This window comes from Liolophura sinensis, chromosome 6 (assembly GCF_032854445.1).
Source record: "Liolophura sinensis isolate JHLJ2023 chromosome 6, CUHK_Ljap_v2, whole genome shotgun sequence".
In the NCBI taxonomy this organism is placed as follows: Eukaryota; Metazoa; Mollusca; class Polyplacophora; order Chitonida; family Chitonidae; genus Liolophura; species Liolophura sinensis.
Genome location: NC_088300.1, coordinates 8,545,685 through 8,687,041, shown reverse-complemented (window position 1 = coordinate 8,687,041; position 141,357 = coordinate 8,545,685). Strand labels below are relative to the sequence as shown.

The 141,357-nt window shown below is 39.6% G+C and overlaps 6 protein-coding genes across 9 annotated transcripts; 1 reads left to right on the top strand and 5 right to left on the bottom strand.

Moving 5' to 3' along the window:
* Positions 1–20,364: 20,364 nt before the first annotated feature.
* Positions 20,365–32,165, bottom strand: LOC135466591 (aftiphilin-like). The gene is made up of 8 exons (XM_064744153.1): positions 32,124–32,165; positions 29,468–31,463; positions 29,140–29,318; positions 28,222–28,357; positions 27,429–27,593; positions 24,841–24,898; positions 23,161–23,235; positions 20,365–21,147 (listed from the first exon to the last, which is right to left on the bottom strand). Exons 2-8 carry the CDS (start codon positions 31,349–31,351, stop codon positions 20,897–20,899), a joined length of 2,748 nt encoding a protein of 915 aa, XP_064600223.1. The 5' UTR covers positions 31,352–31,463; positions 32,124–32,165; the 3' UTR covers positions 20,365–20,896.
* Positions 31,767–51,572, bottom strand: LOC135466592 (uncharacterized). 3 transcript variants are annotated; one of them, XM_064744155.1, is made up of 13 exons: positions 51,318–51,572; positions 50,410–50,552; positions 48,344–48,436; positions 48,022–48,181; positions 47,619–47,664; positions 45,904–46,071; positions 41,665–41,720; positions 40,274–40,411; positions 39,165–39,336; positions 38,031–38,135; positions 36,887–37,105; positions 35,462–35,581; positions 31,767–32,078 (listed from the first exon to the last, which is right to left on the bottom strand). In XM_064744155.1, the coding sequence occupies exons 1-12, from the start codon at positions 51,503–51,505 to the stop codon at positions 35,465–35,467; spliced, it is 1,605 nt and encodes a 534-aa protein (XP_064600225.1). In that variant the 5' UTR covers positions 51,506–51,572; the 3' UTR covers positions 31,767–32,078; positions 35,462–35,464. The 3 variants fall into 3 exon arrangements, with proteins under 3 accessions (XP_064600225.1, XP_064600224.1, XP_064600226.1); XM_064744154.1 differs by lacking the exon at positions 31,767–32,078 and having other exon boundaries at positions 35,349–35,581; XM_064744156.1 differs by lacking the exon at positions 31,767–32,078 and having other exon boundaries at positions 35,349–35,581; positions 50,410–50,556; positions 51,318–51,477.
* Positions 51,573–53,111: 1,539 nt separating this feature from the next.
* Positions 53,112–66,486, bottom strand: LOC135469098 (anti-sigma-I factor RsgI6-like). The gene is made up of 12 exons (XM_064747626.1): positions 66,299–66,486; positions 64,594–64,736; positions 63,681–63,773; positions 62,569–62,728; positions 61,751–61,796; positions 61,028–61,195; positions 60,111–60,166; positions 58,088–58,225; positions 56,461–56,632; positions 54,601–54,705; positions 53,639–53,857; positions 53,112–53,345 (listed from the first exon to the last, which is right to left on the bottom strand). The coding sequence occupies exons 1-12, from the start codon at positions 66,469–66,471 to the stop codon at positions 53,130–53,132; spliced, it is 1,689 nt and encodes a 562-aa protein (XP_064603696.1). The 5' UTR covers positions 66,472–66,486; the 3' UTR covers positions 53,112–53,129.
* A 3,844-nt stretch (positions 66,487–70,330) lies between these two features.
* On the bottom strand, positions 70,331–120,665 carry LOC135466466 (HEAT repeat-containing protein 5B-like). Of its 2 annotated transcripts, XM_064743956.1 has the most exons (39): positions 120,562–120,665; positions 103,249–103,432; positions 98,486–98,697; positions 97,598–97,706; positions 96,648–96,797; positions 94,273–94,444; positions 93,597–93,751; positions 92,789–93,038; positions 92,112–92,264; positions 91,403–91,653; positions 90,744–90,855; positions 90,253–90,405; positions 89,818–89,917; positions 88,438–88,547; positions 87,688–87,851; positions 87,077–87,112; positions 84,755–84,829; positions 84,053–84,259; positions 83,555–83,623; positions 82,976–83,097; positions 82,422–82,581; positions 82,019–82,208; positions 81,659–81,828; positions 80,935–81,244; positions 80,472–80,601; positions 79,688–79,806; positions 79,144–79,247; positions 78,625–78,702; positions 78,309–78,377; positions 77,894–78,070; positions 77,144–77,333; positions 76,099–76,383; positions 75,396–75,558; positions 74,826–74,938; positions 73,748–74,053; positions 73,009–73,233; positions 72,200–72,351; positions 71,853–72,066; positions 70,331–71,108 (listed from the first exon to the last, which is right to left on the bottom strand). In XM_064743956.1, exons 2-39 carry the CDS (start codon positions 103,375–103,377, stop codon positions 70,783–70,785), a joined length of 6,210 nt encoding a protein of 2,069 aa, XP_064600026.1. In that variant the 5' UTR covers positions 103,378–103,432; positions 120,562–120,665; the 3' UTR covers positions 70,331–70,782. The 2 variants fall into 2 exon arrangements, with proteins under 2 accessions (XP_064600026.1, XP_064600027.1); XM_064743957.1 differs by lacking the exon at positions 87,077–87,112.
* A 53-nt stretch (positions 120,666–120,718) lies between these two features.
* On the top strand, positions 120,719–125,628 carry LOC135468004 (G patch domain-containing protein 11-like). The gene is made up of 6 exons (XM_064745998.1): positions 120,719–120,895; positions 121,665–121,888; positions 122,572–122,825; positions 123,301–123,513; positions 124,235–124,316; positions 124,809–125,628. Exons 1-6 carry the CDS (start codon positions 120,840–120,842, stop codon positions 124,862–124,864), a joined length of 885 nt encoding a protein of 294 aa, XP_064602068.1. The 5' UTR covers positions 120,719–120,839; the 3' UTR covers positions 124,865–125,628.
* Positions 125,629–127,116: 1,488 nt separating this feature from the next.
* LOC135467855 (cytochrome c oxidase assembly protein COX20, mitochondrial-like) lies at positions 127,117–137,001 on the bottom strand. The gene is made up of 4 exons (XM_064745753.1): positions 136,928–137,001; positions 135,897–136,011; positions 133,303–133,366; positions 127,117–129,728 (listed from the first exon to the last, which is right to left on the bottom strand). Exons 1-4 carry the CDS (start codon positions 136,991–136,993, stop codon positions 129,596–129,598), a joined length of 378 nt encoding a protein of 125 aa, XP_064601823.1. The 5' UTR covers positions 136,994–137,001; the 3' UTR covers positions 127,117–129,595.
* Positions 137,002–141,357: the final 4,356 nt, after the last annotated feature.

The following is a 141,357-nucleotide window of genomic DNA, read 5'->3' as shown; positions in this document are numbered from 1 at the left end:
GTTTAGTCCCAATTTATTCTGTTGGATATGATACACAGTCCGGCTTAGTCAGCCCTCTGAGAACCGATCCCAAACTGTGTGGACGAATGATGAAGCTGAAATGACAAAAACACGGTTCACCTTTCTTTGTCCTGCGGTTTCTGTTGACTTTATCTCACACTAATTACTCACTAATCGATCCTCGTCGTTACATGCTTGTGTGAAATCGTCGGGTTACAGCAGAAGTCGTTTTGAGCTAACATTACAGTCACCTAGATCGATAAGGGGACGTGACTGTGTCCATCATAAACGCGGCCCGCGTATCACATGCGTGATCGACGCCTGTGTACGAGCTCAGGTCAGACCCATGTATGAATAGACGCCATTTGGCCGTAGACTGGGTTATGCATGGTGCGGGTTCATTCTTTATAGGAGTCTCTTCTTAGCAGTTGATTATGGCATTTAATGACATCACCGATCAAATGTTCATAATGGAAGCAAACAATAGCGTGGGACGCCTCAGCTATCCAGCGATGATATGTGTGTTTACAAGGCTTGTAAGCAAATATCAGCTCTGACTCACGTACATCGGACTTAAGAAGGCAGGGATGAGCATTAATTAATTGTTCAGCTGAATTATATGTTTTCTTGATCATTTATACGAGTCTGTCTGTGTTCTGTGTAGGCCTATGTTTTGTAATATTATGTCATTTCTGAGTTGGCATTCGGAGCGTGTTGTCATCGTTTCAGAGAACCGCGTAGTAGAAAAAGGGTCTGTCTCTTAAACGGTAGATGTTGGGTTCCAGTGAGACCGCACTATAAATATCTCAGCACTTGGTCCGCCTAGCTACAAGGGAGCACCGTCTTGATAAGACGGAAATAGTGCTGAAAGTGACGTTAAACCCTAAACTGATTGTCTGATTCATCCTGATATGTGACAATATTTCATGGTAGATGAAATTTATGTATTTAGATACCTTCCCTTAATAGGAGTGAGTGAGAGAGTGCTTGAGGTGTAACGTCGTACTTCTAACAATGTACTTAACGTAGTCATATGATCGCGAAGGAATCCTTAGAGTGCACCTGCTTCCACTAATATGTCATGCAGTTAGAGTTCATCTGCCTTCCACCAATATGCCACTTATTCATCTGCCTTCCACCAATATGTCATGCAATTATAGTTCATCTGCCTTCCACAGTATGCCAGTTACAGTTCATTTGCCTTCCACCCATATACCAGTAACTGTTCATCTGCTTCCACCAGCATACCAGTTAGAGTTCAACTGTCATGCAGTTATAGTTCATCTCCCTTCCACCAATATACCAGTTAGAGTTCATATTGCCACCAATATGCCAGTTAGAGTTCATCTGCCTTCCACCAATATGCCAGTTAGAGTTCATATGCCTTCCACCAATATACCAGTTAGAATTCATCTGCCTTCCACCAATATACCAGTTAGAGTTCATCTGCCTTCCACCAATATGCCAGTTAGAGTTCATCTGCCTTCCACCAATATACCAGTTAGAGTTCACCTGCCTTCCACCAAAATACCAGTTAGAGTTCATCTGCCTTCCACCAATATGCCACTTTGGACTCGCTCGTCAGTTACTTGCCACAGACTTAATCCGGGCACTAAAGTTGTCTTGTATCCATGTGTTAGGGAAATATGTTGGCGTTTAAAGTGCACGAACCAATGAAATCAATCTCCATGTGTTAGGGAAATATGTTGGCGTTTAAAGTGCACGAACCAATGAAATCAATCTCCATGTGTTAGGGAAATATGTTGGCGTTTAAAGTGCACGAACCAATGAAATCAATCTCCATGTGTAAGGGAAATATGTTGGCGTTTAAAATGCACGAACCAATGAAATCAATCCCCATGTGTAAGGGAAATATGTTGGCGTTTAAAGTGTACGAACCAATGAAATCAATCTCCATGTGTAAGGGAAATATGTTGGCGTTTAAAGTGCACGAACCAATGAAATCAATCATATCATCATTGATTGCTGGATCATTTTAACAGTGCACCCGGCATATGACATCGATTTCCATGGTTTCCTGTTGTGAGATTTACGGTGCTAACGTCTCAAGCTTTCAGTCATTGCTGTCTCCTGTGATTTTCCCGTTTCGAGTGCAGCACTAATTGTAATTAGTAGAAATGACTGCCAGGGTCTTTGACGTTTTGAGATGACCCAGCCGATATATGAAAGGTGTATCCGACCCCCTCTGGTGACGACACTTGGAGATGGTGTGTAGAGGAGACAAGTTACCAGTCGAGCCTACCTGAGGCTCCCTAATTTAGCTGGCATTGATTTATCGTTCCCCTGGCTGTAGTACACCACATGATTCAGGTCTAACTGCCGTCTGATCGAAAACAAATGGAACAATACCAATTACTGCAATCCTGTCGAATGTCTGTATTTATAATAGCGGGTGGAATTATATATCTTGTGGGAAAAACATGGCTGGATGACCCTCCCTAGTCCATAGATCATGCAGGTCTGTCAGCAAGGGTGAACAAGTGGATGCTGTATCCGACCCGCAGCACATGAAATTTCCTTTAATGAGAAGCTTATTATAAGTATCATAAAGTCAAGTAACATACCATATGACATTGCTATATTACATGTATGTAATGGTTTACCCAAGTTTCGTATTTTTTTATTTACTCATTACTTTATTTATTTTCATTGGGTTTAATCCCTTACTTATTACCGCGGTGTTTTTTGTTTTTTTTTTGCACTTTAAAATACGACGGCTGTCAAATTAATAGGTACTGGTATGTAACCCTGGCAACCAAGGCACGACTAGATGTTATAGGGACACCGTGACAACCAAGATAACACTAGAGGTTATAGGGAGACCGTGACAACAAAGGTACGATTAGATAATATATGGACACAGTGACACCCAAGATACGACTAGATGTTAAAAGGAAACCGTGACAACGAAGGTACGATTAGATGTTACAGGGACACAGTGATAATCAAGATATGACTAGATGCTATAAAGACACAGTGATAATCAAGGCACGAGTATGTGTTATAGGGACACCGTGACAATCAAGATACGACTAGATGTTATAGGGACACCGTGACAATCAAGATACGACTAGATGTTATAGGTACACGGTGACAACCAAGGTGCGACTAGAAGTTAAGGAGATACCTTGACAACCAAGGTACTAGACTTTATAGAGATACCGTGACAACCAAGATACATCTGCCAGTTCATCTGCCATCCACCAATATACCAGTCATGTTACATGGAAATAGTGTCAACTAAGGTACGAGTAGATGTTATAGGGATACATGACCATGCGCTGTGGTACCAGGCTGTGTTTCTACCTCTATGTTCAGCTTGTTAACCAAGAAGATTTTCAAACCCCAAGCAAGTAAAGAATTAGAAGTAGTTATCTACGTAATCATGAGATGTGAAGCCGTCTCTCGAGTTAAGTGGTCTGGAAGACTATAATCCAAGATTCAAATAAAATATTTTATCCTGAAAGAAATTCTAAGAAAAAAGGGAAAGGAAATATTTGATCAGATGGCCGTGTTGAAAACATAGGCCTAATGTATTTGCACTGCAGTTTGTCCCTTGGCCTTGGGGCGTGTCAGGTATCACACAGCACTGCATGGGATCACACTGGTCTCTTGTTACATTCTTAATAAGCAAGAAAAAACACAGACTATTTTGGTCTCTTGTTACGTTTTTAATAAGCAAGGACAAAACTCAGACTATTTTGGTCTCTAATAAATAAGCAGTTTGCACTTCGGGCTATTTTCGTCAGTAATGGTTACATGCGCAGTGCAATAGTGGGAATTAATTCAGCTCTCAGCTAAATACTCAGAGCAGCCATAATGCGGTTTTATGAGAGCAATCGTTTTCTTTTATTACAAGAAAGACAATAAAAACAGCAGTATTAAAGAATAACACTATATATCCGCATTGTCGAGTAATAAAGCCTTTCACAATTTGTACATAAGAGAGCTACATGTAGATGATCATGTTGGCTTCTCATGTTTGGCAAATGGCATTGTCCCAGTTTCAATGTCCCGGACTGTCGGTGACTTCCTGTTTTGATTTTGTCTACTCAGTCCATTTGATTTACTTGTTACATACTTCAGAGACCACCGGTCGATTAGCGAAAACCCACACACACGATGGCTGCTCCTATATCATGGTCAAGCCAATTTGATGCGAGAAAATTTGTGATATTAACAAAACTACATGCAGCTACGAGACACATACCTACAAGATATTGTCAAGATTAGCTTCGAGATGCATAACTACGGGATAATATCAGAAATAGCTTCAAGACACATAATTACAGGATATCAACAGAACTAGCTTCAAAATACAAAACGAGGTATTGTCAGAAATAGTTTCGAGACACATAACTACTTGGGAATTTATAGAACTAGCGCAACTGGCTTCGAGACACATAACTACGGGATATTAACAGAACTAGCTTCGAGATACATAACTACGGGATATTAGCAGAACTATTTTGGAGGCACATAACCATGGGATATTAGCAGAACTATTTTGGAGGCACATAACTACGGGATATTAGCAGAACTTTTTTGGAGGCACATAACTACGGGATATTAACATATCTGCGGGATTTTATCAGAAATAGCTTCGGGACACATAACGAAGGGATATTAACAGAACTAGCAGAACAGAACTAACTTTGAGACACATACTTACGGGACATTAACAGAACTAGCTTCAAAACACATAACTACGGGATATTAGCAGAACTAACTCCGACACACACAACCTTGGAATATTAACATAACAAGCTTTCAGGCACATAACTTCAGGATATTACCAGAACTAGTTTCGAGATACATATCTACGGGATATTAACAGAAATAGCTTTGAGATACATAACTACGAGATATTAACAGAACTAGCTTCAAGACACATAACTACGGGATATTATTAGAAATAGTTTCGAGACAGACAATTACGGGATATTAATAGAGCTAACTTTGAGACGCATAACTAGGATATATTAACAGAAATAGCTTCGAGATACATCACTACAAGTCATAAACAGAACTATCTTCGAGACACATAACCAGGGAAAGTAACAGAACTAGCTTCGAGACACATATCTACGGGATATTAACAGAAATAGCTTCGATATACATAACTACAGGTTATTAATAGAATTAGCTTCAAGACACATAACTACGGGATACTAACAGAAGTAGCTTCAAGACACATAATAGAACTAACTTCGACACATAACATGACTGGCCTCCACACACGTAAGCATGGGACAGTAACCTCGACGCATTTAAACATGAGAAAGTAACAGGACTGGCCTCGACACACTTAAACCTGGGAAAGTAACAGGAGTAGCCTCGAAACACGTAGGCATGGGAAAGTAAAAAGACTGACCTAAACACGTATGCATGAGAAAGTAACAGGACTGGCCTCGAAAACGTAGGTATGGGAAAGTAACAGGACTGGCCTCGAAACAAGTAGGCATGGGAAAGTAAAAAGACTGGCCTAAACACGTATGCAAGGGAAAGCAACAGGGGTGGCCTCGACACACGTAAGCATGGGAAAGTAACAGGACTGGCCTCGACACACTTAAACCTGGGAAAGTAACAGGACTAGCCTCGAAACACGTAGGCATGGGAAAGTAAAAAGACTGACCTAAACACGTATGCATGAGAAAGTAACAGGACTGGCCTCGAAAACGTAGGTATGGGAAAGTAACAGGACTGGCCTCGAAACAAGTAGGCATGGGAAAGTAAAAAGACTGGCCTAAACACGTATGCAAGGGAAAGCAACAGGGGTGGCCTCGACACACGTAAGCATGGGAAAGTAACAGGACTGGCCTCGACACACGTAAACATGGGAAAGTAACAGGACTGGCCTCGACACACGTAAGCATGGGAAAGTAACAGGACTGGCCTCGACACACGCCGCACATTCCTCTGTATCCGTTTTTAGTGTTGCATGCATCGTTTGCCAGCTGCTCGGAATAATTACGGTTTTAGTCAGTTTTACTGTAAATGATTTACTAGCAATATACACACTGGGTAATTGGATTCTTAATGCTGAAGTGTGATTAATAAATTGTACTTCACTTGACATCCAGAGTTTTATGTCACCCTGTATATGTCTTCACCGAGTCGTTGTACATCCAGTAAAATATTCTGATGTCGATTCCATTTCCGGCTGTTGTCGCACAGAAGAGAAAATCAATATGTTACTTCAGGAACATTGAAAGAAATGTAGTTCTGAATGAGATGAAAAGGAATTGCAGTTCAGTTTATGGACTAGCTAAGATCGATGTGAGTCGATGCGCTTTCGGCTTTATTGGCCTGCTAATTGGTAAGGGACATTACGATGAAAAAAAGTTGGTCCTGGAAATCTCTTATCACAATAAAGATTTGATCATTGTTGCTTACTGAAAAAAATTATCACTTATACGGTGGCCCAAACGTATTAAAGATGTGATATAGCTTGTGTTCACATCTCCTGGATTCGACCCATTCCCTGAGATCTTATGTTCGAAATTTCTACCAAACCACTATTCTAATTGATAGGAAATTTAAGTACAGATAATAACTGCAACTTGTTCATATGTATTTATTATTTTATTACACTGATGTCTTAGTGTGTACCTGTGGATGGTCGTGGACTCTGCCAAGATTCCTTCCATCATAATGCTGGCTCCCATCGTAAAAGTGAAGTATTCTTGAGTACGGCGTAAAACACCCATTAAATAAATAAATAAATCTTAGGATGTACATTAACTAGCTCTCAAAAGTATTTCTCCTACACGACATTGGACTGGATTGGGGTTAATCTCCTACATCACCCTTAAAAATTCAGCCGTATTATATCACTTACAAAGGCACTTTAAACCCGCTTGATTATCTGTCCACATCATAGATGATTCCAATGGGCTGATGTATATCAAGTTTGTTCTAATGCCGTAGTTAGTTCTGCGAGGATGTATCTGTTGTTTGTTCTAATGGCGTAGTTAGTTCTGTGAGGATGTCTCTGTAGTTTGTTCTAATGGCCTAGTTAGTTCTGTGAGGATGTCTCTGTAATTTGTTCTGATGGTGTTGCTAGTTATGTGAGGAGGTATTTGTAGTTTGTTATAATGACGTAGTTAGTTCTGTGAGGATGTATCTGTAGTGTGTTCCAATGGCGTAGTTAGTTCTGTGAGGATGTATCTGTTGTTTGTTCTAATGGCCTAGTTAGTTCTGTGAGGATGTCTCTGTAATTTGTTCTGATGGTGTTGCTAGTTATGTGAGGAGGTATCTGTAGTTTGTTCTAATGGCGTAGTTAGTTCTGTGAGGATGTATCTGTAGTTTATTCCAATGGCGTAGTTAGTTCTGTAAGGATGTATCTGTACTTTGTTTTGATGGCGTAGTTAGTGCTGTGAGGATGTATCTGTAGTTTGTTCCATTGGTGTAGTTAGTTCTGTGAGGATGTATCTGTAGTTTTTTCTGATGGTGTAATTAGTTCTGTGAGGATGTATCTGTAGTTTGTTCTGATGGTGTAGTTAGTTCTGTGGAAGTGTATCTGTAGTTTGTTCTAATGGCGTAGTTAGTGCTGTGAGGATGTATCTGTAGTTTGTTCTAATGACATAGTTAGTTCTGTAAGGATGTATCTGTAGTTTATTCTGATGGTCCTGTTGGTTATGTGAGGATGTATCTGTAGTTTGTTCCAATGGCGTAGTGAGTTCTGTGAGGATGTATCTGTAGTTTGTTCCAATGGCGTAGTTAGTTCTGTGAGGATGTATCTGTAGTTTGTTCTGATGGTGTAGTTAGTTCTGTGGAAGTGTATCTGTAGTTTGTTCTAATGGCGTAGTTAGTTCTGTGAGGATGTATCTGTAGTTTGTTCTAATGACATAGTTAGTTCTGTAAGGATGTATCTGTAGTTTATTCTGATGGTCCTGTTGGTTATGTGAGGATGTATCTGTAGTTTGTTCCAATGGCGTAGTGAGTTCTGTGAGGATGTATCTGTAGTTTGTTCCAATGGCGTAGTTAGTTCTGTGAGGATGTATCTGTAGGTTGTTCCAATGGCGTAGTTAGTTCTGTGAGGATGTATCTGTAGTTTGTTCTGATGGTGTAGTTAGTTCTGTGGAAGTGTATCTGTAGTTTGTTCTAATGGCGTAGTTAGTTCTGTGAGGATGTATCTGTAGTTTATTCTGATGGTGTTGCTGGTCGTGTGAGGATGTATCTGTGGTTTGTTCCAATGGCGTAGTTAGTTCTGTGAGGATGTATCTGTAGTTTGTTCTAATGGCGTAGTTAGTTCTGTAAGGATGTATCTGTAGTTGGTTCCAATGGCGTAGTTAGTTCTGTGAGGATGTATCTGTAGGTTGTTCCAATGGCGTAGTTAGTTCTGTGAGGATGTATCTGTAGTTTGTTCCAATGGCGTAGTTAGTTCTGTGAGGATGTATCTGTAGTTTGTTCCAATGGCGTAGTTAGTTCTGTGAGGGTGTATCTGTAGTTGGTTCCAATGGCTTAGTTAGTTCTGTGAGGATGTATCTGTAGTTTATTCTGATGGTGTTGCTGGTCGTGTGAGGATGTATCTGTAGTTTGTTCCAATGGCGTAGTTACTTCTGTGAGGGTGTATCTGTAGTTGGTTCCAATGGCGTAGTTAGTTCAGTGAGGATGTATCTGTGGTTTGTTCCAGTGGCGTAGTTAGTTCTGTGAGGATGTATCTGTAGTTTGTTCTGAGGGTGTCGTTGGTTCTGTGCCGATGCATGTGTGGTTTGCTTGTATCTGATCGCGTAGTTTACGCTTAGATTTAACGCCATCGTAGACCTGCATATGTTAGATATCCTAAGCCCGTCACCATGGTGATTGCGGCCAACGGAATGTTCGCTTATTAAGGTTGCAAATTTGCAGGCTAACAATGTCTATTTTCCCCAGCAATTAACTCACCGACGGACGTGCAAGTCGAGGAGACACTCAAAGAGAAAATATGGATTATTATCACCTGGCCAGAGACATGTGGTATTGATGTTTCCCATGGGTTTTCATTGGGCTTCGGGGTACATTCTGAGTACAGGTTCAAACTCATACATAACGGAGCTGGGGATGCTTGGGTGACAACAACACACGACTACTCTTAACTCAGTCGATCTACTATCTTTTATATTGCTCACGCTATTATGAATAAATTATCATCACTGAATTACAAACGCATGTAACAGTCAATACAGCTAAGAGGTGCGCCTTGCTATTCTGCTATTATACACTGTAGTTTACACTAATGCAAATTGTTGGCTACGCTGACAACATTTTTTTTATTCGATTGTTGATTATCGAAATACTGAAAATTTTTCACTTATTGGGGGACGCAGCTGGAATACCCTGCGTAAACCACCGACCTCTGGGAAGTTACTAATGCACATGGACGTCTCATCCGGTGTCTTTCAACGAATGTTAACAAACGGTCACACAAGCGTTTCGCTTGTTATTTTTCGAGTTTGAAACCGCACCTCGTGTGCCCCATCAACTGGCATACAAGCACATTAAACACTCGGACATTTGCAGCTCCAATGCTGACAATATTTACCGGTACTTGGTGACAATGGTTGGTTAGTAAAGCGAAATTCATCGTTAACAACAAAAGATAATGGTTATTCTGACAACAGAAAGTAGTGATTAAGCTGTCAACAGAAGTCAATGGTTAAACTGACAACACAAGTTAATGCGTATGCTGACAACAAAAGTTAATGGTTAAACTGACAACAGAAAGTAATGATGAAGCTGTTTCACTAAGCGGTACACTTGTAACGCTTATTGAAACAGTCATTGAATCAAGCTCAATATTATAACCCTTAATGAAAATTTTTTCATAATATTTCGATAAGGGTTACGTGTGCAACGCTTACTAAAACGTGTATTTCACTGAGACCAATCCACAAATTCTGGCATGGCACATAAAGTGTCTTACTGAAATAATCATGATAAATTCAGGACATTTTTTTGTGCAGTTAATTTCGAATCTTCGCAACTTTTCTATTTTAATTAACATGGACCAGGGAGAGGTGGATTTGGTGTTAATGTTAGTGGGTGGGTTTTTTGGTCGGGTGTTAATGTTGGTGGGTGGGTTTTTTGGTTGGGTGGGTGGTTGTTCGGGTGGTTGAGTGTTTAGTTTTGGAGGGATTAGAGAAGGGACGGAGGTGGTAACCCAGTTGTACATCTTTATGACTATGGAGTTTGTACCAACTTTTTGCTGCTGCTTAATTTTTTTTCACTGAAGTTTGATATAATATTGAATTCTCCCTGTCACACAAAACCTGCCCAACCGCAAATCAATAAGAGCTTGCACGAACAAAAAGAGAAACACGATGGACCGTTTTGGCAAAAATGCCGGAAAACAGGGTTCGGACAAAAACGGCCATAATTGTGTTTTAATTGGACGCAGGGGTCCGGTACTCCAAAATGACTGGTAAATAGAAATTTTGAAGTTTTGAATGTTTGAATTCATTGCGATGAACCTTTTTCAAGAACAATTATACCCTCGTCCAAACTGAACGTAAGGGTAGGAAACTAGAACTTGATGTGTAAGGTGTTGTGGTAAAGCCTATAACAAGTTCTATTCCAATGTGTAAGACCGTTTGAAAGAAATCCGGAAAACTGCTTGCACAAAATGACCATTATCCTGTCCAAATTGGAAGCAAGTAATAATGGTTAACATGGCCTATAAATCTGTATTCGTGAGATAAAATCCGTAATATTTCAAATAAGGGTTGCCATTGCAAGGCATTTTTAAATAATTACTTCATCAGGAGTTACAATTGTAACGCTTATTGAAACATTTATATCAGTAGGGGTAAATTATTTCAATATGAATTGCAACACATGTGGTTAGCCTAGGAGTACACCTCGCTCGGTGAGTCACACCCCGCACCTCATACGCCTCGCTGTTAAGAGCCCCGCACCTCACTCACTGTGCTAGATCCCGCTACTCGTTTGCCTCGGCATTGGGAGCCCCGCACCTCACTCACTGTACTAGATCCCGCTACTCGTTTGCCTCGGCATTGGGAGCCCCGCAACTCACTCACTGTACTAGATCCCGCTACTCGTTTGCCTCGCCAGTAGGAGTCCCGCGCCTCACTCACCGAGGTAGATCCTGATCTCATGATGCTGTACTTAGGTTCATTAAAATGTCTGTCTGGATGAATCGCCCACATGAATCCTGTGTTGATGTTGACCACGTACATGATCAACAATTCTATATAACATAGGCCTGCACAACTATTCCCTTTGATGACTTGTTTACTCCGGGTTAGCTTACTGCTGTTTGTATCATATCCAGGAACAGAGGCTACTTTAACGTGCTCCGTGATCTAATTTCAACTTTGACTTTTGACGAGAAAAAGAAAATTCCAGAGTCTTATTTGAATTTGAGAGCGAAAAAGACAACCAGTATGAATTGATTTAAAGGGAGACTGACTCAGAATACGACTATAGCCCTGCACTGTAGCAATATTTATAACTCCCCAACAACCCCAGTCAAACGATAAGCAATGTACGATGCTCTAATGGTCGTTTGGGCTGTCTAATGTTCGTTAACATTAGACATGATCACGGGTCTTCTACCAGTATGGTGTGTGCATATATTTGTGCGTCACATGTGGAGATGTTCGTTAGTAACATGCTATATATCGGTCGTTTACGCCAGGCACCTCTACCCATAAAACTGACCGCCATTGTATAAGTGAAAAACTGTCGAGGGTGGCGATAAACAATAATCAAATAAAGAAATAAATATGAAGTTTGCAAACATGTAACAATAATTCAGCAAATTTCAAATCAAGATGTGAAGTAGTTACATACAGAGATAAAAACGTATCACTCAATTTCTTTTAGTGTAGGCCTTGGAGAATCTTGGTATATACGCGATATGGGTCATGCATTAACTGATGCAATGAAATCTTTTGTCCACTTACCCGGAATTACCATGTTTACCATATATAGCCCCAGTAGCAGTTCCTGCTGATGCTGAGTAACCACCCCAAAATACAACAGGGTAGATGAATTCCTGGTTCTGAAGTGAGCACGTGGAAAGATGAGAATTTTATTCTACTAGCTACATACATAAAGTCAACTTTTCTTGCAATAATCTGAAGAAACGTATTTGAAAAAATAAAGTGATTTCAAAGTTATACGTGTACAAAAAAAAAACTGAAAGCACTCACTTTTGATTTTTTAAGATGGTATACATTGAAACGCTTAAAATATAAAAGTAGACAAGGTGTACAGCTGTACCTGGTGGAATGTATAGTTAAGAAATTGTTACCTACAAACATCTAGATACAAATACTGTATTTACGTGTAATTACGTGTACAATTAATTACGACTAAATTATTCTATACCTGCAAGGCGTAGAATGAATACTTGTGGATTAACACCACTTCTTCAATATTGTATCCATATTTACTTACAGTTTGACATACAGTTCACATTTTATGTATATTCCGAATGTGTAAGACTAAGCTATTTTGCAGGTAGAGTGTCCTTATCTTAATATGGAGTAACATATCTATGGGGCCAGAACTGGACAGGTCAAGCTTGAGGTGCCACATCCGGTCTTAACAAGGTTTATATAGGATGGCACAGCAAACATATGACAGTATACTTGGTGCCCCGCCATCTTACATGCAATATAGAAAATAATATGTAACTCCAAATCACAGTGACATCCTTAAAGCCTTATTTTATGAATGAAGCCTTATTTTATGAATGACAGAAAATATATATTATTGATGTCCCGCGACTAACAGACATTATGTAAACTATAAAGAAAATATCTACAGATACAAATCACAGCCAAAGGCTTGGAACTTAATGTTATGCATGCCAGAAGGTACATACTTTTGGTATCCCATCACGAACAGATATCACACAAACAAAACTAAATATGATCTACAACCGCATATCACACCCAAAGGCTCAAAGCCTCATCGCATGAATGACAGAAGTTATATATTTTGTATGAAGGTCATTGACGATGGACAGACATCTTTCTGTCAGTGTATTTACGCTTACTTCTGTCCATAGCAAAGCCCTATCAAAGGAGTTCAAGTCAGATTGGAGAGTCGGAATCCAAAACAATGTCAAAGTTCACATCTTCGAATCCAATTGGCGAGTCGAAGAAAGGGTTGAAGCTATCGACATCACCGTAAGCACGTGGGGTGTCCGTGGACTTTGGAGGCCAGCGAACCATCCGGGGTCCATCATCGGATGTACGAGTCTCTGCTGCAGGATATACGACGTACGTTGTTTCCTTCTCCAGGGGGCTAGACAATCCACTGTCTATCTCGGGGATACCCCAATCACTAACGTTGTCCAAATCGTCGTCAAATACCTGATCCAGTCCCTCGTCATAACTGCCGTACTCTGACATGGTATAGCTTTCATCGTCCCCTGACAAACTTCCCCTGGAACTGGGCACCTTCAGGTGGTGAGATATCCCTGGGGTTATGTCTCCTGGGACATGGTTCACCGACAAACTGTCCGATTTGGAACTCGTCTTTGGCACTTCACGACACATTTCAAATGATTGTCCGAGCAAGCGCGACAGATTTTCGAGCAACGTTTTGTTGAAGGCATCAGAATTGTTCCCATCGTAAACAAGAGCCTGTCGGAAACCTTCCATGATTTGCATCCCAATATTCGAAGCTTTCTCTTCCGTGGACTTCTTGCGAAACCTGCTGCTCTGTGCTCGGGGACTGGATTTGGATAAAGGTGTCCGGAGAAGATGTCGTCTATCGCCGTGACTTTTCATTTTCCCTTCAGAAACAAAAGGCGACACAGAGCGTGCCCTGGAGGACATGCCAGAGTTTTCGCGTGATAAGATCATATCGTCATTAATGTTTTTATTAAAGAGGAAATCTGGGAGAGGTTTGGGCAGGGTGAAATTCTCTTCTCGGACATACAGCACAGGAACAGCATGTGTGTGTGCCAGACGAAGTTTCTTCACCGTATCCAGATCATTGATGGAGTTCTCTGAAAACGCGAAAATAAAAAGTTTACTCCGTAAGATGTCTGCTGTTGTGTCGAGAGGTAACCAGCCTTTTGAAGGAACTGTTCCCAAATCCGTCTTCGTGAAAAGAAAGGGTGTAATATTTTGAGAAAGCGTGTCCATCAATAGCCTATTTTTGCCGCATATGTACGCTAACTGACCATCTGCTTCCTGAGGGCTGCTGGTCGGATGGCCTGCCGGAGTGGTCACCGAAATAGAAGGCACGTTGTGGCTGCCCGGCACCGGTTTGTTGTCCGCGCTGGTTCCAGAGCTGGCTGGATGAAAGGCGTCTTTTTTCATCACGGTTTGATGAAACGTTAACTGTGAAAGCAGAGGGCGCAAAAACTCCCAAAGACCATCTAGCGGTGACTCTTGGATGAGATTTGGGTACAGCTCTAAAAGTCCAATGGCAGTGTTCAGATCTGCCTCTCTCTTCCTTAGCCACTCTATGGCACCGCGATAAGTGGGCCAAAAGTTTCGCTGTCGGTTTTGTCGACGACGAAACAAAATTGGCGGGAGTCGCCGTTTTTTTCGCATTCTCATTAACTGGGACATGTCGGTGTCGGTGGTGAACGACTGCGACAAACCCTTGTTCGTAAACAGTGCCGAAGAGGAGTCAGGCACCAACAGTCTTTCTTCCGACAAACTGGTCTTGAATTTCCGATTCATGTGAAAGGGGCAGCACTGATAGTCAAAACCGTCAAGATTATTCAAGGTCTACGTTTCTATGATACAATTTTCTACGTTGTCTACTGTCTATTGACTACCTGACTGCGACCATTGGGTAGTGTCTGATACATCTGATCACACGACAAAGTGTTCTGAAGCTTATATACAGCAGGCTTCCCGGTGGCTGACTGAGGTTGGGTAAACATGGAGCTTTACGCCTGGGCGCGTTGTGTGGTCTCGACTGACCAGATTCTCACTCTCGTTGTCAGAATAATGAACTTCCACTGAAAACAAACACCGGCGTAATATGACAAGAGTGGGTGTTGACTGGCCGCAGAGCGGACACCAGATGTTGGGACGGCCTTCATGCAGTGGTGGCTACAGCAGGTGTGTGATGTCGCCGTGCTTCTGTCCAGATGAAATGCCATCGAGAGAATGCCGTATCGTAATTAGTCTTTTGTACAGCATGCCTGGACGAGCAGAGATGAGAAACTGGAGACAGGGGCAGCCATTAGCTTTAATGATGATAACATTGATATTGTTATCGATTGGACTTTTATACTTTTTCCTAGTTAATGTATGCCAATTCTACACGGCCATGCTTAGCTTTGTGTTATATGGCTTAGCTTTGGAATAAGACCCCGAAGGTAAACAAGCCGGGTTCAACCGGTCGCTGTTTTCACGTTACCATGGCAATCCAAATTCGACGCACCAATACTTTTGGCATGCCTTGGTGAAATGGAGGCACGTGCATTAGATATAAGACTTACGAGTAGATTAATTAAGCAATTTTATTTCCCCCCACTCACACCCCGTGCGGTAAGGCTTTGTCACTTTCATCACTCACCCACCGAGCTATGTTAATATCATTTCACAGCTAGGCCATCGTTATAGTATCATTGAAATCGTACTTAAAAGAATAGTTTGTTAATAATAATGGTCGTTAAAGCGGTGTACATGGAGTATTGTCGCCGTACGTAACATGTTACACAATAATATGCCATAAATTCTGTAGCGACTTCTGTACATAAACCCAAAAACTTACAATCAACATCAACTTTTTATGTAACGTGATCTAGGAACTTGTTTTTTCAGTAACATGCCACAGAAAATACTTTGAAAAACAAATGATGACAAAAAATACTGCGGAGAAAAAAAATGGTGACATTCGAATGCTTCGGAAAGCTGCTGATGAATTTAAAATACTTTAAAAAGAAAATGACGACATCAAATACTTCCAAAAGAAAGTGATAAAAACTAGTAATTCGTAAAATAATCAATGACAATAAATAATTTGAAAAACAACTGAAAGCAACAATTACTTTGGATAAACGCAATGAAATTGACCTCGGGAAGCAACTAAGAAATACTTCAGAAAACAAATAGCACTAAATACTTCTGAAAGCAAACGATAAGAACACATACTTAGGAAAAAATTCTAGTTTAGTGTCCTTCTACTTAATGTCGCTTTTCATCAATATCTCAAGGTAAAATCTCAAGGTCGTATCTCAGTGTCATATATCAAAGTCATGTCTCTACGATTCACCTTTCATAAAGTCGTAAGCAATGTCGACGTATTTACAATGGTGCATGACTGCATGAACACCTAACGAAGGAAGAAACTAGACTGCAGTGATATATCTTTGCAGAGGACACCAGACTACAGGCATATCATGCGGAAGGCACCAGGCAACAGTGATATCTTTGCGGAGAACATCAGACTACTGGTATGTCATGCGAAAGGCATCAGATTGCAGTGATATCTGGCGGAGGACGCCAGACTACAAGGATATTATGCAGAGGACACCAGATTGCATGGGGTGTCATACAGATGACACCAGACTACAGGAATATCATTAGGAAAACACCTGGCTGCAGGGGCATCATAGGAAGGACACCACACTACAGGGAGATATGTGGAGGACACCAGACTGCATGGGGTGTCATGCGGAAGACACTAGACTGTAGGGTATCATACGGTAGACACCAGACTGCAATTATATCAATTGCAGTGGCATCATGTGGAGGACACCAAGCCAGAGGGATACCATGCGGAGGACGCCAGATTGCAAGCAACCCATACCGAGGACATCAGACTGTACCGATATCTTGCGGAGGACGACAGACTATATTGATATTATACTGAGGACACAAGACCGCAGGGATATCAAAAGAGGCTGGGCGGGGGGGGCACCAGAATACAGGGATATCATACGGAGGACACCAGATCGCTGGAACATCATACGAGGAACAGCACATTGTATTCCATTATTGTGTGATGGGACAAACGCAACCAGGTATCCACAAACCAGGTGTCCGTTCTGACATGGCAATATCATACACACTTTAAATAGCCCTGTTTTAAAACATCTACACGAAGTCAGTGTTTTCCTTGTCTTTACTACCTCAAAATACTGGTCATACAAAATAATGAAAGTTTTAGAATCCAACGTTTTTTTAAAAATGATAAATGTCAAGAAACAAACTACAGTACCTTTGAATAACTTTTATTTAGTTTCATTTGAGTAAATACATGTACATCTTGCTTCAAGCTTGTGATGTCACACAAGTACATATCTATTGCATGGGACACAACAATCCACTTCTATGCCAACTGTCTGATTATCAGCTTATCAGCTAATAATGTGTTACACAACACCCGAAACAAAAGAGTAAAAGAATGGAGAGAGCTCAAAACACCCACTTGATGGATGCACCTCTGACATGGGACGACACGGGGTATAAGCGTCCTTGTATCTCAAATTGACAGGCCATCATTTGGCCCTCAGCCGTCCCCTCTGACATCAACTGGATTATTGTCATAGGAACAGGCAATAGGCCTGGCAGCTAAATGTCACTTAAGCAAAAAACCACACATGAAAGAAACAGAACTCAGGAAAATATAACCTATAAGTTATCGAACATTAAAAAGTAGATGGCAAAATTCTGATGATTTAACATGAGGAAGTACACAAAAGGAGAACTAATTGACAGTTTAAAACAACCCACATAGCACTTAGTGCATATCATGAATTCTAAGAGGCAGAGTAATAACTTAAATAGAGGATGAAAAGAAAATAGATAAAGCAAGCCAAAAAGAAATCTTGCCATCAGCAGGTCAAAAAGTATGATGTTATAAACTGAATGGTATTCATAATTATACGAGATTAAAATATTCCATTCCAAATCATTTAAAATGTCACAGTGACTTCACACTGTAAAAAATCCAAAGTAGCATTAAAATAAGAGATTTAGCAATAATTTTCCATTTAATTTCACACTACACATATAAAGACCATTTTGAAATTATTTTCTAGATCTGAAGCAATTCTGACATTACGGAATGTGGGAAGGAAATTAAAATTTCAGTAAATAGAAACTGGACTGTTCTATAATTTGTTTTAAATAAAGATATAACGTAATTATATTAGCATGATGGTTTCCTACACCCTAGCAGCAAAATCATAAAATGACACAAATATAGTGTACATGTATGCTCGTCTAACAGCAATGGGTACATCAGCAGACTGTACTACACATGTATATACACATCAGGAGTTTATACATATTTATACATCTTTCTTACAATACAGGCCTTGCCACATAATACAATGACATCATCTCTACCAATCTTCTCCTTAATTTACAGACGGACACACACACATATCCAGTTATAATTCTGAAATTCTGGTTGCTTCAAAAATAGTTTATATAGCTAAATAGTTTTGAACCTTAAGAAAAACTATATACATTTGGATTGGTAATATCATATCTCTTAGTTCATTTACATCTGATGCCAAGGATTTCCCTGATGATTCATGTATTTTATACAACACAAAAATTCAGCAGAGGTTTTTTTGTCAAGTATACAAGTATACGGGAACACAATCTCGGACTACATTAACTGCCATACTTAACACTAATAGGTGAGCTCTCCATCTTCTGGCCAATTCCATCCCTGGCAAAGTGTAATAATGTAACTGCTCACTTTTTTCACATTTAACAAAAGCATGAGGTGATAAAGTGAGCTGATCAGATTACATTTCTATCAATTTTTTGATATGAACCACTGCAGGTATGACATTTTGATACCCGAAACACTATTAACTGGGTGAAGAAATTGAGTTCTGCTTTAATAATTCTATTACACAATGGGGTTAAGGAGTTTGGCTGGCACACATCGTGAAAAGTGATCTGTTAGATCTACAAGTATCATATACACGTGATACATGTGATCTGGTCCATCTGCAACTTTACATACTCCAGTCAGCCTCCACGTGAATGATTCCAGGCTCAAGCACAGTAAATGTGTCATATGATGTTATCCTGTTTCAGATTAAAAACTGCATCTCAAATCTGACAAATTTAATGAGGAAAAAAACGAAAAAAAAAAACAAAAAAACAATCCTTTAAATAAGTAAGGCCACCACCTTGAAGCCATCTATATGTGTATGAAGTAAATTTTTGAGATTAGTTTCAATTCCCTAGCAGGGTCTGTAAGAAGTGCAAGTTATATAATTGTCCGTATTCGATCATCTAAATAAAATATGGTTTTATGGAATTTCTAGAGCATACGTGTATATACACATTGGTACATAGGTTCATAATATCAACATTCTTACCAGTTTTATATTAATATAACGTTTACTACATGAGTTTATGATAACATTTTTACTATTTTGGTTAATTTTCACTGAATGTTACACGTACAAGTGCAGAGTACTGAAGTGAACAAGACAATAAAGCAGGCACTTAAACCACAAAGCCTGAAATAATTACTCCTGGAAAAAGCCTCAGAGAAACAATCATGAAAACAGACTTAATATTAGCAGATAGTCACACAGATCAGGGGTTGATAATCTGACTGATAACTGACTGACACAGAGAATAACCAGTACCCCACAAGGCTCATTTCTCCCTGGTGTGCTGATGTAAATCAATTGACTAGAATTAACTACAGAAGTGAAATTTATAGAAGATAGTATGCATACATAGAAAAGTAGAGCAAAATCTGAAATATACATATTAAAACTGTTCATGCAAATGTGAAGATGGATTTATGTATAAATATCAATACTCATGTGAATTAGACAAAGCCTAAGACAGGGGGAAACAGCTTACATGTTCAGGCTTCTTAAATGACTCAACACAGAACCACATCTCTAACATCCAAATTTCAATATACAGACAAGAAACTGACCCCACTGCAGATTGAATAATCAAGAGTAACTTTTGTTAACAATGGTTTATCTTAAATGTGAGTTTGTTAGTTTTTAAATTTTTTTTCCAAAATGACATTTTATATTATAGATTTTATATATAGCTTTTGTGGCAATAATTACGTTAAATTTGTGACCCTGAGAAATTTATGCTATATCTCTGATGTTGCAATAATCATCACAATTTGATTTCACATGCACAATTGTTGTGGACAAATTATGTATATTCAATCTTGAAGACCTGAGTCCAAATTGGAAAATAAATGATCTTGTGTTTTGGGATTAAATTTAACAGAAAAACCTGGTGATATTGTGGCCAGACAAAGGTGCAATGGTAAATCTGTTAGAATGAGATAAAGATTCCAGCACTGCAGACAAAACATACTACAGCAGGAGTCCAAACATTGGCACTTCTCAAGTAGAGTTTTCTGAAATTTTCTTTATACTTCACCTTCAAAAGGCAATTTTAGCCTTCACATTTAATATCTACAGAGCTCTGAATAAATCCAATATGTTTGCATCCATGAAAGCTGAGACAATTTCTGGCTAAAACTGTTTTTGTATTAGACTAAGACTGCCTTCTGTAAGGCCAAGTCTGCCGTCTGTAAAGCTAAGACAGCCTTCTGTAATGCTGAAACTGTTTTCTGTATTAGACTAAGTCTTCCTTCTGTAAGGCTGTCTTCCTCCTGTAACTCTAACAAGTCTTCCTCTGTTGTATGCTTCCCATGGACACTTTTACAGTAAAAGACCCTCTTCATGTAGTTCTATGGTTAAATGTCCAGTCCCTAGTCTCAAACATGTAGCTCAGGGGGTAGGACATCATTCTGATGTGCCAAAGTTCTCATGTTTTGTCTGTCCCTCCCCAAAGTTCCAGTTTCTCACCACCCAAATCCCAGTTTGGCATCTGGTTGGCATCATGTATGGCTGTCAAGTTCCACCACCCACACTTCACTCACCCACTGTCCTCAGGGGAAACCTAAGGACCTTGGCCATGTATGGCTGTCAAGTTCCACCACCCACACTTCCCTCACTCACTGTCCTCAGGGGAAACATAAGGACCTTTGCTTGCATAAAGGACAAGTCCGGCAAAGTGTTGATAACCCGGGCGGCTTCTGTGCTAAGGTTTTCGTCTGCTTTCACCTGCTTTATCGTGGGGTTGAACTTCATTGTGGCTAGAATGGTCTCCAGAGGTTGTAGCGTTTTAGGTGGAGCCTTGCTACATTCTGGCCGCCCTAGCAGGTCAGATTCAAAAACTGAAATCATAAATCACAAAACTCATAAGGCCTGATGACAAAATACATTGTTTGCCTTGTGGACTGTCACCTTGCTAAAACATTAGCCATACAACTCATTCTATAATTCATTTTTTCTACTTGCCAATATTTTTTGTTTTATTTTATTTCTTTGAAATAGTATTATTTGTGTCACTTGGGCAATTGTTTCTTTCATCGGTAATATTTCCCAGCTGTCCATGACCAAGTATGAAACCCATGAGCCCAAAATGGACAACACACGATAATTCATTTTACAACTACATTTATACTGAATAAGTTCTCATGAAACAATGTCCTAATCGACCTTGTAAGTGACTACTAGAACAACATAATTTATACTAATCCTCCATATTCACATCAAGCTTACAATATAAACATGTCTATTACAATATCTTTTTTTTTCTTTCCATAAAAACACTTATAACATGAAAAGTCAACTTCACCTGGCATGACATACAAATGTTGATTAATCACAGGATAAGTGCAGAAAGCAGAAAATGAAGGAAACATTCCAAATTTATGACAATACACTGTTTAATGACTAGCAGAAAATGAGATGAGAAGTGACCAAAATAGTACATAAAGACAATAAACCATAAATAAAACATCAGGTGTGAGATTCGGAACCATTACTGACTTCATGGGTCTGGTCCTGTCACATCAGAGAAAACATGAACTTTTTATGATGAACAAAAGATTTTTACCATTAACTCATTTGTACATGCAGGCTTTCCGCCACTGCTCACTGTAAACACAGTTCCAATTTATGGCATGCTCACACGCGATCAACAAATATGCGTATCTGCAGTATGAGTTCTTCACCACGACATTCACCAAAAGCAAGAACATATATTTATGTACACACATGTATTCTTGTTTTTTTTTTCCACTTCTCAAAATGCAGTTCAGTTTAGAATATCTCGGCATAGTTATTTTGATGATGCCACCAGGAATAAATTTATGTAATACTGCAGACAGGGACGGTACATGTGCCACCGCCTTCTGCTGTGACCAGTGATGTTACAACAGGCCTGTGCATACATATACAACAAAGAACGGACGACAGACTGACCCTACAAAAAGAATAGGGGAGTTTTCAGTTGGAACTCTTTTGCCATCAAAGGTAAAAACAGTCCTACTGTGTCATATGACTTGTGCAAAGTGTTAGGCAACCCTTGTTGACATTAATTTACTAAAAATCTGTCTGACCCTGTTGCAGATGCACAAATGACACCTCTTTCCTGCAGGAACTTCTCAAATTACTTTTTATGACACTTTTTTCAGACACCCATGTTATAGTAAATGTGTCAAATATAGTTGCCTAACATTTTTGACAGTTCACATGATACAGTTGGACTTTTTCTACCTTTATCAATAAAAAGAGTTCAAATTTGAAACTCCCATATTACAACACAACAGTTTGACAAAGAGGGATGAGTCTCTTACCCCAGTCCCATTCATCTGGTAAATGATGTTAGACAAGAACATTTGTTGTTAATAAAACAGCTAAGATGTTACAAGCATAAATTACAGAACAGTAACAGTGAAATGACAAAATTCTTACGATCCTATTGCTTCAAACACTTTCTGTGTTTTAATACACTGTATTTATATGTATGTGAAAGACGTTAGAAAGTTGCCTTCCTACAGTGAAGTTAAATGCCATGATGAATATGTGAAAAGTTTAGGCAGTACAAACAGGGCTGAAAATTCCATTTTATACTTCCCAGATTTTTGTTTTTCCTGTGCAGTTTCATATAAACATACACATACAATAGATGAACTGTGCTGTGTTATTCAAGGTCTACCAATCTATTCACTTTCAGTTCAATTATTTTACTTCCACATTTTCTGCCTTAACCTGGATGGGTTTGAATTTAGGTTAAATACTTGTAGATGTGCCAAGTAAAAGGTTAAATAACTGCAACAAAAGACATCAAATAATCCCTGAAAATGAAATGAATTTCCAGTTCTTAATAGATTTACATGTACCTTTTGGTTTACTTTCACCACCAGACTTCCCATCATTCACAGCCAAGAGGTCAAGGTCGAGAAGCGAGCTCTTTGCTGTAAGGAAATGAATTTGGACAAAATACACAAAATGTAGAAAGTAGTGCAAATACAAATTAATCAGGGCCTCGTAATGGATCTAAAACAATGAAGTGCCCAATCAAGAAGTAGAAGTGCAACTGCCAAAATACCAGAAAATGACAAGTAACAGAAAGATGTGAGAACACACTCAAGCAATAGCCCAACACCAAGCCACTTACACCACAGAGCAATAATTCTCCCCATAGCGTTTCCAAGGTACATGTAGACATGATGGGGAATCATAGATATTTCACTGCCAACAATATTAAACCTTTATAAGGAGTAGGGAAAACTAAAGAAATACCACAAATAGGAGTAAACAACATGAGGTTTGTAAGAAATGTCTGTGAAAATGTTCAGTGGCATTTGAAGACTTGTTAGTCAATCCTTTATCTTGGCCATCAAGCAGTCAAAAGAAAACATCACAAAAAATGAAAGAATATGATGTTGAAAAAAAGGAATCTGGTTTAAAGGTATGTGTAAATTAAAAGTTAATGAGTTTCTGTAAGGATAAGATTAACAGGTTACATATTAATGAAAAAGAGAAGTTTATGTATGTTCACGAGTTAGTGAGTTTTGTAGTGTCATTCAACATACTGTTTTAAAATGATAAAAATTTTTTACCATGTTAAAAAAAATACATTAAATGGTGCATTAAGCATAAGTGAATCTGGAATCACTCTGACACGATCTGGCAGTGCTATCACAAGCTGTCCACATAATCTACATAATCATCCCCCTGAAGGCGACACTCACAGACACAGATGTTCAATTTGTCCGCCTAGGCTTTTTCCTAGAAATCATCTTGACCACACTGGTCATAAGCTACTTCACTGAAAATCAATTTGATAAAGCTTCCATATATCTAACTCTATAAGAGCTATAGCCCAACATGTACATGTATGTAAATTAGAGGGAAATTTGGACAATATTAAAATGCAGGAATAGAAGGCCACATACATGCACTACTGTGTTCCTTGTCCACAGTCACTTCTGAAGGATGTACTCAAAGATCAACAAGAAATGCCACAAACCTCAAACCTGTCTTGAATTTAGGTGTAATAGAAAACCATGCAAAACAAAACTCCAGAACACCGATAGAAACCGTTCTGCCATCCTATAGTCTAGGCCAAGCTAGAAGCATTTATAAGCAAGCCTAGATATCACAGCAAGCAAACAGAATAACATATTTGTATACTGCAAAATGTTTTCACTGTCTCTTGCAAGCTTTCAATCCAAGTACGCCACAAGAGATGCTTCCAACCTCTACATGAATGTAACAATCACTGCAATGTACTAAAGAATCGGCAGAAAGATAAAGCAGAGCTCTATACACCCAAAACGAAACTGTTTAATTATCAACCAATATATTATAAGGACATCAGGTGTGGGATAATAAACTACACGTTTGTAATAATGTAAGATTACTCCAGAGTTAATACATGGTAGAGAATAGCTATAACATGGTTTTGTTAGACATTCAGAATTTTCACTAGGGACAGAATACAAGCCTTTAGAACCAAAGAGATCCAGTATTAAAAAGAGGCAAGTCACATGTGTACTGTAATATGTAGAACTTACCATCTAAAGGATTTGTAAGGCCACTGCCATTCCAGTCAAATTGGGCAGGTGGGATGTCCTGACAGAAAGGGTAAGAAATAACAGTGTGCTTAACACTAGAAAAATTGGCAAGAGGTAGATGTTAAAAGATACAGACTGCCAGGAGAGCACCAATATGTACTGTATAATTATAAAATGGGAACTTTATAGCAAGTCACAGCCATCTGACATCCCAAAATGTACTTGACTTTGGTCAGAAGGTGATTAGTAAAAATTCCTTCACTTAACAGCAGTATATCTTATTATGCACATCACAGTAACGCAATATTATCTTTGTCAGCCAGTCAGACCTTTGGTTAAGTACAGCCTCCCTGGGAAACTTCAGAACCTATAACTGATTATGAACACGCTATACTGCATGGTTCATTCACAGAAATGTGCACCACAATTCCATACACAATGAAAGCAGACGTTATATCCGACAGTGGGCTTGAAACACCCTGCTTTGGGAGACTGTGCTAAGGGAGATAATCTAACATCTACATTGGAGGAGTTCCTTCACCTTGTTATACGTAAACGTAATCTCGCATTAAACTTTCTTGCAACACATTTTCATCATATTTTACGTGAAAATTAATAGCAGTAAAATAAAGCTCAGTCTCTTAATCTTAACTGGTATTCTGACACCCCAAAAAATTTTTAAAATGAGGGCAACCAGCTAGACATAGGTGTTCTTTTTAATTACCGAGATATTGTGTATTTTGCTCCAAGATTAAAGCAAGATGATAATCCTCAAATATGTGATAATTACATATCATACATCAGTGTGTGTTAATTATCAGGTTTCACATGATGGAGATGTCAAAGTATTTAAAACACATTCAGGAGAATAATTCAATTTTATAAGTTGACAGCTAATTTAATTAGTTCACAGCTTTATACTCATGGTAATTAATTCAACTTTCCAGGACTAGCTGACAGCTTTATTCTCATCCTAAGTAGCTTTATCTTGCACTTAGCAGAGGCAAAAGTCTTCCCTAAAATATGGAATAAAACATTACCGCCTCGTTTCTGTTATTTCAAGCATGAATATAATTTAAAATCTGATTAGCATAGTTTAGCCAAACCACACGGCAGAATGCCATATTGAAAACTTACCACTGATTCATCATGGCTCTGACAAAAACACTACATGTATCTGCTGTACTTTGAAGTCTGTGTATACCAAGGGCCAATGTATTTCATGCATTCATGCATGTTCTATATCCAGCTGTCGCCAAACATATTTGTACATTTCATTTCTGAGTACAAAGGCATCACTTTCATTAACTTTGTAGATGTTGTAAGACAAATTCCAGAATGTCAGACTTTCTTGCACAGTATGAACCATGGTTATAAAAGCTCTGCCTCCTCCAACATGGGTTAATACATGGGTATGTGGATAAGTAAGGTTATGTGATTATACATATTTAGTAGTTATACATGTGTTACAAAGAAAGCAGTGGTTGAGACACATAACAGGACAGACTACAATATCCAGGTATCAACGCAGGTAAACAGTCATTAAATGTAAATAGTTTGTCACATAATTTATACAGGAAGTATTCAGGAAAAAGTACTAAATAAGGAATAAATACTTTCTTTTCAAAATTTCTTTAAAAACAAAAATTAAAATTTACTGATTTCTTTCTTTGAAATAATATTTCACTTATGTGAAGATCATCAATTTAATGCATAGAGGAAACCAGCGCCTCATGTTTACACCAAATAGCCTCCTGCAAGAAACTAGAAAACTGTCCTCAAATGTAACATACAGTTCAGATGTCCAACAACCTTCATGTAAAACCACCTAAAAAGCCATACAAGCACTGTTGACTGCTTACTGCCACGAAGGCCCGCAGAAACTTGGCGAGAGGGATTTTCAAAGGGAGAAGCCAGTATTGAATCAACACACCACGGGCGTTTTAATACGATTATGTGGGAAACACCGGTTGCCAGCTTATGAGGACCAATCATGTAACAATAACGGCAAATACCGTCACATGATTGCCTTGGCTAGGCTGGCAGCACCACTGTTTCCGCATAATGGTAACCACCTCATGTGTCCTGATCACTACAAGACAAACATCTTAATCATGCTGTCACTACCTGTTAGTTCCACAAAACATTAACATAGCCTTCATGTTTAAACTGGGGCCGGTTTCATGCACACTTAGTTAAGTAAACCCTTAACTACCATGACAACAAATGTTGTAGAGATACAAAGTACACTTATCTAAGGGCTACTTAACACCAAGTATGCTCCATGAAACCAGCCCCATGACTGACACAAGATATGTTAGCACTGTTTCGCTTCTGACATGTTCATGTACCTACATGTAATAACAAGTAATGTTACAAAGTTTTCACCTCTTTTTAATATTCAGCAATACCTGTGAGTTTACTAACTACAGCTAATTTACATGCATAGGAAGAAATGTTCCACAAACCAAATGTGAACAAATGACTATTCAGTTTGCAAAAAAGCTGTTACCAACAAACAGGTAATATTTTATTACTATTAGAGAGAAATTTAGAACAAAAGGTGCCCAATTTGCGCTGCTGCCTACCTGGTTGACAGCTGTGATACTGGTATCAGTTTTGGAGGTGTCCACCAGAGTGTCCACTTTTTTCACATCCTGTCCAGGGCCTCTCTGGTCATCTCTCATTGGCTCCAGAAGACCCAAGCTAGCTGCATAAATTGGGAGACCAGGTTTCTTTGATCCCCACATCAACTGAAATGTACAAGATGCAACCCCAGGATGTATTGATTTCTTAACATAAGAACAAAACATCATTTAAAAACAGACAGAAATTCTCCTATGAACCCGGGCACACCGCATAATTTATTGGACATTAATGTTTGACCACATGCAGCAGAGCGAGTCCAGATCACACACCTTCAACCATGTCATCCATTTTAAAAACCTGCACAAACTCAACAGTTATAGAATCATTAAAAATGCTTATTTACCTTAACTTCACAGAAATTGTACTCCATTGTTTCAAAAGCCAATATTTCAAAATAAATTAGAATTTAAAACTCCTTTTCACTACATAAAAAGGATATATGCCATGTGTTTAAAGACAGATATATTCACAAGTAATATAGTTTAACTTTATTTCATATTTCCACTGGGGTCTGAATTTAGTATGTTATGTATATTCATTCATATGAAATATGCACTGACAGACCCAGAGCAAACCCTGACAGTCACTGCCATGTTTGGTGAAGTCTGTGAGTCAGAGGACACACCTGACACACAGTGACACAAACCATACCACTTTTAACACTTTGGATCCCGGGTACAGTTTAATAAGATTCCTGAGTTTAGGCTGGAGATGTTAGTATCAAGCGCGTACCACATTGCGAGCATCAATCCTGAGAGTTTTGAACAGTTTCTTGTTGCCTGAAGACTCCGCCCATTCATATCTGCCTGCTAACGACTTCTCCATGTCTCGCAGAAACAGCCACACATTCTCCAACTCTTTGGAAGAACTGTGAATATAAATGTATCAACATTTAGGTTCTTTACTGGTATCAGCAGCAAAATGCAAGTAACACTTGTTTCGTGTTTCAATGTTTTCTGATAGCATTGTTTGAAACTGTCATAACTTGTTTTTATTTATTTGTTTATTTGATTGTTGCTTAAGAATTTTTTGCTGAACTTTCTTTTAGTTGTAGCTATACTCATTATATGGAAAGTTGTTTAATGTAGGTCATGTCAATTGACAAAGATGAACAGGTACAATTTAGACAGTACAAATGCATTATGCTGAATATTAAAAAAAAAAAAAATTACTTCCACCCAAATGTTTAAGGCATCACAAAATAAGTCTTTTTAACCCCAAAATATATCATGTATCCAACATCTTACACTCTGTACCACAAGTACTGCATTCAACTGAATGAAATCTCTGATTTTGCATGCAATTAAAAACACACAAAGAACACACAAACAACACACACGTAAGCACACTGCACACAAAAAAAAACACTGTAAGCATGTAAGCACACTACACAGGTCAGAGCACTGAACACTTGTAAGGACACTGCACACATGGAAGCACACTGCACATACATAAGCACACTGCATAAATGTATTAGCACACTGCACAAATGTAAGCACACTGGACAAATGTATTAGCACACTGCACACAGGTACAAATATCAGCACACTGTAGTTATATCACATTTTAAGAACTGAAAAAAAAAAAAAAAAAAAAAAAACAACTAAAAACTCTGAAGGTTACACAACAGTAAATTCACTATTCACTTACTCATTCAAGGTTTTCTGATGTTCTGGTACTGGTAGTGTTTTGGGCAGTCTAGCTTTGGGCGGAGCTTTCTCTACCATGTTATCCAGGAGGTCCACAAAGCTACCAAGCTCACCCCAACCTCCTGAGGGGTGGGGAAAACAGGTGGACAATACCCGACCCACCTTCTCTTGTTTGTCAGCCTGTGGAACAAGTCAGAGGAACTTAATGGCATGCAAAGACTGAATAGTAGTATACATCAAACAGTTCTGGTACAGGCTGAAAAGCCAACTGTAGTTATAAAAAAACATTGCTACTAACTGTTACTCAGGTGTGATAATTGTCAACTTACCTGAAGCTGTGATGTCTCTTTGATACCTGCAGAATGAGTAGCTGACACAAAACCTTGGCTATCTGCCCACCCCTCTGAGAAAGATGCTGAAACTGTCGGGGTTTCTTGAAAGCCACCAGTGCTAAAATCACCAAACTCATCATCATCAACCTCATCATGACACTCAGCCACATTGTTATCTGAAAATGACTCCTCAGCCTTCTGTGATTCTGATGGTAACTTTTCCCCAGTTTCTGCAGGTTGACTAAAATCTCCAAAATCATCATCCTCATCATCTACCTCATCATGACACTCAGCCACATTGTTATCTGAAAATGACTTCTCAACCTTCTGTGATTCAGACGGCAACTTTTCCTGAGATTCCGCAGGTAGACTAAAATCTCCAAAATCATCAACATCATCAGTCACGATTACTGGACCAGCTGCACTGCTGAAGTCTGCCCAGTTGTCATCATGTGCACTATCATCTGTTGGAAATGCAGCAAATGCGTTTTCTGTCCTAGACCGCACAACAGCTTCCTCCTCCAGATCAGCTGTTTGAAACTTTCCACAGTCATCACTAGACTCAATCTGAGCATCACTCGACTGTTCTGATTGTAGCTGGTCACTTTCACTTTCAGATTTGACTTCAGATGACGTTTCTTCATCTTCAATATTATTTATATCGGGAAGTTGTAAATCTTCCACTTCTTCATTCTTAATGTGTTTACTTAAATGTTCTCCACTGTCTGAGTCTGTATTGTCATTGATATCACTGTCACGACACATAACTGTCTCACTATTATCCACCTGTTCTGAGTCTGCCACAGCAGTCACAGTTTCATTCCCTGAGAGCCGCCTTTCTGTTTGTTCCAACACCTGACTTTGGTGGACGTTGTTGTTTTTGCCCTCACTGCATTCAACATCTTCATTACAGTTTGAATTCCTATCAGACTGAGTAGCTGAGGAAATGTCCACAAACCCTGACCATTCATCATTGTTATCATCTGCATTCATATCATCAGATGACAGTTTTGTGGACTTGTCCTGACATGATGACAATTGGTCTAATGCCTCATGTGACACCACTGATTCACAAGACAGCTGCTTTGACTGCCCCTGGTTGTCAACAGTCCTTTCACCTTCATGTGAATGTGATGTTTCACTTTGAGACGAACAATCTGGAACAATTTCATTGCTGGAGGATTCACTGGTGTGACTGGAATGTTTGTGAGATGAGCTGGCTGGCAAACTCTCTTCAAGAACAACGCTGGGGTTTTCTGAGGAAAAGTCTGAATTGACCTCTGTGAACATTTCATCTGCATCTGATGCTGAACTTTTGGCATCACAGAAATCGGCAGAATTATCTGATATTGGAATGGGGGAAATATCTGTGCTGCACATGCCAGAGTCTGTAGTTGACTCTCTTTTTCTAGCCGTTGTGTTGGGTTGACCAGACGGTGTTTCATTTACTTCTTGGTTTTCACAGCTTGAATCATTAGTGCTGTTCACATCTAAAGTCATTTCACCAGGCTCTCTGTCCACAGTACCATTTGTCTGGCTATTGCTTTTAGGTAAATCTAACGAAGACGGTTTTCTTTGACAATCAGAAACGGAACCTGAGAATTGTAAGGAATCAATGGGATTTTTTCTTGGAGACTCCTCCACTGAAGAACTATGGCATGCCAAGTTTGTTTCTGAGTCATTTTTTGAGAACATTGATTGATTTTCAGGGGACGGTAAAGCACAGGTGCCGTAATCCAGCGTTTCGTTTGTCGTTACATCTGCCCCCGTGAAGTTGCCAAAGTCATCATCATCATCGTCATCACCCCAGCCATCAGAGAATGATGGTGCCTCGTCCAGTGGCGGAGGGGAGGCAGACACCATAGGAATGATATTGGACATATCGACTGCCAAACTATAACCCACCAGGATCTCTTGCCACTGTGTGATGTGATGTCTTAAAAGTCTGAAGACTGTGATCACCAACGTCTTACTCTCATTCTCTGCATCTTAACTGAAAAAGTGAAATGCATAAAATGGAATAAAACTGGCTGATGATTGGTTTAAATAGTATTTGAAAGGAAATCCTTTATAGAATACGAAGTCCAGATTATTCTGTAGGCCTACGCAGATTGTACTTACATCAATGTGTACATTGATAATTCACTAACTATACTATTTTCCTCAAAGCACTTTAATCACCAGGATTGAAAAAGGTACATTTATACACTTTAAAAAATTATAACTCAGAATTTAAATACATTAAGGTAGATTTAACTATTTTCCATCACTGTTTTCCACTCATAATCAAAATTAGGTGTACCAGTAGGCCTACAATAGTTGTAAAATATCACTGAGCATGCATATCAGTGAGTTCATTTCCTAGTAACATTATTTTACGTTGCATATCATCAAATTTAACCTATAAGCGAATAAATGATGGGTAATCCGTTGTCAGCTTTCCAGCCGTCACACCCATATTGACCGTACATTAACAGCTATATATTGTACTATATAATCAAATCGTACCCAGATTGGACACCTGCTAAAACCACGCAAAACGGACAAATTTGTCTTAGCTACACGATGTTTCGTTTTCCCAAGCACTGACGAAGAAGCCACGGACTAGCTGTTAGAATGAACACAATTAAAATTGTTAGATAATGACACTTACATTTTTTGAGAGATATCAACAATCGTGTGCTGTCAATCATATGTGTACCCAGAATCCAATAGATGACTTCCGGCTATGGAGTTACAAAGGGAAGATAACTGCTACTGTACTTAATTTGTGTGGCGAAATTTGTAGTTACGTCCCATGTATTATGCGTAGTTCGTTATGAAACAAAGTGTTGTGAATAAGGCGATCAAGTATTAGAAAGGAATTAGAAGTTGTCGAGTGATGCAGTGTTTTTTGCCACTTGTGTGCAGGCATCAGGACCTCAGCATCATTTCACTCTTACTCATCGTCTTCATAAACTGTGGCTAAGCATTCGTGTGGCATGTTTTCATGTTATTGTTTAGGGCCCTATTATATTGGAGTTAAAACCTTAACTGACAATAAGTCGGATTTCACGGGATAGGCTTACGTGTGACCATTTTTCCTGCTATCACACTGTTACTGTTGTCCTGATTTTACTATCTATGCCATAAATCTTTTATATTGTACTCCTGCACAAACCAGCATTCTGCAGGTGGATAATCAGGCCTCCCGATCAAGGCCTGGTCCCTATTTGTAGGCTATTGTTATCTTGTTATTGTTTATGAAATGTGGTAAGAATACAACATTTTGAGCAAATGTAGACCAGTGATTGCAGGTACAACACACAGTCTGTTATTCTATGACATGTACTATACCTATAACAGACCGTATTTTACGTGTGACCATTTGCCGACTATCACACCTCTGCTCTGATTTTATTCTTAATATCTTGTACATTGTAACTGAATAGACGGACTATCTTTGCTGTATTCTATTAAACTATTAAAAAAAAATAGCAGTTTTTTGCCCAGTTTTATGGCAACAGATAGGCCTATGCTCTGCTAAGCCGGAGCTGAGACACGCAAGCCTTAACCCAACTGTATGCACAATCCTGGCATACCATTCTGAGTACATTTTTATGATCATCATTAATTATTACCTATATTTTCATTAATATTACAGATATATTACCTATATTTAACTTATACATAAGAATCGTCGCTGTGACTTCAAGTCCAGCTCATGCTGGTTTCCTCTCTGGCCGTACGTGGGAAGGTCTGGCAGCAACCTGCGGATTGTTTTGGGTTTTCGCCGGGCTGTGCTCGGTTTCCTCCCACCATAATGCTGGCCGCCGTCGTATAAGTAAAATATTCTTGAACACAAACATTCAATTTTGAATCATTTTGAAAGCCGACTAAATGGGCAGGTAATTAGCCTGTCTATATACAACTTATTCGCCTGTTGAGAAGGGTATTGTGATTTAAACCCTGCATGCCATGAGTGAAATTTTAACCCTGAGCCGCATGATCCTGTGATCTCTGTGTACCTTGCAATTTTGGCCACTCCCGACCGCTACGATGTCGTATATGTTTACTATTGTTGAATTATTGGCACCGGTGTCACGCCCAACAGTATTAAACACCAACCAAATAAATAATTAAATTAAAAGGGAAGGGGAGCGGGTTGTGGTCGCGGGCTGTGGACGCGGAGTGGTGGAGGCGGGATGTGGACGTTGCGGGTTGTGGAGTCAGGTTTGCACGTCACTCGTGGTCAAGTCTGTAGGTCACATGTGATCAAGTCTGTACGTCACACGTGATCCGGTCTGCACGTCACAAGTGGTCAAGTCTGTGGGTGACAAGGGGTCAAGCCCGTGCGTCACACGTGATCAAGTCTGTGCGTTACACGTGTACGTCACACATGGTCATATCTGTGCGTCACAAGTAGTCAAGTCTGTAAGTCATAAGTGGTCAAGCTTGTGCGTCACACGTGGTCAAGTCTGTACGCCACACGTGGTCAATACTGCACGTCATACGAAGCCAAGTCTGCACGTCAGACGTGACCAAGTTTACGTTTAACTGGGGCATTAACTGATAGCTCTAATACATCTGAAGACAGCAATGGGTACGTTGAAAATGTTCTAACAATCAGTCAACCAATTTCTTCAAAGGGGGGTTGAACTTAGAGGCGAGAAGGGCCTACACTTTTCTAAGGTAGAGACCTATCTGTGTTGCTAAATCATCAGTACCGGTATATATATTTGTGTATTTGTTATCAGATTATTAAGGAGCGCTAAACACTATTTCGCTCAAATATGGCGGAGGACAGATACATAGGCCTAGATGGAGGAAATCGGGTAGAACCCGTGCAGAGGAAGACACTGAGCGCGCCTCACCACGTACATGCACGAAAACCCGCAAAGCTGAACCAGCGGAAGCAAGATTCGAATTTGCGACCTCGCTGTTCACGCGTATTGTCCTCATTGGAGAAACCATCCATCGGCACTATAAGTATGGTAGACTGTCTCTTATGCAATGCAAGCACGATAATAGATTCATTATTCTAGATAACGCCGTATATTCGATAATATTTGACTTATACGCTGGCAGTTTTAGGGTTGGAGTAAACCGAAGTGCCCGGAGTAAACCGGAGTGCCTGGAGTAAACCGGAGTGCCCGGAGGACACCAGAGTGCCCGACAAAAACTGGAGAAAACCGGCGAACCGATTTTAACCCCAAGAGCGTGATCAATGTGTACGCCGCGCTGGTAGAAGACCAGTGATCCCTAACAACTTCATGTAAGAACACAAGCGTATTATAAAGCCGGACTAAATGCAGTATCGATTGCTTACTGCCGCCGGGAGTCGAAATTTAAAATTTGGCCACCGTCGGTTTGACATTTCACTTCGAAAGTTTCAACAGTGGGATTAACTGTTAAAAGTGATTTCACCGATGTAGATTTTGGCATTCTACAAGCTCGATGACTTCCAGATCCAGTGCACACCAAGCTTTAGAACGGACTTACGATGGGATATATAGGTATAAGCTAGCAATATGATGGGCTGAGAGATATCTGGCAGCCAGCAATCGGTACGTACGCTGACGTTAATTGCTGTATGAATGTTTCATCGAATCACTGAATGATTATTTTATGTATCTGTTTGATCGGTGTCTCACGCCATATTCAAGAATATTCCACTTATACGAAGGCGGCCAGCATTAAAGAATAGGGGCAAACCGGGCAACCAACGACCATCCCCAGTTTGCTGTCAGACCTTTTCACGTACGACCGGAGAGGAGCCAGCATGAGCTGAACTTGAATTCACAGCGACCGCACTGTTTTGAATGACTATGGTGTCATCGTTGTTTTCAGTCAATCACAGACGGACATTACAGAAATATGTTTCGGAATTTAACTCCTGTGTATTTCACGCGCAAATTAATGGTTGTTAACGTGAAGGGTCAGAGTATGGTCATTCTTGTCGAGGTCAAAAGCAGTCGTCTGCACTGTCTTCCCGTTGACTTTGACCTTCACCTCTTAATGACCTCGGAAACCTCTGACGGTGAAATCAGTGCCCTTGGAAAGGGGGTGAGAGCTCTCAGTTCGCCACTCTTTGTTCACGAGGTTCAGGTAGCGCTGGCCAGCGGCGTTGACCTGAAAAAAGAGAACCTAATCTATACTCTCCAAATTGTTTCAGTTAAGAGCAACTCTATATACATGTATATATGTACGTTGTGCTGTGCATAAAATCACACGAGATTCACACGGAAATACGATTTTTAAACATATTTCATTTATTGCGGTTTGTGTGAAAGTCGCACTTTGTACAGATATACTGTCCTCATATATAGGATAGAAAGTAACTGTCACCACATGTAGGCTCATACCTACTGCTGGTAACTCAATTCGTTTTTTATTCTCTGCAAATATTGATTGAATATTGCGATGGCAATGTAATATTGTGATATGTTATGTCTGTTGTTCAGGAGGGTTGACCATTTACTCTCTACACCATTCAGTGCCACATATAGACCTACGCGAAGACTGACTCTCTCACTATCCCATTCGGCGCCTCGTATAAGCTTACACGAAGACTGACTCTCCCACTACCCCATTCGGCGCCACGTATAAGCTTACGCGAGGACTGACTCCTGCACTATCCCATTCGATGCCACCTATGCGCATACGCGCAAACTGACTCTCCCACTACCCTTATTCGGTGCCACCTACGCACATACGCGCAGACCCACTCTCCTACTACCCCATTCAGTGTCAAGTATAATCTTACGCGAAGAGTGGCTCTTCCACTACCCAATTCGGTGCTACGTATAAACTTACGCGCAGACTGACTCTCCCACTACCCCCATTCGGCGCCACGTATAAGCTTACGCGAAGACTGACTCTCCCACTACCCCATTCGGCGCCACGTACAAGCTTACGCGAAGACTAACTCCTGTACTATCTCATTCGGTGCCACCTATGCGCATACGCGCAGACCGACTCTCCCAATACCCGATTCAGTGTCAAGTATAATCTTACGCGAAGAGTGGCTCTTCCACTACCCAATTCGGTGCTACGTGTAGGCCTACGCGAAGACTGTTTCCATCACTACCTCATTCAGTATCACCTATACACCTACGCGAAGACTGACTCCTGCACACCTCATTCAGTACCACCTATACGCCTACGCAAAGACTGACTCCCGCACTACCCCCATTCAGTGCCACCCATATGCCTACGCGAAGACTGACTCTCCCACCACCCCATTCGGTGCCACGTATAGGCCTACGCGAAGATTGGCTTTCCCACTGCCCCATTCAGTGCCAAGTATGGGCCTACGCGAAGACTGGCTCCCTCTATACCTCATTCAGTGACACGCACGTTTTATATAGTCAGCTCTTTGCCGTGCTGTACATTTAAACACCACTAGCGGGAAATATTTGGCACAACATTTCGTACCCTAAATTCTGGTCCTGAGACCAAGGCAGCTTTTTCTCCACGCCACTGATGCTCACTCCAAAACCCCCAAATTAGGATGCCTTCCACCGAAGGATGTGAAAACAGCATCCGGTAAGCGATGTCGTACCAGTCAGCCCTCACGTCCTCATCATCCGCCATGATATCCAGCTCGGTCGCCCATATAGGCAATCCCGCCTGTGAGAGAGTGTCCAGTCTTTCCTGCTCAAATTGAAACGATCAGTGTGAACTACAGTGTGACTACAGCGTGAAGATCCAGTACGTCATTTCTACTTCGAATGAGTGCAGCTCATGCTGGTTTCCTCTCTGGCCGTACGTGGGAAGGTCTGCAGCAGCCTGCGCATAGTCGTGGGTTTCCCCCGGACTATGCCGGGTTTCCTTTCACCATAATGCTGGCTGCCGTCGTATAAGTGAAATATTCTTGAGTAAAACACCAATCAAATAAATAAATAAATAAATAAATAAATAAGTAAATAAATAAATATAATGAGTGTAAGAATTAATGTCAACGACAGAGATGAATATCATGCTATTCACAGTATTTTGGCCCCATGCACTCTGCCACGCAAAGGAGAGGAATATTTAACACAACTGACCTATTTGAACAAGAATGTGGGATTTTAGTGTCCAGAACATGTTTATGAAGCGTAGCTGCATTGAAATTAGAATCAGAATTTACTGGAAACGACACCATACATGACATTTTTAAAGTACATGGTTTTAAATTTCTTCAGAATTTAAAGGTTTAAGATGAAATCAGATAGGCAACAACTGGAATTTCTGCCGGGTAAGATGCTACTCTGAGCACACTTTATTTATTATCCATCTAACTTTATTGACACTATTAGTTAAAGAACAAAACAGCCGTTGGGATTTTCGTGTTTTTTTAAATTGTCTATACACGTAATACGTTGTCAGCAACCTGTGAATGGTCATCGGTTTCCTCCGGGCTCTGCCCAGTTCACAACACACACACCCTCCAAAACTCACATACCCACCATGATGCTGACCGTTGTCGTATAAGTGAAATATTTTTCCATACGGTGTAAAACACCTGATCAAATAAATAAATAAATCTTTATACGTGTATATAGTTATTCTTTTACCCATTCTGTATGTCTCCCACCTTGATAAGAGCCGGCACTGGTTTGTTTTTGAAGTGACACTGTACCCCCAGGCCACCAACGTATGTGTCTGACGCCTTGTAATCCTTAGCCTGAGCCAGGTAATCCTGTCAAGTAATTCGTATACGATGTCATTTCATACATGTCAGTAATGACCAGCGTACTACACAACTCGTATACGATGTCATTTCATACATGTCAGTAATGACCAGCGTACTACACAACTCGTGTACGATGTCATTTCATACATGTCAGTAATGACCAGCGTACTACACAACTCCTATGCGATGTCATTTCATACATGTCAGTAATGACCAGCATACTACACAACTCGTATACGATGTCATTTCATACATGTCAGTAATGCCCAACATGCTACACAACTCGTGTACGATGTCATTTCATACATGTCAGTAATGACCAGCATACTACACAACTCCTATGCGATGTCATTTCATACATGTCAGTAATGCCCAACATGCTACACAACTCGTATACGATGTCATTTCATACATGTCAGTAATGACCAGCATACTACACAACTCGTGTACAACGTCATTTCATGCATGTCAGTAATGGCCTGCATACCACACAACTCGTATACAAACCTTCAGGAATTAATTAAGGTACAAAGGTTATAGCATACGTACCATATCTTTATAAGAACAAGACGTTTGAAACTGCAGTTGGAGTACAAAGATGGAGAAAGTTGAGAGGGCGCATTTGCTTGTTTTTTTTAATCTTTTCCCCACCTCAGAAAAATCTTACCTTTATACCTGTATATACGTATATATACATATTTAGTATATATATACGCTTTCGTTGCCGACGCAATTACCTAGAAGCTTCTCACCAATGCGGTCGCTGTGAGTCCAACTCATGCTGGCTTCCTCTCCGGCCGTACGTGGGAAGGTCATGCTGCAACCTACGGATGGTCAAGGGTTTTCTGCCCGGTTTCCTGCCACCATAATGCTGGCCGCCATTGCATTAGTAAAATAAATAAATATACCCTTCGAGAAGATGGAAACAATTCACAGAATTTGTGCAACTACTGATCTGGTCAAGGTATCAAGCTTTATCACCGGAAATGGCTCTTGTTTCTCAGCGAAAAATATCCCGTTGGCTCATTAACTCACATTTGTGCTTCCACCGGACGACACTACGCTGAAGTCGTTGAGGAACAAGGTGACGTTGGGGTCAAGTTGATGAACAGTTCTGAAAACTTTCTTGGAGTAATCCGGGTCGTGAAACGTGTCTTCAAAATAGTTTCCGTGAAGCATCTCATTGTTCACATCCCAATGCTCCACTCTGAAGAACAGTATGTCTTTAAGTCTGAATTTTCTGGGATTTTCATTATCTCTATACTAAATAAATGATAAGTGTCAGGAGACTTTTTGGAGTATTAATCAATACAGGCGTCTTAGCGAGCCTTCTCACACGAATTCCTGTCCACATATTGTACAAAACTCAACAATCCCTCCACCGATTCCCAACAGACTGTCAGAGCATTTCCTCAACCAACCCAGAAAGTAAACAAAGTAAAACATTTCGGGTCAAAGCCAAGTAACAGACTCAGTGCTGAAGAAGAAACAAAAGCGATACACTGACGTGCTCTGAAAGATAAACTACACAAGACATACAAAATATTTACATAATAATAGATGTTTTACAAATGACCTAGAACTGCTGTAATTTTCTCTTTAATGTCTATGAAAAACCGTTGATATTTTGTCAACAAACAAACATTACAAATAACTCAACCCGTTTATTTTACATTTTAAACCTACAAACACTACTAAATGTATGTATTTATGTATGCTTGGCGTGTAACGGCGTAATTAATAATTTTTGATTCATATGACGACGAGGAGTCATTAAGTGTGTGTCGTCTTGTGGCAGGCAGAGTCCATTCCGCCAAAATGCTGACACCACTGAAGTATCATACCGGACGTGACACCCCACCCAGTCACATTATAATAACACCTGGCCAGCCGGTCATGTCTCCTTGCTCTAACCCCTAACCTTTTCAACAAACACTAATAGACAGATTGATAACAAGAGCCAGTCTAAAACCCAACCTTTGTGATAATTGTGCATAATAGCAAACGCAACCTTTTCCTTTAACCTACGTTACTGCACAACCAACTGTGTAATGCTGATAAGATTTACCCAATTCCTCGGAAAAGGGGAATTAGCCGAGGCTTTAGTACAGATGTAATATATGGGATAAGTGTCTTACACTCACAGGCCTTTATATCGAAGGACTGTGTCATGGATGTGCTTCTGAACAACCGAGTTCAGTTCGTCGCCTTTCAACGCCGTTACCCAGTGAGGTAGGTGACGTGCAAAATTCCACAACAGATTGTGGGCACGAACTTTAAGCCTTTCGACAGAAAAAAACAAAACAAAATTTAAAGCGGTGGTACATATATATCCAAACAACGTTCCATGCAATTTCCATTAGCATTCAACTATCCCACATGTTACAGTAGAAATGATAACTGGTCCGCTTTTCAGACCCAATATGTTTATTAATTACTGCAAGAACTGCGACGCCGGCCAGCATTATGGTGGGAGGAAACCGGGCAGAGCCCGGGGGAAACCCACAACCATCCGCAGGTTGCTGACAGACCTTTCCACGTACGGGATTGCGTTTTGATTGCAAATGTTCGTACACGTACATGTATATACAACTTGGCGATCTAATTCAACATGATGAATATACTGCCCCTAGCCCTGTTCTAAGACGAATTAGAGTCTATTTCTTTCAGAAAGTCGCCTATTTTCAGCTGTCTGCACTCGCTACAAACATTGCCTTTAGTCAGTGACATGTAACAACATAAGCTTTACACATTGATATGTTTAAAGTTCATATTATTGCAAGGAAAATGAAGTTAGAACACTTTTTCCAATTCACAAAGTTAATGTCCATCGGCTCGGATTCGACGGCAAGAAACCATTGCCTCGAGTGACGTCATAATTAATCAAAAACCAGTGGCATGCTGGATATCTGGGCAAGTGCGAGCACTTTTACAAGAAGTGAAAGATAAAATGGGAAGGTATTGGGAAGTGAACACAAGCGGAACTATGCTTGATAACAATAATTATTAATACCTGTATGTTAGAACATGTATGTCTACACGGCTTACTTTGAATGTAAACGTCAGAACGACCTGAAGCGGAGTTTTGTACTAACTATTAAACTATTCAAGCAATATTTTCACTTATAGACGTGTGTGCACGTGTAAAGATTGTAGGCAGGAGTAAAAGAACGAGTGCTTCCATTTCTGTTGTCTTCGAACTTGTTCATTGTCGTATTGGGCACTACATGTGTATACCCAGCAGCCGTTTGCTTCTTTGTTTCTAATTTGATTTAACAGGGGATTGCAAAGTATTTCTTAACGCTGCCTCCTTTTATCAGGTAACTTCCATATATTTACAGTCCTGAAGACACCGGACGTGACGCCCAGCATCCAGTCACAGCGACTCCGGCACAACTAGTTACTGCTGGGCGCCAACAGAGGTAATAGTCAAGTGGTATTGTAAAGTAACAAACATGAAAATCCTTTGCAAGGTGAGCCAGTCAGCCAGAGGATTTGACAAATAACTCTATCACTTATTGTGTAGACAACCTACCCATGACTGCGGAGGATCTTGATCGCTGTCTCTCCTGTCTCGTAGTCTGGCTGTCCCTACAGAATGACAACGACCTCTGTCTCATTAAATGCTACTCCAGTTCCAGGAGAAACTATTAGGTGGAAACGTGGCTCAAAATGTAAATAGCTCTATGTAACAAATTCGGCAGTTTGAATGTGACGTTCAATGAGGCAGACATGACATAGAGTAAAGGCCCGTCCCCACTGCGGGCAACAACTACAACCGCAACGCCAAAAACATAGAACGTTCTCTATACCATATTGAGTTGCTCACTGCCGACGTCATGTCGCGACGATACGAGGACCGCGTCGTGTCGCCGGGCGAAAATAGAACTGGTTCTTTTCTTGTCGTCGTGTTTTTATCCAATCAAAGTTCTTCAAATCGTATCTGCCGCCATAGAAAACTTAACAATGGCGGAGCCTGAAGACGACTTTTCGGAAAAACTAATTGCAGTTGGGAAGGAACTGCACGGAGGTTGATTCCACAAAAGGTAATCTAACTTGCTTTACTATCAGCACAACTGACTTTCGTTGTATAGCCACGTAAACTGGCGTGTTCATAGCACGACATGTCATAAAAAGTCAATAAATAAAGTTGTTCCCTCCATAACGTATGTAATTAAGGGATGTAGGCCTAGTTTAAAATATGTAATAAAATATCTGAAATCAGCTTTTGAATTAATGAACGCAACCCCTGTGTTAAAAATCATTTCAACTTAAATTTAGATATTCCTAGGCCATGTCAAAAAAATTGTTATTTTAACTTGTATCGACGTTACGGCCTTGAGTTCACAAATTACCTCAATGTGCCGTTTTAAATCGTGGACCGACCAATACCACATCTGGTCTTACATACATGACATATACACGTAAATTAAAATAGTCTTATAGACTTAGGCCCACATGTAACATTCAAATTAACTGTCAAAACTGTGTATGTACAACAAGCAGACCGACCTCGAATAGACAACAACGGCAGAGATTACATATCAAAGATCGCTGCGGTAAATTTAGGCACGAACTCCCCACAGTGTCTTTTACCATCGCAATGATGTGCAATCCCATTAACATACAAAGTCTGCACTGCAATCCTTACACACACGATAAAGAATCATAGTTGTGAGAGTATAATAATTTTGACCTTTCTTGTTGATTTAATGGCAAGATCTTAAAACTATCCAATTAGAGAATAGTATCTGTGCGTGACAGTGTCCATCATTCTACTTAAGTTTGGTTCATAGGTCGATATTTGAATGTATCGCGTGACTAAGAACATTATGCAGTTTTACCAACTTCTCAATCAGGCGTGCACCCGGTATTCTCTGAATGCCTTCGTATTTACACGTAATTTGGTTAAATCTGAATACTCTAGAAGAAAGTATGAAATTAAATTTTCTAACAAAGAAATGGGTGACCGTGATTTATTATTTACGCAGCTCATATCTTTGATGTGCTGCAATATATAACTGTAGCTATGGAATTTCCTTACACGCTGAACTTCAAAGCCCTACGCACTGTGGCAGTTTGCCAGGAAACCGGTCCCTCTCCTGGGTTATAGAAACTGCAGTAGGTGTCTCGGATTCTGATCACTCGGTCGCACGACCTGTTTCCCGCCAAACGTTGCATGTCATAACACTGGCAAATGCCTCTCCGTCTGTTGAGTTATAGAAACTGCAGTAAGTGTCTCGGATTCTGATCGCTCCGTCGCACGGCCTGTTTCCCGCCACACGTGGCATGTCCGTAACACTGGCAGATGCCTCTCTGTTACAATGATTTCTGTTGATACATTTCAACCAGCCCTATCTCTCAAGAAGCTGAGGAGAATTCTTGTTGTCTTTACGACATTTTCAGTCTGAAATAGCACATTCATGATTAATCATAAATTTGGTATTAGACGAAAACGATCGAAATGAGAGTTCCGAATGGATAAATACATGAAAAATGTTTTAAATGAATATTTAAAGGACTCGTAAGGTTTGACATTCACAAAATAAATTGGTCATCTTAATTCAAGCAATTACTTTATTTCTCGTTGTTTGTGTCGATTGTTGAACTGATTTATTTATTTATTTAGTTATCTAGTTTTGATGTATTAAGAATATGTCACTTGCACGTCAGAGGCCAGCATTATTGTGGGGGGGGGAGCGGGCAGAACACGGGGGAAATCTTAGAATGTTGGATTTTGAAATGTCCCTGTCGTTCAACACTGCCTTGAACAAATTACAGGTACATTTTTTAAATTAAACATTAAAATAGCTTGTAGCGAAAATGAATCTTAAACTGTCTGGTTAATTATAGTTATCTTTCTCCAAATGAACTTGCTTTTTTATATCTCGGAGCGATGGTTGTCAATGGCCTTTGTCAAGAACAGGCCACACAAGAGGTTGTTGTTGTAAGACATCCCAGATACACGTTCCCTGTACCACGTTGGCCACGGTTTTCTGACCAACTCTGTAGCTGGAAGCTATCGAGTGGTATGAATCTCCGACTCTCGTTGCCAGAAATCTGAAGTGAAATACCTAAATATCAAATCAATGTTATCGGTTGTTTATATTGCGTATTTGTCTCACATGATTAGTTATATAGTATTAGTTTTTTATTAACAATTAAGCATAAAGTATCCGGGGGTCTATAAGTACTTCATACTTCAAACACCGAACAGATTTACTGAAGTATATAATGAAAGAGAGAACATAGGACTACATAGTGGTTCCGTAAAAATGGTGGTCTTTTTATAAAGTCTCAGCCCCACCACTTCCAGTACTTCGCAAAACAGTTCCCTGGACATTCTGAAATAGGTGAAAAACCTTTCGCCGTCTAATTTCAGCTTTTGAATCAAGCCATCATACTCACCTGCCTGTTTTCTCTGCTTTAAGGTATCATGCATCCAAAAGCGCCGCCGTTATCTCCGTTTTGGCCGCATGTTTAGTAACATTAATGGCAAAATAACATCATCTAGACCACTTACTGACGCCATTTATGCGCGTTGAACACTCGAATGTTGTATTTTTGTGTGTAAAATGCCTGCGATATGGAGCAAATGGATGTCACGTAATGGTTGGTCGGTGTGAAGCGCGCGACGTGTCGCTGGCAAAAATGGACACTGCACGACGTCATGCAGTTGCAGTTGTAATTGCGGTTGTAGTTCTTGCCGGCCGTTTAAGACATTAGGTTGGAATGACGTAAATCACCTCTGAAAGCAATAGTGACGTCATGTGTTACTTAACCTAACGCTTGCCAGAAGTAGAAAGGACAGAAAACTTTTGCCTCCCTAAGATCACCTGACACCAATTTATGAGAAAGTAACTCAGGCTATCCTTATCATACAGTTCTGCTTTTAACAAGCTGTCGATCTGACACAATTGTTGCTTTATAACTACTGATTTATTTAATTGGTGTTTTACGCCGTCCTCAAGAATATTTCAGTTATACGACGGCGGCCAGCATTATGGTGGGAGGAAACCGGACAGAACTCAGGGGAAACCCACGACCATCCGCAGGTTGATGGCGCGCCTATCCACGTGCGGCCGGAGAGGAAGCCAGTATGAGCTGGACTTGGAAACAGAGCGACCGCATTGGTAGGAGGCTGCTGGGTCATTGCGCCGTGCTGACATGCTAGCCGCCCACAACACCATTGTAAAACGTGTAACCACAGGGGTAGTCAAAGACCCGCAGGTTGCGTTTGTGCTTTTGGTTTATGTGCATGTCTTAGTCCACTAACCTAAGTTATTTCGTTATTTTCAATTGAAAATACAACTCGTGACGTCACATGGAAGGGCCTGTAGGCCTAGGCCTATCACTGTGACACTCGTTCGCTCAACAGGAAGTGGTGGAAATCGGAATCCTTGACCGAAATAAACCCATAACAAGCATTCCATTTAACTGCCCCCCCCTTCATATATGATATTTATGAAATAAATAAAAAAAATAATAATCAACAATATGTGTAATCAACACGAGTAATATGCGTTGGTGTTCTAAAGGCCGTGTAAATGGTCATTTAACCGAGTAGTGCAAATCGGTCGGTAAATTTGAATACATACACGACTTTAAGAGACCGCAAAGGATTAAAAACATGTAATTCTAGAAAATGTTTACTAACTCTGCATGCAGACTGCTTTTAGCAGTTGTATTGCAGTTCTCTTCCGTACCATTTCACATACCGTGAGCTACAGAAAATTTGACCAGCACCTTACGCGCTATGAAGAAAACAGCTCACCTTGACGCGTTCGATACTGTGCCATTTCATAGCGTTCGCGGTAACTGCCCAGTTGTAATTGTCAAAGACAAACTGGCGATACTTCTGGTCCGAACCACCGTTGTTGTTGTTTATTATGCTGGCAACGACAGCGGTTCCGAAAGGGAAAGCGTGAGTTTTCTGGGATACCTAAAAGAATTAACCCACCATTTTATCTTCAGTAAGTAAAAAGTAACCATCAGTGTCTTAATTTCAGGCATAATAAGTAAAAATAACCATCTGCAGTTATTATTTCAGTCTAAGCGGAAATAACCACCATCGTACATGTATGTTCCGGTAAAAACGTCACACAATCACGCACGGCCGTAAGAGCTTTTGGTATAACTGCGATATATTTATTTATTTACCTAGTTAATTAACTATTTATTTCACTATTGCCTAAGGTCATACGATGGCAGTCTTCGTGGGTGGAGAAAACCTGAGAGCCCGAGGTAAACCACCAACCTTTGGCAATGTATAATGACGAAATTTCTCGCATATGATATACAGGCCCCAGGACCACAAAGCAGCCTTAGACTAAAGTCAGATTTAGTCTCAACTTGTGGTATAATCCCTGAGCTGATTTTTTACGCGACAGTTTTCAATCTTGTCATATAAGTCTAGGACAACTCTAGGTATTAAAATAAAAATATCTAAGGTAAGCAACAAATTCAGAGCAGTAAGCGGTTTTGAAGTTTCTAAGTCTGACTTATGACAGTTTAGTGATCCCGGGGTCTCATACTCACACCCTACTGGTGGAAAACAAGTGGTCTTCAACGAAAGTAAGGATTTGCAACCTTCACACACGAGCGTCATCGACGGCTTAATTGTTATCACCAAAGGTCCACAAGCAGTGACAGCGGGAAAATCTACAAATAATCCGTCCAAGGTTGGATTTGAACCGGCACTTCGTGTATTCTATAGCGATTGAAGGTAAGCACCTCCAAGTACTAGACCACGGTCCGCAGAGCAACACTTTTAAAAACAGAACTGTAGCACTCCTCTGCGTGTTCCATGCGGCTTTAGTTGACCATCTCAGCAAAAGTTCATGAATTTCCTTTCAATAGGTCCACAAATGGCGTTACTGATTCATATTCAAATGAATGTTAGTATATATAAGGTCAAAAGGCACATGAATAAGGTTAGAAATATAACCTCTGTAAAACCTCATGAAATTGCGCCAATGTAGGCTATTTAAGTGCAGATCAATACAAGTATAGACTATACAGGATGAATCTCGTGTAAATAAGGTCACAGAATAAAGCGGTGTATTAAGATGGGAACAGCCAGCCAGAGAGAGGGACAGGGTCATTACTCAGAAGAAAAAGTGGTGTGTTATATACATTAATAGCGAAATTGTCCTTTGTACATGCATGTACCATGATGTCGGTCAGATCGTGTAGATGTTCGAGAATCTTAATTCGAAGTTCATTAAAATCGTAACGTTTTCATAATCTGGGCTAAAACCTTAATGACAATGGTATACAAGTTTAAAACAGAGTTTGTAAAATGCTGCAACCACTCATACAGGGAAAGTTTGTTGTACGAACCTCTTAAAGGGAATCAACTATAGAGAACACCGAAAAAGTTAACATAACGGAATCATGTTGAAAACGTTTGAACAAATGTGTAAAACAGGAGAGATATTCGACTAACCTTTGAGGTAAGTCTCACAATTGAAAAATTTTTATACTTACGTCAATAGAAATCAAGTCTTTGTTGACGCCGGTGTCAGTCGCCACTCTGAAGAGTGAAGCAAATTGAAACTAGGTAATTGGTGCATATGTATGCATACGTATACTGAACGTTTACCACAAACCAAAAAAGAAGCAAGAAAAAGAGGTATATAAAGTAAGTCAGGATGGATTCATGATTCGATTCACTGAAAACTGATTTGCCTTCTGGCACTCTGGACATGAATTTTCTTTTAGACTCACTTGACATGGATTTTTCTCATGATTCACCAGACGTGGATTTTGCTTTTGACTCACTGGGTATGAATTTTCCGTTTGACTCACTTGACATGAAATTTCCGTTTGTCTCACTTGACATGGATTTTCTGTTTGACCTTACTTGATATTGGTGTAACACCTGGCTCACTTTATATGGATGTTGCTCTTCCTGTAATGGTCAATTCGGGCGTCAGCCTCAGGTTTCCAGCTGTTGGAATGTATGTGTAGTTCCGTCAAGGAAGCGGCGTCCACCAGGAAGTCTATGCCCGGGTCAGGCCCTTGGAAGTACACTCGGCTCTGCTTGACACCTGGAAGAAATAAGCGTAAGGCAATGACCAAGAACAATCCGCTAGACAAAAACGTTTCCTGACAATTAACGTGCAGTAGTTTTCACAAGACCAGATACCATTTAACCATCCTGCAACGTAAATATAATTTACAAGTTACGGTAACAATTTATACTGACTTACCTGTAGGCACGACCAGCTGACCTTTCAGGTGAACCCAGCCGGAGTGAGAGTTGACGGGGTTCCGGTTTGCCACCGTTACGTAATTAGTGTGGCCTGAAATAATAATATATCAATGCTGGTCTTAAAACTCATAACAGTGTATTTTTCTCAAAGAGAATGTAATATTGTCTTTACACACTTATATACATTGTACCAGAATACCAATGATTTCGCTCGTTGGAATCCAACTTCCGTTTGTTCGATTAAAACTAGCTCTGGGCTCATATTTATTGAAGGTCAGCATCTCCGTTCACATGTCATTTACGAAATGACAGTCAACCGGATACGAAACGGCTGACCTATACTGGCTTCATTTGTGGAGGTCACGCATGTCGAAACAACAGCACATGCTCTAGTTTGGTTCCCTGGCGCGCGATTTGCACATTTAATGTCAAGGGTCTAAAACCAGCCATCGCACGATCGTATTACAACAATATAACTAACATTAGAAGGGAGGGATAGTTTCGTATTTATCCCCAGGTGACTACTTCAACTACTGTCCTTATATTGGGCTGCAGAGTATCGTAGCCACAGGGGGAACCAATGGCAAACCATACTCCGATTTACGCCATGCCCTATAAGTCCTTTCCAAACAGCAACTGCGATCCAAAACTTGCGTCAACTTTGGCTCTTACCACGTGGAACATCTCACGTATATTCCACTTGGTAAGGACATACGAGACCCAAATTCACCTCACAGTCATAGTTAAAGTAGCAGCCATTTTGCCTTCGCCGCAGTAATGGGTCTTGAAAAAGTTATCGTTCCTTGATGGCGCATGCGTGTTAACCCTGAAAAGACGAGCCTACTGGCCGCATTGTACAGAAATGGTCTACCTTGCCGTGAATACGGGGCTGATGTGCCATTGCCAAATGGAATATACCTGGGATGTTGTGTGTGCAGGCGAGCTGAGAGGTAAGGGTCAAAGTTGACACCAGCTTTGGACTGCAGCCAGTGTTTGGAAAGGACTTATCGGACATGGCGGGAATCGGTGTATGGTTTACCACTGGTTCACCCTGTGGCTGCGACACTCTGCCAGCCCAATATAAAGAGAGGGGTAGAAGTAGCCACCTGGGTCTATTTCGTATCCAGCATTTTGTCCGCGCATGCGCGCCGTGTAGATTGCGATCATTTAGTAAACGACAAGTGAACGGAAATGCTGATCTTAAATAAATATGGATGGATATTTACCTTATGGGATGATCGACATCTCGGGATTTTAACAGTCAGGTGCCCTAGAAACCTAAGCAATGTACCGCAGTGACTAGCGGGCGTTGTGGGTTAGTAATCGACTGCTTTCCGAAATTTTACAATTCTTCCCACAGGGGCGAAGGGAACCCAGCCATGACTACGCGAGCGTGAGAACAAATATAAAAGAGCGTGGCGTAGTCACCCAGGGCTAGATTGCAAAGTTTTGTTTGACATGTGTGTCATCTAGAGAAAATGAAGACAGATGTTTGCCGAAGTAGTATCTTACGCCTTTCTTTCAAATCTTTGTCGCACGCTCTGAACGTCTAAATGACATCATAAATGCGCATTTCACATTGGCTATGATTTGATTTACTTATTTATTTGAGTACTTACATTAGAAGGAGGAGGGAGGAAACATGGCAGAGACCAGCAGAAAACCACGGCCATCCGCAGGTTTACTTTTGATGTATGCTGGCACTGTTGACACAAAACTCATCCATATATAGTTATTGATTTATTTGAATGGAGTTTTACGACGTACTTAAGAATATTTCACTTATACGTCGGCGGCCAGCATTATGGTTGGAGGCAGAGCCCGGGAGAAATTCCCGACCATTCGCTGGCTTTGCTTGATACATATGGTCGGAGAGGAAGCCAGCATGAGATGGACTTGAATTCGCAGCAAACGCTTTGGTGAAAGGCTAATGGGTCATTGCGCTGCCCTGGTGTGCTAACCACAGAGGCTGCGAAGGCCGCTCTATCCCTGTATATGAAAGACTGTTTCACTGCACAAGTTATATCATCTATAATGAAATATTGGGATATTTCATGAAAGTACCGTTATTCAGCATATAGGCCACCTCAATCTGGACGTGTTGAGACTTCCCGTTGTCGTTCAGGAGTTTAATCCAGGTTTCCATGTTGTACACGTGACCTTCTTTGAGATGTACTGTCTGCGAGGGACCTTGGTAGTAGTTATGCCTAGCTAAATAAAGGAGGGCTTTACCACGTTTACTTAAACACAGAGCAGTTAGAGAGAACACAGTGAAATCTGTCTTTTTTTTTGTCTGAATCTCTGGATGTCAGCAACTTAAGGGAAAAGGTTATGCATTCATTTAGATGAAATTTTGTGCACAGATTGACTTTAGGGTAAGGACCAATCTGTTAAATCCGCCACAGATGAGAGTCAAATGCTCAGCTATTGACCAGGCGAGGTCGTTGCCTCAGAAATTAGATGACATTTGGGTTACAGATTGCCGTCAAGCAGGTTATGTGACCAGTCATATGACCCCTCACATGACTTATCAGAGGACAAATAACGAACTCGAATAACGCGGTAGAGCGGAGTGTACTCTTAACTTAAATAAGCGATGTTTACGAGTTTCTTATCGACGAAAATGGGTGAATCCACCAATAGATCAGTCATCATTTCGGACGCCATATTTTCAAGCGAACAGCGGGTAAAAGTCATATGATTTCTTTTGGTCTGTTTATGAATCTGGCTGAGCTGGTGACTTACGACAATATCAAACAAACTAGATACTTGACTCACGGTCTTGCGAGTAGAAAAATCCTCACCAAAAACTGCGCGCGCACAATGAGGTTTTAGTTACTCGTGGTCTATAGCTGAGCATTTGGCTCTCATTTGCAACGGGCTTAATTTTACACTTTGGTGGTGATCCGATACTAGATTTTGATCCTTAAGGTTTTGAATCATTCTTATATACTTATATACACGTCACTTACCTGTCCTGGGTTTTGATGGCATGATTGCCCGAGTGTTTGTCACTCGATAACGTACACGTCACGTGAGGGCACGACCAATGATCCATGGTCTCAAAGTCTGGGTTTTGGAGTATTTCCTGGCTGTCTGTAACTGACACTAGGTTGGCTATTGCCACCGCTGTGATCAAGAAAAGCACGACGATGTCCATTGCCACTGTTTCGTGTGTAGACGGAGTCCTCAGATCTCATGCAGAATGCAAAGTAGGTTTCGTTATGAAATCCTTATCGCTAGTGTGTCTTTTCTTGTTTTTTTTTTATTATTTTTATTATCTTTTTGCGCACGTCTTACAAATCTCGCCACCTTGCAGGTGTTAATTTCACATCGGCTTGTTTGCGGAACACACTAAGTTACATAAAGGTAACTTTGAACTGTTCACAACACAGAGGGATAATTAACATGCACCGAGAATACAAGGGATTAAAAATAAATGTAATGAAATATGATCTCAAAAAAAAGTTGACAGCATGAAAATTTGAAGGAAACTGATGTTCTCCCATTAAAGCCTCTAAATCGCTTTGTATTTTTGCCCATAACCATGGAAAACAGTGACAGCTTATTCGATGCGGTTTTTATCCTTTGTCTAGCCCGGCTCGTGTCTTTTTGGTTACATGTACGTATAGTAAGCCTAGCAATTATTTCTGCCAATTTACTGTTATTATTTATTTTCTTTACACGTCCAGTTCAAAAGATAGAGGATATTGCTCAGTAAAGAAATCGTCTCATGGGTTATTTATTTATTCGTTTATTTATTTATTTGATTAGTGTTTTACGCCGTGCTCAAGGATGTTTTGGTGCATTTTGGTGAGAGGAGTCTCATGGGTTACCATTTTCACCTCTCACAAGAAATATGTTTATGATACTCAATCTTCACTATGCAACATTCTATTCATTATTTAAATTTTGACTTTATTGTGACTTTGTGTATTTGAACAAGTTTAAGCAATGTTTTCATATGTATGCCTTCACAGGCTTGTGTTTATAACATGTCTTGTTGCGTGATGTAAGATATGTTAAAGCTGACCGTTATGACGTCATTCTGCTAAGCTTGGATTGGAAGGTCACAAAACAAAATGTTTCTTTGTGACATCATAGCGTCGGGGTGTGTATGACAAAAATGATATCTAACTCTAGCCGGTGAGCTATCCCCTTTAGTAAATTCTGACATTTCACCTTTATATAAATAATAAAATGTGATTGCTTTGATATGTTGGTGAAGAAATCAGATATACACACAGGGTGTCTGGGAAAACCCAACCGTTTAAGAAAGAATGGTGTCGTCCGCATGTTGTTGGGTAATGCATGCACGCAACTGTTAAACACGACACTCAACACAAACTAAGGAAGGAAAAAATAATATCCATATACGATATTTGATGTTCATTTACGACCTTAGATGTTCATACACGACATTTCATGTCCACCAACAAGACATTTGATATCCACGTACGACATTTGATGCCCAAATACATACACGACATTTGATGTTCACAAAAGACATTTGATGTCCATATATTCGACATTTAATGTCCACCGACAAGACATTTGACGTCCAGTGACAAGCCATTTGAGGCTACTATGAAATATCAATGGCTGTACGATGTTCATTGAGGATTCTAATTACAGTGTTGAAGCACTGTTTTCAAAACCGTCTACACATGCGTCCTCTATTGATTTTCATTTATACTTTCATATTTCCACTTTTATGTTGACAACCTAGTCTTATATTAAGAAAAATGCGCCGTTTCAAATTGTGACAGGTTTATTATCTGATGTTAATCGTGGCTGACATGCAAGCTCAAACTATGGTCATTCTTGCCGAGGTCAAAAGAAGTCGTCCGCACTGTCTTCCCGTTGACCTTCACCTTCACCTCGTAATGACCTCGGAAACCTCTGAACGTGAAATCAGTGCCCTTGGAAAGGGGATGAGAGTTTTCAGTTCTCCACTCTTTGTTCACCAGGTTCAGGTAGTGTTGGCCAGCTGCGTTAACCTTGATAACAGAAGATAAAATGGTCTGTCCTAAACAATGCTATACGGGAATTTCCTGTTTATAATTGCTTTGAAACATTAACATTTATGGAAAACTGTTATAATATAACATTGTGCTGGGATCCCGGATGTAGGAGAATGCTCTGAGAAATATATGTCACTTCGAGGGCAAATTTCCTAAAGCACATCATATGGGCTCGACGCAAGCTGGACATTAGAGCACCTCTTACGCTTCTAGCATTCATCTGACATTCAACGTACCCTTTTTGTTTTAATTGCTTGTATGTACTAAACCTTAAATTCTGGCCCCGAGACAAAAGCTGCAGCCTCTCCGCGCCAATGATGTTGACTCCAGAATCCCCAAACCAGGATGCCCTCAACCGACGGATGCGAGAACAACATCCGATAAGCGATGTCGTACCAATCCGCCCGCTCGTGCTCATTGTCCGTCTTCACGTCCAGCTCGGTCGCCCAGATGGGCAATCCCGCCTGCGAGAGAGTATCCAGTCTTTCCTGGTGCAGCAAACATATTGTAATATAAATATATAAATAAACCCTGCCTTCATCGATCTTGTTGGCGGTCAATTACATGTTACCTGTGTTTTATCTGCGAGAGGAAATGTTAGACAGATATGCAGGTTTGTGTGTTCGTTTTCTGGTCACTTTACTGTCCACACATAAGAAGATATATTCACTTTTCATCAAATAGGCCCTGTTGTACTTTTGGTGCTGACTGTTGGGATGTTTACTGTTTGTTTGTTTGGTCTTTTCTATTTATTTTACATTTAGCCACGCTCAGAAATGGCTGGAAAAAAAGACTGCGAATAGACGCGGGTGTAGGAAACCACTGACAGACATTGGTGTAAGAAACCACTGACAGACGTGGATGTAGGAAACCGCTGACAGACGTTGGTATAGGAAATCGCTGACAGACGGTGTAGGAAACCGCTGACAGACATTGGTATTGGAAATCGCTGACAGACGCTCGTGGAAAAAACTACTGACAGATGTGCGTGGAGGAAACCGCCGCCAGAACTTCTTGGAGGAAACTGCTGACAGGCGTCGGCTTCGGACACCACCGAAAGACGTGAATGTAGAAAACGACTGACACATGGGTTTTCCAGTGTGCTGCCCTTACGGTGTATTTCATTTGTGCGAGTTTCTGACAAGTGTAACTCTGCTATATTTTCTCCTAAGCTGAAATTAAAAGATGTTTAAATTCGAAGTTCGAATACAATTTATGCCATGTTTTTCACCTTGATCAGAGCTGGCACCGGTTGATTATTGAAATGACACTGAACTCCAAGCCCCCCGACGTGGGTGTGTGACGCCTTGTAATCTTTAGCCTGAGCCAGGTAATCCTACCAAAGACCACCAGTCCGATCAGTCTCATTATTAACAATCACATTTAGAGAAAAGATATAGCATAGTGATACTTAGTCATCCTATATACAGCTCACATGTGTAATGGGGGGGAGAGATTCAGAAGTGATGCTTGAACATCTTATATACAGCTGACATGAGGGAAGGATTCAGTAGTGATGGTTGAACATCCTGTATACAGCTCACATGGGGGGAAGGATTCAGAAGTTATGCTTGAACATCCTATATACAGCTGACATAGGGAAGGATTCAGTAGTGATGGTTGAACATCCTGTATACAGCTGACATGGGGAAGGATTCAGTAGTGATGGTTGAACATCCTGTATACAGCTCACATGAGGGAAGGATTCAGTAGTGATGGTTGAACATCCTAAATACATCTGACATAGGGGAGGGAAGGATTCAGTAGTGATGGTTGAACATCCTGTATACAGCTGACTTGGGGAAGGATTCAGTAGTAATGGTTGAACATCCTATATACAGCTGACGTGAGGGAAGGATTCAGCTGTGATGGTTGGACATCCTGTATACAGCTCGCATGAGGGGAAGGATTCACTAGTGATGGTTGAACATCCTGTATACAGCTGACATGAGGGAAGCATTCAGTAGTGATGGTTGAACATCCTGTATACAGCTCACATGAGGGGAAGGATTCACTAGTGATGGTTGAACATCCTGTATACAGCTGACATGAGGGAAGCATTCAGTAGTGATGGTTGAACATCCTGTATACAGCTCACATAAGGGAAGGATTCAGCCGATATGGTTGAACATCCTATATACAGCTGACGTGAGGGAAGGATTCAGCTGTGATGGTTGGACATCCTGTATACAGCTCGCATGAGGGGAAGGATTCACTAGTGATGGTTGAACATCCTGTATACAGCTGACATGAGGGAAGCATTCAGTAGTGATGGTTGAACATCCTGTATACAGCTCACATAAGGGAAGGATTCAGCCGATATGGTTGAACATCCTATATACAGCTGACGTGAGGGAAGGATTCAGCTGTGATGGTTGGACATCCTGTATACAGCTCGCATGAGGGGAAGGATTCAGTAGTGATGGTTGAACATCCTGTATACAGCTGACATGGGGGGAAGGATTCAGTAGTGATGGCTGGACATCCTATATACAGCTCGCATGGGGGGAAGGATTCAGTAGTGATGGTTGAACATTCCATATAAATTATAACAAACAAAGAGTTATTCACAGAGTAATACTAATTAACACAAAAGAGAGATCAATCTCGATGCTTATGAGGGGATACAAAAAGAAACAGTGCGAGGAAGTAGAAATAAGTTATATGCTTTAAAGGAGGAGAAAAGCAAATATGAAGTAAAGGTCACCAGACGGTGCATGGAAAAACCACTGAGAAAAGCTCGGTTAAATACATGTTCAGAATGCAAGGTAGGCTTTATCGGCCATATTTTGGAGTGATGATGTTAAGGCATGTGTATCTCAAAACTGGATATTGTGTCTATTCATGTATTATTACATGTAGCCTAACGCAGAAGACTGCCAATTTATTATTATACTTATTATTTATTCAGTATACAGATTACTTTCAATGAAATTAATGATAAAATAGCCAGAAAAAATCATCATAAAGAATATGGTCTCTAAACGACCATGTTAGAATCCAAACATTTAAATCCTTTTCTCCCCGCTGCCACCTCTTAAAGAAAAAATAAAGAAGAAAATATAAACATCACATAAAAACGTGTGCATACGTTGGTACTTCCACCGGATGCCACTACGTTGTAGTCGTTTAGGAATAAGGTTACACTGGGGTCAAGCTGATGGACTGTTTTAAAAACTTTCTTGGTGTAATCCGGGTCGTGAAACGTGTTCTCAAAATAGTCCCCGTGAAGCATCTCATTGTTAACGTCCCAATGCTCCACTCTGCCGGAGAAAAAATTCATGTACCGGAGAAATATTACACAAGTGCCGATAAAGTATTATATAAGTGCCAGAGAAGTATTATGCAAATACAAATGATACAAATGCCGGAGAAGTATTATACATGTGCCGGTACAGTATTATATATGTGCCGTAGATGTATTATACAAGTGAAATAAGTGCCGAAGAAGTATTAAACAATTGCCAGAGAAGTATGGTACAAATGCCAGAGAAGTAATATACAATCGCCGTAGAAGTATTATTCAAGTGCGGGAAAAGTATTATGCAAGTGCCGGAGAGGTATTGTACTAAGCGCCGGAGAAATATTGTACAAGTGCCTGAGAAGCATTGTACTAAGTACCGAAGAAGTATTATACAAGTGCCTGAGAGATATTGTACTAAACGCCGGAGAAGTATTATACAAGTGCCTAAGAAGTATTGTACTAAGTACTTGAGAGGTATTGCACTAAGTACCGGAGAAGTATTATACAGGTGCCAGAGAAGTGCTATACAAGTGCCTAAGAAGTATTGTACTAAGTACTTGAGAGGTGTTGCACTAAGTACCGGAGAAGTATCATACAGGTGCCAGAGAAGTACTATACAAGTACCGGAGAAGTATTGTACTAAGTACCAGAGAAGTGTTATACAAGTCCCAGAGAAGTATGATACAAGTGCCAGAGAAGTAATTCACAAGTGCCGGAGAAGCATGATACAAGCGCCCAAAAAGTATTATACCAGTGCCGGAGAAGTATTATGCAAGTGCCGGAGAAGTATTGTACTAAGTGCCAGATAAGTATTATAGAAGTCCCAGAGAAGTATGATACAAGTACCATAGAAGTAATAATCAAGCGCCGTTGAAGTATTATTCAAGTGCCGGAAAAGTATTATGCAATTGCCGGAGACGTATTGTACTAAGTGCGGGAGAAGTATTATACAAGTGCCGGAAAAGTTTTACATGTATTTGTGAAATGGCTTATAAACCATTAAGCACTGGCACAAAGCTGTAATTGTTGACCTTGACCTGAGATGCAGCTATACGGAGAGTGATTATAGGAGGAAGGATGCGGTGAAGGTATGCGCAAGGAAATGCTAATCTACAGACGTATCCCTATATACTGACTCTGAAGACACCGTATTTCGTTTATTTTATATAACTTTACTTTATTTATTAGATACTTTTCAAGCACATTTCAGAAAATATGTTAGACTGGGATTTAACGTGTACCACATCGCCAGTATCCCACGACCATTCGCAGGTTACCGAAAGACCTTCTCATGAATTGTTTATGTATACTCACTTTGAATTATCACTGCCGATGAGCTGGTTTCATCCGTCTTGAATTCAGTTATCATATCATTTTATTCTTGATACATGAAATTAACATGGCCACAGTGAAAATAAATCGAGCAATGTTTATGCCAGATCACAAAAGTAAAGAGTAGAAATTAGTCACCTACAGGCCTTTGTATCGTAGAACTGTGTCGTGTATGTGCTTCTGCACGACGCTGTTTTGTTCATCATGTGGTAGTTTGGTGACCCAGGAGGGAAGATGATGAGCACCATTCCATATGAGATTGTGACCACGAACCTTTAGTCTACAAACAAGATAGACAGACCAAGATGATCAGTGATGTGACCGATAGCGCTGCGTGTGCTTGGGTGAACTACACTGGGACAAAAACATGGGTAATGATTGCTTGCTGTTTAGCGCCCTATAAAGGTAATGGCTGACCGTGTTTAACGCTCTATAGAGATAATGCCTGACTGTTGTTTAACGCCCTATAGAGGTAATGACATGACTTGTTTAACGCTCTTTAGAGGTAATCACTGACTGTTGGTTAAAACCCTATAGAGGTAATCACTGACTGTTGTTTAACGCCCTGTAGAGGTAATGACATGACTGTTGTTTGACGCCCTATAGAGGTAATGACATGACTGTTGTTTAACGCCCTTTAGAGGTAATCATTGGCTGTTATTTAGCGCCCGAAGGAGGTAATGACATGATTGTTGTTTGACGCCCTATAGAGGTAATAGTTGTTGTTTAGAACCCTATAGAGGTAATGACTGACTGTTGTTTAACCTCCTTTGATTTGATTTCAGTCACGAGGTCATGAACATGGCACTTACAGGACTGTGGTCAAGTTTTAGAAACTGGAGATCGATGGAAACCCACCACACCAAGTAAGTTACCTGACAAACCTACGTGGTGTGAAGTGCCCGGACTGGACTCGAACCCACAACCTGGCCAGTTGTCTGCACTGAGACAGCCTAGAATATTTGGCCTGTGTTCCACGGTTGCATTGCAATCATTGCGACCACCAATCTAGTGAGTAGCCTATATGTGCGTGTAATTTGTTTATGTGGACGTCACATGACAAAGCCATAGGTAGATATTTGTACCTGTTAATCAAAACAACAGCTCTAACATAACATTATCTTACAAGTAACCAAGGGTGGCAGCTCAATATTTTTACCTTCATCAGCACTAATCCCCGGCTCCCAGCTCTGTACACTCCATTCACCACTCTAACAACCCGCTACCAAGTTGTGTAACTATTCCACCCCCTAAAACCCTGGTACTAGGCTGTATACATTCTATTAAACTCGAGCCTCAAGTTATGTAAATATCCATTCAGACCACTACAACCCCAGTCCCAAGTTTTGTACACTCTATCCAACTCCCTAACATCTCGTTCCCAAGCTGTGAGCACTATATTCAGCCAAATAAAACCATGGTTCCAGCCTGTCTACACTTTATTAAGATCACTAAAACCCATCCACAAGCTGTGTACATTGAATTCCTCCATTAAACCCTTGACCCAAGTTGTGTACATTGAATTCCTCCAATAAAACCCAGCCACAAGCTGTGTACATTGAACTCCTTCCCTAAACCTTTGTCCCCACCTGTGTATATTGTAGTCCTCCTCCAAAAGCCAGTCCCAAGCTGTGTGCATTGAATTCCTCCACTAAAACCTGGTCTCAAGCTAAGTACATTGACTTCCTTCACTAAAACCCAGCTCCAAGCTGTGTACATTGAATTCCTTCACTAAAACCTTGTCCCAAGTTGTGTACATTGAATTCCTCCACTAAAACTCGGTCCCAAACTGTGTACATTGAACTCCTCCACTAAAACCCTGTCCCAAGTTGTGTACATTGAATTCCTCCACTAAAACTCGGTCCCAAACTGTGTACATTGAATCCCTCCACTGAAACCTTGTCCCAAGTTGTGTACATTGAATCCCTCCACTAAAACCCAGCCCCAAGCTTTGTATATTGAATTCCTCCACCAAAACTCGGTTCCAGGCTGTTTACTATCTATATTACTCCATTGAAAATGGTTTTAAGCTGTGTACTGAACAGTGCTCCACTAAACCATACAATCCAAAGGGCGGCTCCAAGCCGTGCCCAGTTACACTTGCCGCTCAGGCCTTGGATAAAACCATTGACCTTGACCCACATGCACAATAACAAATAACATACCCATGACTCCTCAGTATTTTGATTGCCTTTTCCCCTGTTGCGTAATCTATATGTCCCTATTTGGAAAAAGAAAATCAAATTGTTGATTGAATTTTTACAATATAACCTTTTACGAAAACTTGATATATTATCACATATTGCCAAACCCAATCGTTGAACCATATAGATTAGAGATAATTGCATAAAAGTATAATCAATGCGTGATTTTGCCTGACAAGCGCATACGATCCTAAGCTGTTGTCCTCATACATGTACCATGTACATGTAGCAGCTTAGGAATATGAATAGTAAGTATAACTTGGTGCTAGGCATTTTAATAGTTAGTATAAGTTGGTGCTAGACATATTGTTTTATACTTTGTTATATTTATTGTAGCTTATATCGCTACATTTATGCTACATTGTTTTAATACTATTACATATATTAAATGTGATGACCGCACAGCATCTGAGTAATTCTAGACCAGTGACGTCTAATAAATAGCAATTAACATGACTGCATTTTTTACCTAATTCTGCTTAAGCCATGATGCTAGGGACGTGTTATTTGTTACTATTTATGTATTTACATGAACAATTAGAATAAAACCCTAACTGAGGTAAATTGAAGAAAGGCCGCATTTCACCGGTTACGTGTGACCATTGGTCAGCTATCACGCTGCTGTCGCTGCTCTGAGTTTTCTCTCCATGATGTACGTCTTAATTATATTGTTGGCGTATACAGGTATATGAATGGTTAACATATGTTGGCGCTGGGCATATGAATGGTTAGTATACGTTGGTGCTAGGCAATATAAATAGTTTGCACAAATTGGCGCTAGACATTTGAATAGTTAGTACAAGTTGTGCAAGGCATGTGAATAGTAAGTATCAGTCAGTGCTAGGCATGCGGATAGCTGGTTGAAACTGGGAACATACACGGTTTGGTTCCAACTGATGCCATTTCAGAGCATTTTCCGCCACTGCCCAGTTGAAGTTGTCGTAGATAAACTGACGATATTTATGGTCTGAGCCGCCATTGTTGTTGTTGATGACTTTGGCAACCACAGCGGTTCCGAAAGCAAACGCATGAGTCTTCTGAGAAACCTGTGACAGAAGCCAAACGGGTTTACAGGGTCACTGGAGATCTCAAGAAATAAAAGAAATAGAATGAAGGGTCACTTTTTTGGCTTATAATGCATGGTGCCCATTAATGGCCTGACGCATCACTTTGAAGATACACTTTGTAGAGATTCGGGGAGATAAGAAACCAGGCAGTTAATGGATTGACACATTTGCGGCATGCCAATTAAATATCTAACCATATAATTGTTCCATTTAATGGCTGACAAGACAGCGGGAGTTGGGACAACCAAAACAAGCTAGCTGTTGGTGAAAACTGTGCATGGTGCAGAGATCCTATAGCTAAAGCAAAGATGGCGAACAAACACGCTTGATAGAAAGCCACCCAAGGAACATATTCTTTTCTTCTTTTTTTACACAGTTTTATTCGAACTTTATCTGATAATTCATATGTTTAACCATGCAATCTGCAGCACCAATATAGGGTTATAAGAAACTAGGCTACTGACAATGTAAAAGAATTAACACAAGCTCAAAGAGGATCTATCATAGGAACTAGCAAGTTGTAAGACTACTCACATCAATAGAAACCGAGTTTTTGTTGACTCCAGCATCTGTTGTCACTCTTAGAAAGAAAATAAAGATACTCAAATCAAAGCATAAAATCAGCTTCCACGTCCACAATCAGGGCTACGCACTGTTAACATTGTCCAAAAGGCCCAACATTCAGCTCCTGGCTGACATAAGACGGTTTGTTAGATATCTGACGACCTAATACGACTTCCCTCTCAGAACGGCGTAAGCAATAACTTTTATCAGATAAATGAAGTGCCAGGTGATACTGCACTGGACCAAGACAATATACATGTAGTCCATCCTCATCACTGATATTGATTAACAATATTATCCCCGAAGTTATGTATGTATTTATATACGTATATGCTTGGAGTTTTACGTCCAACTTAACGTCCTATGGCGATGAAGAGTTCTTACGTGCGTGTACATATGCTATGTCTTCTTGTGCCAAAGTGCTGTCGTAACCAGTCGCGATATACGGACACCAGGCCAACCAGTCATGTTTCGTTGCTATAACTTCTCAGTGCTGAGGGCCAAGCAAGGTCGCAACAAGTACCATTTCTTAAGGCTTTGGTATGGCCCGACCCGGGTTTGATCCCTGGTCTCCCGACTTCGACCCATGCATTAAACTAAGGTATTATCATGAATCGGTTCACAGGAATTATATAACTGACTAGCCCGATACGCGAGTGTTACTTTTGACTCAGTCTATATGGAATGTTGTATTTTGACTCAGTCGATATGGGATGTTGTATTTTGACTCACTTGATATGGATGTTGTATTTTGACTCACTTGATATGGATGTTATATTTTGACTCACTTGATATGAATGTTGCTCTTTCTGTATTGGTCTATACGTGCGTTAGCCTCAGGTTTCCAGTTGTCAGAGTTTAAGTGTAGTTCCGTCATGGAAGCGGCGTCCACCAGGAAGTCTATGCCCGGGTCAGGACCTTGGAAGTACACTCGGCTCTCCTTCAGACCTGACACACATATGGATACCAATAGATAAAGTACACTTATACCTATTTTTTCTCATATAATTACGCCTTAGATATGCCAGTGGGGCCCCACAATTTTTTACCTGTTTCAGACAGCGTTTGCGTTTCTGTATAAATTCAATGGTTTTGGTTGGGATAGAAATGGGTATATATAGGCATACAGCTAGGCCTAAATTGATGACTCATTTGTAACTTCCCCTCACCTATGTTACACTAGAGAAAAATACAAAATTTACAAGGCAGTTGATGACGATAACTTACCGACGCTTGGGTCCCTTTCACAAAAAGTCGTCTAAGGTCCAAGTATCATTTAGGCGACCACCGTAAGTAGGCTACGAAAAATACTGACTAGGCCATTTCACAAAAGTAAAACTCTCTAAAGCTCACCATACTTAGCCTAGCCGGCTATGTGGCCGCTCTGCATCAGTCTGATTGGTTGAATCAATGCTGCTAATTGGTAAATTATATCCAAAATATATATATCTTAAATTACTATGTATAAACACCAGAAAAAATGTAATAATTTCTCCTTCAGTTCCTTTTTGGCACAGATTGTTAACACAGGGCAATAATTCTCACAACATGAACAACGAAACAACAACAACACAGGTGTTTGGGTGGCTTGTGAGCATAAAAAGACTTTCATGTGCTGTAAGAAAGTGATTTATTCCTCTTTTCTTAGATTCAATATATATAAACTATAAAAATGAGACACGCAACGCTTTTGAAGTGAACTTTGCTGTCTCCTAGACTTCTCCAGGGCTGGCTAGGGATTTTGGTCTAACTTTCAAAATCTAAGACAAAAATCTTTAGCCGATAGCCAGATATTTTCCTTGTGAAACGGTTACCTTTAGAGTTTTTGTAAAGTGAGCCCCTGCGCAGTGATTTGTAATAAACGCACATCGTTTCTATGACAACATGAATACAGTCTGACCTTTGGGTACGACCAGTTGGCCTTTCAGATGAATCCATCCGGAATGAGAAGTGACCGGGTTACGATAAGCCACTGCCACGTAATTAATGTGACCTTAAAGAAAAAATGAAATAATCGAATACCTTTTCATGCCTGTAATAGTGATTAATTCGACTGTATTATGGGTATTACTATCAAGTATATTAAACCGTTTTAATTACCTTAAGTTGACTACTTGTCTTATATACTTTACTGTAAATTTTTATGCATTAGGTACACCTGATGATACCTAAATTTATTACAATGAATATTATATTGAATATCAAGTAAAATTAATATACATAATCGTAATGGATTTATCGCAAATAGATTAACCAGTGATCTATTCAGTAGATTTACCACGTGCTAAAGGGATCTATTCAGTAGATTAACCACGTGCTAAAGTGATCTATTCAGTAGATTAACCACGTGCTAAAGTGATCTATTCAGTAGATTAACCACGTGCTAAAGAGATCTATCTAGTAGATTAACCACGTGCTAAAGTGATTTATTCAGTAGATTAACCACGTGCTAAAGTGATCTATTCAATAGATTAACCACGTGCTAAAGTGATCTATTCAATAGATTAACCACGTGCTGAAGTGATCTATTCAGTAGATTAACCACGTGCTAAAGTGATCTATTCAATAGATTAACCACGTGCTGAAGTGATCTATTCAGTGGATTAACCACGTGCTAAAGTCTATTCACTAGCAGCTTATAGAACAACAGTCAAGTGTTGATAGGGTTTATTTCAATTCCGTGTAGAATACCACTGACATTTTCATCCTGAGGTCTGTAACTTCACCTAGAATGCTTTGACGTTATGCTTAATATGAATCACATATGTGTAAAAACAACTATCGCAATTTGTGTTTGTAATCGTAGCTCGTACCGTTGTTAAGGATATAAGCCATCTCAATCTGGACATGTTGAGACTTTCCGTTGTCGTTCAGGAGTTTTATCCAGGCCTCCATGTTGTACACGTGACCTTCTTTCACATTGACAATTTGCAAGGGTCCTTGGTAATAGTTGTGTCTAGTCGGAAAGAGAATAGGCTGTGTGAAAGAAATATTGGCAGTAGTTGTGTGGATGTGTCTGGTGGAACTCAGGCTGTCCTTAACGGACCTTGGTAATAGTGGTGCCTGGTGGAACACGGACTTAAGGGAACTCTGTAATAGTTGCGGCTGTTGGGACACAGGTTGTCCGTAACGGACATTGGTAATGGTTGTGTCTGGTGGAACGCATGTTGTCCGTAACAGACCTTAGTAACAGTTGTGTCTGGAGGAATAGAGGTTGTCCGTAACGGACATTGGTAATGGTTGTGTATGGTGGAACGCATGTTGTCCGTAACAGACCTTAGTAACAGTTGTGTCTGGAGGAATAGAGGTTGTCCGTAACGGACATTGGTAATGATTGTGTCTGGTGGAACGCATGTTGTCCGTAACAGACCTTAGTAACAGTTGTGCCTGGAGAAATAGAGGTTGTCCGTAACGGACCTAGGCAATAGTTGTGTCTGGTGGAACGCATGTTGTCCGTAACGGACCTAGGCAATAGTTGTGTCTGGGGGAACGTATGTTGTCCGTAACGGACCTAGGCAATAGTTGTGTCTGGGGGAACGCATGTTGTCCGTAGCTCATATTGATAATAGTAGTGTGTGGTGGAACACGGCCAGTCTGTGAGGGTAATAGATGTGTCTGGTAGGACACAGGTTTTATGTCAGGAATTTTAATAATAGATGTGTCTGATGAAACATGACTTGTCTGTAAGGGGCTTTGGTAGCAGTTGTGTCTGGTGGAACACGACCTGTCCGCAAGGGACGTCCATGATACTAGTAGTTATATCTGGTGGAACACGCGCGGCCTATCCGTAAGGAACTTCGGTAATAATTCTGTCTGCTGGAACACGGTCTGTCTGTAAGGGGCCATTGTAGTGCCTGGTGAACGAGCATGGGCCGTGTAAATTGACCTTGAACATAATTTGTCGACAGAGAAATACATTCAGATTAACACTTCTTATAATATATAGGTACGTAATAATAATAATTTTGGCCTGGTGGAACATAGGAGGACACAGATAACTTCTGTAGCCAGAACTGCTCCATGTCAGTGAATGTATATTCCTTGATACTTTTAACTGTTTATAACAAGGAAGTCTCATGTTACATGCACTCATATTGGTATGAAATGATTAAACAGCTCTTGCCCATGTCACGAGCTCAAACCCAGCTCTCGCAGGTTCACCATCGGCATGACGTCCTCTCACTCACCTGACCACCTTCACAGTAGGCCCTACTGATAATTCACATGACGAAACCGATTAAAATGTAAATTTTAGAAAATTATGAAAATGTGTACGATCTTCATCAACGAATTTTGCTAACAGCGTTACAACCGTCGATCTACGGGAAGATGCTGGGTTTTAGTGGTATTTATTTACCACAAATCGTAAGGAGAGACAATCAAATAAAAGTCGTTTGAAGGCAATTAGAAAACAGTGCAGTGGTTTTGTACCAGTCTTAATTTTGTAATAATTATGTCGCAAAAACTTCGGAGATGAATAACATATTTGACACATAAAACATCACGTTAACGTCTCACCTTTCTGCAGCTTTCATTGCATGTTTGCCGGAGTGCTTGTCAGTTGATAAGGTACATTTTATGTGATAACACGCCCAGTTATCCAAGGATTCAAAGTCGGGGTTTTGAAGTATTTCCTGGCCATCTACAACGGCCAGCATGAAGCAAACAACTACAGTGGCAAACCAAAACATGACGCCCGTGATCCGTGTTTGTGTAGGCTTGTGATCTTGACAAGCGCGTTTCAGACTTTAAATACGTTAGTATGCCATCCCTGATAAGGTGGCTGCTCTGACCTAGAAAACTTGCTACTTTGGGTAGGAATATAGGTTACCCTACTGCTGACGAATTCTCACAACATGCATGGACATCGAGACACACTTTGTTCCTCAACGCGATAGTTTGTCAAGTTCGTGAGTTGCTATTTAATACTTCAGCTCACTATTAACAATTCCTAAAATAAACTTTGTCTAGCACTTCATTTAATGTTCTTCGCGCTTAAAATGTCACTATTAGCTTTCATTTTAATTACGTTACAATATCCATGACTTCTGTCTTGCAGAATCACGTTCGGGCCAGAAAGGATGAGGAGTAAAGTGTAAAATTAGATCCATGTCGACTGGAACTAGAGCCTGTAAGATTCACGACAATCAAGTCAACCACAATGACTACTGCTTGAAAGATCTATGACAACCAAGTCAGTCATGCACATAGGCCACCGCTGTTAAGATCTCAGGACCAGTTCTATGTTCTTTCTCGGTTCTATGTTTTAAGAACCTATATCTTCAAGGGATTATATACCAAAAATGATACTTCATTTTGAGAATTCCATCATAGCACCCATGAGCTAATGTGCATATGAGAAGGTGATGGGAAAGGGCCATCACCCACTCACTCATTCTGTGCTCTGAACATGCGTATCATGTGGTTCCACTTGTGGTAATCCGAATTACCTTGTTTTCCAACGCACATGTAATGTAACATTGTTTCAAACTGTTTGTGTCTGAGGGCCTCAGGGTAGATCAACCCAGAGTTAAATGAATATTCGCACTGTATTTTACCCTTTTGAAATAAAGCCATTATTATTATTATATATCTATGACAACCAAGTCAGTCATGCACATAGGCCACCGCTGTTAAGATCTATGACAATCAAGTCAGTCATGCACATTGGCACCCTCTGTTAAGATCTATGACAACCAAGTCAGTCATGCACATTGGCCACCGCTGTTAAGATCTATGCGCTAACCAACCCCTTGGTCTGTTCCAAACGATCTCTGCGATTCGTTGCTATCTTCTGACAGCATTGTTTGCATCTGCTAGCAACAACACTAACCCGTCAATTCCTGGACTCCAACTTACCCGCTGTCGTCACGTGATTGCATAAAATGAGCGGCACTGTGACAAAAATGTACATGCGACTCGTGAAGATTGTTTGAGATGCGGATTACATTTACTCACAAATTATCTACGTTTTTAATATGCATCAAGAAATGACAAAAACAGCCAATATAGTAATACAACAAAGTTTTTTTACATATTGTAAATACATCTGTATTTTAATTCTCCCAACTACCCAGCCAATTGCTGCTCACGCCAGAAGTGCCATATTTCTATTCAACCAGTGGGCAGAGAATTCACATATTATAGAATGACTAAAAGCAAATAAAAATAATTTTTGACAAAACCCTTGTTACCAAAGCTAAAATCGGACCTATCTTTTGCGACTTACTCCCTAGTTTTCAGACAGGTTACATTAAGTTCACTTAAGTCCACGTTCACTTCAATATGAACAAATAAATATGTTCATCAATGTTTTATGACGGCAACCATAAAAGAACCTTCCACTGGAATCCCTAAAAAAACATGTTCAATACTAAGCTACGCACCAAGGATTCTCTGATGATGTAAGGTATACACAGTTAGGAACAGATCATTACTAGTACCAGTGTATGCCATCCCTAGCCAAACGTAGAGGATTAGGAAGTATGGATCTTACGCTCACCAAAACTGAAGACAAAAAGATGATCTGTTAATGATGATGATAAAATGGCAGCTAACTTCACAAGCATGTGCACTACTTTCGGAGACATTGTTCCCACGGAAAACAATAGCGACATCGATTTACCATAAAACTCCTTTTTAATAATCTTGCAATACACCAAATCACATTCGTTACGGCATGAAGCATCGTTACCTGTCAGGTAACCCGGACACAGTAACTGACATGCTAATGAGGATACTGGACTTCGTAGTGGTAAACAGCATGCTTATTTAGTATTATGAACAGCAACTGAACACTAAATTACCACTATGGGCTTACGAGGGAATTGACACTTGGACAACATATAACATTAAGATTCACTGATAAAGATGAAACTAAGAATTCAAGACATCATTTGTTACATGGGTCACTGAAAACCAAATCTGAAAATATCTTCACTAAATTTTTAAAAACCCACGTATTCACGCACTGAAGCGTTTAATTTCTCTTAAATATTTAAAAATATGTCAGAGATATTTTCCGATGCAGTTTTGATAGATCCATGCCGCAAACTTACTCTGTAGCACAGGTCAATGATGGGTGTGGAACAAATCATCCGATGGCTTACCTTGTGTTATAATAAGGAATAGCACATGATCGAAAGTACTTCCCTATGATGAACAGACCATAAAATCACACATATATTATCATTATGCAAATTTACAGAAATTACGTATTATTTAAAACACCGGACTGAAACACTACTCATAGAGGTACCATAAAATAATTTACCACCGTCTGACAATTTTAAGTTGATCGTATTTTGAAATGGACGCAGTGTACGCAGCGAAGTATGACATTTCATTTCTAAAGATTAAACCACATATACTCAGATGATAAGGTTTACAACACGCTTAGATGGAGTAATTTGTTCTCAATGCATTTCTACAATAATCTTTCTAAATTATATGTGCAGATACAGTATCGCTTTGTGCTCGTAAATCACCATTATACATTTCATTTTATTGTAACATCAGGGAAAGCCTCTCAGCACGTTACACAACTGTTATTACAACAAGCACTAAAAGATGTACATATACACAAATGTTATTGATTTCAACCTATTCACATTGCTTGCAGATCACAGAAGCACTACTTTTAACAAATTCTTCAATATTTATGACCATAATGCACCACAACTAAAATAACAAGATTTATTTATACTCAAGCAAATCTCTAACTGAGCAGACATGACAAAATCTGTGGACATTTTCTACAATATACAAATTATTGTGTTGTCAGGAAAGAAGTAAACAGCAAAACAGGTTTAAAATATGCACCTATATCACAAAAACATTTTCAGGCTTGTACCAAACAATAACTATACAAATGTACACATTTTCAAAGACAATCTTCATATTTACAAACACATCAATTTTACAAAGTTCCTAACTTGATATCATTTTGATTTTTTTTTAAATCAGTTGTTCTAATTTAAAACAAATATGTTGTAATCAATGTGCTTTCAAGTGTTTCAGAAAGTGCACATAGCACTTCACCTACATAATATCTATTGGTCAGGGAAAAACCTGGAGGTAAAGATCTTTGGCTATCTGGGCTTTTTCTGGCACATACAAACATACAGTAGCTGACAAGCATCACCTGTCTATCTGGTCTTTGCCCTACACCAACATTTGATGACTAGCAGATCTACACGCAATTCTTAAGACACACTAAGCCTGTACAAATTTCCTCATTGCATAAAACTACTTTGTATTGTACTTGCATACTGTTCTATTTACACACTTATCCACGTTTCTAATAATATTTTGTGCTGATCATTTGATTTGTAGAAAGAACTTGTAAGAGTGGTATTCACCGTTTTCTACTTCACTTTAGCATGTTGCACTTTGCCATCCCAGATTTCACTGTGTGAATCACAGCCACATGGCTGAAGTGAGATCATTTTGTTCACTGTATCCGAGTGGCAATAGATTTCCACAAAGTGAAAGTGGCAGGCGAAGTAGGGCTTTCATGTGTTTCTTTGGAGCATGTCAGATTATAAATCACAAAAAGAAAAGTTGCAGTAGGTGTCTATGAGTTTACTGCTAAAAGTTTGTTTTCTTCCAGCAGTATATCATATACAAAACAACATATATCATTGCCTTGAATGTGACACACAGTGTTCTTATGACAGGTGACTACAATATACAAGTCTAATATGTCAATTACTGCAATAATAAAGATAATTTCTCCGCAATTCATCTGAGCCTGTCTTAAAATATTATAAAACTTTGTGTTCTGTGCTCATATTATACATCTTAAAAAAATGTCTCTTCAGGCCACTGTAGTCAAACACTTTTACAATGTTGCACACAAACCCCATGAATCACTGAAAACCACCTGGCAACTTTGATAACATCAGTGCTGTCAGGAGACTAGATTTCCACAGTCCAGTCTACAGATTTGGCAACAGTCTTAATAAATATCCAGTGTGCCAGCGCTCACAACTACCATTCCATCAGCCTGTGAAGTTACTGAAGTTTGTCTTCAGTGTTATTGTGGGCGCTTTGGGTTGATGAGCAGCGTTTTTGGCCATGGACTCTATCTTGGTAGTTTTCTTGCTAGTTTGGTTTGCTCGAATGGCTGTCTCCAGTTTGGGTTTGAGGTCAGGGGCTGACATCATGATTGTCCTGAAGTGCTCAGGGTACATAGGTCCTATCTTCATCAGGCGCTGTAGGGCAAAGTCATGTAGAGACTGCATGGCCTTCGTGACAGTGCCAGCCTTGGAGTCATCTCTCAAAAGAGCGATAAGAATAGGCACCAGCAGGGCCAGCAACCCAATACCTGTAACACATTCACAAGATCACATGTCATATCGGAGGTGACAAAGCCACACAAGAACAGCTTCAGAATCATGATACTCTCACCATGGCAAAGTGAATAACAGGCAATGTCATCATGCTTGGGGCTGATAAGTGAAATACTGATTGCTGATCTATTTCAAACTCTTACGTGAAAAACTTCATACCTATATAGGAAAAACAAATTTAGGACAAAAAGGGGCATCACTCTCCGATGTAACCTTTAAAGCAATGTAATTTTTTTTGAATGTGCTTCTGCTCTGGTTAAATTTTCGAACTCTTGAAGTGAATGAACGGATGGATCCAACACATCCGAGGTCCCACCACCCCTTCTCGTGACAATGTTACTTTTCATTCCATTCCCAGTGAAAGCAATTGTGACGTCATGACATCTCAGGGAGATTGAACATTTGTAACCAATGTGTGGGACATCCAGTTGACCTATCTGCAAGAATGATGCTTACGATTGGTCAATTGTGTATTCTTGATTGACAGTTGGTAAAGGTCTATTCTGTAAACACATTGGTAATGTCACAGTTAATTTTACTAATGTTCATCAAGCTTGATTTTTGTTATGGCAGAGACTAACATATATGTAACACATAGATTTTGATCAAATACAGATCACAAAAAAGACTTGTTATAAAGAAGTGTGTTACAAATGCTAAGGTGGGAGAGTAATGATTGGATGGCCATCAAGTCCTCAGTGCTGATATGCTGTACTTACGTTTCTCATCCTCGGCCATAGATACCAGCGTCTCCACCATAGTGATGGAGTCCAACACTAAGCTGAGGTCAGTCTCTGTGACTGTTGCACCCCCACTCACGGAGTACAGGTACTCAAACACCTTGGGAGCTATAGCGTGGATGTATGGGGTGCAGATGACCCGGTCAGGCTGGTGTAGAATGGACAGAAATGCCTGGAGGCAGCGCTGTTTGGACTGAAACAAGCAAACGATGAAATGTTAACTTTGTCCCATGACAATACCTATAACAACACCACCACCACAAAATGACAAACATGTTTTAGGTATACAATGTGCATGCACAGGTAAATGTGTGCTTATATAATACCTGGACACTGTCTGCATCCCAGCTGTCCTTGAAGGCATCCACACAGGGGCTGAGAAGATTCTGATAGCCCACTACCTCCTTAGGGCAAGACACCATGAACACAGTCAGTGTCAACAACAGAGTGTCGTCATCTAAGCCAGGTCGCTCATCTTCTGCAACAACAACATTCAGGTATAATAAACACCTGAAAGTCCATATACTTTATAACAGAGATTTTTCTCTGTAACATGCAGACTATACATGCTTAGTGAAATTGTTGTAACATAAAACAATACCAGTGACTGTTCTCATTTGGATACCTTAGACAAGAGCCCAAGCTATTTCTACTGCCTATTACAACTGTGCATATGTTAACTGTCTTACCATGACAAAGAAGGGACTGAATGAATACATGATAATGACTTCATGCCACATTGGCATTATCTCAGCCGAACTGTAGCGATGTGATTTGTTTCACATGAATTTTTGTAGAAAAAAATTTCACACCAGATGTTTGACAAACAGGGCTATGCCAGGTTAAAATCACAGTAAGTACAAAGTGTAAACTGTGTTGAGAAGTCTCTTAATTTCTCAGTTTTCTTTATTCCTGTTCAAAACTTTCCTCAATACACAGATGTGGATAAATGTACAGTCAATATTTAGGTCAACCAAACAAGAATCTGTTCATTTTCCTTTGGATTAGATTAGTTTTAGGCTGGATTTGAGGTAATTAATCAATCCCTTGTGGATTCCAGTAAGGGACGTCTTAGAACTAACCAAGTCAGCAAGGGCACAGACATCACTTGGGACAAACAATTCTACACACTTACTGGGTTTGGAAAAGTCCAAAACAGTAGCCAGAGCACTCTGCAGCATTTTGAGCCACTCTGCTCCGCAGTACTCGTCCTGTGTGAAGGGTGAGGTACACAGGGACTTGAGGGCGGCCAGACAGGCATTGATGGTGTTAGGGCTCCGGTGCTCACATGTCTTCCCACCCAGTTCACGCAGAACACCAGTCACCAGGTAAAGCACTGTTGGCAGGATTGCTACACTACCTAAACAGTACCATTAAACAAACAACATGCTGAATTTGAACAGATAAAAATAATTTGTATTTACCTCCCAATTTTTATTTGTTTCCTCCTTTTTGAAAACATACATTTACAAGAAAATCCTACAAAATGATAAGACAACACTTCTAATTTCCCTCAAATCACATTTATGATCTAAAATAACAATAGACCGTAATTATTTTTCATAATTTTCCGCATAACCTTAAGCCAATATATGTAACATTGGAATTGTACTATTGCTACTAGAGTGATCTGCGCATGGTTACAATGGACAAGAATGAATCCTAATGGCTTAAAGCCACTTTGATGACATTGCAGCAACTTTGTAACCAGCTATGGACAAGAGAGTTGTTACTGATTTCTAGTCACTGAGGAAAAGAGGCTTCAAAATTACAAAACATCTGAATGACCCACTCAGGTAGACATACTATACTTTGCTCTACATCAAAAAGACATTTCTTTTAGTTAACTTCACATTTATTGTCCATGTACTTACCAACAGGTGAGCAGAGACTGGGGAGGTCAGCCAATATAGCCACCGCACCAGACACCAGCTGACTGGCCTCTTCGGACAGCTTGGAGAGGCGGGTGGGGATCTGGAAGCCTGTCTGAGGGGCTGAGGGGTTGAGGGCGGGGATATTCCTCACAACCACACACAGACACACCTCCAGACATGCATACACCACAGATTTACCAGGGATTATCTCCCCTGTCTCACCCCCTTCTCCCATGGAAATGGTGCTGTCCACTGTGTCCATAGACTCTGTGCTCCCTTCATTACTGGGAGTGGAACTGTCCAGTTCTGAAACATTGGTAATGAAAGGGTAACTAATAAATGAGATGAAAATTCAGTGTATCTGACACAGGGAAAAATATGTTGGTCTTATGACTTATGCATGTTCTGATGCCAAATGCCAGATTCCAGTCTGGAGAAAATAGGTTTTGTTAATTCTACCCCGTTGTTGGTAGTGGTCCGTGTGCAAATAGTTGACACCCAGATGCCATGACATGGAAAAAGAAAACATTTGTTTCAAGACGTCCCAATCTGAGCTCAGGGGTATGATGTCATAATACATGTACAGTAAACTTTTACATTTCTACGTCACGCAACAATCAGACACGACGTCATACATGCACAGCTGTGACGTATCCTGGTCAACTCAATAGCCTCAGTTTGCTGTTGATTGGTCTAAAATGTATGACCTCTGCAGAAGGAGTAAAGAGAATGGCAGCGAAAAACTGCATGAAATATGCTGTTTTATCCTCATTTTCTCCTTCACATGTTGTGCATTCTCGGGATTTGACTCAGTACAAAATAAGGCTTGACGCCATCGGGCTACACAAAACACACTACAGCAGTGTTAAACCCTAAAGCAGTATCAAAGAATTCTTGAAACAAATGTATTATACTTACTTATTCATTTGATTGGAATTCAATTGGTGGAAAGGTGGCAGAGTAAGTTATAGCTACTGCCAAACTGCCAGTAGCTTGCATTCAAGCGTGTCAAACCAGAAAGCATATTGTTGGCACAGAGATATCAAGTGAAAGTGCATGGACTTCAAGAGCATGTTACCTTTTTGACGAGCTTTATCATATATAAGGAACTCCTTTGCAGCCAAGATGACCTTCTTCACGACCTCCAGGACAACCAGCTGTGTACCTGGACTCTCTCTGGTCAATAGTAACCTAAATCAAGCCCAAAATCACACTTACTTAATTTAATGTACTCATTTAATTTGTACTTTAAATTAAAAAACGTTCTACTTATATTTCAACAGTCAGATCTACAGTGGAGGAAACTTAACACCTGCAGCCAGAAGGCAGCCACAACACCTAGCCAGGAACAAGTCTGTGACAGTTTCCCTAAAGTCATACAGATCCAAGCAGCAACAATGAAAGGAAAATTTATTCACATTTGAATCTTGTTTGACTTTCACCATGTAAAAATACAATGCACCTCAATGTGTTTTTTTGTCTTCTCACATTGTATGATTGAAGCAATGGCATTATCATACTAAACATTCATGTATTAGATAAAGTCATGTCATATTTTATCCAGTCAGTGTTGAAAATGTGATAAAACTGGAGATGCTTCCAGAATTTAATCAGAATCTGGTTACATGATTATAACTGAATGACTTACCTGTGCATGACATTGATCAGTTCTCGCGACAGCGTGGCCTCCTCCCCGAGCAACCTGCGAGGCCAGGAGGAGTCCAGCAGGGTGATGATGGCCTTGAGACACACCTGTACTGTGTTGTCAGGGAGACGAGACGTTGGGCAGCAGAAAGATTCCATACAAATACCTGCCATAACACATAACAAATATGACTATGATATATGTACACTAGGCCCTGGTATCAGGAATTTCAAATCCCATTAAAATAGTTGTTTCATAAGTTACAAGGTCAAAATTTTACTTGCACTATGTAAATTCTGGGTAAGTTATAGTACAACAAATTTCAGCTAAAATAACGGAAACCAACATACAAAATTTAATAACTAAAACTTTGACTTTAGTCGAAGATCGCTTCATAATCTTGGGGCCTATATTCCTCACTTCATGCTTTCTATCATTAACTATGTTTTAACTGGCCTAGACACACCTGAGCTCAAGTAACTTCAGCACTTCTTGTAATATACAGGTACACAAACTTCTTGATAAACTACTGCAAATGTGAACGCAACAGCTGAACATTACATCATACATTCTGAGAGCGACACATACACCATGTCTTTTTAGTTTACATGAGCATTTGTATATACATGTACTTCAATAATGAATGTATGGTGGAATTGGTCTACTTCATTAGGCATATACTCAAGGAGAAATAGCTTGTTCTTACCCAAGATCAGATAAAATCTGTCAGCATTGACCTCTTCTGGGTTCATGTTGGCTGGGATGTTTGCCATGTTAGCTGGGGGCATAGGTAACACACCTGAGGAGCGATCATTAGCAGGTTTACCCTCTCTGCGCTCAGGTGAGACATCAGCGAATCCTGTCTCATTGAGCCAAATAGAAACAGCATACAGTATAGAGGGCCAGGCGTTCCTGTAGTGAGGCCGTGCAGAGTCCATGGTCTCTACCTGATAGAAAGCACCACCTTCTGGAGGAAGCTGACTTGAGTACTCTGCAGAGAAAACACATCTTCATGACACAGGTGTTAAGCCTTGGTCACACAACAGGCTGTTCAAGTAAACTGTGATCTACATGTTGTTCTAAAGCTGGTTGTTCTGTAGCTCTACACAGCAACACATACATCTATCCACTGCTTATATTTCATAGATAGTGGGATTGTCTTGAAACTGGGTTAACTTGTTTGTCTTGAGTATGTGTTACCAAATGAAAGATAATCTATAAAGTAAGGAATCTCAGTATGTATGTTTGTCTGTGCATTGGTATTCTCTGCAACCGTTCACGAACAATTATGATATTGAGATAATTGAGAAATATGACAATTTGGAAAGTATTATGACAAAAAAGACACAACGATCTGGGGGCATGGACCAGGCCCTGGGATCACGAAGCAATTTTCAGACTTAAGTCAAAATTTTGATCATTAAACTTGGTATGTTCCTTGCCATTATTTTAGCTAAAATTTGATTTACAATAACTTACTCAGAATTTACATTCTCAAGCAATATTTTGACGTTGTCCCATGAGAAATAACAATTTTAAACCAATCAGAGATTTTGACTTAAGTCTAAGATCGCTTTGTGATCCCTGGGCCTGGACGTGTTGTCCGGTAAGAAGTCTTCTCTGTATCAACCCTTGCTTGCACTGTGCTAAATACAAGTATATGTAGGTTTGAAAAGATTCTCTATTACACACAACTGCATGGATTCAAATACATAGGACAGCCTTATAAACTTCTGAGGTCAGCCGCTCACCTTGTGGTAAGGACAGCAGGGCATGGTCTTTTAGAGCAGCCATCCAGTGCTGACTAAGAGAAGACAACTCTGGCTGGACCAGACTCAGTAAACTCTCTCCAGCACTCTCAAAGCCCTCTTCTGTCTTCTCTATCTTCTCCTTACTCTCGTTCTTCTTCTCTCGTTCTCTTTGTACTGCCACTATATACACCTGAGAGGATGCAGAGAAAATGGTGGTCAGATATGCTCTTCAAAGATCTAATCCTGAAGATGATCAGGTTTTGCAGGTGTTGATATCAACACAAAAGACACCACATCTTGTAAATTGTTCATCAAATCAACTTCATCTTATGCTCTGTGGTGTTTTTGCGTCTTTCATACTATGTACACTTCAAAGAAATGTTTGTAATGAGAGCATCGAGATCGTGTGAGTGGTCACATCAGTTTTCCATACATGTAGTTTAGCTCTGCCAAGGCTTTGACTACAGCCAGGCACAGTGTACATACCTACACACTACACGTAACACTACGAACGAGCTCACCTCTTCGGAGGCTTTCACTCCAGCCAGGCAATGTACATTCCTACACACTACTCATAGCACTATGAACGAGCGTACCTCTGCCCAGGCTTTGACTACAGCCAGGCACAGTGTACATTCCTACACACTACTCATAGCACTATGAACGAGCGTACCTCTGCCCAGGCTTTGACTACAGCCAGGCACAGTGTACATTCCTACACACTACTCATAGCACTATGAACAAGCGTACCTCTGCCCAGGCTTTGAGCACGGCTAGTTTCTCCATGGTTGTGGCACTCTCGTTGTACAACTGTGATCGCGCCTGTCCCATCTTCAGCTTGGCCAGTGAGGAGACGAGCAGCTGATGGACTCTCCTCAAGTCATTCAGATCTCTAGCCACTCCACTGCCAATCCACCTGCTACATACCTGTCCAAAATATACAACATGGTAATTGGCTCAGTTATACGGCAGTGTGGTCATAAACTCAAACTGAAATCGTTCAAAACTGAACCCGATGTTATGTGACGACAATGGATTCATCTCTCTTCTGAGTGGCAGAACGGAAATTCTCACTTCAGGGAAGTAATCCAATTGTATGTGTGCTGATAAATGGTAGTGAAAACTCAATTCTGGGAAATCTAAACTACAGTCATTTTCTACATACCTCACAAGCTGCAGCTGTGACATCTGAGGGCGTGTCAGCAGAAAACGCTGGTCTCAGAGCAGCTCCAACCTGTAATCAAATAGCACAGGTCAATCCAAATATTCACCTGTCACTTAACTTATCACATACTTAAAAATAACTTATCCATTATTTACGAAGCTTTGTAAACAAAAAAACATGGAAATATAATTCAGTACTGTGTTCATCAAAATAAAAAACACTGGATGTGGAGATTTTAACCAATTTGATATGTGAGATACACATAATCATCATTTTGCTCTTCAATGTTAAACCCTTATCCTGAAAAGGCCTTTACCTGAGCTTGGAACTGTTCTAAAATCACATGACCTGGGAATTCTGGTTCAGGGACCTTTGCAAATTTACCAATGATGTCCTGGAAAAATAAATAGTACAGATGTTTAAGGTAGCCATGCTACATTACACATACATCTATCAACTTAAAATTTCTCCTGTGATCTGTGTAGTTCATTGGCATTTGAAGCCATATTCATGACTCTTTTAGGCAGATGATGCTTACAGCTTTGTAGTGTATGAACAGACACTAGGTATTAAAAGATAATCGCATACTGGGAATGGCCATTGGCAAAAACAGGTACATGTATGTGAGAAATTACCTGACAAAAGTGCAGTCAGTATATCTTCCATATATTCCAGCAGTTATATACATAATTTAGTTGTTAAATTTCACCTCTCATTGCGAACCGAACAGATGACAATAAATCGATAGAGGCTGATTGTCCTTACATTTACAAATGTATATCTCACATGTAGTAAGAAACAGGGATAGTGTGTGAACTGGTGTGTGATGGGTTACCTGTAAGGCAGCCAGCCCGGCCAGGCGCAGCTGGTTACTGTCTGATGTGGCTCCTATGAAGGCCATTCTGACAAGCTCGGCCAGGTGTAACACCAGGTAATCACCTGAAACACAACCAAATCACAACCTGTAACCATACCCACATACTGCATGACAGACAACACAAATTATACATCAGTTTATTTTCACTACATGCTGAGAGCTGTGATCTAGGCAACAGATTTACATGTATTTATACAAGTAGAATCAATATTTCTACACAGGTCAGAGAAGCTGATAAATCAGCCATAACAGGCAGAACAGACTGGCCTGTCTGACTACATACTACATGCTCACATATCCAGATGGTTAACTGTCTCTACAAACCATGTATGAGGTCAGCTTGAGTCGACTATCACAAAGCATTGCAAAGTGAAAATGCATGCAGTCTGTCAGGCTAGGATGGGGACACTGGTACATGAGCTTCCTCAGAGCCATAGGGGGAATTAGGCACTGGAGAAGCCCTAATGCTACAACATGTACTTGTAGTGTCAATGTGACTCACCTTTTCCTGTGGAATTCTTCAGGTCTTTAGCTAACACCAGGTCAAAATGCGTCTTGTCCTCCTCACAAGCAGCTATAATCTTCTGCAGACAGTCTATGGCAAACACCTTGGTCGGCCACCTGACACAGAGACAAGATTTCTGAATTTCAGCAACGTTTCTCTTACTTTGACAGAAGCATGCTATAGCCACAGTAAAGGCCTACATGTACTTTCTCTAGTCTGAATATATAAGCTCTTTAAGTGATCTAAAACACCTATTCATGTAACTGAATGAAATCTAAGCTTGAACAACAATTTTTATGTAGATCTCAACATGTTTTTGTTTTTCTAATCATGTTTTTCTAATTTTCCACAAAAGAGCCTCGTAATGTAAGTTTTATCGATGATAAAAGTGTTGATTGATTTATTTTGTGCTTTATGCCGCACTCAAAAATTAACCTGTTATCTACTTATAAAGAAAGGCTATAAATGTTCAGTTGTCCCCTTAAACATCTAATGTTGTCTAATCTAAAAAGGATTTGCATACAAGCACCTTTTTACTTTCACCTAAAAAGGGACAAATCAAAAAACAAAATAGACTAAACCATCACTTGCTTAGGAGTAAAGAGATCAAACTTTCACCCACATCTTAGCAGGGAGACCAAACTTTGACTCACATAGGAGCAAGGAGACCAAATTTTTACTCACACAGGGGCAGGGAGACCAAACTTTGAGTCACACAGGAGCAAGGAGACCACACTTTGTTGACACCTTCAGAATACAAAGGGGCCAGACCTAGACTTACCTGGGAGCGACAGTAGGATGTGTAACGTCTGTGTCTGGAGCTTTAAACCTCACATCAACATCCTCCGACTCATCCTCCTTATCATCATCTCCATCATCTATTGTGCTCTCTATCAGGGTGCTTGTGGAGTCTGCCAGGTAAACACACACATTCAGTCCAATATCACTTTGCCCAATATCAAATCACGATTTCTTTGTATGTTTTCCAAAGGTTAAGCACCGCTTTCAATATCATTCCTAACAGCATCTTCTTACAGCTGACCAGTCCCAAAACCATGACGTTTACCTCATTGGGGTGTGGGAAGGCACTGCATGTGGAAATTCCCATTACACAAAACTTTAACAGAGTTTACACTTTTTCTCAACTATTTTCTTGTGTCATCTGAATGTACCAAAAGTCACCTACAGAAAATGTTGATCACAAACACTGCCAAAAACCTAAATACGAAAGTGTCAGAACTGACCTGTTGACTGAGACAGGATGTCTTTAATCAGAAGCAGCCAGCGGCTAAGGTTATCTGTGGCCAGTGACTGCAGCAAGCTGACCAGAGTGTCCTGTACGTCAGAGATCAGTTTGCCATCCGTCTCCGTGTCCATCATGCCAAACAGCTCTCCCTCCAGGCCCATGTCTGTCAGCTTGGCCCCGGGTTGGGTGTCATCGTCAGCCAGGGTCAGGGCATGCTCGATAACCTCCCGCGCCTCTCGTGTGGCTAGCTGTCGCAGACACGCCACAGCTGCGCGACGTAACAACAGGTGTGAGCTCTTCAGGGTCGCCTGAATGGGATGAAATGGTTGGGTTAGTGAAAGCACGACTAATTTGGTCAATAGCAAACCCTCAATTATAACACATATCCTGGTTTAAATCTGTTAAGCTACAAATAAAACAAGGCAAACTGCTGCAAAGGACATGAGCTAATTCTGGAATTATATGTTGGTTTACGGCTGACTGGGCTGGTAAGCATTTGCTTTCCAATTACCTCACGGCTCTACTCACAAATTTTGATGAACAAAAACTGTTTATTTGTCACAGAAGTGAATAGTTATGATGTCCACATGAAATGTTATGGAATCTTATCAAGCAGTTGTAGCCAGCATCTGATGTAACTGTCATGGCAGCATGCAGTCAAGGGCATGATAATTACGCTGGACCGAATATTGTAACAGCCTGGATTCTGATAAGAGACTTACACAGAGGTGTGGTACTAGGGTGGTCAGGTTGACATGTCTTGGGGCAAACATGTGGAGTTGTTGCAGACAGGAGATGGCCTCAGCCTGTACCAGGGAGTCTGTATGGTCCTGCATGATGGCGCAACACACCAGACAGTACAACCGGGCTGTTGCCTTAGACGCAGAATTCACTGTCAAAGAAACATAACAGTTGTGTTATCTCACTGGAACAGACTGTGTGTACAAGTAAGATGTCAAGTCCATCAAAAATCTCCTTCTTCAATTAAAATAAAATATGAACAAAAAAATCAATTTGCTTCTCTTTTTATCCTGTGAAATTAATAACCATAAACAATGGATTTTACAGGTGAGCAGACTTACACTGTAGCTCTGGTCCAAGAGATGTGATCAAAGCAGACAGACACTTGCCCAGGCACTGGTGTACATCCACAGTCGATGGGGGAACGGTCAGTAAGAGCTGTAGGACCAGGGATAAGGTAGGTTCCACGTACCCCCGGAACATTGGACCTCCAGAATCTGCGATTAGCCCCAGTGCGTGCAGTGCCCACACCTGAAACAACATTTAAAGATTCAAATTTTGAACATTTGATTTTCTTCAAGACCTGTTAACAATTACAACAAATGAATCTCATCATGGAAATAGTGAAGACAAATCAGACCGTTTGCATAAGTTTAAAGAGCTTGAGTGAGTATTATACAATTCAATTCTACTTATTACAGTGTTAAAGCTCTGTGAACAAGTTGTACTTGGGTGAGTACATACCTGTACAATGGGGGAGTTGAAATCCTGTGCCAGAGCCAGAAGTATACTGATGCTGGTGTTGAGGTGCTGACCAGATCCCATACCCCCTACATATCTATGGAGACAACCCAGTGCCAGGGAGTGGCCAGTGCGACTTACTACATCCCGTGCAGATTTTAACCTGAGACAAAACAGACTGGATTAGATTAGATTAAGAATATTTCACTAATATGATGATCAGTTTTGTGGATTAAGGTCAACAATAAATAAAAAACTCACAAACAAACAATTTTGAAACACCAACAAAAAAAAAAATCATGGAACACCCTTCTTCTCCCTGTCCCCTATATAACAGGGCAGCTATCAACATTTAAAATAAACCAAACAAATTAAACAGAATTTATAAAGTTTATCCAGATGTTTTACTCTACCCACCAACACCCACATGTAATTGGTCTTTTCTGATAATGCAATAAACCGTTCATCAGGTATGACATGACCGTGGGCATCAGAAATCAAATACTAAGACTTATAATTGACTTATTAACTCATAGCACACATCTTTGTATGCTGACCTGTCAAAGCTGTACTGGGCCATCTCTGCTATAAAGCGACTGTCTCCCACCACCTGTGCCATCCGCCCTAACGCTTCTCCAGCCGCACATCGTAATATAGGGTTAGAGCTCCCTAAGGCTCCCTGAGGACACACACATGAGAAGATCAGCTTGATCACAAAAACTCATTGCACTTAAACAAATCATTAAGTGAGCATAATGGAGTTATGAATTAACTTTTTGATATATCCTTGTGTAAAAGCTAAAGAGGCAATACCAGAGGCTTTTGCCCAAAAAATAACAAAGAACAGAAAAAAACTTTCACATGAAATGGTGTGAATCATCTCTTTGAGTGCAACTAATTACTTACTAAATTGAAATAATTCTACTGATAAACTTTACCTTTCAATTAAACCTGAGCGACAATTCACAGAGATTTTGCTAAATTCAGTAAAACGTTACAATGAAATGCACAGCATGAAGAAAGTTTTAGTGGAATGATAAGCGCCTGTACTTTTCATAGCTTGAAAATCAATTTTGCAGCTTTATCAATTGTTTGTTTAGCCTAAAAACATCTGTGTTGTTAAAAATTTTACGTACCATGATCAAAGTAAAGCAGGATTTCTTCACATCGTCTGGGCCAAGGCTGGACTTTGTTTCAGATAAACTCTGCAATAACACATGAAGGGTGAAACTTTCACTGTTGGAGCAGATTGCTAACAATGGCTTTTAATCATAAAACTGCTTAAACCAACTATTGCCAAAACTTTGATGCACTCAAATCAAAATGTTTCTGTTGCCACATCAATTTACATGTAAACTCCAAAGATGGACTTCCCATTTCCAACACAATCCATAAATTGAACCAAGTGTGAAATTTTTATGGTTTCATCTGATGATTTCATCCTGAAACAAGGAATTGGAACCCACCTGAGAAAACTCTGTTATGTAGTTAAGAATCCCAAACAAAATGATCAGATTATCTTGTTTCTTTCAGATCAGTTGTCTGTTTAACTTTTTATAGGCTGTGGGACCATACAGTGCATGGAAACCATGTAGGTTAGGCATTAACTGACTGCATACAGATGTAACTCTCACCTTGAGGGCACAAAGTACTGCTGTGAAGATGTTGATCTGTACAGCCTGCTGTCTTTGGGACTTGGCCTGTTTGATACACTCTATGAAGTGCTGTAACATCTGGTAACGATGTTTGTAAGCGACATGTGGGAAGACGAGCCCATAAAGTCTGACAGAGCTGTCAATCACGGCCACTCCCAGGGGCAGCGGGCCTGGTACTGGATCACTCTGGTGGAACAGAAAACAAAAATTAATCACTACATGTAGGCATTCAAAATACAATAGTAACGTTGGCATTAGTGTGTATAATTATGGTTTACACAGTCTAAAGAGAAAATAACCAAGGGAGAGTAGTAGTTCTGAGATGAAATCCTTTTGTTTACATTGCTGATAAGAACAACTGAAGGCATTTTAGTGATTTTAATACAGTATTTAAGGAAGTACTAAAGTTTACTGTACCCTTCTTGTGATGTGTACAATGCAGTCAAGTTTAGTATACATGAGCCATCTCTTAATTAGGTTATGAATCCTAAACTACCCATGTGATGGGGTCAGTATAGCACGACCAACAAGTGGTGCAGATGAGACAGAGTTTGAAGGTAAAAATATCATTTAAAAGTCTTAATTTGCATCTGGGTGTGATGCAGTATTACTGGTCCACAGCATACATGTACGGAATTACAGATGGGATCAGACTTAATACAGCAGGGTAAGGGGACTTACCGGTGGACACCTGGAGTAGAGAGAGGGTGGGTCATGCTCCAGGGCTCCTGATCCCGAGGCACTGTTAGGCTGGAGCTGGAACACAAGACACACGTTCATGGGTTACACTCAAGATCAAAAATTATAAATACTAAATAAACAAAAGAAAATAAGAAATACCTTATGAATAAAGACTATTGCACAGGACAAAGGAAGGCTTTCTATTAAGCTACCATATCCAATAAATCTCCTCAAGCAATAGATGCACATTATACAGAAAAAATTTACTGACAAAATGTACATGGAAAATTTTTTACCACACTCTATTTTGTACTTTACAGAATATCCTTCTAAAATACAATAAAACATATAATTACTTATAACTAGTTGTTAAATAAACAAATAAAAATATCCTGAAGCATATTTTGCAAATACACATGTACAAGATACACACATCACATAGATCATTCTTTTCATGCATCCGCATGTTAACATTGATGCTCATATCACACTCAGCTTTCCCAGTCCAGTTATTTTATGATGCAAGCTTACACTCAACAGAACAACATGCAGCAGCCAGACACATTACCTCTCAATCACACACTATCATTTATTTTGGTTACAAAATACACAAACAACTAGTAAAAGCTGATTGTTTTTTCTGAATGCTTCTTTAATAAGTTTTAGTCTAACACTTACAAACATACAGGTACAGGTACATTATTTAGTCGGATGAAAATAAACAAAGTTTTTTAAATTTGTGAAACCAGATTTCATAAAAATGCAGTTATGCATTTCTGACTATTCAAGTATTTTTCGAACAAACATGTTAGTTTGCAATGTGTTTCTTATATTCCTCTGTGAAAATCTTATGCTACAGCTGTGTATCACAATGTCACAGACACAAATTAAGACCAGAAATTTAGCCATAAAAATAAAATAAATAAAGGACCAATGCTCAAGTATATATATGAGAAATTAAGTATACCTTGAACAAAAGTCATTGATTCTATAAATGTTGGGTAATAATTATGTACCTATAATTTTATGTAATACAAAAAAAACAAAAAAAACAAACATATATACACACATATTACCAATATAACTTATTACTGCAGAGAATCTCAGCAAATGTGTAAGAGTATGTGTCCCGTATGTAGCTGATCTGTCTGTAATATAATGTGCTGCCCCCAACATACAAATATACATATCATGATACTACATCATAAATACTTACTTTACACCATTAATACTGGATGTGTTAATGTACATGTACATGTAGACTACCAATGAGCCATCTGCTTGTTTGAGTCCCAGAACAGAACAGGGTTAGTGTATCATGCATTTAATAATGCTTCTGGGGACTAAACTAGACAGTTTTTGGCAAAACATTTTCAAACACCTTGGTTTGCTGAATAACTTTTAAAGATGTTTCCAAAGCATGATCTGGTACTTTTATATTAATAACATTTACATAAAAAAATACTTTGCCAAGTATGCCAAGTTGAATCTCCTTCACACAATAGTTTTCAAGTAGTTTTTTCAGCAAAGAAATATAATGCCAGAGATCACAGTCTCATCTCTGAAAACAGGCGACAAAAACTCAGCCTCAATGCACAACTTCTGCAGATTCAGAGCTGTTGGTGTTTCACAGGATTCCATGCATTGTTCAGGCAACCCTACTGACCATAACGCAAACGATGCTTCCCTGGCTCTCAAAATAATAACTCAAAGCAGAATCTTCCTTCAACATTTTCAGAAAAAATATCAAAAAGCCTTAACCTGGTTAAATTTGAATTTGATATAATAAATACATGTACGTATTCAATTCAGAAATAGCTGTAAGAGACCAGTGCTATATTAAATGGAAGATAAAGTTTATCTTGTATGCTGTTCCCTGCAAGATTGCAGGCAGATTTATAGATAGAAAAAAATGTATAACTGACAGTCATGAACTTAGATAAAAGGAGCAACGTAAGGTATGCAAAAAGCCAAGAAGCACAGACTTCAGATGTAAACCTGTCCAGGTGTTGAATGATGCAAGGACAAGATTCGAACCCACAGTGCAGCATTTGCTCAAATAAAGGCAACGAATACCGGTAAAAGTTAACTCAATAAATACACATTTCCACAAAAGAACCAGTGCAAAGTTAAATTCAGAAGTTTCTTTGAAAAAGGAAAAAAAAAAAAAAAAAAAAAACCCTAAAAAGAAGTGAATCAAACAACAAAAACAAATTTCCTTAAAACTTCAGAACACAGATGTAGCTCTCTCATCCCAAATGATTCCAGTGTGTATACTCAAGATGCAATCTGGTGGCATTCTCAGCTCCAACTCATACTCACAAAATCTTTGTCCAACTGCCTACGAAATGGCTCAAACTACAAGGATTTAAAACGGAACCAAAGACCACCTGATTAAATACCTTCCTTTAGAAAGACCAACAAACTCTAGAAATGAGACTGTTTTTCTCGGCAATTTAGAAACTTTAAAGAGAACTTCAAGAATAAAGATGCAGTGATGTACTTGTATGGCATTACTAGCAAACTTTTGCTGAAGTTCTGTCTGTGTTGTTAATGTTGATGGATGTGGCCGGCTTATGAGAGGCAAAACCATTTTATGTCTGACATTCCGAAAAAATTAATTTTGCCTATCAAAAGATGTCTAGACATCGTAATTCTACAGCCTTTGTATACATTTACATTGAGCAAACTTGGGCTACAGACCATGGCATATTTATAGCCGGAGTGTAAACTCAATTTAATATTAAACTAGATTAAAACCAGTCTTAAACTTGTTCCTTTTAAGTCATAATGTGAAAATCCTTCAGAAGAGTATAATCCTTATGTATGTTTTGTCTGATGCTACAATTTGAGTTTTGGACTACCTGTGACATGTGAGGTGCAGTATATGTGTGAGTTGTGCATGTCATTTACCCCTGGGTAGGGGCTCTCACCTGGTCCTCTATAGCCTTGTGATCTGTCTCCTGAAGCCAGGAGCCCAGAATCACGCTGTCATCCACGTGACACAGCGAGCGCAGCAGCGACGTGGTCGTGTGGGCTAGGTTGTCTGTCAGCGTGAACTCTGCCACCAGCTCTCTCAGCAAAGACGTGTATGTGTCTGAACAAGACATACATAGCTTACTTAGTATTTGACAGGCATATGATCACGAAAGAGGATAATCTGACTTACACAAGAGTATTAATGAGGTTTGTGTGGAACACACTGTGACAAACCAACTGAAGATTACATCATAAAGGAAAGAAACTGAGCTGGCAGGATCTATTCAATCAATGGCCCTTACAGATAGGATGAATCTGTGCTTTGAAGGAATAGCTTTATTCATGTTACTTTTACTCTAAGCTATACTAAAACTTAACTATATGACAGTAAATTAAAGTATAACGTCACGCTACAAAGACAGGTAAATGTATCACCCTTGGAAAGTGGCAGAAGTGCCACTAGAGCTGAAGAAGCATGCCGAGTACAGAACAGATGTAATGATGCCAGTTTAGTTACCTGTGTTTATTTTTGTGTCTCATCAATGTTGAACACACAACTAAAGCGTGTGTGTTTGTGGACAGTCAGGTTTTGTGGATTGAGGAAACTGGTGTGTCCATGCTGTACCACAAATACTGGCTTTGGACCTGTTACTAAGTTCATATTTAGGCAGAAGTGACACAAAAGTCATAAATGCCAGACTTACGTTCATAAGACTTTGGGGGCAGTAAAGAGAGGACATCGTAGAGTCGGAGACGAACCATGGCAGCACTGGCTTTCAGGTGGTTCCCGTACAGCTTTACAACACTGGGTAAACTGACAACAACAACAAAGAACATCCTACACTTCAGGTTATGTAGCTAACAGCATTTAAAATGCTGAATAAAGCACCAGTTTTATGATTGGTCCACGCTAGTATCCCAGCGAGACACCTCTTGAAATCGTTCGGATTATTATTATTAGTCAACTCGTAAAATTGCAAGATCTCACAAACTGGTAAAGGGAGAAAAACCAAACTTTTCAGCCTTACTGAGGAACATATGAAGCAACTTTAGATGATTTGTGCTGTTTTACCGGTCACGTGATTTATCGGCCATTTTGAATTTTATTGATAAGCTAAAAAAATCTTCTTCTCCCAAATGGCTAAACCTATCGAAATAAACTTTTCATTTACAGTTTTCAGGTGAATTGACTGACTAATGAACTTGGCCCAAAAGTAGGTCAATTTTTAAGACTGTTTAAAATCATCATACAAACACATTATCTGGTGCCCATTGATGTCACAATTACAAATTTGCAAGAATTATTTTTGTACTCTGAGTTGTTTCCATGTTATGACCGAAAAGCCAACAAAAATTTGACAAAACCTTCCTATGTAAATAACATGGGAGCTTCGTACTAGGCTGCATGAAACCATAGACTTCAGTTTAATGTGGGAATGGGCATCAGCTCTGCAACAATGTATTCTTTCTGTGCTTTTATGCTTGGCCAGCAGCTTAAGATCAAAGCCGCATAATCTCTATGCTAGTCTTCAGTAATTGGCCAATTGTAAATGATGCGTGGCAGTCTAGGGTTCAAATCCAGTACGTTCTTTTCCATTTTGTTTCATACTCTTTCCCATTGTCATGAACTGTATAGACACCAGGCTACCAGAAGTGGTAAAAGACCAGTGTCCTGGATCCTGGCAACGCTGTTAAATAACAGCTTAAATTTATGCTGAGTCTTGTAGAACAGGTAACATTTTCAGAGCTATGCATAATAAGCTCTGACTTCGTGATTTTTAACACATAGCAGTACAGTTAAAAAACTGAAGCATAATTTCCTTCCACCATAACGCTGGTCGCCATCATATAAGTGAAATATTCTTGAGTATGTAATTAAACATAAATTAAGAGGCTTGAAACAGTTATACAGTCTATCCTTTTGTTAAGATAGTTTTCAATGCACATAAAGGCTGACATCAAATAATATAGAAATGTAGAGTTCCATGTATGCTCAGTACACATCTGAACTGTTTACTAATTATCTCAGAATTTGCCATGTGATCTAAGTTAAGGAGCTAGGCTATATGTTTGTGGTGACTCACTGGGAGAACATGGTAAGAGCACATTCCAATGTGACCAACAGGCGACGAATCACATCCTCTGTCACCAACTCACGACAGTACAACAGGAAACTCTGCATGGCTGCAAACAAATCATAAACCCTTAAATATCATACTAATAACACATATGGATTTCAATTTTTTTATGAATTTTCTTTGCCATCAAAATGACTCACAACACAGCCATTACATCCTATGGCAACATGACACAATAGGAATGCAAAAGACTCACATATCAAACTTTCTAGATGTGCAAAACAGCAACACTTAATATGCAGCTGCCGGCTTTAGTGTTTTAACCTCAACATTTGAAAATATCTGATATTACTTTAACAGCTATTTGACTGAAATTTTCGTGTCTTCTTGCCAAGTAACCTACAAAGCAAGCGAAGCTGAGGTTTGTGTGTCATGACTCACCTGCGAGCGCCCCAGCCCGCCCCTCGAGCGTCACCTGCCAGGTAAAGGCATCCCCACGCACCTTCTCAGACTCCAGCTCTTTTGTAGAGCGAGGAAATGCATTCCTCCACAGCAGAAGCATTCTAGGGAGGTGACTCTTAACAACAGGTGCCCCTGAAAAACAGTCATAAGAACTTTAAACAGAGCAGTCAACTACAGTTTGCTATTCAGGCTCTTTTTAAGGAGACAAAAAACTGAAAATTGAAATTTGAGTTTTTCTTTTTAAACTTTATCTGAAATTAGAATTGTTAAGAATAGAAACCTTATGACAAATTCTGCTGCTCCTTTAATGACTGAGGAACACACCATCAATGGAGTGAGGAAGTGAGTAGGGTTTAACGTCGTACTTGACAATTTTTCCGTCATATGACAACAAAGCAGTCTTAAGAGCACAATCAATAGAAATGTGGAGCGCAGAAGTGAATACAAAACAAGGAAGTATGAAGACATACCCAGTGTCATGAGCGAGCCGAGTAACAGCCAGCCTGACTGTGTTCTCTGAAGTGACAAGCGACTATTCTGAGATGCCGTTCTTAACAGCTCCTCGGCCTGGCTGAAAATTTGCTACAAACACAGAGAATAAAAACAATAAATGTTTTCACACCAAAAATTATGAATTCCTGTATATCAATAGTACAAGAACCAAAACGACTTGCCAAATACTTGTGTACCAACCAGTGTTTACATGTTATGAAGCTCCTCACATAATTTGGTGTCTTAGCCAAATTAACATGTTACACACAATCAAGGATCAATTTTACAGCCCCAAAATGTCAAAAAAAAAGAACAATTAAAATTTTTCCTGTGTCTATACAAGTACATTATGCTATAAAATCAGCAGGGAATCATCTTTCCACAGCTACATGTTGTTCCCTAGAGGTATACCTGAATCCTACCTGCTAAAATAAGTAAGTAATCTGGTGAGACATTTTCATTTTAGGACGAACAGTTTTGGGGCAAATGAAATCTGATGAAAGACGCTTTCTCCCCAAAACAGGAAAATGTTGAGGAATTTAAGAAACTCAAATGACACGACATGCAGTGGCAGGTGACAAATATCTACCAGATGTTACATGCACAATGCACTTCCGTATCATTCCAATCCACTCACCTTTCCCTTGGCATGGGGTATGCCTAAAGGGCACTGGTAAACGCCCCCAAGGAGAGCCGTGAGGGCACTGCTGTAGCCACCCACTGCCTCAGGGGATGCCTTCAGCTTCTCCATCCTTTCCATACACCTGTTCACCAGGGGCGTCAGCTGAGAGGGCAGTGCCACAGCGATACTGCCCAGGCACCAGGACGCTGACAGGCGCGCGGACGCACTCGGGTGAATCAGCACAGATACTACAGGCTCTATGATACCTGCCCAACACACAACAGCAACTAACTCAGATTTCACATGAAAATGTCTTATTGAAAGCTAGAGCAGTATATCTTTACATGGTTTACATGAATTTATCTGTTTTTCTAAGAATGGTAAGCACTGCACTATTAAAATGATAATATGTATCGACAAAGTTTCCCACTTGAAGTTCTTAAAGTGTATCTTTTTATTTTTCTTATGTTGCTTAACTGATTTAAATCAATTAAAAGTGAGATATTTCAATAAATGGAAATAAAAGTCATAAAATATTGATATTTCAATTTTCATGCTAAACATACATATTTCCTATGGGAAAATCAAATTACTTTCAAACAAACAACAGAACACCTTGATATAAAACATACATGAAACTCTCAGCTTCCTGCAAAATGAGCAACTTAATCAAGGACGAAATACTTGGTCAAATACAGTACTCGGGCACTAATAAGAGGCATACCTGTGGCAGGTTCTGCCACCAGAGGGCTGGCAGAGGTACCCAGCCTCAGAACGAGGCTACCCAGCTCATGGAGGGCACAGACCAGGACGTGCTGACTGGATACAAGCTCAGCCATCTGAGACTTCTCCCCAGAGGACTCAGCCGTCACTTCACCTGTGAACCAAATAAAACTGTCAGTACCAGCTCTGCTATAAGGCACATTACTTCTGGAGAGATACACCAACTAACATTTAGACAACTCAGAAATTTCTGATAGTTGCTAAGTGCAACATATTAGGAAGGAAACAAAATCCAACAGAAATGACAAATTTATCGCATTCATTTTTTGGAAAGAATTCAATAATTTAAGGATGTTTAATGCATTCAACTTTATAAATCATATAATAAGTGGGGAAAAGCAGCATTTTTTTCGACAAAATAGAAAAATAAAAAAACGGAAAAAGACACCCTGATTTCTATGACATCACATGTTATAATAATTGGAGATCAATGTAACTTCCATCTATTGAAAGAAAAAAGGTCAAAACATTAAGGGGAGCATTTATTATTAGAACAAAGTATTCTGTACAACAGCCAGAATACATTACACCTTATCTACATGTGATTTCTTGGAAACAGTTTTAATGTGATCCTTAACAACAGATTTGTACCAGGTAATAGTTATAGGCGGAACTCACCCACAGTGTTCATCTGGCGGATGATGATCTGGCAGATCTCCTTGGCAGCTGCGATCTGGGCCTTCTCACCCAGCAGGCTGCCGATGGCTGTTCTCATGATGAAGAGCACACACTTTCGGGCGTAGACAGCCTCCACGTGGGTGGGGGTGGCCTTAGGACTGGAGACCAGCTCTAGTACATGGTTCAGGAACAGGGAGATGTTCCTCTCAAGCCACAGCCCTCCCATGCACTTCACAAATTCCACATAGGCCTGAAAGTATGAAATAGTACATAATTTATAGATGGACTCACAGGCAATAACAAAACACACAGTATGTCAATACATACTCTACCTGATTGGTCCATTTGGCAGCATGAAGAGTCAATTTTTATTTATCGATTTGATTGTTGGTTTAATATGCCACACTCCAGAATTTTCACTTCTGTGATATGTCAAGTTGGTAAGAAACAAGTTGTCTCCAGTAAACTTCAAGTAAGACGACAATACAAACTGCATGAACAATGGAAGGCAGAGAGTCCCCCCCACCCTTTCCAAGAAATATGACTCCCATCCGTAATAACTGAAAGGCAAGCACCTTCACCATGTGGCTACAACTTGCTCCAGAATAAATAAATAAGATCGACATTCATGCAGTATATTTCCATACATGTAAATCTACTGTAAACAGTATGCATGTTGGGGTACTATGTACATGTACATGTCACTTTTTACATCAAAAGACATTTATACAAACCCTACTCCTAACACGTATGTCACGATAAATTATGGCTTAATACACCTTCCGCAGCAACGCAGATATCCACTTACATGTGTGATCCCAACTCTGACTTCTCTGTTCACAGAGTTACTGCCCTTGATCATTTCTCCAGCTGTGGTGTTCTTTAAGAAGCCGAGGCCTCCCCTCAGAAAACCAGAGGCCAGTAACCCTAAAACATCCTCCTGTTTTGTCTGTTTACCCTTACCTGTAAGAACAAAGAGCATGAATACAAAGCAATATTTAGCAAGAGAAACATAGAATTCTTTTAAAGCCAAAGTAATTCATAACTATTAACTTTAACAGCAAGGTTTTTCAAGTTATGGTATACATTCTTTGATGTGTCCAAAACATTTCATTCCTTTCTGAGTAAGACTAGACCTTTCAAATTCCTAATTGCAATACAAGCTCAAGTAAATCAATTTTGGCCGTGGTGCAGCATACCTGTTCATTATTATGTTAGTTTTGTTATTTCTACATGTATGCAGCCTTCCAATCTACAGTACTGTAAATAGTAGCTGCAAAATAATAGAAACCTCCTCCTGCTTGGCATTACAATATTTCCTACAAACCAGTACTTTCAGTTTTACATGAAACACCGTAACGGCACAGCAAAGCACAGGTTCTCTTCCCAGAGATGGTGCACGTATGTATGACGTAATATGGAAGGCATTTGCACAGATCTGATCATTCGTTGTTGAGCCCTATGAAACAGGTTCCTTAACTTACCCATGGCGGCTTTAGGTGACTGTGCAGCCACAAGCAGCGACCCAAGCAACTTGGCGACCGCACATCGGACATCATAATTGGAGCCATCGAGTGCACGGAAGCAAAGGGAGGTCACGGTCTCCAGCTCACTGGTGTACATAAACTGAGCCTCGTTTACCAGCTGCAGCAGGCACTAAAAGCAAGCAGAAAACAATTAATTTATGAATTTATTGGACAGGTATTTTACGCCACACTCAAGAACTGAGTGAGAGTGTACAGAATCATTGTATGGCACTGGTACGCCAGCCACTCTGCAACACAAGCCCCTGAACATCCATTTGATAATGCTATATACAAGTGCATGTATATACACCCTTTGATCAACAATTGTATAACCCATGTGTACCCCTCTTACAAAATGCAAATAATTGTATCAAATTTCACTAATACCTGACAACCCTCCTGACTTAACCCTGCGGTTAAATCCACCTGATCTGGTCTCTAGCAAACAGCTTCATTGGCCATGGACCAATTCTATGCAATGGGAGTAATGCTCAACTTATGAGTGAGTGAATGCTTGGGGTTTAACTTTGTGCCTCAACTTAATGAAAAAGCCCCTCAATTCATTTATAACTAACTCAACAGTATATAAAGGTACATGATCATTACATAAATCTAATGTTCAGAATCCAAAAACCTACATGTACCATGGTACCTTCAGTTGGTGATCAAATTAAAGCAGCTCTCCTAGTGACATGCACAAAGTCAAAGAAATATGTGCTGGAGTCATGCACAAAGGCACTGAATATGTTCTGATTCTGGCTATACTCATACACTTAGGCCTAACTTCAACATAAAGGCCTTTAAATGAAAGCCTTGTTCTACGGTACTGTCTATACAATAATAACAATGATGGAAAGAAATGATTCTATAGAAATGAAACATATTCAAATCGTAAGCTTGCAAGTATTATGAACATCTTACAATGATATGTGAATGAGTCATGTACAAGATACAAGACATGTACAAAACTGTGTGCAAACATAGAATTATAAATAAACTCAACTGTCTGGAATACACAGACTGGCTGTTGTACTTGTAGAACTGTTAGTGGAAATCGCAAACAATGGCAGTCAGCCTAAAACCCTATAAAGTTTTCAGAAGTCTGGGCTGAGTTAAGATGTCTGGCAGCTGGTGAACAGCTGGTGAACATCGCTCTAAGTAAACACCAACACTCTCCACAATTATGCTCTGTTTTTACAGCTAAGCTTTCAACACACACAAAAATACACCATAATTTCCCAGAATTATGGAGTTTAAGTACTTAATTACATGTATGTAGGCCATGCCTAGCATGGAACCTTTCCAAGCTTCCAACCCCCAAATGGGCTCTCCAATTTCTGAGGGAGCAGAAAATGGTTTCCAGTATCTCACTGCTAATATCTATTAAAACCAGACATCACAGTTTATTCTGACCTCAGCCTACCTTACACATATTTGTGTACATGTACATACATGTACAGAGCTTTTTAGGATCGTAACACTGTTCACATTTGGGCTAATTTTAAGTGCCTTTCCCACAAAACAAACACTCTTACACTTTTCAGCGAAATGATGAAAATATCTACGTCCAGTTAGAGGTACTGTAATTTGTAAAAATTCAATTGTAAAGATGTACAAATTAGCACATTAACTACTGTTAGTTTTTTTACATGGAAAAATTAAGTCAGTTTTCCCACCAGTACAGAGCAGTATCACAGTGCAGAACAGTTACCACAAGCTGACATTTTAATGTGAGAAACTACTGTATTCTATTAGTGTCAGAACAGCCTTGTGTTATTGGGAGTCTAGCTCTTACAAGATACGCCTACACATAGTACAACTCTCGATGTACACATGTAAATGTACATACACCTGCCATTACAGATGTGCATGTACGCTAATATTACACCACCGGCTTTTCAACACTATGACAGACACTGCCAGCAAGGCTGCTAAAGACATTAGTTGCACACATGTACATGTTGACTTGAACAGATTTTTGGAAAATTTTACATATTTATCAGAATATAACAACTTCTTCCTCAAGTTATTATTCTTCTTGTAATACCTAAACTAAAAATATCAAACATCTTTCTTTTCCCATAATAAATACTATTATTTTTACATATATGCATGTGTCCGTGCTCTGATTCGCAGCAAACTTTGAGTCCGAACCTGGCACAGGGAAACAGCAAGCTTTTATTCATGAATGAAAACATTTCAAGTGAAAAAACAAAAAAATGGTAAAATTCAAAGCTGTCACTGCAAATTATAGTATATATTTCTACACTGACTTTTTTGAGATAAAACAAAACTTATGTTAACACGACTTATTTAGTGTTACATGAGCAAACCTTGGCAGCGGGGAACCTCACTGTCATCGACCGGTCTGTCACACATTTACTGGCAGCCTTGTAGATGTCCTTATAACAGCTGGCCCCAGCCGACCCCAGTCCAAGAACCACCTTCTCCAGGGTCAGCATGATCTCACATCGTCCCTGGGACTAAAGTAAATGGAAAATTTTGTCACAAATATTTGCTAGCAAACCTAATCTTGGCAGAAATCTGTTTAAAATTTTTACTTATATTCCATATACACAACAATTTACCTGTCTTTGTTAGGGTATGGATTTATAAAGCAGTTGAACAGACAATGTACTAAGTGATCTCAAAGTCTAACCATACAGACCAGCACCTATCACATTTGACAGGTAACATTACATGTATACATGTACATTCCTGAATAATAAGATTTTGAAGATGACCAAAATAATTTAAATTTGTCTTCTCACCAGCTCTGTTAAATGTGGCATATCATGTGTATGGTAAATGCCTGATTCGCAAAGCACTGACACTGTGTTTTATTTGGACACAGTTCTAGTAAGACCATAAATGTGGCATAACTTAAAGTCTGCCTGCTAATCAATGGGTACTGTGGCTATTATATGATAATGCTTAGTCATAATGTTACTTCTAATTCACTCCCCCTAAAACACTTAGGAGCCCAGCAATGTACATGCAGGCCTGTGTCTAGAATGGGTGCGGGTTCTAATATAAAACAAACCACAGCAGAGAGAGCAAAACTAGAACAGCAATGACAATGTCACATTTGGCAAATGGTCACACGTAACTGGTGAAATACAACCTTTTGCCAATTTACCACAGTTAAGGTTTCATCCTACACATAACATCATGTAAATGCTTAAATAGTAGCAAATAACATGCCCTGTACACCATGGCTTAAGCAGAATTTGGTAAGAAAACATATGCGGTGATGTTGTCTGTAATATTTTAGAATTCACACCTCTGCATTTTTCAGGGATTTGATAAGAATCTGGACCGTTTCCTCATACGACCTTCCCACCATCCTGCCCAGCTGTTCATACATGGCACCCAGGCAAGCCACTGCAGCCCTGTGAATAACAACAACAACGTAGTCACCACTTTATCTCTACTAACACCATCATTACTGCTGAGAACACAACATCAAAGTCTGCAGCTATTCAAACAGGTGGAGAACCAGTAAATGAACATAAACACTGTAGGGAGCATCTGGTCAAATTATGTTTTCAGAAACACATGATGGCATTTCTGATAACACAGATCACACAAGTGCGATGTTTACCTGCAACTTACGAAAAATATATGTAATCCACGGGTAGAATACCAGGAATTCCTGAGTCAAGATGTTCATGTAATCACACAGCAATTCTCTTACATATATTCAATTAGGCTGGATGAATTGGCCAGCTTATGACTTCAGCAAAAGTACATGTACATTGTATTCTGTTACTCTAATCAGGATAGTACATGCAATAAGTCTGTTTAAGAATTACGGTAATATAAACACGTTCGAAATTTCTCAACTAAATGCTGTATGCAGACTTTGAAACTTCAGTATCAGATGTCTCACACACACATACACACAAAATCCCCAAAGTATATAAAATTAAATAGTTAAGTAAACTTGATTTACTACATTGTCAAGTTGCATGCAGCCTTTTAATCCACAATAATTCTAACAAGACACAAATCTGTATTCATAAACTGCCTTTGGCCAGAATTTGATTTGTTATTTAGAAGGTTAAATGAAAACAATAAGTCCTATACCTACAAAATGCCCACATATGACTAATTCAACATAATACATGTGTAGACAGAATATCATAATAAACCCAAAGCTTGAACTCACAGCCTGGTTGGCAGATAACTGGGAGAGTCATCCTTGTTTTTGATAATGTCATTACAAGTGTTGATTGTCTGGAACAGGTCAAATGTGTCTCCAACACTGAAGAGCGTGGCCAGGCAGCGTGCTAACAGTTTACGCGTGGGTGGTCCTGGCGATTCACTGATCTGATTGGTTAACTGTTTCACCAGCTTCGACTGACTCTCTTTAATGTCAGACTGAAAAACAAACAGAACAGAATTCACTTAAGTTTCAATTAAACCAAAATCACAATGTACCCTCACGTATATATCTACATGTAATAACAGGCCCTTTCACTTTAAACCTTGATGTCTGCACAGTGATAATCTTGAATGTCAAATTATAGTTGTGTTACACTTGTTTTCATCAAGTTTATCAATAACCTTGCACTTAGCTCTTTGATTTATTTATTTACTAATCTGGTTGGTGTTTTAAGCCGTACTCAACAATATTTCACTTATACAACGGCGGCCAACATTATGGTGGCACGAAACCAGGCAGAGCACGTTGAAAATCCACGACCATCTACAGGTTGCTGCAGATTTTCCCACTTACGGCCAGAGAGGAAGTTGGCATGAGGTGGACTTGAACTCACAGTGATCACATTGGTGAGAGGCATCTGGGTCATTGCGCCATTCTGGCGTGCTAACCCCGTCGGCCACGGAGGCCCCCTTTGCTCTTTGATGTCAAAAAACTACATACACGTAGATGTACACCGCTACAAAAAGTTACTGCCCAGGCATCATTTCTCAAGCCGAACTACTATGTAAAGCAAATTTTTCTTGTCTAATTGATGTTCCACACTGTACAGAGTAAAAATTATTTCACTTATTACTTCACTATTCTATAGTATGAAGGTTGAACAAGTATGCTGAACCAATAAATGGCTTGTAAGACATCACCCCTTCTGGTACCAGGTATATTTCCACTTGTTCTTGACATCTTTCCACATGTACAATCAGAAACTGGTGGATAATTTATTTGTTTACTTCCATGGTGTTTAATGCTGTACACAACAATTTTCAACTCATATGACAGGAAACAAAGGGCATACTGTAATTCTTCAACCTTCTCCGATGTTTACAAGGTGTTTATTTAAGCATATTCTGAAAGCACTTTGCTGTGTTGAATGATAAAATTATACTTTTTGTGAATCCCTGAAACTGGCCAATCAAACCACTTTAGTTTTGTCCCCAAAATTAAACTAAATGTGTGGATAAAATGCACTGAAATTTGCTCTTTCATGTGCGAAAGGGTTGAGGAATTAGGGTAATAATGGTTCACACGATCCAGGTGGATTTGGGTAACACAAAGATGTGGACATGTATGTATTGTTGACTATTACACTGCTGTTTAAGGCCAATCATCAAGGCATGTACAGGTGTATCTTTGGGTGAGAAGGGACTGATTGAGGAACATGTCCATACAGCTTGAGGTGAATGGAGCTTAACACCACATGAATGAAACATACAGGTAGATGCGCTTGTATGCCATAATTAAGACTGACCAGCGCACTGAGGTTGTTTTTAAAGTTTAATAGGAGACTGGTGCCTATGTTTATAAAATAAAGTAATATGATGTGTCTATAGCTAGGCAAGATTGTCAAACACAACTATCAGACTTCTGTCTGAAACAAATCTAAACAACATGACTGTCAGGTTTACACGACATGTCATTCACAGCTCTAGCTGAACATTTGGCATTTCACTTCCACGTTCTATAACTGCTGACACAACAATACATGTGTATTAAGTACAGGATATTTATAATATCTAGATATTTTTAACAAATGATTCAAAGGTGAATGAATGTGTACCTAAATATAGGAACAAATAAACACCTAGTGCTAGCTGCTCATTTCTCATATTCAGGCAACTTACAAATATGACGTATAATGTTCTATAGCTCACATGTACCTAGAATTGAAACATGGACGATTCTAAACTTCTCTCATGTTCAATGACACAAAACAAGGAAAGCACTCATTAGCACCGTCGATGTGTAATTACATGATGTTTGTAATATCATCAAGATTCTTCATTATATCTGTCCATTCTAGGGTACCATGATGACCAGAAATTTAACAAATTTACAGTACCAGGGTACACCCAAAAATAAAAATAACCCCCATGTTTTGTGGTTACATGTGTGTTTACAGTTCGTGTCACATATCATTTAGCATAATCAGAAATGTACCACTATCTGAACAAGTATCACTTAGTGTAGGATGCAATTTACAGAAGATAAACGTGCGTCATTGTAGTGAGGGCCCAGAATGGTGCAGCTTAAGGGGACTGCTGTTTTCAAACAAGCAAGTTATGTAGAGTAACGTTGGGAGTTATTCGTGTTGAAGCTGCAGTCCCACTGATGAGCAGAAGGAATGTGGCACCTGGCCAAACACTGATGTAGCATACAGCCTGTAATCTCCCAGCTTCTCAGGTTTCCTCTACATACCCAACCCTACAGCTTCTGCTACCAAATATTACATAAGACATACTTTAACAAGGAGCGGTTTTCTCTTCAACTTGATGTCTGGTACTACATGTACACTTTCCTCGTATTTGCTTTCTTGGTAATATACGCAAGTAAAAACAAAGTCTTAGACATGCATTACATGTATGTACAATTAAAATGCAATAAGTAAACACTAGATCCAAAATGTGATACTTTTTTCCAAAGACATTTCCATTCAAACGATGGTGTGTTTTTCTATGTATATGGTTCACACATGAACAGTTATTTTATATTAAACGTAGCTAGGATTACTTAAGGATTACAAATTACACAGAATGTTCCTACATAAATGTACACGTAGTTATCAAAATAGCAATGCTTATACATGTATATGGGACATTCACACACATCTGTAATGATTTTATATGAATAGATACATGAGCATGATTTATTTATTTATTTGAATGGTGTTTTACGCTGTACTCAAAAATATTTCACTTATACAATGGCGGCCATCATTATGGTGGGAGGAAACCAGGCAGGGCCTGGGGGGCAAACCCACAACCATCCGCAGATTGCTGACGGACCTTCCCACTTACGGCCGGAGAGGAAGCCAGCATGAGTTTTTGCTTGAACTCACAGTGACCCCATTTGTGAGAGGCTCACATGAGCATGAAGAATAACTGTTAAGAGTATAAGTCTATATACATGTATGTAGTTTTAAATGTAAATGACTACACTTTGCACAAGCTAAAACATCCACATTTATACATGTAAGTTTTTGACCTAAGATGTAGTTTTGTGTTTACTTCTTTTTGCACTATCTAAAACATCCACATTTATACATGTAGATTTTTGACCTAAGATGAAGTTTTGTGTTTACTACATTTTGCACTATCTAAAACATCCACATTTATACATGTAGATTTTTGACCTAAGATGCAGTATGGTGTTTACTACATGTAACTGAGACAGATATACATGTAGGTGCAATCACAGGATGCTTTTCCTTCTTTAAAAACTGGATGTTTTGCTTTGTCACCTGGATACACAAACAGAAGCCTCTGTAAATGTGCTAAGTGTTACTAAATCCAGAGACGCAGGGGCTGCAGACTGCTGGAGGAGGAGAGAGAGATGGATGGTGGGAGGTGGGAGATGGGAGGGAGTGAATTATGGCAAGTTACATGTAGGCCCCCACCCCATGTAAAACATGTCATAGTTATGGCCTGTTGTAAGTGGCCTTGTGTTATCCTCACTTGATATAAGTTATATAAATTAACACAATACTGACACAATGATGCTATGTCTGATGATGCTACATGTATGTCTGATCCTGCATAAAAACACCATGTGATATACATATATGCGACTACTGTATTGTTGACGTTTTCACCATAATGTTCAAATCCATAAATACTGTATTTCACCTAAGTTTCACATTTTTCAAGTGACACATTTTGGTTGATTACAACTGATTTATCCACACCATAAGGCGACATGTGAAAAGTCTGTGAAGTTTGATTTAACTCTTTTGCACAGGCCAAACTTTAGATGAAATACAGTACATGTAATAATGCCCACTTGTGGAGCACACATACATGTAGCTTTGAGACAGGCTGAGCATCTGAAACCTTAGGGTCCTCAGTATACTCATCCATATACTGGTACAATGAAAGTTTATTGGTCTGGGGGCCCATTGTGCGCATAGCCATCTACTTTCAGGCTTGCTCTTACTGCCACCAAGGCCACAAAGAAGAATGGAAGAAAAGGGTATCTGGAACATTCCCTGTCCAAGAAAGGTAATGAATCCATATCTAATGTGACCTGATGATTGAAAAGCATGCAACATGACAACATCACTTTGTATATAATTTTTTCACATCAAGACACTGTCTCCTTGTACCAATACGGTTGATGAGGTCAGTACCCAACACTGTACAACATTTTAGTGCCATCTGACCGAAGTATAACTTCTGTATCTGTTGGAGGATACATGCGTATTCAGATATGAATGGCCACAAATTTAACCAAACTCATTGATGGAGACTAAGTGTCAAATGTGGAAGTTACATTCATAGATCACTTTGCAGGTGAACAGCACGTCCTTCCTTGTGTATTTTACACATATATATTAATCATACACACTGTGCAGAGCAGAATAAAGTGTCTGTGAGAATTTCAGTTCGATCATTTAAACTATCATGTCAGTGCCTAGTAACCAACCCAATGGCAGTCTCTAAAGCTTTCCTGAGGGTCCTACATGTGCACACATATGCTGTCCAGAATCACCATACCTTTTGAGCAGCCACTAGGACTTTGTCCAGGAAACGTAGCCATTCAAACACAAACACAGGCCGCTTTGAATCCTGTATTCTCTTGAGAGCCTCTTCATTCAGGAGCAGACTGTGAGCCAGCTCCATCATTGTGATGTCTGAAGAGTTACACAACCAGGGGAACTAACTCACGCCATCACAGCATCTGAAAATATTAAAGCAGAAGCTCATAATTGGATAAAGAAATTCTTCATGTGCTGGCCACAAGAGGTGGGGAGTTCAATGCTATGGACGCATTGCTTAATTCACGTGCAAGGTGAAGTTAGCTTGATGAACAAGAAAACTTCCTGGCTGTAATGGTTTATTAGCACTGGCTACAACAAACTGTAACATACAAGTACAGATCAACACTGGATTGTAGACTAGTTGATAACAACAAATCTAACACCACAATGAAACTTGTACTGGTCATGTATTATTCTCTCTATGACAGACTCCACTGACTTAAGGTTTCAGGCTCTGTCGGAAGACACACGTTTTTCAGGTACACGTGGTGATTGTCACAATGACCATTGTTAGACAATGACCACTGCGTACAAGCTGAAAGCTTTCGCGAAAGACTGCAAATTTTCATAGGTGGAGGTGTGTCTTCATCAATATTCATGATTAACCAAGAAATAAGCCCTTGACCAATAAACACTAAATTAATTTCGTATAGAAGCTGACATTATTGTCTGTGAGAAATTCAGGGTCAAACAGCTCTGTGCATACATCAGAAATAAAGTCTTTTAGTCACCTTCTTCACGGAAAAGATATTTTATGTATCAGTGACCGCTGAAGATAGAAACAGGGAATGCCCTTTGCTTCACTCAAGACGCTGCAGAGTATGGCTCAGACCTCCACGCAGAACCCATCCTCAGAATCCCTAACTCCTGCCAAAAAATTAAACCAAACTTGCCATGGCAAACCCTCATCTAACACACATGTAATCCAGTGCTCCAAATTTTTCAACTGAGTCAAACAACAACAATCTTTTTTGGCCAGGTGTTAACAGGTTCGTTCCCATTGGTCAATGTGGATTAGCAATCTTCACATCACACATACACGGATTTGCAGGGAGTTTCAGCAGAGCATGGTAGACTGTAATGCTAGGCACTCTGCCTAAGGAGAGAAGTCATGTATGTTTATAGACTGACAAATACATGATACTCTCCATATCTCAATTCTGGCATTTATGTATTGGACTATATGTACATATGTAAATCTGTTTTCTAATGACTACGTTAAGACTATGATTTCAGTTCAATTACATTTACTTCTAATACTGCATCATAAAATACTGACTGTGTATGCCTAAAAGCATTAAAAATAACATGCATACACATCTGTTTGAGTAAAGAAAATCTTCAAATAAAGCTCTTCAACCTACCAAATTACGACAGTGATTAAAATGTGTGGCAATACACCTGTGTGATCAAAGTACAGACTCGGTAAAATGCGTAAAATACACACACACTGTATCTCCTATGTACATGTATGTGGACTGTACTTCTTGGCAGTGTTCTAGTAGATCGAGTCTATGTACCCTCATCATTCAGCATACCTCCATATGGAATCTGTCCATTGTATAAACATACAGTACACCGCAGAAACATTTGATTTATGCCTATGTGGCACACCAGTATCACATGTGCATGTAACACCATGTAAACAGTCTCCAATTAAACATGCGCATGCATTCTACTTTGGTCTGGCCATATCTTCAGGTGAAAGCACTGACAGAATGTGTTACATTTAATCTACCTGTATATATACAAGGATTCAGATACATGAATCGATCATATTCTGAAGAGTCGCACCACAGAAAACATAGGATCTCGAATATTTAACTGTACAACTGGTCCCATACATGCATAATTCTCTGAGCACAGAAGGTATGCACGTATTTTAACTTAACTTTCACATGTACCACAACAACAGAACCCACAAGTACATGTGTACTGTACATTACTACACCAAAGTCTGCCGTCTGTTCCTGGAAGCCACGCAGACCAAAGTGCCATTATTAAAAAAATAACAAATCCAATCATTATCATACCTGCCCCCAGCATGTACATGAATGCATAGTATGCTGTTCAAGAGTTATAACACTGCATGTAAATATATGACCCAACTACATGTATTGTCTGTGACATAGATGCATTTACATTTATAAGCAACATTGCTATTCTGCTCAACATCAATCCATACATGCACAACAATATTAAAAAAAATCCAAAAACATTATGTTTTGAATACATTTACAAGCATTGTATTTAGGCCTGGTTTTAAAATTAAGCATCTTGCATTGTTTGTTACAAACATTCTTTGCGCTGATCTTCAATCTGTGATATTGACAATATGAACATGCATGTGTAATTTTGAAATTATCAGTTATATATTTCAATGGCTTACAAAGTACAAAAAAGAAACTGTGTCTCACTCACTCCACATAGTCTACCTTGAATTGACAATTTACCAGGTTACAAATATATATTAATTATATATATTAATCCTCATGTCATACCTGAATGTGACTGTCTCACCATTGTCAAACTGTTACACATGAACTCATCACATGATATTATATTTTCCATATGCTTCAAAGGTGGCAAAAATCAACTCTTCTGTTGCTATTCCAACAGCATGTCCACAGTAAGCTATAATAGGGGGTATACCGTTACCCATGTACTGTACATGTCTACACCCACTGAATCACTGCCTGCTGATTATATGTACATCTACATGCCTGGCACCACTTAACACTGCCAGAGGTGAACACTGACAGTAAGGTATGTGTACATCATGTACAGTACAAGTTTATGCAGCTGTAATTCTTCCACTTTTCTTGTCCGTCTACATGAATATGATATTTTGTCATAAGCAGTGTTTAGCCCAAATTCATAAAGTTCTAATACATATATGTTCATGTATTTGTAAAGTCCTGAAGACAACCAACCAAATCAATATCATTTCATCTACAAGCCTCTGTCTATATTTATAAGATTCCTAAATTAGACAAACATCGGTCTTTTTTTTTTTCTATGGACAAAGGTTAAGAGAATGGGTATGTGCTGTATAGTGAGTGCACATCTACTATATGTAGAACTGCACTGGTCTGGTCATCCCCTCTCTACAGCTCTCTCTGCCCTCACCAGCTGGAAGTCATTGTAGCTCTAGCCTAACACAGTTAATCTCCCTCTCCCTGTCAAAAAAGGTTTCATCTCTGCCACAACAATTAGCTCCTATTACCCTCTATCAGTTACAGCCCAGCCCCTTGAGAAACCTGATCCCTGTAGTCCAGATAGATCACTTCAACACCAGCTCTCTCTCCCTCACACACAGAGCCAACAATTTGACTACAATGTACAAATGCATTGTACATGGCACAGGCATGGGTGTTCACATTTCATGTAAAGGGTTTTTTAATCTGTTAAATATTGTTTCTGTACAGATTTGATTCCTGATCAGAGAAGTCGAATGTGTACAACAACATGCGAGTCAAACATGTGTTGATCAGGAATGAAAGTCTACATACATGCACATACACATCAATATATATATATGCAACGTAAGCATTGAAACTTACTGAGGCCTCTTGCACAAAGCAATCATAGCAAGTAAGCAAGTTACAATGGCAAAATATGCTTTTAACATGTGTCGCCATGGTAGTTACAACTTAGCCGACGATCGTTTTGTACAAGCGGCCCCTGACATCCATTTTTCACACCGACTAATAATAAGGTAAATCCTTCACAAGTCGTATGTCTTGCACATATTCAATTTATACAAATTCCTAATGAATTATTGGTTCATTATGTTGGTTTATTTGTCTCAATACAAGTGACTTAAAATTTTACCCACAACAGAGTATTTTCAAAGGAATATAAATGTCACAATGTATAATTTTTGGTGCTGAACTTTGGTGCTGAACAATTTTTCAGTAGAATATCATGCAATCTTCCAAACAAACCTCAAAACAGCTTTCTACAATCATTAGAACTCTCACAATCAGGAAAAATGGGCAAGTCAGTACTGGGCAAAATTTAAGCTCTTTTAGGGGAGTTTGTGATCTTGGTCAGGAGACAATGACTTAAAAGAACTAAATCTTCCCTTTTCCTAGCGATATACATTAATCAAAGACAGGGAAACAATGAAAAAATGCACACAAATGGATTTGAACTCTTTCTCGGATGATGGGCAAAGGGCAAAGCTTTAAATAGATGTGTAACTAAGTTAGTAGAACAATGATAAGTGAGTCACAGTGTCTAGGCTGAGAGAGACTGGGCTAAACTCCATATGTACAAGTAAATGGCAAACAGAACGGATAAGTCTCCAAAAACAGCATGGGATGTCATGCCCACCTCCAGAAATCTGAATCAGCATTTGAAAGAAATGCAACCACATGTGGTATTACTTACGGGGTGTGGGAACGTTACTAAACATATCACATTAATAAACACAGACTAATCAAATAAATGGCAACAGGAATGCTGCATGTACATTATAAGCTGTTAGTATGTAAATACTCTAAATGTAGCTGTACTCAAGACTGACCATGGATTTTAACCCAAATTTTACGAGATTCCCATAGATTTGCTTTATAGTTCCATCAGAATCTAGTTCAAATTTACGATCATAAGTCTGTTTCTCACAGTGAAGGTCTTAATACATATAAAACTGTACAGATTTTCCGGTCTCTGCATTCATAACTAAATGATGTGAAAGAAACAGGAAAGCATGAGTTACTATTAGTTTTTAAGAGCAAAAACACTTATATTTCATAAAATATTAGCCTCGTCTGTGTATGTCTTACAATTCAAAATCTGTTATTAAAGTTCATAAAATTTTGAAACATCAGAATATTTTTAACACTAACATTAATACAGGTACTGAAAGGCAATAATATAAGCTATTCTTGGTGAATACAGAAATTTGATTTGCTAAGCAAATATGGAGTTTTCGCTGAAAATCACCACGACAGCCTCTTTAACATCAATTCACTGTTTAGAAGTAGTCTACAAGATATATTTTAACGACACTAAAACTAAGATACACAAAACAAACATGCACCAAGACATCATCACACAATACACTGTACGTACACATGTTAAACTAATATCATCAGTACATGCGTAAATTCATACATAGTACACCTACATGGAAACTGCACAAAGGCCTTCTACCACTTTGCCCGCATTCCCCTAAATCATATGTCGAACGGCTGCCTATTAGGGAATTTCTAATATGTGTAGTTTGCAGATCAGATCAGACCAGTGGTAATGTTATTAGATGGTTCTGTGATACCGCAAGTGTAATATAAAGTGAATGGAATCTGGTAGAACAGGCAACAGAAACCATCGATCAGTCGACAACTGTAGGGAGGAGATATTCGCTAAACACTCGGAGCTGTCTTTGATCAATATTTCCATGCTTCCTCCAGTCACCATACATGTGGTGATATGGATGTACATGTACATCTACTCTACATCTACTCTACATGTATGTACATTAATTTGTGCTATGCCATCTGTCTATACACATGTAATTTGTTATGTAGATATTTATGCTGCAATAAAATTATACAGACCTTTACAAATTATATGAATATACATGTCGTTTCAGAAATGTGCATTTCACAAAAACATTATGGTCAAGTCTAGATAGTCTGCTGCAAAACACAATTTAGGGATTTTCAAACCATACATTTAGATACATGTACAATAAGTTACATGTATATACTGCTTAAGGCTCTTAGTTGTACGTGGGTTCAATTGTAAAATAATGAAATCGAGCCATCGCCACCTAAATGTAAAAGGTTTCACAAGCTTGCAATCCTCATGCCAGGATCATTATCAAGTGTTTTTGATAATGAAGTGTTTTTGATAATGAAGTGTTATGAAGTGATACTGTGATAATGATCCCAGCATGAGGATCAAAAGCTTGTGAAACCTTTTAAATTTACGTGGCGATTATTAAGTAGAAAGTTTTTTACATATACATGTACATCTGCAGCATTTATTTAAATCATTCATTCTACCTAATGTAGATCACAAATACGTCATGACAAATTATGTAATTTGAAATTTGTTCAACTGCAGTATATTTGTATTTCAATAATCATTTATTGGAGTGTGTTGTCATGCTTTAATACGGATGATATGTATCTTCAATCTCACACTGAGTCATTGGCTATATTCGAACATATGTAGCCAGATAATAAAGTACGACTGCCCTTGTGAGAACTAGACTATGCCAATCAATGATCCTTTAGTATTTCTTCATTAAGTGTTCAGGAATATCGAAGTGTTCAATACTGTGCATGATAATGTATTTCATGCACTTGCTGCATAAAATGTTTGCTTCAAACTGTCCCAATTCCATCCATAGAAGACGAACGCATTTGTGTGAAACATAAAGAAATAGAACAGCTGTAATTCATGTACATTCATACCAAATTGGATAGTAACATTTGTTAACAGTTTTCTTAGTCAGGGTACTGGAATTACACATGTATCATATTACACGCATGAGTTTGAGTGAGTGAGTGAGTGCTTGGGGTTTAACGTCGTACTCAACAATTTTTCAGTCATATGACGACAAAGGAATCATTAGGGTGCATGTACATGTAATGTGCCTCCTTGTTGCAGGACGGATTTCCACCGCTCTTTTATTTAGTGCTGCTTCACTGAGACGACTTACCGAAGGCAAGTAAGCCGCCCCGCCCGAGCCATTATACTGATACGGGTCAACCAGTCGTTGCACTATCCCCTTCATGCTGAACGCCAAGCGAGGAAGTTACAACTTCCTCTTTTAAAGTCTTAGGTGTGACTCGATCAAGGATTGATCCTGGATCTACCGGTCCCGAAGCGGACGCTCTACCAATGCATGAGTTTGAACATTTAATGTTATATTAATGTTTTTTAATGAACATTTAATGTTAAATGTCCACAGATGAACAAGTACAGATGTACATTACTGCAGATAGTCAAAGGGAAGAACAAATTGCCAAACTTGTCTGAATAAGTCAAGTCGACATAAATTGTTATTGGTTGAGTTTGACAGAATATACGCTCACAATAAATTATCCGGATTAAAATGATCTACTCAGCTGTCATGAATTCAATTGTTGTTTTATGTGGATAAAAGTTGGCTACCCAATACTTTTAACTTGCTCCTTGCGTACATCAACAATATTGACGGAATTTCAATACGATTGTAAGCAAACTATTTGTACATAAAACCAAGGTTTCAAGTGTGGGGATCATGTTCAGTTAGTCGCCAGTGGATAGCAAAAGCATTACAGCGAGGACAAAATATTTCCTGGGCATGCCTATCCTTATTTGCTTTACAATCAAAGAAAACGCCCACAGTATGTTAACAGCATGGGCTGGATTCTGTCATAAAATGACGATAGTTTAAAGATATTTTTTAATTAAACCAGACTGTTATTCATTTTAAGCACCAACCGATGGTTGTTTGAGCTTCAGTATTTTGCTTTAATTCATCCAAAACATTCCAACGCATGTACATCACAAAGGTCACATAGTTTTAAGTCAGAACTGTTTTGACGGAAGAGTGGACTACTGTTTCCTGGAATATGCCACTTCAGGAGACTCGCGAGTTCGTGCAAATTTTGGCAAGAGAGGGAGGGGTCTAAAATACGTGATTTTATGGTAACTGCTGTCGGCGCTGTTGAGCCGATAAACAAGGCTACCTGAGATGTATATTCAGTCTAGCAAATACCGTACAAATCTCACCTTTTAGCTGCATTAGTCTGTGAGAGCCCGCACCTTATCTCATCAATATCTCCATGAACTTGTGGGACTCCTGAAATGCTGACTTGGATTATCACCCTCTTACAGACTACAGTTTTATGTATACATTTAGGAAGGATTTATTTATTTATTCGATTGATGTTGTACACCGTACTAAAAAATATTTCACTTATACGACGGCGGCCAGCAGCATGGTGGGTGCACAGCCCGAGGGAAACCCACGACCACCCGCAGGTTGCTGCAGACCATTTAAGTAGGTTGTACATAATGCCAGTTTAATGGGCTCACTGGTACATGTAGCAATCCAAATCCACAAAACATACTACGATGCATTTTACTCATGTTTATTATTTTAATTTTGAAACAGAGCTACAATACATTGTAATGTATGCCGGTTACAGTAGTCATGTTGGTGGACTGAGCACTTCAGCCTCTTAAATACTGTGTAAACTTTCAACAACCTTTCATACTAACATTAGTGTGAAAGGTAAATAACCTACAGAAAAAGAAAATTTGACTATTGCTATGTAACAAAAGTCAGGAGATGGATCATTTCTCTGATGGTTCTCAGTTCTCTATGTACATAAGTTCATAAGGCTAAGTCCAGTCCATATGGCAATGTTAGGAGTTTCAGAAGAGCAAATCTATCAGCCAGGTTATCAGCATGGACCATCCTGATGAAGATAAGAGCTTACAGTCCATAGTGGCTTGCCCTAGCTGACCCCATACATCAGGGCTAGTTAATAAGTTAAACACTGCTCACTGGAAGCAAGGTAATGGATTACTCCACATCAGTACACCTTGAGAGTGAGTCAGTGATGGCGTCTCATAAATGTACAGGCTTAATACACCTGTGTTCAGTCAGTTCATTTTTTTATCCTTCACTGATGAACATTACTTAGATATCTCAGTTAATCTTCTGATACTTTCAACTTCTAACTTTAGATGCTCATAATACACCTATATAAAACTCAAAACCTTAGTGTTGCAATTTGAGCCTAAACTGCTGGCAAAAGTCAGACTTCACCAATCTACAGACTGGTTCAAAACAGAAAGAGAGAGAGACAGAGAAAGAAAGAAACAGCGAAAGAGAGAGACAATTTTTGCCTCAGAATTCAATTAAAGACTATTATACATCAACTTTCACTGCCAAATGCATGTACTATTTTAACTATTAAGTCTTTCATTACAAATACAATACTCAACATGGAAGATGTACATCTACTCACATACCATGTTTTGTGATATACATGTATACAGGGATAGAAATTAGAAGTAAAGCCAGCAGGACAATTGTCCTATTGATCCCTAAAAGTTATTGGACATTTTTGCAACGCACAGGACAAAATTTCTCCCCACCGAACTGTTGACCTATATAAGATTACCCACCTGGAAAAGCAGCACCCACTCCAGCTGAAGCTCCGTACTTCAGGTGCACTCCACAGAGGCTTCTGGGGCACTTCCAATAGGCTCAGAGTGCTCCCTCCGAGGCCCCAGCACTTATAAAGCGCTTCCCATGCGCTTCATTTGAAGTGCCTGAGAGCAGTACCACTGTACTACTTGTTGATGAAGAGTGAACAAAGCTGCTAATTTTAAAATGAAGAAAATCATACTCTATTTAAAATGTTGGGGCCCACTGTCTGGACACGGCAGTGTAGACATGAAAATGATAGGACAGCAATAGGGTGCAACTTCTTGGCAAACAAGAAGTCACTCTACCAAGGTTTGAAACTCGTCATGCACCTTTCATGATGCTAACTTCCACCACATTCTAAAGAAATATGAACAAAAGGGTCTAGAACTTGAAAATAAAAGTGGTAATGAGACAAATGGAAGTTCCAAGTCTACTCCAGGGGCTTCCTGTGTGCTCCGAAGGGGCTTCCTAGGTGCTCCAGAGGGGCTTCTTGTGTGCTCCAGAGAGGCTTCTAGGGAGCTCCAGAAAGGTTTCCTGTGCGATTCAGAGGGGCTTCCAATGTGCGGCATAATAGTAACTTGATGGCGCACTTCTACTGAAGCCCTGTTGAAGCAGGTACTTCATAGGTACTTGAGTAGCGCTTCACAGGGGGACTTCAGAAGCGCATCACAGATACTTCAGAGGCGCTTCTTTTGGAGTTGGGTAAATGCACTGTATGCTTGGTTATGACATGTAATTGTTTTACGGTCATACAACGGTCCTTCATAAGCATCTATTAACATTCCAGACTTCAGCATAGAGCTAAATTCTAGTTTGTTCTCTGTGTTTTTGAGTTTTCCACTTAAAACGGTCCTTGAGCCATAAGGAATCTAAAATGTCATACAGACAAATAAAATGCACGAAATGGTCTAAATTGTATGTGACTGCTTACGGTTACAATGCTTTTATCATAGCAATGAGGGATTGTCTGTCTACCACCGGTAATTCAGGTCATACCCAGTCTAAGCAACTAATTGTATCTGGCTTATACATTGCTTCAAATCTTCCTTCAAATATCGTCGCGACGCTGACGTTAATGTTGGATTATCTTCATCGCTTGGGTCGCTTATTGATCCATTAGTCAATTGCTTGGTAAACCCGAATTTAAGTAGGTCGGTCGTTTAGAGCAATATTGTTTGTTTCGCTGCCAACGACTACAATATTCCTTGAGTTTATGGAAACACGATTTACCGATGAAGCAATGTCTTGAAGTAATTTGACATTTTCTAATGAATAAAAGGCGCCGCTATGAATCCACTCAAATGCCAGTTTTGAAAACTGATGAAAGGAGCAAAATTTCATGTATCTGCAAATTTTCATAACCAAATATTCAACCAGACACTTGTCCGTGCTGCACATAAATTTTGACAGACAAGACCATTATTATGCCTGCAAAGTACTTCATAACAGTGCAGGTGATTTATTCATGTGAGTGTTTCATGTAATACATACGTAGAAGATTACATACAAGTACACATGCACCAAATATACACGTGTACAAGATCATAACTGTAGAATTTTTAGCATCAATGCTCCCTCAGCCTGAAGAGTCGAAAGTTTATGTGAATTTAACACGTATCGTCCTGGGATTTTGACATAAAACTGCTTCAGTCACACGTGGCCCATTTTAAGCCTATACAATTTAAATCACACACATACACATACGCTAGTTACATGTACCTTCTCACCAGACACTTTTTTGTGTGTTCTTAGACTGAGCGAGCTCTGAGAGGAAATGCTTGAGTTTAAGATCTGCTGCCACTAATACATCAATGTCACCCCTAAATTCTAATCCTACTTTCCTAGGTTACCATAAGTATTTTTTTTGTTAGGAGTATTTTATCATCTCGCTCCAGAGACCAGTTATGTGCAACCCACACTGGGTGTTCATTAGAACCACTATGATGGGGGGGAAAGTTTACAGTAAGAAATACTGGTAAAGCTGAAAGAAATCTGTCAGACTCTTGCTTGGCAGAGAGAGAGGGAAAAAAATTTAAAACACCACAGACACCACTTGCTTTTATCAGGCTTTCCCCTTAACCTTTAATCTGCACCCAAAAACTCTGCAGATGTAGATGCACGGCCTCATTTGAGTGTCTAGGGAGACTGAACTGCTGGTAATATTCAGCCTGAATGGAGATCCCAACCTCTTCACATCTCACTTCCGCTCTTCTGTTTTTAATGAAAACTAAACATTAAAGAAACAGTTCATGGCCTTCATCACACCTTTTTTTATATGTGTACAAGTTAAAGGGATATATCCACATTTCTACTAAATACATGTACATAATGAAGACAGTCAGTGTATTATATGGCTACATGTATGTATCCCTTCCCATGTGCAAGACATTCCATTTGACACACATATGTGTAAGTACATCTTTAGACTACACTTACACATGTATATGCACAAACATGTACCCTTCACTTTTATTCATAAGAATGAAATGGCTATACCTTTTATAGGGTTTGCTCAAGACGTTTACTTGAAAAAATAAAGTATTTACAACGTTTTGAGCAATCTACATGTATGTCTGTGACAGCAGCTGGCATGTGCAGTACGCATTTATAAATGCACTGCAGATTACCTGTCACAAGTGTCAAGTTTCTAGCTAGAATAAGTACAGAACAAAGATGTGTACATGTACATGTATATATAAGCATGTACTTACTAACCTAGGAATGTGAATGTACTATGCAGCTTTGAATACTTTTGCAGCTGTATGTATGAAGTTCTGACTGCCCTGTTTCCTCAAATCGCAACCCTCAAATAAATAAGTCAACATTCTGTTCTGTCCAGCACACACACTCACTGGTTTGAATGAATTCCTTGATCAGAGTCAGAGTTTCTGATAAGCTGCATTATGCCTTTTAATTTATTTATTTTTGATTTATGTTTTATACTGTGCTCGAGAATATTTCACTGATTATTAGCATTATGGTGGAAGGAGAGGCAGAGCCCAGGAGAAACCTATGACCATCCAAAGGTTTCTGGAAGACCTACCCACCTACAGCCGGAGATGAAGCCAGCATGAGCTTGACTTGACCTCACAGTAACTGGGCTTCTGGGTCATTGTGCTGCGCTGGCATGTCACTCCCTTTAAAGCAGTGGCACTGTTAAGATTCATTAAATGCTGAAGGAGACTTTTCACTTCTTATCCATCTTAGCTAGATGATATACACAAATTTAATTTACAGATAAGTTTTTGCCAAAGGTTTAAATTAAGCTTAGAGGTCAGCATTGTTGGAAGTGTGGACGTGCACAGGTATAAGAGAAAAGCCTCAAGACTGTTGTGAAAATGCGAGGATAAACCTTAATACGGCTTCATCTCAGTTCTGCCCTGACCCTAATGTGTCCCTGGCAGCGCTTCTACACTGATGCCAAAACCCAGGGCAGAAGGATGCATGTGCAAATGTCAGCATAGGGTAGGTGAGGAAGGCCTGAACCATTGGCCACACACCACTACTACAGGAACGCTGGCTGACTCAGACAACACCGATCAATATACTGACCCAGTTGCCTCATGAAGCTAGACATTGCTAGTCTCAAGCACAATCAATTTTATTTATACATTCAACGCTTCTCCTGTCAAACCCAGTCGGCCATAAGCCTACATCATGCATATTGGCAGCCATTAATTAATGCAGCATGTTCAAACTACTATTACAATGATGCCAAGTGATATAACTTACATGTGCATACATACATTAATCTGTCAACTACATGTAGAGTAATGTAACTGAAGTTTGCATTTAGCCTGATTTAGCAGCCAGGATTGTTTGTGGGGCTTGAAGGCTGGATTATACACAATGTCACAGTAACAATTAAAGCACATGCTCCTATAGCTACGCTCACATGATGAAGAAAACACTATGCGTCTTAGCTTAAGATTACACTGAACAGAAAATCACATAGGTCTATAGAAGAAGCAATATTTTAAGACATGGTGGAATTAAGCTTGGGAAACAGTTGAAGAAATACAGCCACACGTCGTGGCATATAAAACATGTACATGTACATAATATGGGTGGCATTACCCCGAAATGGGACACTGGCTAGAAAAGAGCCAGACTATAGGTAATTAACAGATAATGGGGCTCAGCCAAAATCCCATTAAGGGCAACAAACTGGGTGCCTCTCCCAGCAACAGCTGCCTCCCTATCCAACAACTTCTTCCCATTAGGGTTCTTTCCCCACATCCTTGTCTTGAGGCCTGTTTTTTGTGCTCACTATAACATCAACACTTGCATACTGTTACACATACCAGACACTACACAGCTACCTGTAAACATACACTAGCACCTCCACACATACATATACAGTGCTGAGGAGAACTCCAAATTCTACAAACCCTAGTCCAAGAAAGGGCGTGAACCTGTCCTCAGTGGTAAAAATCACCCACTGTCACTTTACTCACTGACCTGCGTCTCACATCATTAAAAAGCCTGATACATGAACATGTATGGTATCATAGACAAATTACTGTTTGGACTACATGTTCTATAGCTTGCCTAATGGACAAACTAACATTAAATCAAACTAACACTGTGAGTCTGAGTAAAATTTCAGTTCAACCTATTAACACAAATTACATTGTATGTACATCTACAACATGACACTATGACTCCATTCTCTAACAGTTCAATGTACTGTGCTCAAGGGAACTGAAGCCTTCATGTACATATAAGCACTGTCACCTTATCTTTTACTTATTCAAACAATAATTGTGACTTTCATCCTGGGTAAAGACAAACCAGCCAATCAGCACCGTTCAAACTGTTGATTCCAGCTTCAGTATAGCCAGCTTGGCTAAACTGGATGTACATGTACATATATGAATGTATATATGTATTTATTTATGTGATTGGTTTTTTACACCGTACTCAAGAATATTTCACTTATACGACGGCGGACAGCATTATGATGGGAGGAAACCGGGCAGAGCCCGACGCAAACCCACGACCGTCCGCAGGCTGCTGACAGACCTTCCCACTTCCGACCGGAGAGGAAGACAGCATGAGCTGGACTTGAACTCACAGCGACTGCATTGGTGAGAGACTCCTGGGTCATTACGCTGTGCTAGCGCGCAAACCAACTGAGCCACGGAGGCCCCTGTATGTATGTACAAGTATGATGTAGTCAAACAGCTGGGTGAAGATGCACTTTGAATGACAAATATTCCGGGTGTATTATGTACATGTATTTACGTTAGACGCATGATCACCTTTAGATTACTAGGTCAATTCCTTAGATCAGGAAAACAATATGTGAATTATCTCCCTTTTAGTGAGTGAGTACTTGGGGTTTATCGTTGTACTTAACAATTTTTCAGTCATATGATGACGAAGGAATCCTAAGAGTGTTTGTAATGTGCCTCCTTGTTGCAGGACGGATCTCCACCGCTCTTTTATCTAGAGCCGCTTCACTGAGATGCCTTATCGAAGGCAAGTGAGCAGCACTGCCCGAGCCATTATACTGATACGGGGCAACCAGTCGTTGCACTATCCCCTTCATGCTGAACGCCAAGCGAGGAAGTTACAACTTCCTCTTTTAAGGTCTTAGGTGTGACTCGACCCAGGATTGACCCTATCTCCCTTTTATAAATTTGTGTTATTTATATAAGAATTTAGTTTAATGATGTACTGTAACTCAAGAATTGTTCATTTATACTGTAATTTTATGCTTAGTGATGCTACTAAGAAACAAAATTGAATACATGTACATGTATGCTAAGTAGAACAAGCCGCGCCAGGCATGAAATGTAACATGATCAAAGCAAAGATGCTTATGTCACCATGAGGCCATATGATCCTGGAGAATTTTAAGCTCCTGACACATAGCCACTGCTAACAATTATGCTGAAATGCCAACTGGATTTATCCAACACTGAATTAAATTCAATAATCAAAATCTGATTTATAGAGGTAACCAAGCCTGTCAGATTTGTTTCCACCCCCTCTTCAACAGTCAAATCAGAATATGGGCAGTATCACTACTGTGGTTAGCAACAGTCAAATCAGTATTTGGACAGTATCACTAATGTGGCTAGCAACAGCTTAATCAGTATTTGGGCAGTATCACAAATGTGGTTAGCAACAGTCAAATCAGCATTTGGGCAGTATCACTAATGTGGCTAGCAACAGTCAAATCAGTATTTGGGCAGTATCACTAATGTGGCTAGCAACAGACAAATCAGTATTTGGGCAGTATCACTAATGTGGCTAGCAACAGTTAAGTCAGTATTTGGGCAGTATCACTAATGTGGCTAGCAACAGTTAAATCAGTATTTGGGCAGTATCACTAATGTAGCTAGCAACAGTCAAATCAGTATTTGGGCAGTATCACTAATGTGGCTAACAACAGTTAAATCAGTAATTGGGCAGTATCACTAATGTGGCTAGCAACAGTCAAATCAATATTTGGGCAGTATCACTACTGTGGTTAGCAACAGTCAAATCAGTATTTGAGCAGTATCACTATTGTGGTTAGCCATTGTCAAATCATGATTTGGGAAGTATCACTTCATGTTTTGGTACAAACTTACACCTTTATTATGATACACCTTCTAAAATTCAGTATCTGACAATGAAACTTCACATTCAACTTCACCTCCATACAATAACAAGCTACACAGTTCAGACTAGACACGTAACAATGCTACGATGCATTTGAGTCTGCTGACATCCGGGCATTTGGCACTTCAATTGTGCAGATATGGAGGTAAAAACATTGTTTAAATAACACAGGAGTTTACACAAAACTCTGCTTCATGGCCTCACAGTAAAGTCCAAAACCCCGTTTTGTTGATGACCATAATTTACATCTGCTGTGTAGCTTAATCTGTTTTCTATCATACTATAATTTCCAGTTATTATTGGCTGTATTTCTGAGAATATCATTCAATGTTATTCATTTTCCTATACCTTCTCGTGTGATCTTCCTATTACCTTCTTGTCTGCTCGCTGCTGTCTAATGCAAGAGAACTGTCCGGATTCAAGAACACAGACGTGGGAACATTTTACTTCCACCTACAGGGTTTACTCACTTAGATATGGAGGTGAGAATACTGTCTTGAATATCACACATGTAGGAGGTCAATAATACAAGACATAAAACCAAAACCATACTTTGTTGTAAGACGTTTTCAATTTAAGTATACTGAGTAGATACAAAGTTCTGTTGTTTAACATCCCATAATTTATGATTATCATCATTCATACTTACCAATATCAACCTTTGTTCTTCATTTACCTGTACCCTTACATGTTATCTTTCACCTTTTTGACAGTCAAGTGCCCACATATGTGCAGTCTCGAATATTTTCCCAACAAAAAAAACATATGCATGTATATATATACATATGCTTCTCTCACATATATAACAAAAGCAAGCTGACAAACTGGATCATTAATGAGGTGTTCATTTTTTTTATAAGAATTTATACAATGTTGCATGTATCTACACAGGCTAAGCCTCAGGTATCATTTATAATATCACCACCAATATTCAGCAGCCTTCAACTGTCAAGCGACAGTATTACCACTACTAGCATGTATACTGTATCTGGCCACCCAGATGGAATCAGAGTGTTAGGCTAAATACCTTGTAAATATTAGACAGCAAACAACTTCCGGGTGCCTGATCTATCTCTAAAGATTACTATTTTGTCTCCTCATTGAGTCTCAGTGAATGGGAAGAGTTGATTTGCTGTTAAAGCAAATAATCCGTTACCAGTATCTTGTAACTTTGTCAGACAAATGAGTTAAATGTTGTACAAGTAAAATCCAATAACACCATCGACTGGATCATAAATACAATCCATGGATCAAGAATAAAGCTAGTACACATGTCAAAATTCCACTGAACAGTTACCGCGGCTACAGCAAGCAAGCGGGTGTTCCAAAATCCATAGGCGAGGTAAGAGTCATTTTACACGCGATGGAACCAGACAGCGACTGAGCAACTCGCCGACGATTTTCAGGTCATCCGCCTCTCTCGTGTCTGGGAGTGAATTTCGTCAAAACTGCCACGATCTGAAGCAAAATGATCACATGACAACTCACCTTAATGGATTCCCATTCTGTAGAATGATTTCAATGTAACGTAAATCAACAAAATCCGACCAAATCAGTCAAAATATGTAGCACAGACTGACACGGCCTCGATGCACTGACGGCACTGCGCAGGTGCTCTTCCCTTTACCAAATGACGTCATAGAAAATGGCTACCTCCATCATTAAGAATAATCGCGATGTTAAAGAAGTTGATAACAAGCCCATTCGGCATCAGTAACACTGTGGACGATCTGTATGCACTGGTAGCCGGTTCTTTTTAACGTAAAATGGACGACTCCAGTGGAGAAGATGATTACATGTCAGATGCAATTCTAAAACAGTGGTTAGTTTACAGCGTCGTCAGCTGTTGTTGCAACTTGTCAATCACTACTGACTCCAGATTTGTTGCCATTGAGTAAGGTGGCACTCTTATTTGCAAAAGGCCTGGTTATACAGAACGTTTCTCTGCATTGTCATAATTTAAGCAACGTATGTGTTCCTGTATTATGAAAACTAACTTATATAGTATTTTGGGGTTAAAGATGAAGTGAGATTAGACGAAGAATCTTATGTTAGAGGATATGATGGGGAGTCAAAAGCTCTGAAAATGAAATGAAAATATCAGAGGACTGATTTCCATGAAAACCATTAGGAATTAGGAATTTGGGTGAAGTTTTGTTACTCAAGTGAAATTAATAATATTTCCTTGATTGGAGTAAATGACAGCTCAGTTGATTGTGTTGTACTTGTAGATTAGTTCAGGGGGCCTCTTACCAATGCAGTTGCGTACGTGGGAAGGTCTGCAGGCAACCTGCAAATGGTCGTGGGTTTCCACGGGGCCCTGCCCGGTTTCCTTCCACCATAATGCTGTCCGCCGTCGTATAAGTGAAATATTCTTGAGTACGGTGTAAAAAACCAATCAAATAAATAAATAGATAAGTTCTGCCTCCCCATCGCATCCTCTAGATAATAAGATTCCTAACTTAATCCGTCAGATTTCGTATTTTTATGAGTCAGTGGACAAGTGGTTCAAGTTAAACATAAATAAATGAAGAATCTGTCCCAATACAGTTGTTAATTGTGTGATTCATTTGAAATTTCTTATTGTGTAGTCAGGATGTCAGGCCAGGATTGCTCTCCTCAAAGTCATCAAGGGAGAAGCAGAGAGAACATATACACCAAGAGAAGAACAGAAAGAATGTAACAAAGCCTCGAAATGTTTTAGAGAGGGAGAAGAGAGAGGAAGGCTTGGCTTCAGCAATGAGTTCTGAGAATAAAGGATTTGCCCTCCTCCAAAAGATGGGTTATAAACCTGGCATGGCTATAGGCAAAAAAGGTAGTGTGAAATGAAACGTACCTTCATGTAGCCTAAACTGTTGACCAAGTACATGACATTTTGATATCCTCATCTGTTAATTATTTCCCATTTAAGGTAAAAAGGCAGCAAGTGTGAAACCTGAATCAGGAGAGGTGACATTCAAAAACATTATGTGACAAAAATAATCCTTCTATAAGGGAAAGGTACATTGAGAAGTGGCACAAGTTTTTTAGGCTTGTTATATACATGTAGGTACATGTAGCCATATTGAGAGCAGAATCAGAAATTATATTCTGTTTTTCTGAGAAGAAGATTTGTTATTGCCAACTCAGTTTACACTGTTATAGCTGCACTGTCAAGATGTATTTGAAGCGAGTATTCCATTGCCATTTCTGAGGTAATTAAATGTAGAGAAATGAATTATAGCCTAGTAACCCTCCATGTGCATGTTATGGCCCATTTTCTACTGAATGGCTCATAATATGATATGGCTGTATGAAGGCAGTGTGATGAATGAATGACATTTTTATAGCCTAATAACCCTACATGTGCATGTTATGGCCCATTTTCTACTGAATGGCTCATAATATGATATGGCTGTATGAAGGCAGTGTGATGAATGAATGACATTTTTCAGAACAGTGTGACATTATATTATAAGTGAACATTATACTACGTGTGTATAAAAAAATTGTTTTCAGGAGAAGGTCGGGTGGAACCTATACCAGTGATAGTGAAAACAAATCGAAGTGGGTTAGGACAGGAAGCTCACCAGAAACGTAAACAAGAAATGCAAGCTATGATGCGCATTTCAATGGCAGCCAAACGCAGAAAAATGGAAGAGCAGCACAAAGGGGATTTCGTGGAAAGGAAAAGTAAACAGTTTTCAGAGAAATTAGCTGAGCGTGACCTCTACAAAAGTCAGAAGGTCTGTGAACAGCTTGATTCACAGAAGGTATGGGCATGGTTAATGTATGCAATATCAATTAAATACTTTTCATTCAGCTTCAGATCAGCAGCATTCTGAATTGTAGGATTGTCTGTGGCTCTCCCACAAGTAACAAATTAAGAGAAAACTGGTTTTGAAACAATATTTCAACATTTTAATTGTCTTACCTATCCTCGCCAGTCAACTCTGATTCTACCGTCACTCTGCATACTTCAGATTGAAAATAGCGCATAGTGTTGCCACCATTTGTGTTGTTAAAGTCAGATGAGGACTTGTGCTTTCATATGTGTAACAGGGTAATTATTGGAGTACGCTCTTGGTCTTGTTAAAACTGCAAGTTTTGCAACCCTGCAGAAAAATTGACCCTGTCAGCCATCGTGGTTTTAGATGCATAAGGCTGCAGACTTTCTTGAGAAATATTCTGTTGCATACTTTCATTTAAGCTAGTGAATTACTAAATCTACAATTCATGTTACACAAGGGTATTGAGGAACCTGGGGAGTTATTCTTCTGGCCAGAGGCGTGTCTCCCAGGCTCTGACAGGGTTACTCAGGAGGATGACACCTGTGAGGATAAGGCAGGTGACCAGGACACTGGCTACAGACTGACTGCATTTGACCCATTTGAGATAAGTGAGGAGGAGACAGACCAAGAGCTTGATCACATGCCACCTCCAGATCTCAAAGACTTAACAGTACGCAACAGTTCTGTAATTTCCAGTATGATCGTGTTTTAATACTTTGAAAGATTTAACATATATTCTTGTTATTTTGTGTTTACACATTACTTTCATTAATATTATGCAGGATTGTTTCCTAGCAGCTTGATGGGTATAATGCTTCTTCACAGAAACATAATACCAAAGACGCCCATTTTGCAGTATACGTACAGTAAATTGAACAGTTCTTGGTACATGTACACGACAGTGTTTGAGAAGATGTATTAAACTCCATCATATTTCACACTTTGCTGTGGCTTTAAGTGAGGAGGTTTGTCATATACCTGGCAAAGGTGAGTTGTTTACTCTGAGCGCTCTGATTTCCTGTGCTCATAAATCCAACAGCTGTCATAAAAGTGAGAAATTCTTGAGCACGGCATTAAACACCACTCAGATATTTATATTACACACAGATTTAAGAGTAATGGGCATCCACATTTTTCTCCTGCACCCCTTGTTACCTGTAACTTTGTGCATTAACTGTTACCAACAGGAAGTTGAGAAAATCTTTTTTGGAGACAGCATGCATATTGACAAGGAACCTGTATCTTCTCTATCCTTGCATGATATTAAAGAAAATACTATGTTTTCCATTTTAAAGGGTATCAAAATCAAATGGAGGTAACATCTAGCTGTTGTTTTCATGTAGTAGTGTTGTCATTATTTTGATAACTATGTACTATTTTCCCTTCAACAGACTCAGGATAAACTGGAAATTCTCACACTTTACCTCAGGAGGAAACATCTGTACTGTGTGTGGTGTGCCACCACCTTTGACGGTGAGTACATTTAAGTATTATTGTGTCGTGACCATTCAAAGATCTGACAAGTGTGTTCATACTGGAAGTTAAGGCAGTTCATATCTCACTTCTGAACATTCTGGCCAAAGTAACAAAAATAGCAAGGGCCTGAATTTGTTCCTGGTAACCTTCTCACCAGGGCCTAATACATAAAGCCTTATTTTATCTGCAGATATGTTTTTGGAGGACTTGTTGCGGCTGATCTGTACACAGGTTTTGTGCGAGTATTTCGTTATAATGTGTGTTCTAGAGCATAAATCGAAATGAGTACATTCTCATCTGCAGCTGTTTACAACTGAATAATCTTTGAAGAATATACTTCATGAAGGTACAACAGCTGCACTCACAGCTGCAAGCGATGCCATTTATGAGAAAGTTAGTTTATGTCATTATGTTACTGCATACTGCATAATGTCCAATTTACAACTGCACTTGTTTCTATATGGTAAGTAAATCGTCATATATTTTCAGATAAAGCAGATCTGGAAGAGAATTGTCCAGGGAGTACCTCAGAAGCTCACTCTTGATAATTCATTAGCATCTGTTCTGGGTGCTGGTTCAGAAGACAAATGTCCAACAAGTACCTGAGAAGCTCACTGCAGCACTGGTGATTCATTCACCTGAATACTGGGCTCTGGTTCAGAAGAGTAACTGAAATGCTCATGTTTGATGTCTCTATCCACCTGTGTTCTCCATTCTGGTTTCTAAGACGGGTGTTCAGGGAGTACCTGAGAAGCTCAAGCTTGATGTCTCGTCCACCTGTATTCTGAGTTGTGGTTCAGAAGACAACTGTCCAGAGAGCACCTGGGAAGCTAACAATTGATATTTCAGCCAACTCCGTTCTGGATTCTGCTGCAGAAGAGAATAGGCCTATCTGAGAAGCTCGTGTTGGATGTTTCATCCACCATTGTTCTGGATTCTCGTTTAGAAGATGGTTATCAAGGGAGTGCCTGAGAAACCAACCCAACATACAGTGTAATGTACCCATAGTTATTTCAAAGGGTCGTCGATTGCCTATATAAGCAATGGTTTATGCTTGGACTATGCATGGATTAATGGGGAAATGTTAGAATAATGCTCTGGCCATATTTGGACCTCTGATCATGGTTTTCAAGGTTGCAAGCCAAAGTTTGTGCCTTCACTTTCAGAGAAGAAGAGTGAAAGGGACATGTACACATTTTAAAATTTGTTTTTGTGTCACCAAAAATATTCTTGTTCCGACTGTTCAGTCAACTGGAATGTTTCACGGCTGTTATGTACCTTTATGGCATTTTAAAGTTTAATATATTTATTACCTTTTTTGACTTTTCTTAATATGTTTTGACCAAAGGCATGTAATGATTTTAAGCTGTATTTATACGCGTAGCTCTTAGCTGCGAAGCTGCATAGTAAACATCAAAATGAGTGTGGTAAACTCTTCTTGGAAATACTCTGTTAAGTTAGTTTTCCAAACAATACTTTTTAGATACTTTTAAACACTGGACTCTGGAGGACGTTTAAGCCCCTTTTACGTCAGTAGCAATCAGTAAATTTGAAGCAGAGCTTATACATGTATGTACAAAGATCAAGCAGGTGAAAAGCCTGCATGCATGAAACGATGCAAATACATATAATGGCTGCTTTTTGTAGAGTACAGGTAAAAGAGGTACCAGGGGTGTTGGAAATTGTGCGGTCAGTACATACATGGCTGTACCACTTTTCATCAAAATGAATAAATAAATAAATCAAAAGTAAAGTCGAAACAATTCAATGGAAGGCCCATGCACACACACATGCATTGTCAAGTGTTAAGCACATAAAACTACAAGGAATCTACATGAAGAATAAGAAGCCTGTAAAACGATTTCAGGGCATCTTCAGCCTTCTAGTATCTCAAAGCTTCCGGGGCCTAGGCAGCTGCTGAAGGATCATCTTTTGTGCCGGGGTATTTTGCACCTGGGTATGCTATCTAAAAAGGATGAAATATTCCAGTTTGTTTTGATACTTCTTGAAGATGTGATTGTATAATTGTGAATGAATAAGGAACACAGTAAGGCTATTCAAGAGGAGTGTTGAGAATGGGAAACTCCTTCCCGCCGGTCCAAAGCTGTGCACTCATTTTTCCTTTATTACATCAAAATTATCGGTATATTCAGATACACACGCTGCAACAGTACTCGAGAATTTTTCACTTCTTGGAAAGAGTAGTGGCTGTGGTTGGAGTAAACCCCCATTCACCAGATACCTGCATTCTAGCATGTCATCTTGACAGTTGCCGCAAGCCAGTATTGGTTTTTGTATGAGAAACAACACATGCTTAGGTAGGAAGTTTTGTGAATTCAGCCCATGGTTCCTTCCATACTTTAATACTAGACGATTCGCAAGAGCCAGACGCCCAGAACAAGGTGATTTAAAATAGCCCTTTCATAAGATAAAATGTTCTTCCAGTTTGGTTTCTGGTGGCTGAAAAGAGAGTTGTAGAATTCACTACAGCACTAGGAGGGCTGACCTGACATCACAGGATTTATTATGCTGCCTCACTACAATGACCTGCTGAAAACACCTGGCACGCTACAGTATGCATGTACTTAAAATAGGGTAGCTTTTAACGTGCTTATAGCAGAGCCCAAGGGAAACCAGCGACCATTCACAGGTTGCTAGCACACCTTTCCACGTACAAACGAAGAGGAAACTATCATGAGCTGGACTTGAACGCCCAGCGACCGCATTTGTGAGAGGCTGCTGAGTCATTGTGCTGCACTAGCATGCTATCCATTATGTCACAGACACTATTATGGTTTAGATAAACGTCAATTGTAACAGACTATCCATTACTTGATGTTTAATGCAGCAGTCAATTGTCTGACAAATATCACCATTCAACCAATCAAAATTTAATTTAATTGAACTATTCACATCATATACAAATTTCATTACGGAAATCAAATGATTTTCACTGCTTCAGATTGTGTTTCTTCAGAAAGTATTTTGTCACATATCCACTATAATCCAAAATGTATTTTTTTTTTGCCCAGCACCATACTTAAGAATTTTTTACTTTCACAATGACAGCCAAGTTCACAGTGGAAGAAACCAGAGTGCCTTGGTAAACCATGTAACTTCAGCAAGTTACTGACAAACTTTACCATGTGTGACATACAAATAAGCACAAAATTTTTCAACAAACACACAGCCACATGAGTGACCTTGACAGCTCATTTTTGCTAAGGCCCTACAATCAGTGAGTGCTGGGGAATTCACAGATTCCCAAGACTGGAATTGAGCATGACCTACATGTGGAGTTTGTAGATATCAATGGACAAGCACCTTAACTGCTCTACCACAACACAAGCCCTACCCCAAGATGACTTGTTCAAAGAGTAACTGTGACATTTCTAAATAGAACAGCTTATTGTTGGTACTTCTTTTAGCGTTAAGTAGATTACAGTCTGATGCTTTAACAACAATGCTTCAAACACAAGTTTTGATAAAATTCTGATGCATTCAGATCATATATGCACATTTATCATAGCTTTAATACAAGTAACAACAATGTTATACACTTGCACACAAAAGCATAATTAACACCCCTTCAATAACAAAAGATAATTGCACATCTCTGTCTCCACAATTTTACATCATATGAAAAACGTGCTTCCAAAATAAATGTCTTTGTCAAAGCAGTCATAGTATGATGCACACGGATTACACAATGTGACCAAAACTTCTCATGGATTACACAATGTGACCAAAACTTCTCACGGATTACACAATGTGACCAAAACTTCTCACGGATTACACAATGTGACCAAAGCCTCTCACGGATTACACAATGTGACCAAAACTTCTCACGGATTACACAATGTGACCAAAACTTCTCAAACCGTCATGTAACCAGGCAAAAAAATGATTTCAAGGCTGAATTTATACTTTTCATTCACTCCACTCAAAGAAGCGCTATATCTGCTCGAGTAACATGAAAGACTTTGGGTTGCAATACAAACTAAAAACCAACAATACATTTGATACATTTGTGAGAAGTTGTTACATATACTGTTTCTCTTGTTTGAAACACAACTCGAAACTACCATTTGTTTATTTGATTGATGTTTAATGCCATACTTTAGAATTTTTCACTTATACTTTGGTGACCTCTTTTTTTATGGCTGGGGAAAATTGGAGTGATCTACCAACCTTTGGTAAGTTACTAACTCTCGAACATGAATCACACCTGTACGTCAAACTGGTGAAACGTCATACGAGACCACACAGGACAGCACTGAAAACAATGGGAACGGGTATCCAGATATCAAGCAGTGTGATCATGTAACATCAAGTCTAAAGTGCATGTGCACTTAAGATGAGTGAGTGAGTGCTTGGGGTTTAACGTCGTACTCAACAATTTTTCAGTCATATGACGACGAAGGAATCATTAGGGTGCATGCACGTGTAATGTGCCTCCTTGTTGCAGGACGGATTTCCACCGCTCTTTTATTTAGTGCTGCATCACTGAGACGACTTACCGAAGGCAAGTAAGCCGCCCCGCCCAAGCCATTATACTGATATGGGTCAACCAGTCGTTGCACTATCCCCTTCATGCCGAACGCCAAGCGAGGAAGTTACAACTTCCTCTTTTAAAGTCTTAGGTGTGACTCGATCAAGGATTGATCCTGGATCTACCGGTCCCGAAGCGGACGCTCTACCAACTGTGCTATCCGGGCCGGTCAAAAATTTTTCAGTCATATGACGACGAAGGAATCATTAGGGTGCATGCACGTGTAATGTGCCTCCTTGTTGCAGGACGGATTTCCACCGCTCTTTTATTTAGTGCTGCATCACTGAGACGACTTACCGAAGGAAAGTAAGCCGCCCCGCCCGAGCCATTATACTGATACGGGTCAACCAACTTAAGATGAATACTCTGATTAATTACAGCTGCTTGTCTGTTCTAGCAATTCACTGGTTAAGACATATTACATGCATTAGAACTGATTTTGAGTTTTCCACCAAAGCTGCCTGAGTCAGCGCTGAAGGGATGTGAAGGGATGACATGACCCCTACTAAAACAAGAGTTGTAAATCCAGGTACAGCATGTTGACATCCAGTAAATCTGCTTCAGGTGCATATATGCCATGATCCTGCACCTTACAGAAGACATCCACTGTCAATATGGATGGCACACACACATAAACTGTTCACGTGTATCATGTCACTCTGTCCGGTACCAAATATTTGTAAGTCTATTCTCAAATAATGCAGAAATTCCATATGCAAGTGTGTCATGCATCTTCACTATGTGCATTTAATTCTTTCTCCAGTTCAGTTCCTTCGACTAACAATTTATTTCGTAAAACATATTGCATCTGTCTTTCTCTCATTCTGGTCTCCGACCACTTGTATCTGCAGTATGACCTGAAAAAAGAAAAAAACACAGATTACAGTAACATTATTTTATTTCATTTGGTTTTTTTGAATAGTGTTTTATGCCATACTCAATTGCCCTCAACAAGAGCTCTGTGGCATGGTATCAACATGTATACTAAACATAGGCACTGTGACAATGCATCTACAGGTATACTAAACATAGGCACTGTGACAATATATCTACATGTATACTAAACAAGAGCTTGTGGCATTGTGTCTACGTGTGTGCGAAACACTGGCACTGTGACACTGTATCTTCATGTGTACTAAACAAGGATCTGTGGCATTGTGTCTACATGTGTACTAAACAAGGGCCCTGTGGCATTGTATCTTCATGTGTACTAAACAAGGGCACTACGGCACTATGGCACTGTGTCTATATGTATATTAAACAAGGGCCTGTGCCACTGCTTCTACATGTATACTAAAGATAGGCACGGTGGCACTCTACATGTGTACTAAACAAAGACACTGTGACAATGTATCTTCATGTATACTAAAAAAGGGCCTGTGGCACTGTATCAACATGTATACTAAACAAGGGCCTTTGGCATTGTATCTTCATGTATAATAAACAAGGGCCTGTCGCACTGTGCCTATATGTGTACTAAACATCAGCACCGTGGTATTGTATCTACATGTGTACTAAACAAAGGCCTGTGACCTTGTATCTACATGTGTACTAAACAAGGACCCGTGGCATTGTATCTACATGTGTACTAAACAAGAGCCTGTTGCACTGTTTCTACATGTATGCTAAAAAAAAAGGCAATGTGGCACTGTATCTACATGTGTATTAAACAAGAGTCTGTCACACTGTGTCTATATGTGTACTAAACATAAGCACTGTGGCATTGTATCTACATGTGTACTAAACAAAGGCCTGTGACCTTGTATCTACATGTGTACTAAACAAGGACCCGTGGCATTGTATCTACATGCGTACTAAACAAAGGCATGTGGCACCGTATCTACATGTATACTAAACAAGGGCCTGTGGCATTGTGTCTACATGTACACTAAGCAAAGGGCTGTGGCATTGTATCTATATGTATACAAAACAAGGGCCCGTCACATTGTATCTACATGTGTACTAAACAAGGGCACCGTGACATTCTATCCACATTTGTACTAAACAAGGGCCCGTGGCATTGTGTCTACATGTATACTAAACAAAGGGCCTGTGGCATTGCATCTACATGTATACGAAACAGGGGCCTGTGGCATTGTGTCTACATGTACACTAAGCAAATGGCTGTGGCATTGTGTCTACATCTGTACTAAACAAGGGCCCTGACATATTGTGTCCACATTTATACTAAACAAAGGCACTGTGACAATATATCTACATTTGTACTAAACAAGGGCCTGTGGCATTGAACCTACATGTGTATTAAACAAGGGCCTATGGTACCGGTACTGTATCTACATGTATACAAAACAAGGGCACTGTGACATTCTATCCACATTTGTACTAAACAAGGGCCTGTGGCATTGTGTCTACATGTGTACTAAACAAGGCCCCTGTGGCATTACATCTACATGTATACTATACATAGGCACTGTGGCATTGTGTCTACATGTGCACTAAACAAACGCCTGTAAGACTGTATCTACATGTATACAAAACAAGGGCCTGTGGCACTGTATCTACATGTATACTAAACAAGGGCCTGTGGCATTGTATCTACATGTATACTAAACAAGGGCCTGTGGCACTGTATCTACACGTATACTAAACACGGGCACTGTGACATTCTATCCATACTTGTACTAACAAGGGAAACTGGCATTGCATCTACATGTGTACAAAACAAGGGCCCTGTGGCATTGCATCTACATGCATACTAAATAAGGGCCTGTGGCATTGTGTCTACATGTACACTGAACAAAGGCCTGTGACACTGTATCTACATGTATACTAAACAGGGCCCTGTGACATAGTGTTTACATGTATGCTAAACAAGGGCACTGTAACACTGTATCTACATGTGTACTAAACAAGGGCCTGTGGCATTGTATCTACATGTATACTAAACAAAGGCCTGTGGCATTGTGTCTACATGTATACTAAACAAGGGCCTGTGGCATTGTGTCTACATGAGCACTAAACAAGGTTACTGTGTCATTTTATCCACATTTGTACCAAACAAGGGCCTGTGACATTGTATCAACATGTGTACTACACATAAGCACTATGGCATAGTATCTACATGTGTACCAAACAAGGGCCCTGTGGCACTGTGTCTACATGTATACTAAACAAGGACCCTGTGGCATTGTATTAACATGTATTCTAAGCTTAGGCACTGTGCCATTGTGTCTACATGTATACTAAATATGGGCCTGTGGCATTGCATCTACAGGTATACTAAACTCAGGCACTGTGACATTGTGTCTACATGTATACAAAACAAAGGCCTGTGGCACTGTATCTACATTTGTACTAAACAAGGGCCTGTGGCCCTGTATCGACATGTATACAAATGAAAGGCCTGTGGCATTGTATCAACATGTATACTAAGCAAGGGCCCATGGGATTGTATCTACATGTGTACTAAAAAAGGGCACTGTGACATTCTATCTACATTTTTACTAAAGGGCCTGTGGCATTGTAGCTACATGTATACTAAACATATGCACTGTGGCACTGTATTGAAATCTACACTAAATAAGGGACTGTGGCAATGTATCCGATAACATTCAAGCCATCCATATATAACACAACATATTCCACCTTCACTACAAAGAGGTATTTACTAATCATCTGCGCCTGTCCAAAAGTGTGCGGGATCTAACTTTCACCATATCGAATTTGTTATTATGTTTTGGTATAGTAACACAATGTAAGCCTCTCCATATACGTTCATAAATGTATACCATGACACAGAGTTTTATGGAAATCTAAGAATTACTGATTATGGCTTAACACAACATCAACAATATTTCAGCCATATCATGACAAATCTAGGATGAATTTAGTGTGATGAATGTTTGTATGTTTAGGGCTTTATGTCATACTTTTCAGTCATATGAAAAGTCTTTAGTATGACGTGGCCCGGGTTCAATCAACTTTGAGGCAGACACTATAACCACTAGACCACTTAAGCGGTCTTTAGTGCAATGGCTCTTGATCCTTCCTACAGCGTTAAACATCACCGTTCACAAACCTGGTTGTCACAGTGTCTGTGAGCAGCTAGCGGTCTCTGTGAGTGGATGAAAACACGGCCACAGTATGACAAGTTCAACTTTTCCTAGTAATTTCCCAGTGACCCAGACTTTTCAGTCTTTTATTCTATTTGCAGTACTCTATGTGCAGATGGTAAATCATTAAAATGAGAAGAAAAATGTTTTTCAAAATGTGCCGGTATGTGAAATAAAGGAGGGAATGCATGTACATATATTTAGCTTCTATTTGTTCAGAGAATATGTATGTTCTAACTAGTCACCTGGTTATGAATGGTTAAATTTGTTTTGCTAAGGGAGATAACTCATCCTTAGGTTAGCTTAATGTTTGTGCAGATGCAAAAGTCTATAGAATTCAAAAAGGAAGAATACATACCATGTTGCTAGGGTTCCAATCATGTATGAAATAAAGCCAAAATGAGCTGATTTCCTTACATTACCTGAAAAATATGAATTCCTGCTTACAAGATTTATTTATTTCATGTGGAAGGCCCCATGACAATCCCAGGATTAGATGGCAGAAAAATCTGAAGTATTTCATGCAAAAAATAACATTTCAATTTTTTCACAAAACAACTCATGCACAAACAGATGTCTAATCATAATAAATGAATCTTGAAGAGAAATATAAGCTATTGTGTACTGTGTACAACAACATGACATCATTGGTTGATTGACTGGTTAGTGGCTAATGTCGTACTCATAAATTTTTAACTTATACAGTGGTCAGGTTTATGGGATGGCTACAAGAAATGAACACAGCTGAACGTCTCACATGAAAATACTCACACATATATCTACATCTAGACAACAATTCGAAACATATAACAAAACAACAGTGGTGCTGAATACACTTGGAAATTAGATGTATGATAATTTTCTGACAGTTCTAAAAATCTAAATTTGTCAAACATTGATGAGGAGGACAAAACTAACATGACCCTAACATGACTCAGCAGAATTTACTAAAATTTATCTCGGTTTGCTCATTCTGACAGTTCTATTCACCTCATAAAAGATGTCTGAGGTTTGTTGTCCAAACCTCGATACATATAGGAAGTTTGGGGTTTGTTTGGACAATACATGCAGGGAGTTTGGGGTTTGTTTGGACAATACATGCAGGGAGTTTGGGGTTTGTTTGGATGGTACATGTAGCATTTTTGGGGTTCTTTTGGACGGTACATATAGGATGTTTGGGGTTTGTTTGGATGGTACATGTGGGAATTTTGGGGTTTGTTTGGATGGTACACGCAGGAAGTTTGGGGTTTGTTTGGACCGTCCATGTAGGAAGTTTGGGGTTTGTTTGGACGGTACATGTAGGAAGTTTGGGGTTTGCTTGGACAGTACTTGAAGGATATTTGGGGTTTGTTTGGACGGAACATGTAGAGAGTATGCGGTTTGTTTGGACGGTACATGTAGGATGTTTGGGGTTTGTTTGGACGGTACATGTAGGATGTTTGGGGTTTGTTTGGACGGTACATGTAGGATGTTTGGGGTTTGTTTGGACGGTACATGTAGGATGTTTGGGGTTTGTTTGGATGGTACATGTAGGATGTTTGGGGTTTGTTTGGACGGTACATGTAGGATGTTTGGGGTTTGTTTGGACGGTACATGTAGGAAGTTATCTCAATGAAAAAATGTTTCACCACCAAAAGCAATATTTTATAACATCCATTTGCCTCCAAATTCCACTTTCAGGGTGAATTTTCAGAAGAAAACAATAGTCAAAAATCAAATTTTCAGAGAGAGCACAGTGAATGTGAATAACATCAAACTTGCAGTCTGTTGTCCAAAATAAGTATAAGGTCCCAGAGGCTGAAGATTTATTATAAGCAATCTTAAAATACGCAGTTAAGACAATGAGGCTGTTACCAGAAAGCGAGGGAATGTAGCACTATAACCAATGGGGACCTGTCAGACGACTGGCAGCAGGACCTTGACATCATATTATTGACGTCAGATGTTCCTTTCCCAGTTCATCATGATGACGTCACATTAAGGACAGTACGTTACAACAGAAACAGATACACGATAACTGTGTAGACGTTATGCTACGATCCATTCTTGACGTAACAATGACTCGAAGTCCTGCTAGCGCCACCTCACGGGATTAAAAAAAATGCTGTCTCCCCATTGGCAGTACCTGTACAGAGTTTACCACAGGTTAAAGTAGTAAAGGTGATATGAGGTTAAGTACCTTCTTATTTGTTTGATCAGCATGTAACAATGTGAAAGCTAATTTCGAATGGTATGTCTTCCACATGTCATCAAAATACATGCCTTGTCCACCAGTGCACGTATGAAGGCATTAAAACCACAAATTTGAGTTGAATGACCCACTGAAACTGGGTTCCAATTAAGCAGATCTTTAAAGATATAATTTAGACTAGATGCCACATAACAACACCCATAACCCATGACAACATTTATCTTGTTTACTGATATCCAGCTGATATGACTTTTTGCTTCAGTAACTTTAATATTGGGGTAGGTAAATGGTATATCATAATTGTACCTCCATGTTTAATATAATTGAACTTCCTTTGACTATACAACCAACCAAAAGTCCCAGGTCAAAGAGTCAGTCCTCTCCGGTTATACGTGGGAAGGTCTGGCAGCAACCTGCGGTCTGTCATGGGTTTCCTCTGACCATAATGCTGGCCAACGTCGTATAAGTGAAACATTCTTGAGTAAAACACCAATCAAATAAATAAATAAATCAAAGAGTCAGGCTGAGATTGATTGTTTCACTGATTAAATGGCAGGACTGGTGTTAAACGTTTTCCTAAAGAAATTTCACCAATGGCAGCCAGGTTTAAAGATGTAGGAAACCATAGTCCCTGGACTAAACCACTGACCTTTACCAGGTACCTGGCAAACCTCCTGACTTAAGTTTGCAGCCAAAACAGCAAAAGCTGGATTTGAACACACAACCTTAGTGGTCAAGTGCCTGAGTGGTAACATACTTACTAGTAAATAGAAAGTGCCCCAGGCCTGCTACCACCCCTCCTCCTATACCATAGAGCAGTGATGTCCTCATGCAGGGTGTCTCAGCCAGCCTTCCTACAATGCCTTGATGTTTCTCCTACAATAATAAAATACAACACATTACCAGTTTATTAAAGTAAAATATGCTGGGATGCCTTTGACTTTCAACATGGAATAACAGGGACTAAAGTGAGTAGGTTGAGCAGGTCAGTGAGATTAGGGGGGCTGTGTTTGTGTGTGTGTTGGACACGGTGGTAGGATTTGGGCTCTGCCCGGTTTCCTCCCACCATAATGCTGGTCACCGTCGTATAGGTGAAATATTTTTCGGTACGGACTAAAACACCAATGAAATAAATAAATACAAGTAAGTATGCATACCCAGGACTTGTCAGAACTACATAAACACAGTGTCACATTCTACTCAACTTAAACTGTAAAAGTTACATGTAGCCCTATAAAGGGAGACTCAACGACAAGCAAGACAGAAGGTCCGAATGACAGCAGAATGCATCATTTTCTTCTGTGACGTTGCAGTGCTTGTGTACATCATGTATGTTTCATGAGCACACATCCACCGTTATTTGTAGCATAATAAACGGAAGAATTAAAGTGTTCACAGCTTTGGACCGTCTTGATACAGACGAGAAGGGTTTTCTCATATGTGATTCGTTACAGACGGATTTACGGGATAATACCCTGTAACAGCTTATCTGTTATATTAGTCCTAGCCTTAACTCAGGACAGGCATTAGAAGGGAAGTTAGCTTGCATGGCGGTCCACACAACAAGCACGTTGTAGTACGGATGTAGGCCTATGTCCGATTCTAGAGCCGGTAAACAGTTAATCTAGTAAATAGCCAAGCTCGCTTAGTTGCTTTTCCAACAACAACATTCACTTCAGTTGGGTAGCACGCGCTAGAAACAAGACTTTGTCACGCTAAAACACGGCAAAGTCTTGACATCAGTTTTAAATGTAAAACAGTAGAAATACGTCTTAAGTCCCCAAACAAAAACCTGCTCATCGCTCGCAGACTCTATCACATGTGTGTCCGAAGAGTTTGACATCCTGGGTGTAAACATGTGCTGTTCCGGCTGACAGCTGACATCAGGTACAGGGGCTGTCACCGACGGGGACCGAGCCAACCACTCGAGCTGCGGACTAGGGGACATAACTCAACTTCGAACTTGCGATTTATGAAACATGCAAAACACACTGACGCCAGTATTATCCTTGTTAGCAACGTGTAGGTCATAAAATCGTAAAATGAAAGCCTACTCACTCTGATATACAAAATACATTTTGTATTTGAATATCACTGCACCATAAATGTAACTTTCTGAAAAAATCTTGAGCACGCCATAAAACAACAACAGAATGTAACTTTCAGCCTTGTAATCCCGCTACATATTAAGTATGGCTTGGCAAGTTAATGACAGACGTACGACGTCATTGACTTTCAAACAGGATTCACGTTTGATTTTAGCATAGTTACCACATGTTATATAATAGTATGTCTTAATAATTATTGATTCTGATTCATGACAACACTTACTTAACACGAGTTGTCATATTTCGTTACTCACACAAAAATACACTCCCCCCCCCTCCCCCAAAAAAGGAACTGCTAAGGTTCGAACTCTTTTTCTATGTGTTACCTGTTCTCAGAGCGAATCCCTTATTTCAGGGTATCATGCAGGATACCATAAAGATTCGGGTAAATCTGCTGATTTTGAACTTACCACCATACGACAAACTGACCGTGTTACAAAATTTATGTTTTACATATGAAGACAAACGTTAACCAAAAAGAAACTTTTACAGCACGGAGAAATGCATACGAGAAAGTTTCAGTAAAATATTTTTAGGGGTTAACGTCTATCTTGCAGTAAATTAAAGTGCCTCGTCTGATTGAGAGTGCAATTTTGGAGGGTTATTAGCAAGCAATTATCTCTTACGTGCTACCGGTTTGTAACCTTTTATGGGCGGTAATTCATAAGTTTCATACCACTTCTTCAGAAATTTACAGTATTGTGCTGGTATTTTAAATGTGCACTTATTCTACCTGGCAGGGGCCGATTATCTCTGCCTTAATACCAGGTACTTCAGCTTGATCATTCATCCAAATAAGTGCATGACGACGGGTATATGCTGAGTCTAGCTGTTATTTATAGGTCTCCATGAGTTTAGAGTAACATTTCAGATCAGACTGTTTTCCGTAAATATCCCATTCATTTGAGTATAGTAGTAACCAAGATATTGACCAAGAATATCAAATGCCGCGTATCATTAACATACTGACCTTACACTGATGCCAATGTTATCAACTTAAGGTTAATTAATGCAATCGTACAGTTGTCTATTTGCCTGATTAATATAGTCAGTGACATTCAATAGAACTGTCGTGTTATTTTTATTATTATTTTATTATTTTATTTTTAATCAAATTGTGTGATAATTACAACGGATAGTCATAATGGTACATATTATTTGGACCTATATCTGCACAAGGTAGACCAAGCTGTCGTGTAAAATTGCCTTTATGACAAAAGGGATAATTCAGCACTGAAGTTGTATATTTTACTTGGACAGTAATATACCAATGATCTTGTATATGGCGTATACATGCATATCTCGCCTTGTAGTATTTACTAGATCTTGTGTAAAATGACGTGATTTCAAACTTCGTCTTAAGGTTTTAATTTAAAAACCTGTGCAGACTTGTAGCAATTTGTTCCATAGTTGTCAGTTTTGTCTAACTCTGCTTAACCCGGGGCCAGCAGCTGTATAGGTATTCATTGATCTGTATGAACATTCATAGACCTGTACAACATTTATGGATCTGTATAAGTATTCATGGATCTATATAGGCATTCATGGATCTGTATAAGCATTCATGGATCTGTACAAGCATTCGTGGATCTGTAAAAGCATTCATGGATCTGTACAAGCATTCGTGGATCTGTACAAGCATTCGTGGATCTGTATAAGCATTGATAGATCTGAACAAGCATTCGTGGATCTGTACAAGCATTCATAGATCTGTACAAGCATTCGTGGATCTGTACAAGCATTCGTGGATCTGTAAAAGCATTCATAGATCTGCATAAGCATTCATAGATCTGTACAAGCATTCGTGGATCTGTATAAGCATTCATGTCCCTTATTATGTTGATGCTTTTATGAATAGGCGCGTTCAAAGACAACCGTGGAATTATTCTCAGACTAGGAGTTTTTGAATTTAACTGCTGGTTTTAGATTGTTTTATTGTTTTAATTTCGGATTTTCACTCTGCAAAGCACACATTTGTGAGCACACACTTGGCTTGGGAGTGTGAATAGTTTCAACTCTGACATTGCCAATTAGCTTACTTGGATAGCGTATGGCGTGTACATGTTCCTCTTTGTAGCAGTCCTATAGCCCGTGTGTTGTGTTTCAGCGTCACCATTCATAACTGCACAAACTAGTGTGTCAAGGTTATTCTAGCAATTCCAACCCGTTTTCTGCAACTGTACTATGAGTATACGGTTGCCTTGTAAGTAAATATGGACGGAGTGTCCAGAACTCTTGGCTCTGCTGCATACTTGTGTCTTATTCCGCTTAAAATGGGGCTGAGGGCAGCATATTCATCCTGTTGAACAAGATCGCCATAGTTGCAGTTAAGGCACTACTGAGATACACATTTTGACTAACGTCAATCCACGAACTAAAAAGGTACGCGATTTGGGTATTGATTTAATTCAGTGTCGCCTAAAACATTCCTTGCGTCCTTTTGCCATCATTGAAAGCTATTGACTGTTTCTCTTTGAGCTAACCCGACCTAATTTCTTATTAGGGTATCGTCCATCATGGCTGTTTCGAGACCTAGGTCACTATAGCACCTGTCTCGACGTCATCCGACTTACAGTACACTGGCACTAATCATCCATTAACTTAATGATTATCTTTCTGGTTCCTTAGTAAACGTGTGAAACACCCACTGTAGCTAACGCTTAAAACATTTCTACTTTCTCTGACGACCTCCAATCCTATATCAGGTAACATTTGCTCCTTCGTTATTTATTCGATGACTCGTTTCAGGCAAACCACATACGAAATGTTCGTCACTTCGACAATAGAAGGAGTGCTTACATTGTCGGTATCTAACGGGGATCCTCCACAAATTGAGCACCCGTACTGGCAAGGTTTGCTCTGTTTTTGAATCGCAACGCATTTGTCTGTACTGGTTATTCTGTTACTTTAGCTGAAGACTCTTGAAATCAGTTTTTTTATTCAGGCTTGAGCGCATGCGCCATGTTCTCCTGCCGAGTAGCTGACGTTTGGATTAACATGCACGCAGAGCCTGAACAGGGACGACATTGATAACTGGCAAATGATCACACGAAATACTTCACTTAAGGTTTAATACAACTGTTCATGTAAATGCTTAAACAGTAGTAACTTAAACGAAACGCCTCTACGGTGGAAGCATAATTGATTTTTAAAACAAATGAAATGATCTAAATTGTAACTTATCAAGAATTTGAAATTACTTAAAGTGCTGTGTTGTGATCACATTTAATAAAAAATGTCTTGACAATAATTTAAAGGACCAAGGCAATTTTACACGGTAACTGTGGAGTCGTGGCTTTAAGCTTTAACTGCAGAAGCTGCACTCAGTACTATCGTCTGTTACAGCTGGGTTGCTGAGAAGGTTCTGCATCTCATATAGGGCTTAACCAAACGTTCGAATCACAAGTTCGAGGCTGTAGATTACTAATTTAACTTCTTGTGAAATGTTGGCCATAATGACTTTTTGTGAGAGGTTCCACATAGAGGTTTCTCATAGATCTCGGCGAATACTTCTTTTAACAGTGTGAGATAATGTCTGCATTAGGACTGACATTGTGAGGTTATGCCTGCATTAGGACTGACAATGTGAGGTAATGCCTGTATTAGGACTGACAATGTGAGGTAATGCCTGCATTAGGACTGACAATGTGAGGTTATGCCTGCATTAGGACTGACAATGTGAGGCTATGCCTGCATAAGGACTGACAATGTGAGGTAATGCTTGTATTAGGACTGACATTGTGAGGTTATGCCTGCATTAGGACTGACAATGTGAGGTTATGCCTGCATTAGGACTGACAATGTGAGGTTATGCCTGCATTAGGGCTGACAATGTGAGGTAATGCCTGCATTAGGACTGACAATGTGAGGTTATGTCTGCATTAGGGCTGACAATGTCAGGTAATGCCTGCATTAGGGTTGACAATGTGAGGTAATGTCTGCATTAGGACTGACAATGTGAGGTTATGCCTGCATTAGGACTGACAATGTGAGGTTATGACCGCATTAGGACTGACAATGTGAGGTTATGCCTGCATTAGGGCTGACAATGTGATGTTATGCCTGCATTAGGACTGACAATGTGATGTTATGCCTGCATTAGGACTGACAATGT

Bases quoted from the DNA above. Each gene is read 5' to 3' on its own strand.
- LOC135469098 (XM_064747626.1), bottom strand. From the start codon at position 66,471: ATGTTTTGGTTTGCCACTGTAGTTGTTTGCTTCATGCTGGCCGTTGTA. The intron at 63,774-64,593 runs GTACGAGCTACG...TTTTTCTTTAAG, and splicing joins GGCTTATATCCTTAACAACG to GTCACATTAATTACGTGGCA. The intron at 61,797-62,568 runs GTGAGTCAAAAT...TTTCTTTCTAAG, and splicing joins AAGAGCAACATTCATATCAA to AGTGACAACAGATGCTGGAG.
- LOC135466592 (XM_064744155.1), bottom strand. From the start codon at position 51,505: ATGGACATCGTCGTGCTTTTCTTGATCACAGCGGTGGCAATAGCCAAC. The intron at 48,437-50,409 runs GTACTTTCATGA...TTATTATTTCAG, and splicing joins GGCCTATATGCTGAATAACG to GCCACACTAATTACGTAACG. The intron at 35,582-36,886 runs GTACGAAATGTT...CTCTTTTTTCAG, and splicing joins TCTCAGGACCAGAATTTAGG to GTCAACGCCGCTGGCCAGCG.
- LOC135467855 (XM_064745753.1), bottom strand. From the start codon at position 136,993: ATGTTTACACCCAGGATGTCAAACTCTTCGGACACACATGTGATAGAG. The intron at 136,012-136,927 runs GTTTTTGTTTGG...TTATTATTGTAG, and splicing joins AGTCTGCGAGCGATGAGCAG to GAGAAACATCAAGGCATTGT. The intron at 129,729-133,302 runs GTATGTATTCTT...TTCTTTTTTCAG, and splicing joins ATTGGAACCCTAGCAACATG to GTCATACTGCAGATACAAGT.
- LOC135466591 (XM_064744153.1), bottom strand. From the start codon at position 31,351: ATGTCCAATATCATTCCTATGGTGTCTGCCTCCCCTCCGCCACTGGAC. The intron at 29,319-29,467 runs GTAAGTTGACAA...CTTGTTCCACAG, and splicing joins AAGAGACATCACAGCTTCAG to GCTGACAAACAAGAGAAGGT. The intron at 24,899-27,428 runs GTAGGCAGCAGC...CCTTTCTGTCAG, and splicing joins GTATCACAGCTGTCAACCAG to GACATCCCACCTGCCCAATT.
- LOC135466466 (XM_064743956.1), bottom strand. From the start codon at position 103,377: ATGATGGAGCTGGCTCACAGTCTGCTCCTGAATGAAGAGGCTCTCAAG. The intron at 83,098-83,554 runs GTACGTAAAATT...GTGTGTCCTCAG, and splicing joins CCTGCTTTACTTTGATCATG to GGAGCCTTAGGGAGCTCTAA. The intron at 72,352-73,008 runs GTAAGTGTGTAG...TTGTTGTTGCAG, and splicing joins TTTGGACTTTTCCAAACCCA to AAGATGAGCGACCTGGCTTA.
- LOC135468004 (XM_064745998.1), top strand. From the start codon at position 120,840: ATGGACGACTCCAGTGGAGAAGATGATTACATGTCAGATGCAATTCTA. The intron at 120,896-121,664 runs GTTAGTTTACAG...CTTATTGTGTAG, and splicing joins GATGCAATTCTAAAACAGTG to TCAGGATGTCAGGCCAGGAT. The intron at 123,514-124,234 runs GTACGCAACAGT...TCCCTTCAACAG, and splicing joins CAGATCTCAAAGACTTAACA to ACTCAGGATAAACTGGAAAT.